The sequence below is a fragment of the Sus scrofa genome, chromosome 7 (assembly GCF_000003025.6).
Source record: "Sus scrofa isolate TJ Tabasco breed Duroc chromosome 7, Sscrofa11.1, whole genome shotgun sequence".
Lineage (NCBI taxonomy): Eukaryota > Metazoa > Chordata > Mammalia > Artiodactyla > Suidae > Sus > Sus scrofa.
Genome location: NC_010449.5, coordinates 32,823,858 through 32,927,784, shown reverse-complemented (window position 1 = coordinate 32,927,784; position 103,927 = coordinate 32,823,858). Strand labels below are relative to the sequence as shown.

Sequence of the window (103,927 nt, the reverse complement as noted above, 5' to 3'; positions counted from 1 at the left end):
TGGGGAGTTCCCATTGTGGCACAGTGGAAACGAGTCCGACCATGAGGACTTGGTTCAATCCCTGGCCTCACTCAGTGAGTTAAAGATCTGGGGTTGCTGTCAGCTGTGGTGTAGGTCTCAGACATGGCTTGGATCTCGCATTGCTGTGGCTGTGGCATAGGCCAACAGCTGTAGCTCCGATTCGACCCTTAGCCTGGGAACTTCCACATGCCAAGGGTTTGGTCCTAAAAGAAAAAAAAAAAAAAAAGATAGTTACACTTGGTATATAGTAAGTATCCAGTAATTGTTAGCTACTGTTGTAGAAGAATGGAGTGTCAGCTTCTGCAGTATAAACTCTTATCTCCCTGTTTGTTTTCTAGGCTCCCTTGTCCAGCCGTGAAGACAAATTGTTTTCTTCTCTTTAAATGCGTGAAGTTAATAAAGTAGGAACCTTTTCAATCAACGTTAGACTGTTTTATTATCCATCTCCAAGCAAGATGGCTTTTTAAAAACCGTCTAAACCAAAGAGTTCTGTGAGCAAGGGGTGATCCATTCTGGGGGCACAGCTTTGCCAATTCATTTGAAGCATGGTTGGCGTGTGTGAGGTTCAGTAAGGGTGAGGTGGGGCTTTTTTATTGTTTTGGAAAGATAGAGAAGAAAGGGGTCTTAATGTAGCATCCCAAGCAAAGTCCTGTGTTTCGTTTTCTTTTTCTTTTTGTCTTTTTAGGGCTGCACCCGCGGTATGTGGAGGTTCCCAGGCTAGGAATATAATTGGAGCTGTAGCCACCAGCCTATGCCAGAGCCACAGCAACCCCAGCTCCAAGCGACCTGCACCACAGCTCATGGCAAACACCAGATCCTTAACCCACTGAGCAAGGCCTGGGATCGAACACTGCAACCTCATGGTTCCTAGTCAGATTTGTTTCTGCTGTGCCACCATAGGAACTCTCTCTGTTTCCCCTTAAGTACTCTCTAACCTTGAGATCACAGGCCAGTCTTTCGATAGACTGCTCCATTTAGTCATGCTTGGATGGGGTGATCAGTGAGTGCACAGGTGGGTCTCCTAGACTTGGAGGAATTCAGTGTAACTGAAGGGAGTTAAAATCCCAGATGGGGTGATCCAGCCTTTGTGTCTGGGGTGCGGCAGGGCTGGAGAGGAGAGGGCTGACAGCTCTTTCTTTCTCTCTCCCTCTCTTTCTCTTCCTCTCTCCCTTCCTTCCTTTCCTTCTCTCTTTGCCTTGCCCACTGCATGTGGAAGTTCCTGGGCCAGGGATTGAACCTGTGCCACAGCGACTGGAGCCCCTGCAGTGACACCAGAACCCACTGTACCACAAAGGAACTCCTCCTCCACATTCGCTTTCATTCTACCAGTTTTCTTACTCATTTATCCCCCCATCATCTCTTCTCTATGCTGAAGGAATCAAGGAAAGATGTCTTATTTATAAAAGGGAACTGTTTTAGAAACCCAGAAGTGGGTGAGGAGGGAGAAGAGAACCATCTGCTTGGGATGGCTTGTTCATTAAGTGCTATTTTATATAAACATACAGCTTCAAGTATAGAGTTGTAAGATATTTCTGATACCTTTAATCAAGTTTATTATTTTGCAGGTACTTATGAGTCATCACGTTTACTAACATCCTGGAGTTACCGGTAATCAGTAATTAAAGTGGATGGTTTGGAGGTACTTGAAATTAGTGCCATAGGAAACCACCTTGTTCCTTTTTGGTTGGGGCCCTGGCTGCTTCTTTAAGCATCTACATCCTTTAATTTGCCAAGGATCAGTATCCGGTTCAAATATTTACTACCCATCTGATTTAATAAAATCAGGGGGCAGGGGAGAAGGAGGTAGACAACAGGGAGGGAAAGAAGGCAGTGGGAATCAGGAATCACTAATTACTGCCTTGTTCTCTCACTGTGCAGCTGGCTTCAGACTGTTAATTTTGCAAGTAGTACTTGGTACCAAGCACCTAATATAAAGTAAGGCTTGGGGTGACTTACAGTTGAATCATATCGCTCTGAGTTGCCTACTTTGAGACTATAAAAATCACAAGGATCCCCAACTCAATTCACCTTCATCCAAGGTTGGGGAAATGGCTGAGAGGGGGACTGTTTCTCACTTGGAGAACCTTGAGTTATACAATCCAAGGTTATTATGCAATTCTCATCACATTTTTTGACTCACAAGTTTATTGTACTATTAGCTCTAGCCTTTATTATTCAGGACTTACTGAAATGTGCTATATTTATTGCAGTTAGCAGCAGCCTTAGCTCTCTCACTTCCTTAATAATGTTTAGAGCTGTCTTTTTCAAACTCAGGTTAACACTCAGTAATGAGTCTTTTTTTTTTTCTTCTTTTTTGGCCACGCACAGCATATGGAGTTCTGGGACCAGGGATCAGATCTGAGCCACAGTTGTGACCTACACAACTGTGTAGGAGTTGTGGCAATGCTGGATCTTTTAGGCCTCTGTGCCAGGTCAGGGATCCAATCTGCAACCTGGTACTGCAGAGATGCCACAGCGGAAACTCCTTTTATGAGTCTTGACCAGCAATTTTTTTTTTTTTTTTCTTTTTGCCTTGTTCTAGAGCCGCACCTGCCGCACACGGAGGTTCCCAGGCTAGGGGTCTAATAGGAGCTATAGCTGCCAGCCTATGACAGAGCCACAGCAACGCGGGACCTGAGCCGCATCTGCGACCTACACCACAGCTCATGGCAACACCAGATCCTTAAGCCTCTGAGTGAGGCCAGGAATCAAACCCACACCCTCACCACTACTATTCGGATTCATTTCCACTGAGCCACAATGGGAATGCCATTTTTTTCTTTTCTTTCTTTCTTTTTTTTTTTTTTTACTGTAGGTTGTGGTTAAATGCTGGAAGGACTTCTGGTGCTAGATAAGACGGAATGAGCCCATATCAGTATATCAGTACTCTGCCACCAGTTACAACTAAATATTCTGCACAAAATACAACTGTCTTAGAACACTGAAAAGTGAAAAAACAGGCAAATTAAGGAGCCTGAAGAAGCCATCTGTATTGGGTGAGTTTCTCTAAATTTTTTCCTTTTTTCTCTTATAGCTTTGACCTGAGAGTAGGCCCCAGTAGGGGAGCTTCACAGTGGGCGGAGTCAGCAAAAACTCTGAGAGAAACCTAAAAGAACTCCCAGTCCATCCCACTTCCTTCCGGCTCCCTTCTACTCCTGACACCAAGTGTGTGTGGGTTTTTTCCACATGAACCAATTCTTTTGTTTTGGCTGTGCCCATGATATGCAGAAGTTCTGGGGCCAGGGATTGAACCTGCACAACAGCAGTGACAATGCCAGATCCTTACCTGCTACACCACCAGGGAACTCTCACACCTACTAATCTCTTAACTCTCCAGACACCAACTGTGTCCCTACAGTTCAATTCTGACACAATCTGGAGTTAGTGGAGATCTCAAAGGCTAAGGGCTTAGTCCCACAAGACAGCCTGTTTCAGATGCCAGGTTGTTGCCTTTACTTCTGACCAACCGGCTACGAATTGGGGGTTCCCATAGCCCTTGTTCAGGTCTGATGTGCTGTGTTAGCTCACAGAACTCAGGGAAACAAGCACATTTACTGGCTTATTAAAAACTAACAGTCAGATGAAGAGGTACATAAAAAGAGGTCTGGAAGGGTCCTAATGGGAGGAGCACCTGGTCCCTAGGAAGCTGGGAGCACAACTCTCCCACCACATGGATCTGTTCACCAACCAGGAATCTCTCTGAACCTCTTTTTTTTTTGGTGGTGCCCAGCATGTGGAAGTTCCTGGGCCAGGGATAGAAACCGAGCCACAGCAGCGAAAATATCAAATCTTCAACCACTAGGCCAACAGGGAACTCTATCTGTTTTTTTTTTTTTTTTTTTTTTTTTTTTTTTTTTTGCTTTTTATGGTCACACCTGCAGCAGCATATGGAAGTTCCTGGGCTAGGGGATGAATAAGAACTGCAGCTACAGGCGTACACCACAGCTCATAGCAACACTGGATCCTTAACCCACTGAGTAAGGCCAGGGATTGAACCCACATCCTCATGGATACTACTTGGGTTTGTAACCCATGCAGAGCCACAACAGGAACTTTCTGAACCACCCCCACCTTTTTAAAATTACTTTTATTTTTTCCATTATAGCTGGTTTACAGTGTTCTGTTGCTTTTCTATAGAAAATCGTGACCTAGTCACACATACATATACACTTTTTCTCACATTATCATGCTCCATCATAAGTGACTAGATATAGTTCCCAGTGCTATACAGCAGGATCTCATTGCTTATCCATTAAAGGCAATAGTTTGCATCTATCAATCCCAAATTCTCAGCCCATCCTATTTCCTCCCCCTCCCCCTCGGCAACCACAAGTCTGTTTTCCAAGTCCAGGATTTTGTTTTCTGTGGAAAGGTTCATTTGTGCCATTTATTAGATTCCAGAGATAAGTGATATCATATGGTATTTGTCTTTCTCTTTCTGATTTACTTCACTAAGTATGAGAGTCTCTAGTTCCTTCCATGTTGTTGCAAGTGGCATTATTTTGTTCTTTTTATGGCTGAGTAGTATTCCATTGTATACCACATCTTAATGCATTCATCTGTTGATGGACATTTAGGTTGTTTCCATGTCTTGGCTATTGTGAATAGTGCTGCAGTGAACATATGGGTGCATGTGTCTTTTTCAAGGAACATTTTGTCTGCATATGTGCCCAAGAGTGGGATTTCTGGGTCATATGGTAGTTCTATAGTTTTAGTTTTCTAAGGTACCGCCATACTGTTCTCCATAGTGGTTGTACCAATTTACTTTCCCACCAACAGTGTAGGAGGGTTCGCTTTTCTCCACACCCTCTCCAGCATCTGTTATTTGTGGACCCCTCTCCCCTGCCTTTTAAAAACTTTTTTGGCTGCATCCACTGCATATGGAAGTTCCCAGGCCAGGGACTGAACTTTAGCCACAGGTGCAGCAATACTGGATCCTTAGCCCACTATGCCAGGCCAGGGATTGAACGTTTGTTGCCACAGAGACAACACTGGGTCCTTAACCTGCTGTGCCACATGGGAGCTCCCATCTGAACCTCTAGGGATTTTTTTGTGAAGGCTTCATCATGTAGGCATAATTGATTACCGATTCAATCCCCAGCCCTCCAGCAGCCCACCCAGAGTCATCTCATTAGAACAAAAGATGCTCCTACCACTCAGGAAATTCCAAGGGATTTAGGAGATCTGTGTCAGAAACCCGGGGTGGTAGGGGGGTGGGGTGGGGGGGAACCAAAGACCAAATATTAGAAAAAAAAGATATTCCTAACACTCTGATCACACAAATAATTACAAGTATTTTGGAAGCTCTGTGTCAGGAACTGGAAGCCAAAACCAAATATGTATTTCTTAATATGTTACAAACCTCATCTCTCTAACTTGGGAACAGGGTCCTTCCAAGTCAGGATTTCCATTATTATTATTTTTTTTTCTCTCACAACCAGTTGTGAAGCAATGGTTGCAGCAGCAAGGCTGAAATTTTGAGAAATACTGACATTCTGGCTAATTGACTAGGAAATGGAGCCCCTGTGAGGCAGGGTGGATAGGGGGAGATCCCAGAGAGAAGCCAGCTAGAGAAGGGGGATCCCCTAATTCTGGCCACAAGTTTTGCATGGTCAAAACAAACCACAAGCAGCACAGGAAAGCCTCTGAAAAACCTAAATAACATGGAACAACAGCTCACAGAAGATGAGACAGACATGCAGTTTGAACCTAATTGGACCGATTGCCCGCTAAAACAAAACAAAGCAGAATCAATGTTTTCTAGAGCAGGGGCCAGCAAACTTTTTCCATGAAGGGACAGAAATTATATAGTTTAGGTTTTATGGACCATATAGTCTATAACAACTATTCACTTTTGCAGTTGTAATGCCAAAGCAGCCATTGACAACATGTCAATGAGCAGGCCGGGCAGTGTTCCAACAAAATTTTACACAGAGGCATTCCTGTTGTAGCTGTTGTAGCAGGTTCAGCCCCTAGCTTGCTCAGTGGGTTAAGGATCCAGCATTGTTGCAAGCTGTGGCATAGATCACAGATGCAACTCTGATTCAGCCCCTGGCCTGGAAACTTCCATTTGCTGCAGGTGTGGCTGTAAAAAAGAAAAAAAAAAAAAAAAACCCAAAACTTTACTTATAAGAACTGGAGGAGGGAGTTCCCTGGTGGCTCAGGGGGTTAGGATCTGGTGTTGTCACTGTTGTGGCTCAGGTCACTGCTGTGGCATGGACACTTCCTGGCTCAGGAATTTTGCATGCCATGAGTATGAACAAAAAAACACAAAACAAACAGGAGTTCCTGTTATGGCTCATCAGGTTAAGAATCTGACTAGTGGAGTTCCTGTCATGGCTCAGTGGTTAATGAATCCAACTAGGAATCATGAGGTTGCAGGTTCGATCCCTGGCCTCGCTCAGTGGGTTAAGGATCTGACGTTGCCGTGAGCTGTGGTGTAGGTTGCAGACACGGCTCGGATCCCACGTTGCTGTGGCCCTGTCATAGACTGGCGGCTACAGCTCCAATTAGACCCCTAGCCTGGGAACCTCCAAGTGCTGCGGGTGTGGCCCTGGAAAAGGCAAAAAGACAAAAAAAAAAAAAAAAAAAAAAAAAAAAATTATCCAACTAGTATCCATGAGGATGCAGGTTTGGCTCTAAAAAGCAAAAATAAACAAACAAACCAACCAAAACCAACCAAACAACAACAAAAAAACCCAAAAAACAAAAATAGGAGGAGAGCTAGATTTGGCCCACATGCCATAGCTTGCTGAACCCTGCTCTAGAGGATTTTTTTTTTTTTTCGTCTTTTGTCTTTTTGTTGTTGTTGTTGTTGTTGTTGCTATTTCTTGGGCCGCTCCCGCGGCATATGGAGGTTCCCAGGCTAGGGGTTGAATCGGAGCTGTAGCCACCGGCCTACGCCAGAGCCACAGCAACGCGGGATCCGAGCCGCGTCTGCAACCTACACCACAGCTCACGGCAACGCCGGATTGTTAACCCACTGAGCAAGGGCAGGGACCGAACCCACAACCTCATGGTTCCTAGTCAGATTCGTTAACCACTGCGCCACGACGGGAACTCCGCTAGAGGATTTTAATAAGATGCAGAGTCTCACACACTGTATTCAAGACATCCAGGATACAATACAAAACTACTCAATGTATAAAGACTTAGGAAATGTTAGAACCCAAACCCACAATACCTGAAATGAAAATTCACTGTATGGGTTTAATAGTAGAATGGAGATGACAGAAAAGGAGTCAATGAACTTGAAGATAGGTGAAGAGAAAGTATCTAATCCGAAGAACAGAAAGAAAAAAAAGACTAAAAAAAATAAAAATAAAAAATAAACAAGAGTCTTAGGGCCTGTGTGTCTGATCATTGGAGTCCCAGTGGAGGAGTAAGAGATTGGTGCAGGAAAAAAAAAATTTTTTTTTGAAGATAGAGCTCAAAGATTCTCAACTTTGGTGAAAGACATGAAATTATAGATTCAAGGAAACTCAGTGAACCTGAAACAGGATAAATGCCAAAACAAACAAACCCTCAAAAAAACAAAGAAACAAAGCAACCCACACTCAGACACATAATCAAACCCAAAGGAAAAAAAAAATCTTAAAGCAGTCTGAGAAATAATATGGCAGGTCCTCAGAAAATTAAAAACAGAATTACCATCTGATCCAGCAATCCCATTTCAATCCCAAGGAAATGAAAGCAGGGTCTGAGAGATACTTACATACTCATGTTCACAGCAGCACATTCACAATAGCCAAAAAATGGAAGCAAGCCAACTGGCAGATGAATGGAAAAACAAAATATGGCACATACAATGGACTATTCAGGGAGTTCCCATCGTGGTGCAGTGGAAACGAATCTGACTAGGAACCATGAGGGTACGGGTTCGATCCCTGACCTTGCTCAGTGGGTTAAGGATCCAGCGTTGCCGTGAGCTGTGGTGTAGGTCACAGACAGGGCTTGGATCTGGTAGTTTCTGTGGCTGTGGTGTAGGCCGGCAGCTGTAGCTCTGATTAGACCCCTAGCCTGGGAACATCCATATGCTATGGGTGTGGCCCTAAAAAGAAAAAACAAAACAAAACAAAACAAAAACATACAATGGACTATTCAGCCTTAAAAGAGGCTGACATATGCCACAACACTAATGAACCTCGAGGACCTTATGCTTAGTAAAATAAAGCCAATCACAAAAAGACAGTTACTGATTCCACTTATACAAGGCACCTAGAGACAAAAAGTAGAACGGTGGCTGCCAGGGGCTGGAGGGAGGGGGGAAGAAGGAACAATTACTGGGTCCAGAGTTTGTTTTGCAAGAGGAAGAGTCTGGAGATGGATGGGTGGTAACCGCTATACAACAACATGAATGTACTTAACGTTATGGAACTGTACTCTTAAAAGGGAGTTCCCGTTGTGGCTCAGTGGTTAACGAATCCGACTAGGAACCATGAGGCTGCGGGTTCAATCCCTGGCCTTGCTCAGCAGGTTAAGGATCTGGTGTTGCCATGAGCTGTGGTGTAGGTCGCAGATGCGGCTCGGATCCCGCGTTGCTGTGGCTCTGGTGGAGGCCGGCAGTTACAGCTCCGATTGGACCCCTAGCCTGGGAACCTCCATATGCCATGGGAGCTGCTGAAGAAATGGCAAAAAGACAAAAAACAAACAAACAAACAAACAAACAAAAACCTGAAAGGAACTTAACCATATCCAGAGAGAATAAATTCAGGAAAGAAGGTGACATAAAGACAATGCCCAGTTGAAGGAAAACTAAGAATTATTGGTGTACTTGCTCTAAGAGGAGTGCCCAAGGAAGTTTTTTAGGCTGAAGGGAAATAACAGCAGAGGGAAACTTTGAATCAAGGAATAAACAGTAAATGTCTCCTCTTAAGTTAGAAGTTCTAGAGTTTCATGGCTCAGCACGTTAAGAATCTGACTAGGGAGTTCCTGCCATGGCTCAGGATAAACGAATCTGACTTGTAACCACAAGAAAAAGGTTCGATTCCTGGCCTTGCTCAGTGGGTTAAGGATCCAGTGTCACTGTGAGCTACGGTATAGGTCGCAGATGCAGCTTGTACCCTGCATTGCTGTGGCTATGGTGGAGGCCGGCGGCTACAGCTCTGATTCAACCCCTAGCCTGAGAAGTTCCATATGCCATGGGTGTGGCACTAAAAAGCAAAAAAAAAAAAAAAAATCCAGCTAGTATCCATGAGGACTCAGGTTTCAATCCCTGGCCTCGCTCACTGGGTTAAGGATCTGGCATTGCTGTGAGCTGTGGTGTAGGTTGCAGACATGGCTTGGTTCCAGCATTGCTGTGACTGCGGCGTAGGCTGGTAGCTGTAGCTGCAATTCAACCCCTAGCCTGGGAATCTTCCACATGCTGCAGGTGGGGCCCTTAAAAAAGAAAAAGGTCTAAGTTCTTTAAAATATGCATAACTGGAGTTCCCATAGTGGCGCAGCAGAAATGAATCCAAGTAGGAACCATGAGGTTTCGGGTTTGATCCTTGGCCTCACTCAGAGGGTTAAGGATCTGGTGTTGCCACGAGCTGTGGTGTAAGTAGCAGTCATGGCTCAGATCCTGTGTTGCTGTGGCTGTGGTGTAGGTTAGGGGCTGTAGCTCCAATTTGACCCCTAGCCTGGGAACCTCCATATGCCGTGGGTGTGGCCCTTAAAAAAAAAAAGCATTACTGTTGAGAACAAAAATTATAACAGGGAGTTCCTCTTGTGGCTCAGCAGGTTAAGAACCTGACTAATCTCTGAGGACATGGGTTCGATCCCTGACCTTGCTCAGTGGGTTAAGGATCCAGTGTTGCTGCAAGCTGTGGTGTAGGTCACAGATATGGCTCAGATCCAATGTGGCTGTGGGGTAGGCTAGTAGTAACTGCAACTCTGAATCGACCTTCTATATGCTGCAGGTGCGGCCTTTAGAAAAAAAACAAACAAACATAGTATCTGGTAAGGTTTTTTGTTTTTTGTTTTGTCTTTTTAGGGCCACACCTGCAGCATATGGAAGTTCCCAGGCTAGGAGTCTAATTGGAGCTGTAGCTCTCGGCCTACACCACAGCCACAGCAAAACCAGGGATCGAATCTGTGTCCTCATGGATACTAGTCAGATTTGTTTCCACTGAGCCACAAGGGGCACTCCCTCTGGTAAGGTTTTTAATGTATCTTGACATAATTCACATAACAGTGATAACATAAAGGGGGGAAGGGTAAAAAGATCTATATGGTTGTGAAGCTTCTATATATTAACTATAAGTAGATATATAATAATCTTTAGAGCAACTTTAAAAAAATAGAGAGATATAACTAAAATCCATAGATATATTAAAAAATACTAAAAAATATTCAAATAATTCAAAAAGTGGCAGGAAAGGAGAGACATGAACAAAAAAACAAGGGGATCACACAAAACAGATAAATGGTAGGCCTAAATCCAACTACATTACTATCATTCATAGTCTAAATGCATCAATTAAACAAAAGAGGTTGTCAGATTGGATTGATGAATAAGACCCAACTATATCCTAAGAAACCCACATTAGAAGTTCCCTGGTGGTTCAGCAGGTTAAGGATCTGGCATTGTCACTGCTGTGGCCCAGGTGTGATCCCTTGCTTGCGAGCTTCTTCACAGCCAAAAAAAAAAAAAAAAAAGAAAGAAAGAAATAAAGAAACCCACATTAGATATAAGGACATAGGTTAAAGGATGGAGAAACATTTTGGAAATCAGTGGTTTGTAGAGAAGGTCTGGCTTTTCCTCTCTTGGATAGCTGGATGGGGTGAGACAGGTGTATTAGGGTCACTATGGAGACAAGCTTGGTATCCTGGCAGCAAAAGCAGTGAGTCCCCGGGGCCTGGCTCTCATACTCCCCACCTCAGTTGTCAATCCAAGCAGGGACTCTGACACTCATCATCATCTAGAAGCCACAGATCACAAACCACCTGCAGAACCACACTCGGCAGGCGTTCTCCTTGCTTCCAAGAATTCTAATTTGGCCTTTGCCAAAATAAGGGAATGCTCTGACTGGCTGTAGCTGTGGCTCTCCCCCAAGTTGGCACAGGCTCTAGAGTCTGGTCTTGGACAATGTGCTTTATGTTCTCTGATCCTGTGTGAATCTCATCTTTTCACCATGAGTCTAATAAATCCTCTCCTTGGTGTCTGTGGCAGCTTTCAAACTGTCTCCAACCAGGAAGGGAGTGTTGGGAGTCCTGGGGAGACGTATGAAGGGCACAGTTACTGGGTCTCAGGTTCAGACTCTAATCCTAGAAGCATTACAAAGCTTCTTGACACATATAATCAAATCCAAGGAGTTCCCGTCATGGCGCAGCAGAAACGAATCTGACTAGGAACCATGAGGTTGCAGGTTCAATCCCTGGCCTCGTTCATTGGGTTAAGAATCCGGCATTGCCATCAGCTGTGGTGTAGGCCGGCAGCAACAGCTCCAATTCGACCCTTAGCCTGGGAACCTTCTTATGCAGCGGGTGCAACCCTAAAAAAAGGACAAAAGACAAAAAAAAAAAAAAAAAAAAAACAAAAAACTACGACAAGCCAAGTGACGACAAGAGGCTCATGCCTCTGGGAGCAAATGAGGTCACTGTTTGAGGAATCTGTGCCACTCTCCCTTCACAGGTGAATAAAGCCAGAGGTAGGGCCTAGTTAAGCAGAAATGCAGAGGCTCTGACTGCAGAAAGACTGGATAAACTATTGGTCAGAGTATACCAGGATTATGTTCCAAAGGTTTCACCAATTTCCTAATCATGATCAAACATCTTTCAGAAAATGCTGACTTCCTACATAAATGAAAAACAGAATTTTTGCATGAAGACAAGTCCAGATCAGTATTTCCCTACTAGCCTCAGAAACAATGAATGGCCTTGGACCAAACAATGTCAAGAAGAAATAAAAAAACCAGGTTTTATGAAAAAGGTTAAATCCCAAAGTGAATTGTCAACAATCACTTGAATTTCAGTCAGATCCATCTCTCATCCCCCTATGCTTATGGGAAAGTCTGGTCTCCATTTTCAACTTGCTTTCATAAGTTATTGTAGGGATTGCTACCTGAATCCTCCATCTGTTCTCCCCTTCCTCCATGGTACAGAATCCTGATTTTGAGCCAGGCATATGGCTGCCTGGACAAGACCAATCCCCCAACCTCCCTTCTAACTAGGTGTGATCTACCACAGGGCTAAGTTCTGGCCTGTGAGTTATTAAGAGAAGATATTATGGAGCAGCTTTATGGAACCTTCTATAAAACACTGCTCACACATATCCTTCCTGCTTTTTCTGTCTCCCTTTTTTAATCCATCCTATTGCCTGAAAAGTGGATGTAGCAGCTGGAATGCTAGCTGCCACCTTGACCATGAAGATCTGGAGCAGTCTGGGTTCCTAAAGACTTTGAAACAGACTCATCGTACCAGCCCTGGGTTGCCTACTTTTGGTTTTTATGGGAGGGAGAAGTAAATTCTCACGTTCTGTAAGCCCTGCTGTAATTTCTGGTGTCTGTTACAGACAGCCAAATCTAACACTAACACAGCTCTTCATGACTAAAACCAAGAAGCCCTCTCCAATGAGAGCACTGAAGAAGATGCTCAGAGTGGAGAAACCACTGTTCCACTCTATTCTTTGTAGATGAAAGATGCAGTTCACTGCCTTTCTTGAGACACTTTGCTGTAAGGTTACTGAGAAAAACCAACCAACAACCAAAGAAACACAAAACATCCCCAAACAGAACCTTAATGAAGACCCTAAATGGTGGGCCAGTCTTTGAACACATGGTAGTTCATGGTTTGGTGGGGAAAGAGCGCAGGTGAGCTGGAGACCTGTCTTCTAGTTCTTGCCCCGAGGCTCCCTGTCTTGGCCTTGGGTTGGGTTTTCCTCTGTGAAGGGTGAGGGTGTTGAACTAGATCTCTCTAAGCTTTGGTCCAGCACTGAAATTCTAGTCCATTTTCCTACCTCCATTAGATGGTGTATTCCTTTTGGACAAATGAAGTAACCCTGAAGTGTCTCTCACAGCGCTTGGCACACGACAAGGCGCCCTATCAACGTCAGCAGGGAGGAGCCAGGCTACTCACTGCCACAGATTCCACAGGATCCTTCACAGAGCAGTGCTCAGCGCGTGCTTGCTGGCGCCCTCCTGAGGCTGCCTTCGGATCCTCTGTTGATCTGCTGCTGGCCCTACAGAAAGCTTGTCCCCACTACTTACTGATAACGGCCAGAAGAATCTGAGAAAAGGAGAATTTAGGCTCTGGGTCATACAAATCCATGGCAGAAGAATCAGCAGTGGAGGAGGAATTACACTATTTATTTACAATTCTTTCACTTTATCCACAATTTCCCATACAAACATAAAAACTAAAAAAATAAAACCACCACTTGGGAACACAAGTGTCTTTCTTTAATTAGTCCAGTCGAGGGAGGGTCACAGCCCCCTCACTCTGTGGGAGACTATTGAGGCACACGGAAGGGGAACAGGGAAGGGCTAGAAAGGATGCCTGAGAAACAGCTCCCGTTGAGAAATGTAACCTGCCAGCGTGGCGGGCTGCACTGGCAGACTCAGGGCGTCACCCACTGGGGACACCGTCCGGCTTCCCAAGGGGATGACGGCTCCTTGCCACCGTCCCCCCACCTCTTCATTACCAAACACGGAACGTCCAACAAAGGTCACACATCTCACGGGCTGTGTGGGGTGTGATGGTGACAGTGTGGGACACCCAATGGCTCTGAGAAGAGCCCCAAACCCCAAGGACACACAGGAAACCCCTTTCCTTGGCACTGACACTCAATCACAGCTTCTGTCTGGAATACAATGCTGACTTTAAAATGTACAAACAAAAGCCCTCCCCAGGTTCCAGGGGAAAGGTGGGGGCTAAAAACATGCAGAAGGGCCTCTGCCTCTGGAGCCCTCTCTGGGAGGCTGCTCGGGGTGGAGGGTGGGGAGCTCTGACTGCTCAAGACCGGAAGGGGGGCCCGATGCTCCACAAGGGCCGGGGCGGGGTGGGGAGACAGGAGAGGAGAGACACTGATGCTTGGGACGGCTGCCTCGAGGCAGCCCCATCTGCTCAGCTGCACCCACTCACAGGAGGGCACCCAGAAACCAACGTGGAGGTGCTGAAGCCACCTGCCCGGCAACTTCATCTGTGCTAGTGACCTAGATTGCTTTCACATGTTGATGCACGTTATAAATATAAAATCATATCTGCTACAAAGAGGACATATATTTGTACATCTTTACCCATATACATAATAACACAATTTACACATAATATCTTGGAGTGGGTCATCATGGAGAAGGGGTGTGGAGAGGTAAAAAGGTCCCTTCTCCCGCCCCTGCCCAGATCCTGCTCAAGGTCAGCTTGGACACTCAGTCACTGGGGCCCCTCTAGCTGACCGTGACGGGGCTGGTCTGGACACAGAGACTCAGCTGTGTAACTAAATGCTGACGGGGGTGTATACCCACGCACACACGCAAACTCAGGCACACATACAGATATCTGGGGAGAAAAGGAAACATCAAATTCCTCGCCTTGGCTGTAGGCCTCTTCCCAGAGTTCTGAGCATCAGTGAGGGCCTCCTCCATCTGAGAACAAGGTCTGCCCCTCACTGGCTCAGACTTGGGTGGGGGGAAGGGCTAGGAAACGGGGACAGAGGGGAGGGGCTGGGATTCTTCCGAAAACATAAGGCGTTTCTGACCTGTGATCCAATCCAACTATGTCACAAAAAAGCAACGGTGTTGGCTGGGGCTGGGAGCCAAGAGACAGCTGGTCCGCGTTGGGCAACGTGAGTTGAGACCCTGAGCCTTCCAGTTTCTCTGAAAGGGGCAGACAACCCTGTATCTCCTTTTCTGTCCTCTCCCAGAGCAGGGCCCATCCACATGTCATGGAATACTGAGATGGTCCCGGAGACCCCTCCAGAGACATGGAGTGGTGGACAGGCACGCCAGAAAGTTAAGACCTGGGCGGCGGGGGTGAGCTTTGTACAGAAGGAGTGGTTCCTGGCCGGGGTCCACGGCTCGCACAGTAGCCACAGTGATCAGATTGCCATCGGAGATGGGGATGGTCTGGGTCCCCAGCGGGAGACAGCACCTATCGGCGGTAGTGATTGGGGGCATCAGCAAACATGTACTTGAGTCTATACGCCTCGGCGAGGAGCAGCCCAATCTCTTCGTTGCCCCAGTGTATCGTAGGTAGGTTCTGTAGCAGCATAAGGAGACCCTGGAATGGGAGAAGGGACTTTTATCATTTCGGGGCTATAGACCAAGTTACCCCCAGGTCCTGGATTGGGGCCCCTCTCCTGGGCCAACTGCCCCAGGATGTGGCCTTCCTCCTCCCAGGGAGCACACAGCCCTTGGCCCCTAGTCCACCTTCAGGAAGCCTTGAAAAGCCTCTGATGGGTCTCTGAGCCATTGACACCTACCACTTTAAAGATGTTATAGGAGTTCCCATTGTGGCTCAGCGGGTTAGAACCCAACCAGCATCTATGAGGATGCGGGTCTATCCCTGGCCTTGCTCAGTGGGTTAAGAATCCGGTGTTGTTGGAGTTCCCGTCGTGGCGCAGTGGTTAATGAATCCGACTAGGAACCATGAGGTTGCGGGTTCGGTCCCTGCCCTTGCTCAGTGGGTTAACGATCCGGCGTTGCCGTGAGCTGTGGTGTAGGTCGCAGACGCGGCTCGGATCCCGCGTTGCTGTGGCTCTGGCGTAGGCCGGTGGCTACAGCTCCGATTCAACCCCTAGCCTGGGAACCTCCATATGCCGTGGGAGCGGCCCAAGAAATAGCAACAACAACAAAAAACAAAAAAGACAAAAAAAAAAAAAAAAAAAAAAAAGAATCCGGTGTTGTTGCCGTGAGCTGTGCTGTAGGTGGTAGATGCCACTCAGATCCTATGTGGCTGTGGTGTAGGCTGGCAGCTGCAGTTCCAATTTGACCCCTAGCCTGGTAACTTCCATATGCTGCAGGTGTGATTCTAAAAAGAAAAAAAAAAAAAAAAAAAGAGTTCCTGCTGTCCTGCTGTGGTGCAACAGGATTGGAGGTGTCTTGGGAGCTCTGGGATACAGGTTTGATCCTTGGTTCTGCACAGTGGGTTAAGGATCTGGCTACTGCAGCTGTAGCTTAGGTCACAGCTACAGCTCGGATCCGATTCCTGGCCTGGGAACTCTAATATGCCACGGGGCAGCCAAAAAAGAAAAATAAACAAATAAAAATATTATAGACAAAGATCACAATAAATGAGGAAATTTAAAAGAGAAAAATAATCACTCATCATCCAAATACACCTCCTGTTAATTTCCTTCTCAGTCTTTTTCCTTTTTTTCTTCCTTTTTAGGGCCAAACCTGTAGCATATGGAAGTTCCCAGGCTAGAGGCTGAATCAGAGCTGCCCACACCGCAGCCACAGCAACACAGGATCCTTATCCTGCTGATTGAGGTCAGGGATTACACCCGCATCCTCATGGACACTAGAGGGGTTCTTAATCTGCTGAGCCACATGGGAACTCCCTTCTTAGTCTTTTTTCACATGCATATTTCTTTAAATAGTTGTAATCATAATCATGACCTCACGAGTTTTTAATCATCTTTTTTAACTATAATTTTTGTGTTTTTCCACTCAGCCTTCAAAAAGCTTATTCTCTTGGAGTTCCCGTCGTGGCACAGTGGTTGATGAATCTGACTAGGAACCGTGAAGTTCTGGGTTCGACCCCTAGCCTTGCTCACTGGGTTAAGGATCCGGTGTTGCCGTGAGCTGTGGTGTAGGTTGCAGACGCGGCTTGGATCCTGAGTTGCTGTGGCTCTGGCATAGGCCGGTGGCTACAACTCTGATTCAACTCCTAGCCTGGGAACGTCCTAAAAAGACAAAACAACAACAACAACAACAAACAACAACCAAAAAAGCTTATTCTCAATGTTAGTATTCCATCATGTGGCTATACTCTAGTTTACTAACTATTCCCTTTTACTAGATTTCCTTGTTTCCTTAATTAAAAAGAAAACCAAAATCCTTTATTGATAAGACTGTTGCATATCCCTTTGCAGTTGACATCTTTCTCCTAACCCCAATGTTCACTTGGAATCACTGTATTTATCCTCTGCCCTATTCTCCAAAGACTGTCCTCAACCTACCTGTCCAGCTTATCTCTCATCATCCCCAACATACATGCCTCATCCAGCCAGGTTTATGTGTGCCTCCAGGGTTTAATTTAGGTTGTTCCTTTCACTTGGAACACCTCCTTTTCACCTCTACCTATCTAAAGCCTATTCAGTTTTCAGAGCCCCAGTTGCTCAAACAGCTCCATGGAGAGAGGTTATTAAGGAGGATATTAGAATAAAAAATGAGTGGTTGTCTCCGTAATTTAGTTACTCACGCTGGTGCTCCTGCTCTATGTTCTGTCTCTCTTTCTGAACTAGATATTCTTAATTTTTCTGATTATAAAAGCAATAGTAGCAAGATAAAACCCAGAGACTTAAAAGAGAGACTGACAGATTTGATGTGACTTTGAAAGCTTGATATGTCAAGAGGCACAAAAACAAGGTTAAAATGTAAGAAGCTGACTGTAAGAAAATTTAGCACTTATAAAAGACAAAAGGTTAATATCCATTATGATAAAAGGAGTGCCTACGAATCAGTAAGAAAAAAAGGAAAACAACCAAATAGAAAAAACAGATGCGAATAGGTAAAGCACAGAATACCAATAGCCCACCAGCACGCTATCACTTTGTCTTTGCAACGTTTTGCAGTTTTCAGTGTAGAGATTTTGCAATTTTTTTTTTTTTTGCAAAAATTCTTCCTTTGGTAACAGAAATGTAGCTGGGTAGGTGCCGCTGTGCACATCACTGCTATGTATGGCCAGTATGATTAGGTTCCGGCCAGTGTTGGAGACAGTGCAACTCCCGGTTTTCCTCTGAACTCCTTCTCCCCTTTCTAGAAGATGGATATGAATGGAGGGATGGAAGCAGTCCTCTTCGACCATAAGGTTAAAGCCCTGTGCTGAAGCTGACAGCAACAAAATGGAAGGAATACAAGTTCCTGCCACTCTGGTGCCATAATGTCAGCCCTGGACTCTCATACTTTGGCTATTAATTGAAGAGACGTAAAAAAACTATTTTGTTTTGTTTTTGTTATGCTCAGGTCTTGGTTTCAGGAGACAAGTTTCCCTCATCTTAACAAACACGGGAGGCCCTATCCATCAAAATCAGACATGCACATGGTCTCTGATCCAGCATCTCCACTTCTCCATCCCTCTCCTGGGGAAAGAGTCACTCTCCTGTGCAGTGACTTCTGTACTCCTGTACCTTGTCACTGCTTCAAACAGTGGGGGAAAGGACACTAGGGAAGTGTCCCTCAGTGGGCATGGTTTGATAAACCAGTTTTCCATGTCATGAAGTACAAGGCAGCACCTAGAAAATGAAGCAGGGCTGCATTGCCAATGTGCAAAGATATCAAAGACATTTTTTGGCGGGGGTGGGAAGCAAATGGCAGAAAAATAACCACAGTACGATCCCACTTAGGTAAAAGAAAAAACAACTATGCATTTGTATATGCACATATGGACATAAACATTTTAGAAAGTTAGGTGGTAAAACTGCTAACAGTGGGTAACTTTAGGGATGGGAGACTTTCACTTTTTCTCATATTTCTGTATCTTTTGAGCCTCTTCTTTAATTATTATAATAAAGCCTTTGTATATTACTTGTGGGACAGAACCTTTTTTTTTTTCATGAGTAATAAACAGTTTGTGGAAGTTTTGTGTACTTTGTAAAAAGTAAAAAAGCAAAATGTAAATTATCCTTAATTTCATAATCAAGAGGAAGCCACTTTTAAACATTTTGGCATGTATCCTTTTGAGGCAGAATATTAACTCAGGTCTTGGGCTTCGATGCATTCTTTGATATGGCCATTGATTACGTTTGTGGCTGAAGGGCTCCAGGGGGTAACATCCCCACAGGCCTTGTTTAGTTTAGGAAGTGTACCTACGTCCAGAGGGACATTAATCCCTAATGCCCTGTGACTCAGTTTACGGGAAGAAAAGGACAAAGAAACTAAGGGACTAATAGGACATTTCCACCCTAGGAACGTATGGGGAGAAGACTACATCTCTCTGGACCTCACGTCAGTACCCCCCCACCACCAACTTTAAGGAATAAAAACCCCTATAGGACAATAGAGGGGGGGGGGGCTCTTCTCCCCACTCCCAGTAACCCTGGGAGCTATCTGATTGCTTGCTGCCTGTGTGTTCGCGGAGTTCATTCTTCGACCACTGTGAACAAGAACCCAGATTCCGGCATCATCTTTCGGTATCACTTTCAGTCCTTTTCCAGCACATTTTACGTGGCTGAAAGGTGTTCTCTAAATAATTTTGAATTTGTTACAGCATTTATCATAAGCATTTCCTCTAATATTACAAACTCCTTGTAGACATTTTCAATGGCCAAAAATTTTTCCATGATGCAGATGTACCACAATTTACTCTACATCTTCCTCTTTGAGCATTTAATCATTTCTGGTTTTTCACGATAATGAAATCAGAATGAACATCACTGTGCATAAAGCCATATTTTAGATTATTTCCTTGGGTTAAATTCCTAGGAATGAAATTACCGTGTCAAAGGGCATGAACATTGATTGGAAAGGTAGTAATAAGGCTCGTCTAGAAACTGCATTCCAGAAAGACGCTCATTTCCTTGGCTCTCTACCTGCACAGAACACTCTCATTAAGCAACTGTGTCCACTGGGACCCCTTTCCTGAAAGTGTCCGAGCCTGAGAAAAGAAGCCCTAAGGCAAAATGGTGGTGAACCCACGGGAAGAGCACAAAGAGAAAGCGACCAGGCAGCGTGTTTCTCTACACACCCATACGCTCCCCACCCAGGGATGCAGGCCTCCAGTTCCCTCCTTCCCACACTCTCCAGGTAAACACCCCTCCCATCACATCACTGTTACTGAAATGCACTCAACTAGACCCCTCACTCAGCCAGTCAACAAACATTCAGATGCTAACACTGTTTTTAAAAATCCTGCTTTTGGAGTTCCTGCTGTGGTGCAATGGGATTGGCTGCAGCACCAGGACACAGGTTCCATCCTTGGCCCAGCACTGTGGGTTAAAGGACTGGGCGATGGTGCAACTGCTGCTCAGATTTGATCCCTGGCCCGGACACTCTACATGCCACGGGGTGGCCAAAAAACCCCCGCTCTTGGGTGCTCTGAACATCTCTGGAGCACTCATTTCTCACAGTACCAAGTCTCCTTGGGTTCTGTCTTGGTCTCAGTCCTACACCCACCTCAGTTTCTTTCTTTCTTTTTTGGTCATTTGTCTTTTCAGGGCCACTGGCTAGGGGTTGAATCAGAGCCGTAGCCGCTGGCCTATGTCACAGCAACGCGGAATCTGAGCCACATCTGCGACCTACTCCATGGCTCACGGCAACGCTGGATCCTTAACCCACTGAGCAGCATCCTCCCCAGGGAGTCAACTTCTGCTCTAGGTTTGGCAGACTCTCTGTTACCCAGGTCTTAACCTGTCTGTACCTCAGGCTCTTTGGCTGTCTGATGAAGTCTACGGATGCCTTCTTGGAATAATAGTTTTTTTTTTTTTTTTTTTTTTTTTTTGCTTTTTAGGGCTGCACTCATGGCATATGGAGGTTCCCAGGCTAGGGGTTCAATTGGAGCTACAGCTGCCGGCCTACACCACAGCCACAGCAACGAGGGATCCAAGACGTGTCTGTGACCTACACCACAGCTCATGGCAACGCCAGATCCTTAACCCACTGAGCAAGGGCAAGGATCGAACCTGCAATCTCATCGTTCCTAGTCAGATTCGTTAACCATTGTTCTCATGTATACTAGTCAGATTCATTTCCACTGAGCCATGTTGGGAACTCTCTGGAACAATAGTTTTAAATACATAAAACACACAGTATCACAAAGGAGACCAGATAAGTTGAAACGTAGTTCTCAAAATGTTTTAAAAACAAATTGTGATATTATCATACATGCAATTTATTAACATATTCTATAAAAATATCTAATGGCAGATTAACCACCACAATTTCAAAGAAGTAATTAACAGAAACGTTTTGAGATATCTATAACAACTTAAAAGGATATGAAAATACTTGCAATTAGTGACAAGGCCAGGTACTGCTAATACTGTGCTTTGTTGCCTACATTCATTATTGAAGGACAAGCTAACTTAGGGGTCACTGAAAATAAAACTAATTATTTTTCCATGAATGTCTAGGGATCCCCTGACTTCTAAACATGGACCTTAGATTCAAGCCCCTTGGCTTTTGTAACTTGCCCTTCTCTCCATCCACACCACGATCAGCAAAAACTCTTAAACTTTCCTTCAGAGTCTAGTGTAACAACTAAGGGTCCACATTAACACTAACATTAGGAGTTCCCCTGGTGGCGCAATGGATAACGAATCTGACTGGGAACCATGGGGTTGCGGGTTCGATCCCTGGCCTTGCTCAGTGGGTCAAGGATCTGGTGTTGCCGTGAGCTGTGGTGTAGGTTGCAGACACGGCTCAGATCCCAAGTTGCTGTAGCTCTGGCATAGGTCGGTGGCTACAGCTCTAATTAGACCCCTAGCCCGGGAACCTCCATATGCCAAGGGAGTGGCCCTAGAAAAGGCAAAAAACAAACAAAAACAAACAAACAAAAAACCCTAAAAACACTAACATTAAAATTTTAAGCTTTATTGGAATTCCTGTCATGGCTCAGTGGCTAACGAATCGACTAGGAACCATGACGTTTCAGGTTCGATCCCTGGCCTTGGTCAGTGGGTTAAGGATCTGGCGTTGTTGTGTGAATCTGTAGGTCAAAGACTCAGCTCGGATCCCGAGTTGCTATCGCTGTGGTGTAGGCCAGCAGCTACAGCTCCGCCAGCAGCTATAGCTCCAACTAGACCCCTAGCTGCAGGTGCAGCCCCGGGGGAAAAAAAAATTTTTTTAAGCTTTATTCATTCATTAGAAAGCTTTCCTTTTTTGTACAAATTGCTTTTGTTGGCACAGAATTTCATTGCCACTTTCAATCCACTTGCTGGGTGAGGTTAAAGTGCAATTCTATTTCTTGAGGACATATTTCACTGACCCAGAGCCAGCTCCTGCCATCGATGGAAGGGGTGTGGAAGGAATGATACTCGTAACCTCATCCAGAACATAAGCAAGAAGATTCCAGGGCCCTGGAGCCTCAGTGAGATGGAGGGCTTCAAGTGATGGTCCCCTTGGCATCACTGTAAGTGGTTCTAACCAGGCTGCAAGAGCTGAATCGATGACAGTAACTCTCAGAAATACATGGGCCTAAGCCTCATTCCTAGAGTTTGGGATTCTAAAGACCTGGGATGGGACCCCCACGGCCCACAACTTTCACAAACGCCTTCAGTGATTATAGAAGGCAACCAGGTTTGGGGTAACCTTTAGAAGGATTAAAAGGCCCTTGAAGGAATAAAAGCACTCTTGGGATGCAGGTCTAATAGCAAGGTCCCAAGGAAGGGAACCTCTAGATGTCACACTGAGTGACCTTTCATTACATAAAGACAGATCTGTAAAATGGAATACCCTGCATCCAACTTATTATTTTAATGTTTTTACAATTTTTGCACAAACATGTACTCATGTAATGTGCAAAAAATACAAAAATGGGAGAAATTACGCCAGAGCCACAGCTACATGGGATCTGAGCTGCGGTGGCGACCTACACCACAGCTCAGGGCAATGCCGGATTCTTAACCCACTGAGCGAGGCCAGGGATCAAACACAAAACCTCATGGTTCCTAGTCAGATTCGTTAACCACTACACCATGACCAGGAACTCCTGGATCTATACTTTTTGATATTATAGAACATCCACTATATTTTGTAAGTGATAAAAAGATGTTACAAAGTATATAAAATGTTTCCATTAATGGTTATGTACATACAATACGTATTTATTCATATAAATTTGCATGGCCAAACGTCTTGGAGATATATCATGGTAAGATTTCAGGTACTTTTTGGTTTTTTTTACTGTTTTTTTTTCTAGTTTTTCTATAATGGTTATAAACACATAATTGATAAGCAAGAACAACCAACGAAGGGGTGATCTCTCTAGAATAGTCTTTGCTAAGACAGCATCTACCTGTAGTTTTCAATTCTTTCAGTCTTGCTAGAAACCTACCAGAAGCCTTGAAATAATTCTGCCCCTGACCAAATTACCTCCCTGCTCCCCCAAGGCAGTGAGGCTTAGGTGTGAGGAACCATTCTGCCACCTGGTGGCTATGCCCTGGAACTGCACCTCCCACACAGCGCTGTAAGAAGGTCCACAGATGAAAGAATCGCCGAGGAAGAGGAGGACCATGAAGGATGATCATCACAACGGTAGTTATCATTTATTGAGTGTTCATTGCTCATTAGATGAGGTTCTGTACATGCACTCTGTATTACCACATTGAACCCTCTCATCAACTCTGCGAGGCACACATTATTACCTCCACTTTACAGACAAGGAAACTGAGGCACAGAGGTCAAGGGACTTGCCTGGAGTCACAGAGCAGTGCTGGGTTGAGATGTGAACCCAGGCAATCATGTTCTACAGTTTCTGCTCACAACCACTAAACTATATACCGCATGCCTGGAGTAAGAAGAGAAGCGGGGTGTGATGGAGAAGAAATGAAAAGAGAAGTCATAAGGAAGTCTGGAAAAGCTGATTAATTCTACTTGGATAAGGGCCAAGAACAATCAAACATAGCACGTGTAGGAGTTCCCGTGTGGCGCAGCAGAAACAAATCCAACCAGGAACTACAAGGTTGTGGGTTCCATCCCTGGCTCGCTGAGGAGGTTAAGGATCTGGCATTTCCGTGAGCTGTGGTGTAGATCACAGACTTGGCTCAGATCCCACGTTGCTGTGGCTGTGGTGTAGGCCGGCAGCTGTAGCTCTGATGCGACCCATAGCCTGGGAACTTTCACAGGCCATGGGAGCGGCCCTAAAAAGCAAAAAACAAAAAACAAAAAACATAGCACGTGTAATAATTAATAGTAAAGGAACTTAAAAGTTCACATTATATACTATTAAACATTTATACTGTGTGCAGAATCACCTAGCAATACCAGAACATTCTTTGCAAAAGTAGTGTACTCAGACATGTAAAAATACTTTCCTAGTCAAATAAGGCGTTTTTTTTTTTTTTTTTTTTTCTTTTTTCTTTTTTGTCTTTTTAGGGCTGCACTAGCAGCATATGGAAGTTCTCAGGCTAGAGGGGTCAAATCGGAGCTGTAGCTGCCGGCCTACACAGCTCACAGCAATGCTGGGTCCTTAACCCACTGAGTGAGGCTGGGGATCGAATCTGCGTCCTCGTGGATACTAGTCAGGTTTATTATCACTAAGCCACAACAGGAACTCCCTCAAATAAGTATTTTGAAATAAATTTCTCTTGTTTTGAGAATCAGCGAGGTAGCAAAACACTTCCCTTGGTTTCAATTACTTTCAAAAACATGTCCTTGTATGTAAATTTTCTCAGAGTCAAACTTATTCATAGGCCCCTGGAGTCCACACACCTCATAGGTTTAGCAAGTTTCCCCTGTTTTGTTTACGTGTTGCAGAGCTGCACCCCTGCCAGCTTGCTCATCGTGGAAGATCTCTAGTTCCCAGGGTTGCCTCTGAACCCTTCTTCAGGACAGGACTCAAGCTGGCAATTTACTGGATCCCTGTGAAGATGGGGCCTACGTTTGGGCAACGTTCCACAATCCTAGGCTTGAGTTCCTGCACAAGTGGTGGGTGGAAGCCATCTGGCTCAGGGGATTTATTTACATTCGGTTTGTTATTTAGGCCTGGAACATCCCCTAGGCTTAGTGCTATTTCATTGACTAACTCTGACCTGTCTCCACAAAAGTCACTTTCAGGGTGACAGGAAATCTCGCCAAGGTTTTCTTCTACAAGATGAAAGCAAAGGATTCTGACACCAGGTGCTACTCTGGTTTAGAGCATCAGCTGGTCCTACCAACTCCCTTGCCAGTTCAGTGCCCTTTTTATGTATTTAAAGGAACTTTGAATATCAGTCTTGGAGTTCCCTGTACAGAGCTTCTCAACATCACTTCTGAGCCATCTGAGGGCTTCCTGGCACCTACCCAGACATCTCTGTGAGGTCCCTTGTTCTTTTCCCAAGGGGACTTCTCAAGCTGTAGGTGACCAGGCATTTACTTAGGTGGCTATTCTGACTTACATAAAATAATGTATCTAGGAAATTATTATCTCCATTTTACAGATGAGGAACTGGAGGCACAGAGGTTAAGGAACTTGCCCAAGGTCACAGAGTAGTGCTTGGGTGGGACGTGAACCCGGGCTTCTGTTCATAACCACTGTACTACGGCCTGCTTGTCTCAAGTAACAAGGAGAGAAGCAGAGCATGATGGAGAAGGAATGAAAACAAGAGAAATCACAGAAAAGGCTGTTTGAAGGAAATCTGGAAGAACTGATTAATTTTACTGTGAAACGGAGGTAATAATTTCCTCGATCTATTATGTCATAGTTGAACAGTTTTCAGGCTTCCTGTGGGTTACTTTGTTCTAAATTTTTCTTTTCTTTAACATAAATTATTCTTTCTTTTTGGCCGTGGTGTGCAGTGGCTTGATGTGGGATCTCAGTTCCCAGACCAGGGATTGACCCCAGGCCGAAGCGGTCAGAGTGCCGAGTCCTAACCACTGGACAGCGGGGACTCCCCGTCCCACCATCAGTGGCCTCATGACAAAGTGAACTACGTGCTCTTCTCCTATCAAGAGCTCTCCTGTCGTTTCTTTAAATTACTTTTAATGTGGCATAACTTGCATACAGGTACACAAATCGAAAGTGTACAGCGGGATGACTTTCTACATAAGTAACCACCACCCAGACCAAGATGGAGAACATTTCCTGTGCCCAAAAGACTCACATCCCTCCCCAGTCGATACTCTCTTTGCAACCGCTGACCTGACCTAAACCCTCAATTAATTTCGTCTCTTTTTGAACTTCATGCAAATGCTGTCTTACAACCTTATTTCCAAAATCATCATGACACCTTTAAATATATTTTAGTGGCAAAAAACTAGCTTAACTGGGGATCCTTGGGGAAGTGGTTGATTCCAACGTTGGGGCAAAAAAAAAAAGATAAGCTGGGATCATTTTGTGGTGTCAGAAAGTAAAGAAATGCTTTAAAGATAATGGAGTCAAAGGAGTCGACTTACAGGAGCACCCAAGGGCCAAAGCTGGGACAATGTGAACAGAAAAAAATAAATAATGACGGTGTTGGAGTTGCCTAATGACCTAGTGGTTAAAGATTCGGCATTGTCACTGCTGTGGCTTGGGTTGGATCACTGGCCCAGGAACTTTAACATTCTGCAAGCTCGGCCAATAAATACATAAATAAATACAAAGAAATTTCAGTGTCTCCCCAGAAAATACTTATTTCATTCTTTTGTCTTTTTGCCTTTTAGCGCCACACCCATGACATTTGGAGGTTCCCAGTCTAGGGGTCCAATTGGAACTGCAGCTGCTGGCCTATGCCACAGCAACACCAGATCCTTAACCCACTGAGTGAGGCCAGGGATCAAACCCGTGTCCTCATGGATGCTAGTCGGGCTTGCTAACCGCTGAGCCATGATGGGAACGCCTGAAGATACTTATTAATTACCTAGGGTTAAAAAGCAACTGTACAGTGGAGAAGCCTGGTAGACCCGCCTACACCAAGCAGTCAGGGCAGCAGTGATGACTGGACAAGACGGTCTCCGGGATGGCACATCACCTCTGTGGTTTCTTCACTTTGAAAAGGATGACCCTGGGAGTTCCTGTCGTGGCGCAGTGGTTAAGTGGTTAACGAATCCGACTAGGAACCATGAGGTTGCGGGTTCGGTCCCTGCCCTTGCTCAGTGGGTTAACGATCCGGTGTTGCCGTGAGCTGTGGTGTAGGTTGCAGACGCGGCTCGGATCCTGCGTTGCTGTGGCTCTGGCATAGGCCGGTGGCTACAGCTCCGACTCAACCCCTAGCCTGGGAACCTCCATATGCCTCGGGAGCGGTCCAAGAAATAGCAACAACAACAAAAAAGACAAAAGACAAAAAAAGAAAAAAAAAAAAAAAGAAAGAAAAGGATGACCCTCAACTGCACCACGAGTAAGGCAACTCCAAAGTAAGGAACATTCTACAAGCTAATTAACCACCTCTTCAAAAATTTTGAAAATTTTCTTCGTCATGGAGAACAAAGATGAGAAGCCTGGTCCAGAAAAAGGACATTAATGGAGAAACTGGTAAAACTCAAAGACTGTAAATGAATAACACTATATCACAACAAAATTCCTGGTTGGTTAATTGCAGCATGGTGTTTAAGATGTAAATATTGGAGTTCCCGTTGTGGCGCAGTGGTTAATGAATCTGACTAGGAACCATGAGGTTGCGGGTTCGGTCCCTGCCCTTGTTCAGTGGGTTAACAATCCAGAGTTGCCGTGAGCTGTGGTGTAGGTCGCAGATGCGGCTCGGATCTCGCGTTGCTGTGGCTTTGGTGCAAGCCGGCAGCTACAGCTCCAATTCGATCCCTAGCCTGGGAACCTCCATATGCCGCAGGAGCGGCCCAAGAAATGGCAAAAAGACAGAAAAAAAAAAAAAAAAAAAAGATGTAAATATTAAGTTGATATTAACATTTTTATAAGTGTAAAATTATTTCAAAATAAAAAGTTAAAAAAAAGGAATCGAGACGAAACTTTAAAATATGTGGCTTGAAGGGAGAAAAGAGTCCCATTGTTATTCTATGGGTTGCTGCAGAAAGACCTCAAATCCCATCGGATAATCAAAGATGCTACCCAGTAAAGAATACCTCAATGTCTAGCAAAGTTTTAAAGTCATAGACTATTTTTTGTTTGTTTTTGGTTTTTGGCTGCGCCCGGGCCAGGGATCAGACCTGGGCCACTGCAGTGACGATGCCCGATCCTTAACCCAGTGTACCACAAAGAGACTCCTAAAGTCACAGACTATTGTCCTATGCTCTGCTGACACTGTGAATTGCTAAAGCCACCTGGGAATCACCTTCACCTCCCTGAGCTAATCTGGGAGGCACTTTTATTACACATGACAAGGCCCTCTGTGCCTGGCTCGTGAAAACCAATTAGACCTCATGCTCCACCTCAACCATGTTATCTAAAGTGATAGCTCACGATGCACATGGCCAGTCCAGCCCCTTGTCCTCATCTGTCCCAGGGTATCACACACTCTGCTGGCTGGCAGAAGCCAATGCTCTCTACCCGCTGCCCGCAGCCTCGGCCCCACAGCTAGCGCCTACTCAGAGACCCCCTTTGCCCCTTTCTTCTGAAGCCCTTCCTTGGGCAAGTCAGTCCTTCCTGCCTTTCCATCTATCAGCTGAAAGCACCAATTACAGAGTGGGTCTGCCCAGGGTGCTGCTGCTCTAGAGAACACCCAGGGTAATAGCCAGAACTCAGAAAAGCATCCACCTTCTCTGGCTTCCCCCGCTCCCACTTTTAAAACAAATACACGCCCCTTAAAACAAACAAACCATCCCTCAGTTCAGCAAAGCACAGAGCCCACTGCCGTCCTCATGACCAGGAACCACGCCCAGGCCTCTCTCTGCAGACCTCGGCGCCTGCCGTCTCTCTCAATCCCCACTCCCCGTCCCCTCTCCTGGGCCTCCCACCACCTGACACATCACTGACACATTCCCGTCCCCACCCCAGGCTTCCAGGATGCGGCGTACCCACCTTGCTCCTCGCCTCTCTTCCGTGGCCTCCTGTGCGGAGGGTGCCTTGGGCCCTCCTCACTCTGTCCGCTCATAGCTCCTTAGGAGCTCACCCTGGCTTCAAGGACCCCCAAGCTGAAGGCTCCTAAACCTAAATGTCCAGCCCAGCCTTCTCACTTTTAATCCAGACTCAAGATTTATTCTACCCAGCCACGTCTAATGGCATTTAAAATACTACACACCCCAAGATGACCTCCTGACCTCTGTCCGTTAACCTGCTCCTCCTGCAGCCTTCTCACAAACTGAAGTCACCCTGACTCGTCCCTGGTCATCCTCCACACCCAATTCCTCAGGAATCGCTGCTGGCTATACTGACAGAACATATCCAAGATGAGGCCACATGTCACACCTCCCTCCCACTCCAGCCTCAGGCCTCACCTGGAGGCCTCCTGGATGGCCTCCCTGCCTCCACCCTTGCCCACACCTGCAGGCTACACAGAAGCCAGAGCATCCTCTGAAACCCCAGCAGACCATCCCCTCCGTTGCTCAAGATGTCTCACGGCTCCCCTTCCACACAGAGAAAACCCCAAGTCCTTACTCTGGCTATGAGGTCTTCATGATCTGGGTCCCTTGTGACTCTTCTGGCCTCACCTCTTCCACTCTTCCCTTGGGCCACTCTGCTCCAGGCCACACTGGCCACCATCATGGTTCCACAAAGCCCAGGCACATGGTGACCTTACGACCTTTGCAGGGTGCTTCCTGCTGCCTGGACGCTTTCCCCCAGGTGTCCACATGTCTCATACCCTCACCTGCCCCCAGCCTTTCCCAAGTGTCACCTCCTTTATCCAGCCTCTGCTTTATTTGAACTGTGACCTGTCCCTTCCTGACCACCTCATAATCCCTTTATCCTGCTCTACTTTTTTTCCAAAAAAATGTATTGCCTTCTACTATTCTTTTTAACTTACGACTTACCATGCTTCTGTTTACTCTAGTCTCTCCCCAGTTAGCATGGAAGCTCTACAGAAGAGATGTGTGTTTTACTTCCAGTGGATCTCACTCCGGCAACGGCGCCCAGAACGTGGCAGACATTCAACTACGATGTCTTGTGGGCGATGACCCGAAGGTCTCTTGACCCGCCCAGCACTATCTGGGCCCCACTGGCTCCTACCAACTGGGAGGGCAACCTCTTCTGAGCGTCCTTTCTCCCTTCCTCTTCCCAGCCAGGTACTTCTATCTACAGGGCCCCACTCGCCGGGTAACTCCCACTCTGACGCTCCCCTGCAGCCCAGGCTGAGGTCCGGGCCACTCACCTGAAAGTCCTCCTCGTCCAAGATCTCTTTCCTCCACTTGATCAAGAAAGCTGCACACACGTAGAGATGAAAGTGGGAGAACCCTTCTGGTTCGGACTGGGAAGGGAAAAACAGAGTCAGGTCTGCAAGTCCTGACCCAGAGCTGGCTCCACGCCCTCGGGTCCAATCCTTCCGTGAGGTGCAGACGCCCCACGCCTGAGGCTATGGCAGACACAGGGGAAGGAAGGAAGGGGGGAACTTCTGAGCCCTGCGTTGCACGGGGCTGGGCGCTCGGGCGGCCTGGCGAGGGAGGGGCGGGTGGTGGTGGGGGGTCTCCTCTTACCTGGTATGTGTCCCACAGGCGGATGGTGCAGCGAAGGGGGAGCTCCCGCATGAGCAGGTTGTTCATCCAACGGAAAGCAAACTGTAGGTATTCGACCTCGTACCTCCTGAAGTGATTATGTACCTGCTCTGAAACAGCAAGTGTCATTGGCCCCCGAGCGCAACCTAAGGGATCAGTCTCACGAGCCAAAAAGGCCGTTTCCATGTCTTTTCACACACCCCTCCCTGTGCACCCCGGCCCCACTGGGGAGGTCAGATGCAGAGGGGCCACCCTGGCAGCTGACTATCCTTCGTGTCTGACTCCCCACCTCACAGCAGCGGCGCGTGGCTGACCCAGCCCCGCCTGCGGCAGAGCTATTTTAACATCCCAGTGATGTCCCTTTGCGGGGTGCTCGAGCCACAGCAGGAGACAGAAAGCTCACATGGCTGCCTGACCTTGTTACTTAGAGAAGGAGCCAGAATGGAAAAGAACGTGGGGGTCACCTTGGCCACTGGCACCGCCAGGATTCCTCTTTGGCACTCCTGACAGATGGCGGGGGCAGGGATGCCAGCAGCCGGTCACAGAGGTTCTCTGACTCCACTCAGGGGCGGCCTCTTCCGTGGACATAGGGATGCGCCCCATTCAGACCCTGCTCCCTCCCACTCCCACCCGTGAGGCAGCAACAAACAAACCCAACCCTGCTCTACATCACAGCTTAGTGGGACTTGTTTTCTCTTCCATCACTCCCCTGCCACGTTTCCCAACCTACAAAATAGGGATAATCATTCATGCCTCAGAAAGTTTGGAGGAGAAAATGAGACCCTAAGAGTGCTCACAACAGCCCCTGGCTTGTGGTACACACTTAATACCACTTTTGAAGGAGTAACTATCGACAATGGTTATTTGGGGGGGGGGTTAGAATTTAAGGAGGAGGATTTTTACTTTTTATTTTGTGTTTGTCTGAGTTGTCTGAGTTTTTGTAACGAGCAAGATTTACTTCTATAATTCCAAGCATAAAGATGTATATATTTACAAACCACTACCCTAAAGTACTATGCCTTTATTTATCAGGTAGTTATGAGGGCAGAAGAAATAAGGACAGGCCAGCAAATGGCAAAAACCACAGCCCAGGCCCCCTAGAACCTGCCCTGTCAGACAGCCTAGAAGGCACGGGATGAGGATCCGAGGGAGGGAGGCGAGAGAGCTGGAGGTGGGCCACGCACAGCCCTAACTGCTGGGTCAGGGCAACAGGGCAAAGAGGAACAAAGCATCTCATGTCCAAGGTATGGGGGGAAAATAGTAAATAAGCAAGCAAGCTGGGAAGACTGAAATCCTAAGTCCTAAAAGGAAAATGGAACGAGTGAGTGGAATCAGGGGAGGTTTTCCTGGAAAGAGAACCCCGGAAAGGAGAGAGAGATGCAATCTCTCCAGGGGGAGTGGAGGGTGGGTGGGGATGCTTTAGTGAGACCAAAACCAGAAACTGGGGTTTATTAGTTGTAGAGTAATTGGTGGGGTTAATTGGTGCTAGAGATCCCGCTTAACAGGAGACCGCGAGGCGATCTTCACGGAACTTAATTCCGACTTCTCTCCCTGGGCCTCAGCTGCTTCTTCAGTCAACAGTAGGGCTTCCAGAATTGCCTTGAGTTCTAACCTCCAGAAACCCACACCAGAGCCAAGGACTTTCTGTAAGGCTCCTGCTCCTCATTCTGCTTCCAGAAGCCACGTCTCCTATTTCCTGCCCAAGAGGTCACAGGGAGCCATGGAAAGTCCTGCTGGGGTATCAGCCAGACCTGAGGACCCTGTCCCAAGCCCAGGAGTCCTGAGTCACATCACAGCATGAAGGACAAGGCCAACCACACAGACTTGATACTGAAAGCAGTGGAGAGCACGGGAGGAAGTTTTGGAGCAGAAGAGGGATATGACCAGAACAGTGCCCTAGAAAGAGGGTGTGTGAGAGGGAAAGGGTATGGAGGGGGCAAATCCTTCTAGGAGGAAGCCATGAAAGCCAAGCATGGCCGGACCAGGGCTGTGGCCAGGGAAATCGAGAAGAAAGAGGGAATCTGAGAAGAGATGCTGAAGGAGGATTGATAGAACTCAGTGACAAAAAACGAAGGAGAAAAAAGAATGTGACCCAACAGCAGAGTTCTCACCTCACCTTCCTGCTGAAATGTGGAGGGAAGCTGGTGCTGCCAAGAGCACAGAGTGAACTGGAGGAAAGGGTTGCGGCCAGGAAGGGGGCCGAGGGGACCACCCACAAACATCACTGGCTTGGGTCAGGATGGTACTGGGCTATGGCTAGAGAATGCCTCCTCTCAACCTACCATCGATCCGGCTGACGAGCTCTTCCAGGGCCTTGACCTTCTTTTGGATCCCCGGTTGTGCAAAGGTGTAGTTATCCTGCAAATGACACAGAGCTCAGGGTGAACAGGGACACCAAACAGTCGAGTTCACTGAAATATGTGTAAAAGCACAAGCTGTCTTTGTCAAAGCTGGTGCCAGCGTTTGGGGGGACAAAGGAATCTTACAGGACTGCAGAGCGTGGGGAAACCTAACGGCACTGGTGCTATGGAGGCCAACTGCCCGCCCCGGCGCCCAGCAGAAAGGAGAGGCACAGTCTGATGACAAGGGCAGGGCCATGGGGAGACTTCCTGAGGCTCCAGAGGATCCTAGACCATTGCCTTCTGAAAGCTGTACAGCAAGAGAAAGAGGTCAAGCGGCATGGGCGACAAAGGGGAGGGGCCGTGCTGGGGGCGGGGCCCTGTCTGCGCAGAAGAGTAAGAAGGAGCCCAAAGGCCCACCCTGGGCGGCCCGCAAGGGCAGAGTGCCTTGCCTGGATCCCGTCCAGCAGCTTGCTCATGCACCAGAAGCTGTCGGCTTCAATGCTTCGCAGCATGTCCTGAGACAAATTAGTCACGTCGAAATTCTCCACGTCCTCTTCTGTAAAACAAAAGGGGAAGAGAGTCCAGGGGTCTTCTCTGAAACGTGGAGAGAGAAGGACGGAGTCTGGTGTATTCCAACAGGGTCTTTGAGGCCAGGAGAGAGCTGGGCTGGTGTGATGCCAAAGACCGGGGCCTGCCCTCCTCCTCCCTTGTCAGGTGGGCCCAGTGTCCCAGGAAGGCCCTTGAGGATCTCATTAGGACACTGAACAGGCCATTTCTCACACCAGTTTTGATGGGTCCAACACATCTTTCTTTCCCACTGCATGTGTTCATTTAGTTTGAGGAGAAACACTTCAGGCCTCATGTTCAATGAGCTATATCCTGCCGCCTGGAGAGGGTCTGGAAAAATTCTCTGATTTCAGAAATTCACTGAACTGTCTGGCACACTCACACTGGTGAGAACGGCTGGGATCAGGTAGCCTCCAAAGTTCATTTTCAAGAGGGAATCCCCTTGGGCAGACCCATGGCCTTACCACTCAGAAGTGAAGATGAGAAGTTCCCATTGTGGCTCATTGGGTTAAGAACCTGACTAGTATCCATGAGGAAGCAGGTGTGATCCCTGGTCTTACTCAGTGGGTTAAAGGATCCCACATTGCCATGAGCTGTGGTGTAGGTCGTGGATGTTTCTTGGATCCCGCGTTGCTGTGGCGTAGGCCAGCGTCTGCAGCTTCAATTTGGCCCCTAGCCTGGGAACATCCGTGTGCCCCAGGTGTGCCCCCCCCCAAAAAAAAAGAAAAAAAAAAAAAAAAAAAAAGTGAGTGTGTGAAGTACCACAGCCCAAACCTGCAGGAGCTTCCAGGATTGAACTTCACCAAGTTGGTAGTTATTAAGCTGGGTTTTGCAAGACGTCAATCCTATAGGACACTCAAGAAAAAAGAGCTTCCACAGGAAATATGGGTGAGAAATGCGCGCTACATGTCCTCATTCTGGAGAGTCACGACAATCACAGCACACAAAAGGATTTGAGAAGTTACTAGAAATTCTGCATTAAGCAAATCTCCTTAACCTTGCTTATCCAGCATCTCCCCGGCTTCTTTAGCCACGGGACCTCTTTTGGCTTCTCATGGAAACCCCACACTAAGTGACGGGAGTGAGTCTGAGATGCAAGTGGGGAGAACACCTGAAGAAGGAAGAGGCCCTGTGATGTTTCCTTCTGCCAGAGAGAGTGGACAAGACAGGCCAGGCCGTCTCAACCCCCAGGCCCCACGTGCCGGTCAGAGGTCACATGTGGGTTCTGGGCCAGAGGCAGCTTATGTCCTTGCAGCCCTGTCTTGAAAACAGGATGTCCCCTGCAGTCCCTGGTGCTGCAGAGACACAGGCAAGGGACAAAATGCCTTCAGAATCCAGCCCTTTCGTTTAGGAGAATTATTACTCTATTAAGTCCTACAACTGGACCTTCTTGGGACAACCCTCGGATTCTCATCCTGTATAAACAGTGCTTTTTAATAAGACACCCAAGGGCTGTAAAAATCCTTCTGGGGAGGATGGGGTGTTTTGTCAGAAAAGCTATGACCCTGGGAACAATGTAAAAGTCCACAGTTAATACAAGTAAAGTGCTAACAGTGCTTGGCTCACAGTAGGCGCAATATAATTTATTTTAGATGAAGTTTATTAGGAATTCGTAAGGACATGGGAAAGCACGTCAGTGTAAAAGGAAAAGAGTAAGGTACAAAATTATTTATGGTATATTCTCAACTAGTGTACATACAGTATTTATGTGTTTATATAAGCACAGAGGAAAGACAAAATACATCACAAAGGTTTACAGTGCTTATTCCCCAGGTGGCAGGGATACGAATTTTTATTTTCTTTAAGACTTACTACTCAAAATTTCTACAATAAGCATAATTTTTATAGCCAAGAAAAAATGCACATTATTTTAGAAAAAAAGGGGGCTGCAATCGACTACATCTTCCTTTTACCACCACCACACACACAAAAAGATTCTATAATATAATACTAAGCCTGCAGAAATGGAAGACTTTGGATAATATGTAACGGTCCATTTGAGAAACCCAAACAAAAAATCCTCCCAAGAAATACTATCTTGGAGTTCCCGTTGTGGCTCAGGGGTAACGAACCCGACTAGCATCCATGAAGACTTGGGTTCGATCCCTGGCCTTACTCAGAGAGTTAAGGATTCGGCGTTGCCTGTGAGCTGTGGTGTAGGTTGCAGACGTGGCTCGGATCCTGTGTTGCTGTGGCTGTGGTGTAGGCCTGGGATGAGAGCTCCAACTGGACCCCTAGCCTGTGAACCTCCATATGCTGTGGATGCGGCCCTAAAAAAAAAAAAAAGAAATACTTTTTTTCCCTAACACTCATTACATAGTGGGGTTTTTTTTTGCGGGGGGGGGGGGTGAGGGAGGGCGGTAGCCATATGTATTAGTAATTTAATTAAATGATACTGGGCTCTAAGACCCAGCTCAGAATCTTCCTTTACTTTTTGCTTCATGTTTCAGTGCTAAGACCCTTCTTTTTTTTTTTTTTTTTGTCTTTTTGCCATTTCTTGGGCCGCTCCCGTGGCATATGGAGGTTCCCAGGCTAGGGGTCGAATTGGAGCTGTAGCCACTGGCCTACACCAGAGCCACAGCAACATGGAATCTGAGCCGAGTCAGCAACCTACACCACAGCTCACAGGCAACGCCGGATCGTTAACCCACTGAGCAAGGCAGGGATCGAACCTGCAACCTCATGGTTCCTAGTTGGATTCGTTAACCACTGAGCCACGACGGGAACTCCTGCTAAGACCCTTTTACATTGCTGTATATACCACTAGTTCCCGCCCTGCAGAAGCCACCACCCCTTTACACATCCGTCCCCCAAGGATGGACACCCAGGTGCAACTCCCACTACTGCAAACAATGGCCTAAGGAACCCATACAAGGGACAAAGAGCCTGGGTCCCTGAGCAGAAGGGGGAGCGCAGCTGCCACATGAGCCCTTTGCTGTCAGACAGAATAGCATGGGGATAAGAGCACAGACTCTGGAGCCAGACCTCACAGCTTAAAACCTGACTCTGTCACTCTCGAGCTATGTGGCTTTTGGCAAACGGCTTCACCCTCTGAGCCTCAAAACCTCACCTGGTAAGGTGATGATATCCTGCCAGGGTCGGTGGACATTATAAGGATCAAACAAGTTAGTACATGGAAAGTGCTAACAATGCCTGGCATAAAATGAGAATTATGTATATCTTAGCTAATATTACTGTTATTAAATGAGGAACAAGTAAACTTTTACCTTCTGTAGGGTGCTGTCATGTTAGATCTTTGTTATTTGTAGTCAAACCCAACTTAATTCCAAACATAAAACATACTTCTTTTTTTAAATGGCTGCATCTGCAGCATATGAAGTTCCCAGGCTGGGGGTCAAATCGGAGCTGCAGCTGCCGGCCTACACCACAGCCACAGCAATGCAGGATCCAAGCCGCATCTATGACCTACACCACAGCTCAAGGCAACACCAGATCCCTTACCCACTGAGCAAGGCCAAGGGAAAAAACCAGCATCCTCATGGATACTAGTCGGGAAATACAATGGGAACTCCTACAAACATATCTTAAAAATAAAAGTTGGGGAGTTCTTGTAGTGATGCAGTGGAAATGAACCTGACTAGGATCCATGAGGTTTCAGGTTCAATCCCTGGCCTTGCTCAGTGGGTTAAGGATCCAGCGTTGCCATGAGCTGTGGTGTAGGTCCCAGACGCAGCTCGGATCCTGCGTTGGTGTGGCTGTGGTATAGGCCAGCAGCTGTAGCTCGGATTCAACCTCTAGCCTGGGAACCTCCTTATGCTCCAAGTGCAGCTCTAAAAAAGCAAAAAAAAAAAAAAAAAAAGTCGGGCGTTCCCATTGTGGCTCAACGGTTGCCAACCCAACTAGTATCCAGGGTTTGATCCCTGGTCTTGTTCAGTGGATTAAGCATCCAGCATTGCTGTGAGCTGTGGTGTAGGTTGCAGACATGGCTCGGATCTGGCATTGCTGTGGCTATGGTGTGGGCCGGCAGCTGCAGCTCCGATTTGAGGTGGGGGCTCTTACTTCCCCACATCCTGTCCTTGTGCCTGGCCTGGCCGCTAGCTCTTTGCTTTTCGAAGGCAGAGGGAGAGCTCACCAGCACTTCAGGGAGTGGGAGGAGAGTTTAATTCTAGTGTTCTGCCTGCTGGGAGGATAAAATTCACACATTCAGTCAAAAACTGTGAGCTGAGTGCACCAGCAAAAAGCAGCAGAAAAAGGGAGGCCCAAATGCTCTCTGAAGGGCTTCATTTAGCATAAACAGTCTGTTCAGAAGGATCATTAAACGTCCCACTTGAGAAAATTCAACATATAATTGAAGCTGGAACGGGAAACTGTGCCAGCCACGCGGCCTCGAACGAGGGCAGAGTCTCTGGTTGTCATTATGGAGCATTCCGCAGCCAGGGCTCAGATGGGAGGGAATGAGATTTTAAGGGTATTTTATGGCTGTTTTAAGAGGCAAAGCATCCACAAAGAGGAAACCCAAAAGCTCTTTATAAAAATCAAATTGCCCACCCTGGGCTTGACAAGAACATGCTGTCAAGCTCGGCATTATTAGCTGATAAAATGTACCTGAGTGGTGGCCCCAGTCTAGAGTCTACTTTTCAGAGAAATCCAGATCTCAAAAACTCCCCAACGGCTTGGGAGGGAAGGGCTGGTTTTGCTTAAACTGGCTGGAGTAACCTGTCCATTTGCTGCTCTAGGCATTTCTCAGGAACCACCTGTGATCGAAGGGCAATTTCCAGATCTGGGGATCTCTTGGGTCAGAATTAATCAGCCCAACAGGCAGGCACAAGAGGATTCAAGGCATCAGACTTAAAACAGCCTCTATTTCCCAAGGCCTCTGGCTTACCCAATTCCCATCTTTTTTTTTTTTAAACTGGACTCATAAAAATACCTTATATAATATCTTCTGATCATAAAAGTAAACCAATTTAGAAAAAGAAAAATATAAATCTTTTTCAGCCACATATCTAAAGAACCTCATAAGGAGTTGCCATCTTGGCACAGCAGAAACAACTCCCACTAGGAACCATGAAGTTTTGGGTTCAATCCCTGGCCTCGCTCAGTGGGTTGGGAATCCGGCATTGCCATGAGCTGTGGTGTAGGTCCCAGACATGGCTCAGATGTGGCATTGCTGTGGCTCTGATGTAGGCCAGCAGCAACAGCTCTGATTAGACTCCTAGCCTGGGAGCCTCCATATGCCGTGGGTGAGGCCCTAAAAAGACAAAAAACAAACAAAAAAAAGAACCTCATAAAACAAGAACTATCTTATCCAGGAAGTTCCCCAGTAGCTTAGCAGTTAAGGATTTGGCATGGGTTTGATCCCCGGCCTAGGAACTTCTGCATGCCATGGGTGTGGCCAAAAACAAACACACAAAACATCTAAAAAACAAAACAACAAAAATATTTCATCCAGAAAAACACAGTTTTAAGGGAAGTATCAGGGAAATCATCTGATCACCTGTATGTAATAATTTTTAAGTGTTTCAAGTGCTACAGAAACTTATCCTTGGGTGTTATTCCTCTGGCATTTTCAGGCAAGTATTTGATGGCAGCAGCCAGGACAAGGCCACAACAGCCGAGCATGGACAAGGTGGAGGGGCCCCTCGGCTAAACCCGAAAAGTCAAACCACCTGACCAAGAAAGGACAGTGAGGAGAGCTGGCCTCTTCAGGGAGGTCAGAGGGGAGACGATGTCCAGGGTTCCTATAGAGCAGAGACCCAGAGCGAGGTGGTTCTGTTTCATGAGGACCACGTTCCAGACCCTGTGAGAGGAGATGTGCTGTTTCAAAGATACAGAGAAGCAGCTGACCACGGAGCCCCTCCTGTCTGTCAGGATAGTGACTAAGAGGTAAATGTTAACTCTGAATGATTGCTGGCTGTCCATTCCTCACTGGGGGGTAGCCTGGCTAAAATTATTTTAGGGAGTTCCCTGGTGTCCTAATGGTTAAGGACTGGGCATTGTCACTGTCGTGGCTCATGTTCCATCCCCGGTCAGAGGACTTCTGCAAGCCGAGGTTGCAGCCAAAAAAATTTAAAAAAGAATAAAATAAAATAAAATTTAAAAACCACCAAACCACCAAATTGTCTGTACTTTCCTGAGGTTCCTGTATGCTATTTAACAAACATTAGTGGCTGCTGGTTAACTCAGCCTCTTGTGCTGGCTATAGGACCCCGGACTACATGAAGATTCAGGTTATGGGGGCAAGGCAAGGGCTGGGTCCAGCACACACTTCACCTTCTAGGATCTGCCCAAAGACCGCCACAGAGACAGGCAGCATGTCACCCAGATGCTGTATATGTGAACAGACTCTGGGGACAGCCAACATCAGCTGCCCAGGGGCTCCTCACAGAGGCTCAAACATCTTGGGTAGGTTGGCACCTCAATTTCTCCTCTGTTACCATTTCTCACTCACTCCTGGGTCAGCTGAGAAAGGGTGAGTGACATGCAAGTGCTACCTCACTGCCCAGGTCTTAGAGTCCCAGAGGTGACAAGCCACAACCGTTCCTTGGAGAACTTCCCTCCTTCATGACAGGAATCCCAACACTGGACATCCTCCCCAATACACACACTGCTCTCAACTGGCAGCTGAAAGTGACTCAGTTCAGCACTCTGACTGGGCGTCCCCACATTATGACTGTTGCTGGAACGAGCCTTAAATATTCCTCGGCCGTCCATCACACAAGAGGCTGCTCCAGCTATGAAGACAGGGCCAGGAGGCGTCTTGAGGAAAGGGGTAGAGTCCCAAACAGGGTAAGCGCTACAATCCAGCATCAGCCCCACTCCGCAGGTCCCTCCAAACCAACAACATTACAATGGAAAGTGGGATGTCCCTTATAATACAATTCAACGTACATACAGCTTAGCGATAGGCAAAACCGGTCGAGGCGTCAGAAGTCAGTAAGACAGCTACCCTTGTGGGACTGAGGGGAAGGCCTAGAAGGGAACGAAAGGGGACTTCTGCAACGCTGGGAATGTTCCATATGGGTGCTCACTGCTCAGGGGACATTACTGGGCTGTGCGCATATACATACTTCTTAAACTTTATGTTGTACCTCAGTACAAAGTTTATATTTTAAAAGGAAAAGAGGGAGCTCCTGCTGTGACGCCACGGACTGATGGCATCTTGGGAGCACTGGGATGCAGGTTCAATCCCCGGCCCAGCCCAGCACAGTGGGTTGGGGATCTGGCATCGCCACAGCTGCGGCTCCGATCTGATCCCTGGCCCAGGAACTCCATATACCGTGGGGTGGCCAAAAAGGGAAAAAAATAAATAAGTAAAAGGAAAAAAGGAATGTCCTCTTAAGAGAAGGAGAGACTATGGACGTCTGTCCGCTTTCATCTTTGGCCTCCACCCCTTGCCAGACAGGGAGGAAGAGCATCGGCAGGGGGGCTGTCAAGTGTGGAGTCAGATCTGAGAGCCTCACAACAGCCCAGGAGCAAGACCTGGTGACAGGGTCCACGGTATGCGGCATGTGGGGAGTTACTGACAACAACTCCTTTCTTCTGAAAACCTGAGTGTTAACCGGCAAAAATCAGCTGGGCGGGCTCGCTCCCTCACCTCCTTCAGGTCTTTGTTCAGACACAGTCTTCTCAGTGAGATCCCGGCTCACTCTGTTCAAAACCTGCTCCAGGAGTTCCCGTCGTGGCGCAGTGGTTAACGAATCCGACTAGGAACCATGAGGTTGCGGGTTCGGTCCCTGCCCTTGCTCAGTGGGTTAATGATCCGGCGTTGCCATGAGCTGTGGTGTAGGTTGCAGACGTGGCTCGAATCCTGCGTTGCTGTGGCTCTGGCGTAGGCTGGTGACTACAGCTCCGATTTGACCTCTAGCCTGGGAACCTCCATATGCCGCGGGAGTGGCCCAAAGAAATAGAAAAAAGACAAAAAAAAAAAAAAAAAACCTGCTCCAGCTCCTACTCTTGCCAACAGGTCATTCCATGTTATTGCTTTTCTCAGTAGCTCATTCTTTTTTATTGCTGGGTACTATTTCATTGTATGACTATCCATTCTCCTATTGACAGATATTTGGGTTGTTCCGGTTTTTGTCTATGTGAACAGAGTTGCTATGAATATTCCCGTACAGTCTTTTAGGACTTTCATTTTCCTTGAATAAGTACCTAGAAGTAAAAGGCAGGGATTTTTGTCTGCTTTGTTTACGGTCGTATCTGCAGGGCCTAGAGCAGTGCCTGGCACGGTGTAATTCTCAATAAATATCTGCTGAATGAGTGATAGTACTTCATCTCCATCCCTTAGGAGAGAGAGAACTTCTGGCTAAGTGGGCAAGTATCAGAAGACTGTAATTCACTGCCCTCCAGTGGCCAAGCCCAGCAACGCTCCATTACTTCCTACATATCTTAAAAAGTTACGAAGTTTTCATTCTCTCACTCATCTAAACATGTATAGAATGCCCATTGTGGACACCAAGATGAAAGCACTGGGAGTATAAAGATGTTTAAAATAGTTTCTGGCCTCAAAGAACCATACGGTCTGGTGACAGAGGGTAGGGGAGGGAAACTCACACGGGAAGTGGTGTGGTAAGATCCTGCCAAGGGAAACGCACAGGGTTATGAAAAGAGTACCAGGGGGGTGGCAGGCACCGGGAAGACGTCTCAGGGCAGGCTTCCAGAGGAAGGGGAGTCTTACGGGATGCACAAGGATTAGCCCAGGGGGTGAAGAAGTGGTACAGGATGAGGCTTTAGATTAAAAATGGCAATTTGGGATTTGTGAGTTTGAGAGGTGAGGCAGAAAGTAGAGCACAACAAGCTTGAGAATCTGGACATTTTAACCTGCAGGTGCTGGGACACTAGCGAAGAGTTTTAAGAGAGGAGCTGTACAGGTACATCTGTGTTTAAATGGTGTGGAAGGTAGGTTTAAAGAGGAGAAACACCAGAGGTGTGGAAACACACCTGGCCATCTCAGCAATCTGGGTCTATGCTAAAGTAGTCGTAGGAAGAATGGAGAGGGAAGTAGATTCAAGAAAAATTCAGGACAGGAAATCATCAGAGCTTTGTAACTGATTAGATATGGAAGAATGAGAAAAAAAAATAGTAAGTCACCATTTCTGACGTTAGTGGCAGGAAATGCTGGCAACTGAGAGAAAAGAGTGGCTGGGTCTGGGGAGGAGAGGCATTGGTCAAACACTGAGTCTGAGGAGCCTACGGAAACCAAAGCCTGCTGTTGTCCCTAAGTAACTGCCACCCCTTCCTCCTTGGTGGCCACCAGCCTACGCCACAGCCACAGCAATGCCAAATCGGAGGGGCATCTGCGACCTGCACCATAGCTCATGGCAACGCTGCTCCTTAACCCACTGAGCAAGGCCAGGGATTGAACCCGTGTCCTCATGGATGCTAGTTGGGTTCGCTAACTGCTGAGCCACAATGCGAACTCCTACCTCCTGACGTTTAAGGTGAGAGAAATAAGCTTTTCTCTCTTGCTTAAGGCAGAGATATTTGAGGTTCTCCATCAATGCAGCCCAGCTAATCCTAACTGATCATCTAGGACACATCCAAGTGGAAATGTCACACAGGGAACACAAGTCAGAGGTGTGGGGAGGCTTTCCCTTCTGGGAGTTCCACTGCTCGCATGCTTCTAAGTAAAACCAGAAATGAAAATCCTGCTCTACTGCTTCATGCCGAGGAGAAGAGGGGGAGCCACCTGACAGTGTTTCATTTGTACTGAAAGAAATCACCAGGCACCACTCTTCCTTTGAAAATAGGACAATCATGAGCCCCACGCTTCTATACGACCTCCTCATTCACATCACTTAATAGTTGCTGTTAGGCAGCTTATTTTGGTGATGACCACAGACTTTCAATTACATTTCACCTTAATACACTCCCTGCTAGATCAATAATGTCATCTAAGTCAAAAGGTTTTGGAGATGAGAATCTAGAGGTAATTCCACAGCCTCAGGAGTCACAGTCCAGAGACCATCTCCCCAGGGGTGACCCTCCAGCACTGTCACCTCTGGACCCAGACACAGCTGGCTTATCCACTGAGGACCCACTTCTATGCAAGCAGCTGGTTTCAGCAGATAAAGCAGTGACTAGGGGGCTAGGCTAGCTATAAAAAAAATGCTCTAGCAACCTGTGGTGGCGGGGGGGGGGGGTGTCACTGGATCTCCCTCCCTATTTTCAACTACTTTAGAACAAACGACACAAAGCATGAAGCAAGCTCAGGTACTGATTTATAAAAGTAGTAACAGACAGAGGAGGAGATACGAGAGGGGCCAATGTCCTAGTGGCAACATCCCCGGCTCTATCACAGCACATCCTCCGTGCTGCAGCCCAGTGAGGCAGGGCAGTGGCGATACCTGCCCAGGATGATGAAGGCACAGCCTGGCCTGTTCCTTGGGTGAAGGGTACCCAAGGCTTCCTGCGGTAGGGAGGGTCATATCAGAGAGATCACCACAAAACACCCTTCACAGCGGCTGCCTGACTAGGATATGGCACTATTGGACAAGGGGAGAAAAGCAGCATTATTACTCAGACAAGAGAACTATTCTTGAAGCCCACAAACAATGCTGAATCTATGTTCAAGAAAGGTCTCGAGGCTGCACAGAAGTCTGTATGCCTTGCTTCTTTGACACTTAAGTTATATCCAGCAATGGATGAACAGATAAATAAAATGTGGTCTATTCATACAATGGAATATTTGACCACAAAAAGGAACAAAGTACTGACACGTGCTGCAACATGGATGAATCTCAAAAACATGGCATTAAGTGAAAGCTGGAAATAAAAGACTACATATTGTAGGAGTCCATGTTTATGAAATGTCCAGGAAAGGCAAATCCACAGACAGAAAGTAGATTAGTGGCTGCCTGGGAGTAGAGGCGGCTCGGGAGTGATGGCTAAAGTGTACAGGGTGTCTCTTTGGGCTGATGAAAATACACTAAAATGGTGGTGGTGGTTATACAACCCAATAAATATACTAAAAACTATTGAAATGTACGTTTTAAATGGGTGAATTGTAGGATATATGAATAGCCTCTCAATAAAGCTGCTATCCAAGGAAAAAAATCCCCCACAAAGCTAATTTGTAAATTTACTGCCCCTCCAATAAAAATTCTAAAGGACCCCCTGCCTCCTGAATTTGGCAAGTTGATACTAAAGTTCATCTGGAAGAAGAGCCAAGACAATTTTTCAAAAGAGATGATGAGAGGCTGGCCTTGAAATAATGGTAAAACACACCACAAAGCTCAAAAATCCAGTGCATAGAAATGGAGATAAGTGGAACAGAAATAAGTAAAACCATGTATACAAAGGACTTTATATCATATTATGAAGAGGGATTTCACATCAGTGAAGAAAGGATACACTATAAACAATGTTGAAATAATGAACTACCCAGTTGGAAGAGCAACTTTGAACTACAACCTGCACTGTATAGGAAAATAAATGACTAATGGAATTTAAACAGCTAAATATAAAACCAAAGCTATAAGAGTATTAGAAGAAAACATGGAAGAGTATTTTTATAATACTGGGGTGGGGAAGAAAAGACTTCCTTTTTTTTTTTTTTTTTTTTGGCTGTGCCAGTGGTATGCAGAAGTTCCCAGGTCAGGGATCAAATCCATGTCACAGCAGTGACCTGCGCCACAGCAGTGACAATACTGGACCCTTAACCCAATGAGCCACCAAGGACTCCATTGGTCCTTGTTTTACAGATTATTTTATTCCCTTCATTCCTAAGAAAAACTTCTTAGACAAAATACCAAATCTAAAAACCATAAAAGAAGAGGTATTGCCTTGGTGTCCTCCTCTGCTTTGCATCAACTTGTTTACTTTTTTGTGAACCCCTCAACTCCCCACTAAAAGGAAGGCTTCACAAGGGCAAGGCCCATATACGTTATTTTAGTACCTCTATCCTCTAGCACATGTAGGAGTTCAATAAATACCTGTCAAATGGACAGATTTGACTGCATAAAAATTAGGAAGTGCTATATAAGGAGATGCAATAAAGTTAAAAAGATAAATGATGGTCTGGGAGGAAAAAAAAATTAGGTTGAACCATATAACATTTTCCCCAAATGGCTGAATGTTAGCAACTTTTTTTTTTTGGTCTTTCTGGGTCGCACCTGTGGCACATGGAGGTTCCCAGGCTAGGGGTCCAATCGGAGCTGTAGCCACTGGCCTACACCACAGCCGCAGCATCACCAGATCCAAGGTGCATCACACCTCATGGCAACGCAGGATCCTTAACCCACTTGAGTGAGGCCAGGGATCGAACCTGCATCCTCATGGATACTAGTCAGATTCTTTTCTGCTAAGCCACAATGGGAACTCTGAATGTTAACAATTGTATTTGGGTCGTTTGAACACCAGTTGAAAAACAAATATATCTAATCTACAGAAAGCTCTTACAAAACAAAACCAACAGTCCAAAAGGAAAAAGTAGATAAAAGATTTGAACAAGCAGATGACACAAGAAAGAAATGTTAACACCCAAAAGAAAAGATAAAGTATCTCATTGATGAGTAAGTGGAAATAAAAATTGAAACACAAACCATGGTTTGTTTTCCAGATTGGTGAAACACAATTAGACTAAAATACCCAGTTTTGCTAAGGATGTGAAGAAAAGTATACCCGCACATTAGTGGTTGGAGCATAAACTGCTGTCAAACTTTCTGGAGTGTAATCTAGTGGTATCTACTTGGCATGCTTTCAGGACCGGTAATTTCACTTCAACAGATTCTCTTTCAGACAAACATGCACTTTATTATAAAGGCATAAGAAAATACGCACAGGATATTCATTGCAATGTTACTGATGATAGCTAAAAATTATAGACAAGTGTTAAATATCCTACTATAAAAGAATTATTAACTAGACAGTAGTAAAGCCTAAAGAAAATAAACGTAATTGCTAAAAATGAGGAGCTAGGATCCCTATGTCCAAACTTGGAAAGCTGGTCAGATATTTGCGAATGAAAGCAAGCAAGATAGGGGAAGTATGGATAGTTTGATCCCATTTTTCTGGACAGAACAAAGAAAAATACTATATGCAGGTCTAAAACCACATATAGGAAATGATCTGGAAAAACACACACCAAAAGGTCTATAGTAGGCATCTCGGGGGGGAAGGGGGAGGAATGAGGTAATACTACTACATTGTTTTGGGTTTTTTAGGGAACGTGTACTTCTACTGCACCTTTTTTTTTTTTTTCCTTAGGCAAGAAGCAATAAGAAATATGCTGTCTGCTTTGGAGCAGAGAATGGAGCAGCAGCTGTGAGATAGATCTAAGCTGAGATAACCACCAAGTCCTATAAAGAATACAGGTATTTAGGTCAAAAGATCTGGGTTTGAGCTGGAAAACTCATTAAATCTGAGCCTTCAATTCCTCACCTATAAAATGGGTTGATACATCAACCTTAAAGAGATATTGGGGGCTACTAAATGAAATTGGTGAAGTCAAAGTACTTTGCAAATGGTAAAGTGCTTTAAAAATCAGGGGGATAGTACTGGTTGACAGGACAAAGCCCTCTCTGAAAACAAGATCAACAAGGGCTAAAGCTACAAACTGCTTCGGAAGAGAGAGGTGGTGAGGAACTACTGGACTAAGAGAGACTTAAAAGGCATATCAACCAATCAGCAGAATGTGGGGACCTGATATGAACCCTGATTCAAACAAACTGCTAAATCTATTCATGGGAATCAAGAAAATTTGAACATTGTTGTATATAAGATTATATTAAGGAGCTGTTATATCATTTTAGATGTCATAACTGCATGGTGGCTGTGGGTTTCTTTAATCATTATCTTTTAGAGATACATACGGAAATATTTAGGGATGAAATGATATGGGGCTTGATATTGGGCTTTACTTACTCACAACGATGAGGGAGGAAAGAATGGACAGGGATGTAAATGACCCAAGGCTGGCCAACATGTGAAGTTAGGTGGCAGGTATATTGAGGATTTACGGTACTATTTTTTCTACTTTTATTTCTGTTTGAAACTTAACATAAGTTTCTGTCAAAAATGTACGGGCCCCACCTTCCTAGTTCTAGGAGAAGCTATCATAGACCCATCTGAAGTCTTGCAGAGTGAGTCTGAGTGCAGCCTTGCCAAGAAAGGCTGCCTCGCCGAGAAGGGGCAGACAGGCCCACACTTCACTGTGTAAAGGCTGTGGGTCAGCAGGTGGGGCTGACAAACCCAACACCAAGGTCGGAATGCACGTGTATCTATGGAAGAAAGGCACCGGGTGGGATGGGGTTAAGGTGGTAATGGGATGAGCGCCTTTACAAGGTAAAGGAAAATCTGGTACAAAATATAAATGATAGCTAACAAGATAATGAATATCCAATTAGAAATGCAGCTGCTGCAGATTTTCCTTAACTGGCAATAATCACTGGCAGGATTTCATGCCAGCATTCAGACCTCAAATGTAGATGAATGAATGGATTAATACCTTCCTAGGCTCATCCATTAATACTATTTCAGAAAAGTACTATTGTAAGAATTAACCCACAAACCCAAGAGATCAGCTGCACTGTACTTTAATTAAGGTAAACACATAGAATTAAGGTGCCTCCAAAAACTGACCTATTACTGTGAAGGGAAAATGAAGGTTCTCCAGCAAAAGCTTTACTTATATGCTTTTTTCTTTTTCTTTTTAGGGCTGCACCCACAGCAATATGGAGATTCCCAGGCTGGGGGTGGAATGAGAGCTACAGCTGCTGGCCTACACCACAGCCACAGCAACACCATATCCGAGCCGCGTCTGTGACCCACAATACAGCTCACGGCAATGCCGGATCCTTAACCCACTGAGCGAGGCTAGGGATTGAACCCACAACCTCATGGTTCCTAGTTGGACTGTTTCTGCTGCACCATGATGGAAACTCCTACTTACAAGCTTTCGGTAGCTAAATTTTAACTTGTTTTGCTTTTGCTTAGGATCACTTAACTAGCTTGACAGAGTGGACACGAGTGACCTTCCCCCTTTCCTGAACTGGTTGCCGTCACTTAGAGGAACAAGGGACAGAATCATTCACTTGCCTTACTTTTGAGTAATGGAGAGAAAAAAAAAAAAAAGGCTGGCTCATGAAAGACCAAAACCACATCACTTTTAGTGCCACCAGAAAACTGGAATGGGAAGGATCAAGTGAGACACTTCCTATGCCCTCCCCTCCAAGGGGCTCTCACCTGTCCCGTCTCATCACCGTCCTACCCCCTGAAATGGTTTTCTTTTTTTTTTGTCTTTTGTCTTTTTAGGGCCGCACTCGCTGCATATGGAGGTTCCAGGCTAGGGGTCTAATCGGAGCTACAGCTGCTGGCCTACACCACAGCTACAGCAATGCGGGATCCGAGACTCATCTATGACCTACATCCCAGCTCACGGCAATGCCGGATCCTTAATCCACTGAGCGAGGCCAGGGATTGAACCCGCAACCTCATGGTTCCTAGTCTGATTCATTTCCGCTGCGCCACAACAGGAACACCTGCAATGGCTTCCTATAAGAACAATACCCCACCACCCCAGAGTCTGAAGACAAGGGTCCTAGTCCGAGCCCTGCCACTATCCAGGAGGCAAGGCATCGCACAACCCGTCTGTCAAATGCGGGGAGTAGACGGTGGTTTTCTAAAATCCTTTTCAATGTCCTGATTCCCAAGAGCTGTTCTTAGATTGATGAAGAGAACAAATCACTGGACCATGAAAGATGGGTTTTCCTGTGAATCTGTGAGCACAAGAGATTAAGGAAACCAGAAGGAGAAGTGGAAGATCCTGATTTAGGCCTGGCCAGAGATGGCTGGGGCTGTAAGGAAACCTAACCACCCCTGTGATGGCTAATCACTTGTTCAAAGTGCAAAGAAGCCAGTGGGGTAGGGGGTGATGGAGGAAAGGGAGAACTCAACATCCCAGAGCGCTCCCTGGCCTATTCTATCACCTCCAACAGGAGCTGGATTCTGGCGCCACCCCTGCTCCTGAGATACAGCAGGTGAACCCAAGTGTGAAGGCGTGATGTATAATCTAAAATCCTGGCTTCCAGGGATGAGGGCCTGGCTTTGAGACGGGTTCGAAACAATCCTAAAATAACCTCAGATAAACTGTCAAACCATCTGTTTATGGTAGGACATAAATATATCAATTTAATTGCTCTTGTGGCAAAGCAGCTCTTTTTAGGTGAGACCTGTGACTATTTCGAGCGCTAAGTTCCAGGTTGCTACTGCTGTTAAAACAGGTTTGGCTGTGTATCCTAAAGCCACTGTCTCGTTTTTAGCAAGATATGCCCACTGGCTGCACTCTTGGGAGAAAGCGACAAACCGCAGACAACAAAGAGCAATAGCTTGTTCGACTTGGGACGCGTGCTTCTTACCCACATATTCTGAGAGGAAGACGACAAAGAACGGAGTGACCAGGTCATTAATTCCCTGGACATACCCACTGGCAGGGTGTCGGATGGCCCAAATAAACAGAATTCGTTCGAAGATCTAGGAAAATGAGAAAGAGAGAGAGAGACGACGTGACGTTAAATGAGGGGGATACTTTGCTTCCTTCCGTTTACCCGCCTCACAATCTAACTCAGGGCGGCTGCAGAGTTTGTAGGGAAAATCTAAAACTACTGCGGGACAAAGGAAGTATATACATAGCTGGGTTTTTTTGTTTGTTTGTTTGTCTTTTTGCCTTTTCTTTTTTTTTTTTTTTTTTTTTTGGTCCTTTTGCCATTTCTTGGGCCGCTCCCGCGGCATATGGAGGTTCCCAGGCTAGGGGTCCAATCGGAGCTGTAGCCGCCGGCCTACACCACAGCCACAGCAACACGGGATCCGAGCCGCGTCTGCAACCTACACCACAGCTCACGGCAACGCTGGATCCTTAATCCACTGAGTGAGGCCAGGGATCGAACCCGCAACCTCATGGGTCCTAGTTGGATTCTTTAACCACTGAGCCACAACGGAAACTCCTTTTTTGCCTTTTCTAGGGCCACTCCTGCAGCACATGGAGGTTTCCAGGCTAGGGGTCTAATCGGAGCTGTAGCCACCGGCCTCCGCCAGAGACACAGCAACGTGGGATCCAAGCCGCGTCTGTGACCTACACTACAGCTCACGGCAACGCCGGATCCTCAACCCACTGAGCGAGGCCAGGGATCAAACCCGCATCCTCATGGTTCCTAGTCAGATTGAGAACCACTGAGACACGACGGGAACTCCAAGTGCTAGATGTTTTTAAGCAGGGGTAGGGGCCTACTGCCCTTTCTCTTTCCAGAATCTAGTCGCTGTGATTAAGAAACTGGAGAAAGGAGAGAAGAGTGACATAAACGGCGGCTTAGAAAAAGGTTTGGTGTGGATGTCATTAATTCAGGCTACCAGTTGCAGACGCTGTTCCTCTCTTTCCAGGAGCAAGCCAGCAGAGCGTCTAAGTGGTGACACATTTTCTAAATCTCTTTAGGTCATTACAGGGTTTGGAGAGGAAATGCCTTCGCTACCACCCTCTCCTTTCTCCCTGTTGAGACTGAAGGAGATCTGGATTCCATTCTAACCCAGCTTGACTAGGAACCCGGGACAGCCTGTAAATGCAGGAAGTCACTTCACATATCAGGACGCAGCCCAGGCGTCTGCTGGGACAGGAAGTCAGATAACCAAATCCTATGGATTCCTACAGCTGGGAATTTGAGAACAGGGCCTCCATGGGAAAGCCTTGTGGGTTAAGCATACTGGCCAGAGGCCGGAGGCCTGGACTGGGAGAAAGAAAAGATCACTAAGGTCCCCTTGCAGAGTCCGGCCCTGTCCCAACCTGCTAACTCCCCTGCGCTTCCACCAGGCCCTCTGAGCATTTCTCTCCTCCTCTCCGCCTAACAGTTCTCACCCCCTGGCTTCAAGCCGCTGAGCCCAACTCCTGGCTCCGACACAATTCCTGAGACTGGCTTTACCCGGGCTGCCTCATGGCTCTGCACCACAGCAGAGGATGACAGAGGTGACTGCAACTAGGGGGTGGAAGGGGGACAGGAGACCAGAGGGTCTCCATGGCACATTGGCTCTGCATGGCCCCATCAGCCAGCTCTGCAGGCAGAATGCAGAGGCCCTCTCAGAGGTCAGGTGCAAGAGGGGAAAGTAAAAGCAAAGGGCTGGGTGATTCTGGAGGTGGCCAGCTAGTGCAGGAGAGAAGTGGACTATCTGGAGACATAGCAAAGGAGGTTGCCCAGGCCCTGCATTGAGTCTGCCTTCCGGCTGGCAGAGAGCCAAGGAACACAGCTGCCTGCTCGCAGGCAGTGAGAGCAAAGCCTTGCCTGGAAGGAGCTGGCCTCTCTGCCTCCACTAGGCTGGTCCGCTTGCTCTCTGGGGCTGAGGGAAGGGCGTGACACCCTCTTTCATGTTAGGCCAACACTCCAACGGGGCCTCTCTCACACGCTCTCCTCTGCTGCGAAATGACCTCCTCCTTTCCTTGAAACTGTGGCTCAGGATCACAAAGAATACCCTGTCCTACTCTGTCTCCCCAGGCCCCCTATGGCCTGTGTCTGCCTGGTGTGTCTGTTGAAAGCTCCTCCAAGTCAGTCTTACTCCATACTGTTGGCCCCTTCGGGGCACACACACCCCTGGCGAGCAGCTTAACAACAGCCAAGTTCACGGAAGCAGGCTGTTCAGAATCAGGAGACCTGAAATAACCCCTCTCTGGGAAGGACAGTACAGTGCAGACGCACGCGCACTGTGCAGGTAAAATGCCAAAGAGATGAAAAATGAAGTGCACCAAGCCTAGTTACCAGGTGGGACCATGGAATCTTCACGACAGAAAAAGTCTGAGACAGTCTTGTCTGCCTCTGAGACACCTCTTCCTCTGGGGTGGGTAATTAATTCTGACTTGCTACAGTCAATTCTCAAGTATATTTCAGGTTTGCAAAAGCAAGTCTTTCAATATTCAGTGTTATTTCATCATCTGCTCCTTGGTTGTCAGTTTATTCTGTTTAGGGTAACTATAGTCTGCTGGATGGAAAGGTGAGTCACGAAAAATTAGAAAGACTAGAGTTTGAGTTTCTTTCTTTATATGCAGGTTTCACTCCTAGGAGAAGCCTTTTAAATAAAATACTTCCCCTATCTCGGAGCTGTACACATGCATAGGTACAAAGTAAGTACCAGAACATCTTCAAGTTAAAATGAGGAGCAGGCAGAGCTGAGCCGTGGAAGACTGAATGAGAGACACAAAGGGATCCCGAGTGGGCTTTCAGGTTCCTTTGAGCTGACTCTTCTGGGTAAAATAATGGTGTCACCCCCAAAATCTTCTCTTATGCTAGTGGTAGGTTATGAGGGATCCCACTAGCAGACACATTATATTGAAACAGAATTATGAATATAAAATCAAACAGAAATTATTTCAAGAATTTTAATCACAGTCCTGCTTTATTCCAAGGATGAGTGAAAACAATTCAAAAAACACCTTTAGCCACTGTCCTTGCTTCTGAGAATTCAAAGAAGGAATGGAATGCAAAGGAATGCAAAGGAATTCCTAATCTTGAGGAGTTTAAATTTACTGCTTGGTCAAAAGGTAATAATCCCGCTGAAACTTTTCACAGGCTGTGCCAATTTGCTAGGTCTCAACATATCACTAATAATTTGACTTCTGGGTATATATCCAAAAGAATTTAAAACAAGGACTCAGATATCTGTATGCCCGTGTTCATGGTAGCAGCATTCACAACACCCAAGAGGTGGAAGCAACCCAAGGCCCCCTGACAGATGAATGGGTCCACGATATGTCTTATGTATTATGATATAATGGAATATCCTTCAGTCTTAAAAAGAAAGGAAATTCTGGAGTTCCCGTTGCAGCGCAGTGGAAACAAATCTGACTAGGAACCATGAGGTTGCAGGTTCGATCCCTGGCCTTGCTCAGTGGGTTAAGGATCTGGCATTGTCATGAGCTGTGGCATAGGTTGCAGATGCAGCTCGGATCTGGCGTTGCTGTGGCTGTGTCGTAGACCGGCGGCTTCAGCTCCAATTAGACCCCTAGCCTGGGAACCTCCATATGCCGTGGGTGTGGCCCTAAAAAGACAAAAAAAAAGAAAGGAAATTCTGATACATGCTACAACATGGATAAGCCTTGAAGGTATTATGCTAAATGAAACAAGCTGGTCAACAAAAGGACAAATACTGTACAATTCCACTTATTTGAGGTTCCTGGAATAGTCAAATTCACAGGCCCAGAAAGCAGAATGGCAGCTGCTGGGGAATAGAGAGGTACTGTCTTGTGGGCACAGAGCTTTGGTTTGGGGACAAGAAAAAAAGTTGTAGAGATGGATGAGGGTGATGGTTGAACAACAACATGAACATACTTAATGCCACTGAACTGTACACTTAAAAATGGTTAAATGGCACATCTTATATTATACATATTTAACACACACACACACACACTACTCCCAACCTGATAAAGAGGAGCAAACACAGGACTAGGAATTCTAAGGTGTAGCTTCTAGTCTTCATTCTGTCACCAGGTCGACTTAAGACTCCAGGCAAAACTCTCAAAGTTCTACTCAGCCCACAGGTTTGTTATGAGGATCAAATGAAAATGCATAAGAAAAATGCTCTGAAAGGGCCAAGTTCCGCGTGTGAGCACAAGGTACGATCATGAGTAGCCATACACAGGCCCCTGGCTGCAGGGAGCTCCAGGCTCTCATCCGCTCAGACAGATGCCTCGCGCACAAGTGTGGGGGCGGGGGGAAGGGCCGAGGATGCTGAGTCTCCCTCACCTCCTGCACAAGCGGTTGCTGGAACAATGGAATGAGAGGGTTCGTCCGTGGAATGTCAATGTGAATCTGAAAAAGAGAAGCCATATCCAAAAACACAAATGCCAGTTTGTTCTTTTGAGAAGTTATTTCCTAAGAACTTGGAATCAAGGGAGATCAAGGGAGTGAGAGCACAATTTAGAAATAACTGACATTAAAAAAAAAAAAAAAAAAAAAAAAAAAAAAGTCCAGTTAAACCTACCTGTCCATCTGGAATACATTTCCGTGGCCGCCAAGAGCTTCCTGAACAATGAGAAAACCTCCCCAAATAAACCTCTTACATCCAATAGCAATAGACTTCACAACCTAAGAGAATCACCTGCTTTTTCCTGGAGCTCTGGAGTCTGTTTTACTCTGGGCTGGTACCTATTTAACAGATGTGATCAACATGAGTTGCCCTCTTTCAGGTTCTTACATATCAATGGTTCCCAAGAACTGAAAGACCTCTGACAGCTGCGAAAACGTGCCAGGACAGGAAACCACGGGGAAAGGTTACCAAAGAGGTCACCACAGTTGGTTTTGGCCTTAGGATTTCCTAACGCCTAAGAATCCAGAGGACTGTGTCAGCAGAGGCAGAGCCTATTCCAGTTCTTGGGGCATCCTGTGGGCAGCTGCGTCTCCCAGTCTGCTCCCCTCTGCAGCCACCAGACTTCTCTTCACCCCCTCCCCTTCCCCAAGGCTGTGGGGACCACTGCAGGCAATGACAGAGGCTCCCAGCCAAGGCTGCTAATGGCTGTGGCCCCTGCAGACAGACAGAAACACTGGGGTGCGGCTGCCTGAAGGACACACTGAGGTCACAGTTCAGCGGGATGGACCACTCCTGGGTGAACTCATCTTTCATCTTGTGGCCTCTAACCCTCACTCCCGTAGTGTGGTCTGTGGACCAGCAGTGCTGGCATCATCGGGGAGCTCCTAAGAGGTAAAGGTCTCACCCCAGGCTTTCTGAATTAGAATCTGCATTTTTATCATAACCCCTTGGTGGGATTTTTATCAAAATCCTAGGTGATTGGTATGCACATTAAAGTTTGAGAGGCACTGCCACTGACCAGGGGGCCCCTTCCAATTTATCCAGTTAAAATGGCTAAAATCAGAGTTACTGAATTAGAAAGAGGAGAAGCAGTTCTGAGAATAAATCCCTAACCAGCAGACCACTGCCTGGAGATGTGGAGAACCTGCATCCTGAGAGCACTTCCAGGAACCACACCTTCAGATTAGGACCAGTGAGCAGCAAGGCAGCAGGTGATGACTGTACCTGTCTGTAGGTATCCTGGTGATGCTCCTCATTTCGAGAGTCATAATACTGTTCAATGAAGCCAAAATACTCCTCCCGCTTCCGCTGCAACGTCAACTTCCTCCTCTCGGTGTTTGCTGGGAGGTAGCCCTGCAAACAGGACGGCTAGTCAGATGCGGACAGGCACTGGCTGAATGAATCATGAATTTTGATTTTAGCTTGAGCAGTGGCTTGGCAACTATCAAAGGAACGAAAGCCAGCTACCAAGAGGACAAGGGTTCTGACCACCCAGGGTCCGCCCTCTCCTTATTCAATGAGACCCACATGTGGGCAGAGGAAGCCCGGCCAGCGCTCCCAGGGCTATTCAGTCGTGCAACTTGGCGCTGCACTAGAAGTTGGCACTGATGGGGAGCCCTCCGGATCTGGCTCAGCAGAGCAGGGGACAGAGGCCAAGGGGAGGGAACTGGACCCCGGCCAGGATCTCCTTGGGCTGCGTGGGCACGAGGCGATCCTTCCAAGGGTCACGCCATATCTCGGTGGCATGCTATGTGAGTCTGTGCCAGTGACACATTCTCCACCGTAACACTCAGGATTACCAGCTTAGGGAGCTGGATGGGATCTGTGACACAGCAGCTGCAACGCCCGGACACACAATTTCTGGCAGCAGCCCCCTCCGGGGCTGGCCAGAGCTCCGGGCCAAGTGTCATGCTCATCCCTGATGTGGATTCCACACTCAAGTTTGACAGCTCCTCTTCCCCTCTGTTCTCACCACATCTACTTTTAAGAGATTTCAAACTTATTAGAAGCAGCAGGAGCGATGATTACATGAGGGCTAGACTGGGGATTGGGGGTGGGAGCAGTGGGGAGAGGGCCTCCCTCTGGTCAGCAGCTAAGCAGCAGTTCCAAGGTGGGCGCCGGGGGAGCAGAGGCTGTGGTTTCTCATTTCTGAATGTCCTCACGGCACCTGGCGCCGTGCCTGGTGAACAGCAGGCCCTCAGTAAATCCTCGCTGGATGAATGAATGAATTTTACAGGCTCAGGAAATCGGAATGTTCCTATCACAGTGGCTGGCACGGTGCTCCATCACTTAGTAAGCCTGGGCCTAGTGCAGGCTTCTGGGGGATGCCCATTTATCAGCTCACAGCTGCAAAGTGGGTTTCAACCACCTTGGTTATTCCTCCTGAAGGGGGAGGGAAGCACAGGGAGTGTGGGATGTGCCCAAACAAGGGCAGCTCGCCCCCTCCTCGCTGTCCCCACCCTCCTCCTCCTCTGAGGTGCAGAGAAGGTACGACCACGACTACAGGCACAGACACGTGCTCTTCTACACGTGTGGGAAGCAACTCTCCAGCAGGTGTTTCTTTTTCTTTTTTTCTTTTTTTTTTTTTTTTTTTTGGTCTTTTTGCTATTTCTTGGGCCGCTCCCACGGCATATGGAGGTTCCCAGGGGTCGAATCGGAGCTGTAGCCACCGGCCTACGCCAGAGCCACAGCAACGCGGGATCCGAGCCACGTCTGCAACCTACACCACAGCTCACGGCAATGCCGGATCGTTAACCCACTGAGCAAGGGCGGGGACCGAACCCGCAACCTCATGGTTCCTAGTCGGATTCGTTAACCACTGTGCCACGACGGGAACTCCCAGCAGGTGTTTCTTTACGCACAGAAATGGGACTGCAGTCCCCTAGTCTGTCATGCCAAGTAGCAGTGGAGAAGTCTACTGGGCAGGGCTAAGGTGCCCAGGCCACCCTGGCGGGAAGAAGGGCTGTGTGCACTTGTGTTCCTCTGCACGGTGGGGAGAACTCACCGACAGGAGTCTCCAGGTCACAGGCCGGACCTCCCTGGGAACCCCGGGCCAGCTACACTTCCTCAGCTCATCTGCAAACAGACAATGGCTTTGTTGGATGTGGCCCTTCTCACAAATGCCCCAAAACAAGCCTTAGCCAGCACTGCCTGGTGCCTCCCACTGTCCCAGTAAGACCATCGCCGCCATCACCAGCAGCACCGCCACCACCACCACCAGCTACCGACAAGCACAGGGAAAAAGCCCCAGAGAGCAGCCCTGAGTGGCAGGTGCCAAGGACACGGTTCTGCAGTAGTGACCAGTCAGCTCACAGATGAGAGTCGGAGGGAAGAGAAAGACCAATGGGTGTGGATTTCAGTAAGCGTCGCCTTGAGGGAGGGAGACCCAAGCCAGAGTCGTCACTCTATGGTCTACCGGCCACAGAATCCAGTCCCACCTAACTTGGCCCCTAATTTCTAGTAACACATTTCTGACTTAATACCTGCATGTCACTTCAATGGGCACCAGATCAGGAGATGCTGGAAAAGTAAAAGAGGGAAGAATAAAGAGCAGTAGCTTCCAGGTCTCTGAGAATTCCAGTCACCAAGAGGTCCTGGCCTGCCTGAGGCTCATGGGGACTCACCCAAGTCAGTGTTGTGGCTGGAGAGAAGCTGGCGGAATTTTTCTAGGCGGGTTTTCTCCCGGACAGTCATCGGGGGTGCCCCAGAGGCGTTCTGGTCTGAGATCCGGGCAACGAGGGGGATGATGGGTCGGAGAGGGAGTGACTGCTGTTTGTGGAGTGGGTTCCTCAGGCACGTGTCACCTGGGAGAATGTGATAGAGAAGGAGAGTAGGCTGGGTGCAGGTGGCGATCGGGAGACCCCACACCTGACAGTTCAGCACGGGCTCTGCGCTGCCCGAGGGGGCTCATGTGGGGCAGCTGGGGATGGAAACCCAGCCAGCTCCACTTGCCTGCCCAGGGCCTGAGTGGAGTGAACGTTAAAGCAGCTGACTCGTAGAGGGTGAAAGGGAAGCAGTTGGTCAGAGCCCTTTCTCGTCCACACCAAGGTGCCTCGTGTGTCAATGGAGACCACAGCGGCTGTAGCAACTTTGACTATGTTTTTGGTGACTTCGGGGGAAAATGAATCATTTTCTTTCTACCCTAACCTGGAACTTTTCTTTGGGGCAATGCAGTCAAAGGCAGGGCTGGCCTTCCGTTCACACATCACAGAGCGCATGGAAAAGAAGGACACGGTGGAGCACACTGCAGCACACGGAGGCAGCTGCTCGCCCCAGGCGGCTGCCCCAAGGGCAGAGATGCTCAACATCTGGCACAACTCTCACCTGTTCTTGGCCCACCATGTACCCTGCACACCAGGCCAGAGGCTCTGGCCAGGGGCAGGCCCGCTCTGAGTGGCTGCGGTTCCTCTGCACGCCTACACTTCTCACCAAAAAAAGCCAGCTTTTAATTCTGCCGGGATGTGATTGAAATAACAGGAACACAGACTCAAGCTGAACTCTATGTCTGGTTTGGAAACTTCTAAACTAGACGGCAGGTAGAGAAATGAGCAGAGGACTGACATTTACTGAACGCTTAATATGCATAAAGAATCATGCTAGGAGTTCCCGTTGTGGCTCAGTGGTTAATGAATCTGACTAGGAATCATAAGGACGCAGGTTCAATCCCTGGCCTAGCTCAGTGGGTTAAGGATCCAGTGTTGCTGTGAGCTGTGGTGTAGGTCACAGACGTGGCTCGGATCCCATGCTGCTGTGGCTCTGGCGAAGGCCGGTGGCTACAGCTCCAACTGGACCCCTAGCCTGGGAACCTCCATGTGCCGCGAGTGCAGCCCTAAAAAAAAAAAAAAAAAAATCATGCTGGTCATATCCACACATGACCTCTCATTTGGTCCTTACAAGACTTGGTAGGAGTTCCCCACTGGTTTAGAGAGGAGGAAACTGCAGCTCAGAGAGGTAAGTAACCTGTGGGGAGAGCTGGGACAGCACCTTAGCTCTGACTCTAAAACCCTTCTGTATTTTACTACTCCCAACAAAACTCATGACTGTCCTTTCGTGACTCATATTCTTTAGGCATTTGGGCCTTAAAAAGCAGTAGTCACAGCAAGAATTAAACAGTGAACACTCCTCAGCCAGCACAACTAGGTTAACAGGAACAAGAGCCACATAGGACTTGGCTTGGATCCCTGGTGCTACATGGGGCCTGGGAGACGCAGACCACACACCACAGAGTGAGGCCGACCTGCACCTCCGGAGTCAGGAGTCACAGACAGGTGTCCACAGGAAGAAGCCCTATAACGGGAATGTTCTGGGCGGTCTGGCTGAACAAGGGCAGCTCATTAGGGACCATGGTGGGGTCTTCCTTATACTAGGACCCTCTGGAGACCCTCAAACATGGAGTGAGGACACTTCTTGTAGCCTATAGCTATGGCCACATGGTCAACAGACCCTGAATGCCTGCAACGGGCACAGCGTGCAGGTGGGGCCCAAATCGGTGATGGAAAGGGACTATGGAATGATCGGAAAGGGTCTTACAGCCTAATTTCACGACCACAGCCTCAGTCCAAAACTGTAAAAGCAGCTCTCTCACAACGTGAGCCGGGACACACTCTAGGGCTCTGACCTCCTGCGTCCCTTTCAGCCTTTACCAGTCAGCTGCTTTAACTTTCACTCCGACGAGGGCCCTTCCCTCTCAGCGCAGAATAACTGGCTTTCATAAAACCCTGTAGGACAACCTTAAATACAGCAATAATTTAAGACTCTGACATTTAACAGAGTACACCGAGCAACCCCAAACATCTGATAAAACCACCATCATCTCAGCCAGTTACTGCTGCCAGTTTCCTGAGAAAAAGCAGAAGGGGTACCTCCTCCTCCTGCCCCACCCAACCTGGTGGGCTGGGAGCTGTGACACAGGGACCCTGTTCCTCAGGAACAGGAAAAAGACAACCTGAATGCTGGTGGTTGTTCTCCACAGCTGAGGAGGTCAACCAACAGAGCCAAACATGTATGAAATTCAGCCACTAACAACTTGAACTGCATTTCATGGGTATTCTTCAACCTGACCAGGACTAAAACAATGCGAAGCAATCGAACCACAAAAGTTTGGACCCCACCGCAGGGAAAGGAAGAAGAGAATGGCAGGCAACGGTGGGTGTCAGGAGGTGAAGCCCCAGGTCCCAGAGCCAGGCAGCCATTTGGGTGGGGGTGGGAGAAACAAGGCCAGCTCATGACCAGTTAGGTTCCCTGACATCACCTCTCAGGCCAGAGCTTGCTTACTTATCATCCAATGCAAGATCTGAGGGATGTTCTAAAGAAAAATTGGTTTTACTTAAAATCTACTCTGCTGAAAAGGTGGAACCTATGGAGGGGAGCAGGACGAACTTACTGGAATTTCTGGACAGCTGAGCATCACTGCTGGACTTTATGACCTTGTAGCTGGCCGGAACATCGGATGTTGTGGACTGGGACCGTTCTGGTTTCACCCTCAGCTTGCTGTGGTTTTCTAGCACTTGGGCGGCAGTTGCCAAAGCAACTTTTGAGTTCACAGTTTGGAAAGCAGGGGAGGAAAAGTCCTCTTCCTCATCATCGCCAATGTCCCAAGCATCGCTGGTGTTCCGGGCAAACTCATGAAAACTGGAAGCCTTCTTACTCTTCAGAGGAACCGTGTTGACTTTTGACCGCTCTTTAATGAAGCTTTAAGAAAGGAGACACCGTTACCAAGGGAATGGTCTGACACATCTTAACATCAAGTGCTTAATATAATATCAATAGCATCACAAACTGTCTCATGCACACTCATTACCTTCTTCAAACACAAAATATCCACATCTATTCCTCACCCAGGCCAGCCCTATGCTGCAGAGACAGACGAAACTAAGACACCGTGCTCTCCAAAGAGTCCGCGTGCCCTTCTACTCCTCCCAGTCCCTTGCGCTCAGGTGAGCCTGTATGATTGGTTCTGGCCAGTGCGCTGAGGAGAGAAGTGAGGCAGTCACTTCCAAGCCAAGGGACAGAACAGGTGTGAGTTCTCCAGAAGCTCTCCTCTACTGTGATCACTGGAGGGGCTCCAGAGGGTGGTGCCTCCCTCAGCTGGAAAAAAGAGTGACTATGGGGAGCAGAGCCTGCCCTCCACACCCACCTGACTCTCCCCTGGACAAGTGGCATGAGCAAGGGGAGCAAGAAGTAAGCCTTTGCGTTCCGGTTCACTGAGATTTCAGAATTCATCTGTTACAGCAACATAAACTTTTTTTTTTTTTTTGAGTAGGACATCAACTACTGGTAGAACAAGAGATCATATTAGGTAGCCCCTATGTGTTCGTAAGCATTGAGTTCCACCATGAACAAGCTGTTCCCTGTTTACTCTGATGAGGTCCTGTTGCCCTCGAGGAGAGATACGACTTTGGTGCCACTCTTTTGTTTAACAAAGCCACGGCATAAAGACAAAAAAAAAAAAAAAAAAAAGGAGTTCCTGTCGTGGCGCAGTGGTTAATGAATCTGACGAGGAACCATGAGGTTGCGGGTTCGATCCCTGGCCTCGCTCAGTGGGTTAAGGATCCGGTGTTGCCGTGAGCTGTGGTGTAGGTCGTAGACATGGCTCGGATCCCGAGTTGCTGTGGCTGTGGTGTAGGCTGGCAGCAACAGCTCCGATTGGACCCCTTGCCTGGGTCCAATTGGACCTCCGTATGCCAAGGGAGTGGCCCTAAAAGGACAAAAAGACAAAAAAACAAACAAACAAAAAAAAACAAAAAACAAAGCGAGGGCAGCCTCAGGATCAATATTTTTTAAGCAACAGGGTTTGGCTTAGAATGAATGAGATTGTTTTGTGTTTCACTGTATTTATTTTTAAGGTTACTTTCTATTTTTGGCAAATAGTATTGGTTTTCCACTTAACAGAAGTTTTCTACTTATTTTTTAAAATAAACCTTATTGCGTATATAAAATGTGTTTTTTTCAAATGCATTTAGCAAATAACAGTATAGAATACCATAAAAAAAACCCTGTGGAGATGATACATGATGGAAGTTTGAGAAACACTACATTAACTTGTTGAGAAAAGAATGCCTAATCCTAAGAATCATGTCATCCCTACTTTCCTGAATTTTTCCTCTGTCTTCCCCTTAAGGTCTGGTTCCAGGGGACTAAGTGGTTGGAACATTGCTTTTTTCTTTTTTCTTTTTGTCTTTTTAGGGCCGCACCCATGGCTTATGGAAGTTCCCAGGCTAGGGGTCAAGCCCTGACCTACGCCACAGCCACAGCAACTCGGGATCCGAGCCGCGTCTGCGACCTACACATTAGCTCATAGCCACGCCGGTTTTTTAACCCACTGAGCGAGGCCAAGGATCGAACCCACATCCTCATGGATCCTAGTGGGATTCATTACTGCTGAACCACTATGGGAACTCCAGGTCATTTCTAATTCGGTTTTATCTAGCATCCCTCATACCCACGTAGGGAAGCAAAGGGTAGAGTCTCGTGTAAGTTTACACCTGAGGACTGGAATGTGGTGGAGTAAAAACGTTATTAAAACGCTTCATTGTTTCCCTTGACAAGACTGGGCAGCTCTAAAAACAAGGCTCTGCCAGGAGAGCTGAAGTGCCTCCATTTCCAGGAGATATTTTCTCCCTTGGGGTAGGGGGTGAGTGGTCCAAAAATCCATCCCATCTCCCTAAATACATCCAATATTTATTCTGAAAGATATCTGTTATTTTTTATGTGCTTTTTTTTTTTTTTTTGTCTTTTTGCCTTTACTAGGGCCGCTTCCTGCAGCATATGGAAGTTCCCAGGCTAGGGGTGGAATCGGAGCTGTAGCCACTGGCCTACGCCAGAGCCACAGCAAAGTGGGATCCAAGCAGCATCTGCAACTTAGACCACACCTCACGGCAATGCCAGATCCTTAACCCACTGAGCAAGGCCAGGGATCAAACCCACAACCTCATGGTTCCAGTCGGATTCGTTAACCACTGCGCCACGATGGGAACTCCAAAGATATCTGTTATAAACATTGATAAATACAGACTGGTAACCCATGCAGCTCATCAGAGCATCCCTATTATTAACAGCAAAAAGGAGTAAGATATCACTGAGGCATTATTTTTTTCAAACACCAGTCTCACACTGAGTAAAATACATCACACAGATGCAAGAGATATTTTAAGATTACAAGATGTGATGGTTCAAATGTGATGGAAACAAGATACCATCTTCTACCCATTACATGAGCAAAGATTTAAAGACACATCCTCTTCAGTGCTGACCAAGGTATAATGAGACTAGCTCTCTAGTATCACCGGTGGGGGGTGTATGTATACCTTCTAGAAAACAATCTGGCAACATACACACTATGAGCCTTAAAGTGGTCCATAATCTCTGACCATAAGAAAATAATCAGAGAGTCAAAGATGATTTAAAATAGTTTATAATGGTATTATTTATTCTGGTTAAAAACTGCAAACAACATAAACATCTAGAAAGTGCAAATGATGGAACATATTATGGTTCAGCCACCAGATGGAATGTTATATTGCCATCGAAAATCACATCTTCAAGGCTATTTAATAACACTAGAAAATGATCTCAATAAAGTGAAAGTTGAGCCAAAATTATTATATATTTTTTATGATCTCTATATTTTTAAGAAAGTATATGCATAGAAAAGGCCAGGAAGAAAATGCATCAAAATGTTAACGTTGCTTATCTCTGGGCTGTGGAATTAGAAGTGATATTTAATTTTTATACTTCTCTGAATTATTCATGTTTTCTACAATGAGCATATTATTTTTATTAATCACTGGAAAAGGTTGTTTTGTTGGCTTCCCTCAGTCTCCAAAGAAAGAATACTTATAAACCTAACTGAATGAACAATCAAAAATGAACAAGATGGGAGTTCCCACTGTGGCCCAGCAGAAATGAATCCGACTAGCATGCATGAGGATGCAGGTTCAATTCCTGGCCTTGCTCAGTGGGTCGGGGATCCATCATTGCCGTGAGCTGATGTTTAGGTTGCGGACATGGCTTGAATCCTGCATTGCTGTGGCTGTGGGGTAGGCCAGCAGCTGTAGCTCTGATTTGACCCCTAGCCTGGGAACTTCCATATGCCGTGGGTGTGGCCCTAAAAAGCAAAAAAGCCAAAACCAAAACCAAAAATGAACAGGAGCACAAATCAAAGAAAATAAAATTGAGGCTATGCAGCGCAAAAATCTGGAGGTCAAAAAACCACCCATGAGCCAGGGTAAATTACTCCTCTGCAGACTTGCTGAGGCTGCATGTTCTGGACCCATCACAATGACTACTGCTTCTCTGCAAAAGAGGATCCAGGATCCACAACCTGCAGTATGCATCTCGGGGGAGGGGGGTGGTCCACTGTCAAGAACAAATAGGCAGATGTCTGAGAAAGAAGATTTGCCATCCAAAAAACGCTGCACAGGAGTATGTGCTTATTACTGTTGCTTTCCTCCTTGGAGACCATGTGTCCCTCACTCCGGACTGCACGTGATGAATCCAACCGAGTGATGTGGAGAACTCTGGATCCCAAGGTTACCCTTTTTTGCCCCCTGGTTGATGTTTCCTAAATACCCTCTTGATATCTTAAGAATTGCTTAAATAAACCATGAATCAAGAAGCTGAATTGCAACTCAGGACAAAGAACTGACTGGATGCTGATAGTTTAACATGGGGTGCCGCACATGCACACCCTGGAATGCGTTAAAACACTATGCCAAGAGGTGGGCAGCACTGAGTGTCGGCTTCTGACAGGAGCTGAACTTTGTATACAAATGAAGAAGGTAAATCAGCTGAGTAGTGGGTTTGTGTTTGTTATCTTTTTCTTTACACCTTTTTATACAGTTAAAGCAATTCACTATATTTTTTGAAGCAGATGAAGGTTCAAAATAAGTGAAATAGATTAAGAATTAGAATGTACTCATGGGAGTTCCCGTTGTGGTGCAGTGGTTAATGAATCCGACTAGGAACCATGAGGTTGCGGGTTCGATCCCTGCCCTTGCTCAGTGGGTTAATGATCCGGCGTTGCCATGAGCTGTGGTGTAGGTCGTAGATGTGGCCTGGATCCCGCGTTGCTGTGGCTCTGGCGTAGGCCAGTGGTTATAGCTCTGATTAGACCCCTAGCCTGGGAACCTCCCATATGCCGCCGGAGCGGCCCAAGAAATGGAAAAAAAAAAAAAAAAAGACAAACAAACAAAGAATTAGAATGTACTCAGATGAAGACTTCTGCAAAAAGAAACTGGAAGGAAATATTCTAACACAATGAAGAGGAAAGGAAGGGAGGAAAGGCTGTTATATCACCTGTGACAGGAAGATGCCAGAGTTTTCAAGCTGACCATTTAGAGGCTGCCAGAAGTTATTTTAGGGATACCTACCTCACAAGACCCCAACACACCAGCCAGTTAAAAAAAGGCAGCTCTCTCCTTTCATGGAAGAAGAGGTTGGTACGGACAGATCAGCAGAATGAAAGAGGAGTGTGAGAGTGAAGAGGCACCTGGGTTACCACTCGGAGGAAGTAGAAGGGTCTACAGACCAGCAACAATGATGGGGAGATTTAAGGCTTTGAAGCTTTTCCATGTTTATTAATGTTACTTTCTTCAGAAGAGATAACCTAGGAGTTCCCGTTGTGGCACAGTGGAGATGAATCCGACTAGGAACCCTGAAGTCTCGGGTTCGATCCCTGGCCTTGCTCAGTAGGTTAAGGATCTGGCATTGCCATGAACTGTGGTGTAGTTCGCAGATGCAGCTTGGATCCTGCATTGCTGTGGCTGTGGTGTAGGCCGGCATCTGTAGCTCTGATTGGACCCCTAGCCTGGGACCCTCAATATGCCGTGAGTATAGCCCTAAAAAGAAAAAAAAAAGAAGAGATAACATAAATTCATAAGAGTTAACATTTATTGGCTAGCCACTCGGTTCCAGGCTCTGTACTAATATTTACATATACCCATTTTCTTATTAATGCTCATTCATAAGCCTACAAGGTACTATTATTATTATTTCTATTTACAGATGAGGAAACTGAGGCTTACTGAGGTCATGAACAGGCAGTGAAGTCTGGGCCCAAATCCAGGTCTATGGGACCACAGAGCCTGCAGGCACTCTCTAACTACTCTACCCTGAAAAACTGGTTAAAAAGAAGAGGGTTGAGGACTAGTAGATCTGCAGCCTGGGAAGAGGTGCCAAGCAAACTGAGCACATAACACCACAGCTATAGTGTCCCCAAATGCACACAGCTGACAGCCCTAACATTTCTGCTTTGCAGGAAGAATCTGTCTACACAGAACGGGCTGTGTGTGTGTTGGCTGCTCGAATGGGAAGAAACCACATCTAGGGATGTGGTCCTCGGAGAAATATCTCTCCTTCCCTCTGATCCCAGCGGTCACAGTTTAAAAAAAAAAAAAAAAAAAAAAGTCAATCTAGGTAATTCTAGCTGGAGGTGCCCCTGGATTATAGGCTGCCTCATCTTTTTTTCTTTTTTTTTGTCTTTTCTAGGAGGCCCCTGTGGCATATGGAGGTTCCCAGGCCAGAGGTCTAATCACAGCTGTAGCCACTCTCCTACACCAGAGCCATAGCAATGCGGGATCCGAGCTGTGCCTGCAACCAACACCATAGCTCATGGCAACACCAGACCCTTAACCCAAGGAGCAAGGCCAGGGATTGAACCCAAAACCTCATGGTTCCTAGTCGGATTCGTTAAACACTGAGCCACAACAGGAACTCCTAGGCTGCCTCATCTTAACATAGTCCAAACTAATCTATAACTAACCCAAGGTATAATAATGCCACAGTGTGGCTTGACGTTCAACCAAAATTACTTAAACAGAACTGTATCAAAGTTACAACCAAACTGGCTTCTGACAGACCACACCACACCTCCTTACACCTATATGCAAATTATAGTTGAAAAAGCACTTTCAGGAGTTCCCCTTATGTCTCAGCAGTAATGAACCTGACCAGTAGGTTGCAGATACGGCAGACCCCCCTAGCCTGGGAACTTCTATAAGCCGTGAGTATGGCCCTAAAAAGAGAAAAAAAAAAAAAAGCGCTTTCACAGATACCTCATTTAATCCTCATAACAGCTCTATGAGGTGAGTCGCATTACTTGTATTGTACGGCACGAAGGGTCAGAGAGGTTAGATAATTTGCCCAAGATCTTGGAGCTAGTAAGTGATGAAGTAAATGGGATTCAAGAAGTTCAGGTGTGTGACACTAAAAACTCACAAAAAACATAATAAATGGCACTCTGAGAGAAACTTTGTTGTTTGATTAATAATAACTTGTTAAATGATAACATAAACACAAGAATATTTTGAGAAAGAGTACCTACAGGCTATCTGGGTTAGGAAACAAAAGATCGATCATTCTGTAATTCGATTAATGCTATACTGTTTTACTGGCATAGCTGTTCATTTAATAGAAATACAACAAACTTATTTAGAAAAATAACGTTTGACACAACAAGGGGTGTGAAGGAAGCGGGGAATTTGGTAGATCCGGTCCTATCAATAACTAGAGTGGCTTCATGCAAATTAGATTTATAACTCAGAACTAGGATATCAATTCAGGAAACAATAAATTTAGAAGTTTATCATACCATCAAGAGGCCAATGGGGCCGCTCTGCAGTAAGACTAGTTTTATCTGAGCTATAAAAATTATTGCAGGCAATATTATCACTAATGGTAATAATTTGGCAAATTGAAGTCAATATACACAGATGGGGAATGACTCTTCTGTGCTCATGCACTTTAGATGATTGAAGACCCAGTGCGAAGGCTTCTGCTGTATGAGGATTAACCACACAGTAATTAATGGCAGCCTGAAGTGGAATGATAATCATGCAGCGGAGAAAGTAATAAAAACGTCCCAACAAAGGTACTAAAATAAGAGCGATAAATGTTTTATAGTAACAATCTGGAACTGCACAATGGTCCAGTGCAGACCTAGATGTTGTCCCACATTGTAGAGTGGTAATACCAAGCCGCCACACGCATGAAGAAGGGATGCAATTTATTCAGCGACAATTACATTCTTCCCAAATTGTAGAGCTGAAGAACTACTTCTATTGTAAGTATGAATGCAACTCTGCTGAATGATCAGTGGAAACATTCACAGTTTTATATCACTAATAGGTGGGGAAAACCTATTTAAAAGTATATAAAGTTTGCCTTGGCAGTCTGGGATATGGTGATATTCCTCAAGACCTGACCTAAATACAGAATAGGGGAAAACTCAGTTGATGACAGGTGCAAAAAAGGTATGTTGACTCTGACTCAAATGTAAAATAGGACAGCACAACTCATTACCTTATATACAGGTGGATGGCGGCTTGTATGCTTGCCATGTGTTTATCAAAACCCGCCATAAACTATACTGGAACGGGTCTATTACCAATCAACAAATCCTGGCTATGAACAGGACTGGCTACAAGGAACAGGATACTCAACTACGATGCTAAGGTGCAAAGACCGAGATGTCAGGGCACTAGCTAGTATCTCTATAATTCTCTCGCCTTTCACTCAGGTTACAATTTAGCTGGTACAGGTTTTAGCATCTCATTTTCACCCTACCGCATTCAAAGGCAGAAGATGTTCATGGAGGTAAAAAGCAGCTTCTTTCACAAAATGATCTCTCTGATGAAAAAAAGAAAATCTTTCCAAACATCCTCCCTCGGAAGACTTTCTTTTTACCTCTCATTGGCCAGAACCAGTGAGATGAGCCCACCTGAGACTGCCACTGGGATTACCAAGGAATTATTATAAAAGGCTTAAACTAACCCAGATACCCGTTCTAAGTACATTGTCACCTGCTCAAAAGCTGAATAAAGCTATGATCCTTGAGCAAGGAAGAAGCAGGGGCAGGGAAGACTTATAGGCAGGTCATTAACAGTGCCTGTTACACTGGCCATCGGATCAGACAGTCCACCATTAGTAAAACCAGAAGATAGAATTCATTATACTTAATGGAAATATCACAGAAAACATGTGCCCCTGAAGAAGATCTAATACAAGGGACAAACCAAGAAACAGTAAAGGAAATCCATCGTCTAAATAAATGCGGGGATTTCATTCCTTCATTCCATAATTTTTTTTTCTTTTTTAGGGCCATACCTGTAGCATATGAAGTTCCCAGGCTAGGGGCTGAATCAGAGCTGCAGCTGCCAGGCTATGCCACAGCCTGTGGCAATGCTGGATCCTTAACCCACTGAGTGAGACCAGGGGTTGAACCTGCATCCTCATGGATACGAGTTGGGTTCTTAACCTGCTGAGCCACAAGGGGAACTCCATTCCATAAATATTTACTCCATGCCTACTATGAGCCACCTGCTGGTCTAGGTACTAAGGGTATAGTGGCAAACAAAACAAAGTCCCTGCCCTCAAGAGTTTACACTCTAGCAGTTTCTAATATAAAAATCACACATTTTACAGTTCCCGTCGTGACGCAGTGGTTAATGAATCCGACTAGGAACCATGAGGTTGCGGGTTCGATCCCTGCCCTTGCTCAGTGGGTTAATGATCCGGCGTTGCCATGAGCTGTGGTGTAGGTCACAGACGCAGCTCGGGTCCCGCGTTGCTGTGGCTCTGGCATAGGCTGGCAGCTACAGCTCCGATTCGACCCCTAGCCTGGGAACCTCCATATGCCACGAGTGCAGCCCAAGAAATGGCAAAAAGATAAAAAAAAAAAAAAAAAATCACACATTTTACAGAAATGAACGGCAGTCAGACTTCTACAGTAGAGTTCAGAAGACTGTACTTTCTACCTGTTGGCCAAATTGCAAAAAGAATTAGAATTATACAAAGTTCCCCACACAGTTATTAAAAGAATATTAAAATATTGACAATGCATATTTGATATGGTATTTTCCAGGTATTCAAAATACTTTTCAAAAATTTTTTTATTTTTTTGCTTTTTAGGGCTTCACCTGCAGCATATGGAAGTTCCCAGGCTAGGGGTCAAATTGGAGCTGCACCTGCTGGCCTACACCACAGCTTACAGCAACACCAGATCCTTAACTCACTGAGTGAAGCCGGGGATCTGATCCGCATCCTCATGGATACTAGTTGGGTTCGTTACCGCTGAGTCACAATGGGAACTCCCAAAATACTTTAATATAGGCGTTCCTGCTATGGTGAAATAGGTTAAAGATCTGACTGCAGTGGTTTGGGTCAATGTGGAGGTGCGGGTTCAATACCCAGCCTGGCGCAGTGGGTTAAGGATCCAGCATTACCACAGCTGTGGCAAAGGTTACAGCTAAAGCTCAGATTTGATCCCTGACCAGGGAACTTTCATAAGCCATGGGTGTAGCCAAAAAAACAAACAAACAAACAAAAAAAAACCCAACACCCTTTAATAAACACATTAGCTTTACTTCTCCACTGACTGTGAAGGAAGAGAGTGGATATTATTACACAAGCCCCAGAAAGATGAGAATCTAGGTCTCCTGTACCTCCCAAATCATTCAGCTTTCACTACAAGTGACAGCTTTCCTAAAAATAAGTCTCTAAGATTAAGCCTGCTCAAAGACAGAGGCTAAAGTTCTTAGAACATGTGAGAAGACGCATCTCCTCATTTAAATTTATCGTGGCTGAGTGAGGGCCTGTGTGACACAGGTGTGATAAAGCAATAAGTGGGGGTATAAATATATACCTTTACATCTTGGATTTAACTAGGGTCTCAGCTGTGTTTGAAAATAACTTATTAGAATTTTACTAGGAGTTCCCATCGTGGCTCTGCAGTTAACAAACCTGATAGTATCCATGAGGACGTGGGTTCCAACCCCGGCCTTGCTCAGTGGGTTAAGGATTGGCATTGCCATGAGCTGTGGCGTAGGTCACGCAGACATGGCTGGCATCTCGTGTTGCTGTGCCTGTGGCTGGCAGCTAAAGCTCCAATTCGACCCCTAGCCTAGAAACCTCCATATGCTGTGAGTGCAGCCCTAGAAAGCAAAAAATAAAAAAGAACTTTACTAGAAGAAATAGCCTCCAGGGAGCTTTTAACTCCATGGTCTGGCTGGGTTTCCTTGAGGGTGTCAAAGAGAAAGAGGACCTGAAGAATGCCCGCCCCACAGTTACACTCTACTTGCCATAGTTCTCAGTAAGTGAGGCAGAGGGTAAACCTATCTATATTCAGGAGCAATGGGCCCCAGAAACCAGATGTCCTATTAGAAGAAGGCCATCAATCACCCATTTTCAGGACAATATTTAATCAGCAAAGACCTTTTCACAAAGCAGAGAATCCAACACCAAACCCTTCTAAAGTGCATGTCTCACCTTGGAAGTATCAGCTTCCAAGGTAGGAAAAAAAAAAATCTCTGATGTAAGTTAACTTTCCACTTAGTAGTGAGCTGTTTAGAGGTAGAAAAAGATTGCTCATCTTCTGATCCAAAATAGAGCAGGAACGAGTTCCCACTGGGGCACAGAGGGTTAAAGACCCAACTGCAGTGGCTCCAGCTACTGCAAATGCATGAGTTTGATCCCTGGCCAGGTGCAGTGGGTGCTACCGCAGCTGTGGCTCATATTCAATCCCTGGCCCTGGTCTGGGAACTTCCATATGCCACGAATACAGCATTAAAAAAAAAAAAAAAAAGCAGAGAAGCTAAAAAAGGTCAAAGTGAAAACTGTCATTTCAACAAAGTGGGAGAGGGTTCAAGGGTTTTAGAAGAAATACATGTATGAAAGGAAAAAGATCTTGACTTACTTCTTGGTGAGCCGAGGGTCCAGAGGAGGGTGTTGTGCTCCGTATACAGGCTGGATGCTAAGAGCAAGGAAAAAGGAAGAAGTAAGTTGTTGAGAAAGTAAATATGTTGGGTGAGTATCATTTGCATTACAAAACTGGAAGGGACTTTGAAAAACAGGTTACCTCCGAGAACAACTATATTCGAGCCAAAGGAAAGGAACCTACTCTTTCAAAATCAAGTCTTTGAGAACATTCATCTTCCCAGGTGAGGTTTCAGTGCTCTACGTCACTGCCTGTTGGGAAGCTCTATCTGTAAAGAAGGAAGCCTGGAAAGGCTTCTTGAGGGCTGGAGAGAGCAGAGTTCAAATGCCAACTCTAGCCTCCACTACCCCTGTAACTTACACTACCCGACCACTCTAAATCTGTTTTCTCATCTATAAAATGGGGATATCATCTACCCCAAAAGATCACTTGGGCTAAAAGAGAAGCAACACCACAAATCAAGGGAAGAATGACCCAAGGGACTTCACACACTTCAAAGAACAGTCTGGCCATATCTAGGAAAAACAAAACATGCATACCCTACAACCCAGTCTTCTCACTGCCAAATTACTCCTCTTTAGAGAAATGTCTACATATGTGTACCAGGAGACACATATAAAACTACTCAAAGCATTATGATTCCTTTCAGCCCCAAACTAGAAATAACCCAAATTTCCATCAACAGAGAAATAAAATGTCATTTACTCATACAATAGAATACTTTATAGTAACTTAAATATATGAAGACAGCAAGTTACATGAATGAATCTATAAATGTCATGTTAAGCCAAAAAACAATCAAAGAATAAAAGAGTAAATACTGTATAAATTCTATTTTTATATATAGGGAAAAAATGGCAAAAATGATTTCTATTGTTTAGGGATGCAATGCCCCATATTAGTAACAATATTTAAAAAAAAGCAAGGAGCGATTAACATAATAGGATGTGGTTATCTCTATAAGGAAGGAAGGCGGTGTGATAGAGAACAGACACAGGTGGCTTCTGGGGTGTTTGCTTTGTGATTACTTATCAAGTTGTACCACACAATTGCTTTATGTACTTTTTTTTTTCTGTACTACTTCACAATTAGGAGTTCCCTGGTGGAGTTCTGCTGTGGTACAGTGGGTTAATAATCCAGCTTGTCTCTGTGGAGGCACCAGTTTGATCCCTAGCCTGGCCTGGTGTAGTGGGTTAAAGATCTTATATTGCCATAGCTGTGGCACAGATTGCAGCTCTGGCTTGGATTCAATCCCTGGCCTAGGAACTTCCATATCCTATGGGGTGGCCAAAAGCAGGGGAGGGGGAGAAGAAGAAGTTCCCTGGGGCTCCATGGGTTAAGGATCTGGCATTGTTTGGCAAGCATTGGCCTGAGAAATTCCTCATGCAGCAGGTGTGGCCCCCCACCAAAAAAAAGTTCACAATTAAAAAGAAAGAGGGGGAGTTCCCTCGTGGTGCAGCAGAACGAATCTGACTAGTACCCATGAGGATGTAGGTTCAATCCCTAGCCTTGCTCAGTGGTGTAGGGGGCAGACTCAGCTCAGATCTGACATGGCTGAGGTTGTGGCATAGGTCAGCGTCTACAGCCCCGATTCCACCCTTAACCTGAGAACTTCCATATGCTGTGGGTGCCCTAAAAAAAGCAAAAACAAAAACAAACCATATCCACATATTTATATCGGATCAGGACTATGTACTCATACAGTATCTCTCAAAGAACACACACGACACCAGCAGCAGTGATTAGGAAGAAGGGCCCCGTGGCAGAAACTTAGTTTTCAGTGCAAACCTTTTTGTACCTTTCCGAATTAGTATTGTGTACATGATCACCTTTATAAGAAATTACACAATCTTAAGAGCGTTGGGAGGTTTAAACAGAACAATGTGTAAAAAGCCCTTTAGCACAATTCATGCAGGTAGTAACACTAGCAGGTGGTGAGGTGAACACTGCCTGGCACAAACTCAGTGCCCATGAAATGCTGGTTTTCATCTTCCCTCCCATTTTTGTAATTTACTCTTTACCCAACATTTAGAAAATAAAACAAGTTTACCAAGTACCTTCTTTGACCTAACAGATGTGATCCTAAGATTGCTTTTAAATAAAAATGTAGCCAATTCAATCATTTTCACATTCATTTCTACTAAACCAATTCAATCATTTCACATTCATTTCTACTAAGATTCCAAATGGAATATTCTTATGTATGATCTTTAGTTATGGATAATGGTCCTGACTTTTGTAGCTTTAAGAATCTCTACTCCCTAAACTTCTCTGAAAGGCTAAGTAACTTGTAAACAAACATTACAGATGGAGTTCCCGTCGTGGCGCAGTGGTTAACGAATCCGACTAGGAACCATGAGGTCGCGGGTTCGGTCCCTGCCCTTGCTCAGTGGGTTAACGATCCGGCGTTGCCGTGAGCTGTGGTGTAGGTCGCAGACGCAGCTCGGATCCCGCGTTGCTGTGGCTCTGGCGTAGGCCAGTGGCTACAGCTCCGATTCAACCTCTAGCCTGGGAACCTCCATATGCCGTGGGAGCGGCCCAAGAAATAGCAACAAAAAAAAAAAACATTACAGAAATACAAATACTACTTGAACATGTTTAGAGTTTCCCAGGCAGAGGAAAAGAAGAGAAAATAAGGCATTCTTATCGTTGCTCAGTGGTTAACGAACCCAACTAGGATCATGAGGATGTGGGTTTGACCCCTGGCCTCACTCAACGGGTTAAGGATCTGACGCTGCCGTGAGCTGTGGTGTAGGTCACAGACACGGCTCAGATCTGGTGTTGCTGTGGCTATGGTGTAGTAGGCTGGCAGCTGTAACTCCTATGCGACCTCTAGCCTGGGAACCTCCATATGCTGTGGGTGCGGGCCTAAAAAGCAAAAAAAAAAAAAAAAGAAAGAAGAAGAAGAGGAAAATAGGAGGAACAAAGAATATAGTAGAGAGCTCCCACTGTGGCACAGCAGAAATGAATCTGACTAGAGTCCATGAGGATGCAGGTTTGATCCCTGGCCTCAGTGGGCTTAGGATCTGGCGTTGCTGTAAGCTGTGGTGTAGGTCACAGATGTGGCTTAGATCTGGCATTGCTGTGGCTGTGGTATAGGCTGGCGACTACAGCTCCGATTCGACTCTTAGCCTGGGAACCTCCATGTGCTGCAGGTACGACCCTAAAAAGAAAAAAAAAAAAAAAAAAAGAAGAAGAAAATATAGGAAAGTTTGCCTTAGAGAAAGTTTAAACAAAGCAAAAAACACAAACTAGAAAATCCAAAGGGCCACTGATTTATATTTTAATGTTTGCAAATACTCTAAGATGAGTACACTTGAACTCTCCAAGTCCACAAGCTTCTATGTTAGTAAAATATAAAGATCAGAGAATTAACTCTGCAGGAAGATCTCAGTGGGTTGGTTGGGTGACTAGGTAGAAAAATAAGAATGCTTAGATTCTCTTCATAAAGAGTACTACCTTATTAAAAAAAAAAAAAAAAGAGAGAGAGAGAGAGAGTATTACCACCTGCCAGTAATACATGCAGAAAAAACAAATCCTGACTGTGCAGGTTTAAGGGCCAAAGCCATCAATAACCACCCAGGAAAGGGATCTTAACATTATGGCAGAATTTTTTTTTTTTTTTTTTTTTTTTTTTTGTCTTTTGCCATTTGTTGGGCCACTCCTGCGGCATATGGAGGTTCCCAGGCTAGGGGTCTAATCGGAGCTGTTGACACCAGCCTACGCCAGAGCCACAGCAACGCGGGATCCGAGCCGCGTCTTCGACCTACACCACAGCTCATGGCAACGCCGGAACCCTGACCCACCGAGCAAGGGCAGGGATCGAACCCGCAACCTCATGGTTCCTAGTCGAATTCGTTAACCACTGCGCCACGATGGGAACTCCAGAATATTTTTTAAAGATGTCAGCCCAGGGGAGTCCCTGGTTAGAAGTCGGTGGTTAGAAGTGGGTGCTGGAGTTCCCGTCTTGGCGCAGTAGTTAACGAATCCGACTAGGAACCATGAGGTTTCGGGTTTGATCCCTGCCCTTGCTCAGTGGGTTAACGATCCGGCATTGCTGTGAGCTGTGGTGTAGGTCGCAGTCGCGGCTCGGATCCCGAGTTGCTGTGGCTCTGGCGTAGGCTGGCGGCTACAGCTCCGATTCGACCCCTAGCCTGGGAACCTCCATATTATGCGGGAGTGGCCCAAGAAATGGCAAAAGACAAAAAAAAAAAAAAAAAAAAAAAAAAAAAAAAGAATTCGGTGCTTTCACCCCTGCAGCCTGGGTTCAATCCCCAATCTGGGAACTAAGAATCCACATCAGGCCAATGCATGCTGTGGTCAAAAAACAAAAACAAAAAAACCCAAAAATGTCAGCCCAATGTACTGGCACAGCCAGAAAGGCCAAAATAAATGATTGACTTCATCAGCAAAGGTTAGAGCCTAAACTGACCTAACATATTCTTCAACTAAACCACGAAGTATCTGTACCTGGAACACTTTGTATAATTTATCAGTTTATGGAATCTCAAAAAGGAGAGGCAAGGAGTTAGAAAAGGAAGAGAAACCCAGATGATCACAGAGACAAAATGAAAACAGACTGAAAGAGCCTGGTGACAAAGGTGCTCAATTTCCTGGTAATAATTCACTTATCAACCTGCACCATCATCTCCTCCCAAACCCAAACCCTACTCTAGAGCAGGCCAGTCTCCACTTCACCTTCCAAATGTACCTTAAATACTAAACTGGGCTCATCTCTCTTCTTTTCAAAACCACATATATCCCTCCTGAAACGTTCCCTTCACATTCTCTCCAATGGGACTTTCTCTGAGCCTCGGCATTCACTAGCCCATGCCTTCTAATCAGGGCTTACATTGCATTTTAAAAATAAACTCTAGGGAGTTCTTGTCGTGGCACAGCGGAAACAAATCTGACTAAGAACCATGAGGTTGTGGGTTTTATCCCTGGCCTCGCTCAGTAGGTTAAGGATCCAGCATTGCTGTGGCTGGCTGTGGCTCCAATTCGGCCCCTAGCCTGGGAACCTCCATATGCCGAAGGTGCAGTCCTAAAAAAAGGCAAAAAAACAAAAACTCAAAAAAAATTAACCAAATTTAGACCATAATATAAGGTGTATTATGATAACACCAGGTAGATGCTCAACACCTACATTAGAAATAAGATATTATGGAGTTCCTGTTGCGGCTCAGCAGGTTAAGAATCCTACAGTGTCTGTGAGGATTCAGTTGAGTCCCTGGTCTTGCTCAGTGAGTTAAGGATCCCACTTTGCCTTGAGCTGTGGGGTAGGTTGTAGATACGGCTTGGATCAGGTGTTGCCATGGCTGCAGCTGCAGCTCTGATTCAACCCCTAGCCCAGGGAACTTCCATATGTATGCAGCCTTAAAAAAGAAAGGAAGAAAGGGAGTCAAGGAGGGAGCAAAAAGGAAGACATTATGGAATTGAAACCCTGGCACAACTCTCTCTCCCTTCCCAGGAAACCATTTTACTGAATCTGGCATTTTTCACGCTCATTTTTGTTTTTACATTTTCTAGGTATGTATCCCTAAACAATACATGGTATTGTTTTGCAAGCTTTAAAAACTTTATATAAATGGTATCACACTATATTTATGACTGACTTTGATGCTAAATCATAAATGCTACTTGGAGTACTATTTAATTCCATGGCTGGCTGACTGATCTCTCCAACACAAATTTAAAATACATCTGCTCTAAGCTATATGGGAAAAGAATCTGAAAAGGAATTATATGTTTAACTGATTTACTTTGCTATGCACCTGAAACTAACACAACTTTGTAAAGTCAATTATACTTCAGTAAAATTTATTTTAAAAATAAAAACAAAACACATTTGTTCTACCACAAGAGTAAAAGACATTTGCAGTTCCCATTGTGGTGCAGGGGAAACAATCCGACTAGGAACCATGGGGTTGCCGGTTCGATCTCTGGCCTTGCTCAGTGGGTTAAGGATCTGGTGTTGCCCTGAGCTGTGATGTAGGTTGCAGATGTGGCTCGGATCTGGCGTTGCTGTGGCTGTGGTGTAGGCTGGCGGCTACAGCTCCAATTAGACCCCTAGGCTGGGAACCTCCATATGCCATGGGTGTGGCCCTAAAAAGACAAAAGACAAAAAAAAAAAATAAGAGCAAAAGACATTTGATTCACATTTTCAAACATGAAGTACAAAGAAAAATATAGCAAACATCTATTAACCCATCAATCTGATTTAACAAATGTTAACACTTGTCACATTTTTATTTTGCAGCTGCACCCAAGGCATACGGAAGCTCCCAGGCCAGGGATCAAATCCAAGCCACAGCTGCAGCTATGTCAGATCCTCAACTCACTGTGCCAGGCTGGGGATCAAACCCCAACTGCTGCAGAGACAAGGCTGGATCCTGAACCTGCTAAGCCACAGCAGGAACTCTGTCATATTTCTTTCTCTCTCTCTCTCTTTTTTTTTTTTTTAAAGAAAATAGAGCATTAGAGAGACTTCTGAAGTCCAACTGCAGTCCCTAGTCCTTGTTCCCCTTTCTATCCTGAAGAGGTAACCACTATCCTGAAGTGGGTATGAATCCTTTCCCATCTGTTTGCATACTTTTTTTTTTTTTTTTGGTCTTTTTGTCTTTTTAGGGCCGCACCTTCAGCATATGGAGGTTCCCAGGCTAGGGGTCCAATCGAAGCTGTATCTGCCGGCCTACGCCACAGCCACAGCAACTCGGGATCCGAGCCACGTCTGCCACCTACACCACAGCTCATGGCAACGCCGGATCCTTACTTAACCCAGAGTGAGGCCAGGGATTGAACCCGAAACCTCATGGTTCCTAGTCGGATTCGTTTCTGCTGAGCCACAACGGGAACTCCATGTTTGTATACTTTTACACATACGCATGTTATCCATAAACATACAATTTTCTTGTTTTAAAACTTTACATAAAAGACTACACACTGGGCATATCGGTCTACATCTTGCTTTTCTCACAATGAATTTTCACCCAGCTCTGCTTTTAAGTTTTCCTGATTACAAAAATAACATATGCTATGTGGAAAAACCAGAAAGACAATACTACACAGCATCCTCACCAGAGGAAGCTGCAGTGCCAGGCAGATTTTCAGCTTCTAGAGAGCAGTGGTGACACCATATCTTTTTCTGTAGTCCCCATACCACGGAGGGGCAGAGCGTGACACACATCAGCAGGCACTTAACAATACTTAGTGAGTCAAGGCTAAAACTATACAAAACCCAGGCCTCTGTTGAAGCTGACTCCTGTCTAGCCGGACCTAAAAAAAAAGAGGCAATCACATTGCATCCCAGAGAAAAAAGAATGTCATGAGCTGTACTGTAACTAAGGGAAAATGAAGCAAAAGTCTCAGTCAACCTCTGTCATTCTCTTTAACAAACCAAACAATGTCTTGGCAGAGCTGGTTTATGTAAGTCGGAACAGTGCAAAACGCGTGGAAGGAAAAGTCAACAGGTGTTTGCTCAGCACTGAGAGAGGAGCTAAAGCAAACATGGTAACAGAGCTTTCCAATTTAAAGTCAAATACGCTGGCAATCAATGCAGGTTCACACACTAGGTGGAATGGAAGTCTCTCAGAACTGGGATCTACGACGCTGTTCCAGTGAAAATTTAGTATCTCCTAGTCACTGACTTTATCAGTACAGCATTTCCACTCTAAGAATAGAGTGTGATGTACCTGCCCAGACAGGCTGGGACTATCACACCAAGTCTACGATCAGATCATTAATGTTATTAAAAAAAAACAACAAATGACAGAGAAGGTTTCAGTTAAAAATCTATGGGCTCCTAAGTCATTCAAGTAATTAGACACTTTTTTCAACTTCACTGGATGTGAAAAGAGCTCCTTGGCTTTAACAATAAACACTGTTGCTTAAAAAGAGGGAGAAGCCCATCCAGAAGGACTGGAAATAAGATTGTGGGAAACAGGCCAGGCTTTGGCTCACATTTGTTTGCCTATTACAAATCTCATCCACATCCCTTTTTTTTTTTTGGCTGCACCCAAAGCATGTGGAAGTTCTCTGGCCAGGGATCAAATCTGAGCTATAGCTGCAACCTACGCCACAGCTGCAGTAATGCAGGATCCTTAACCCAACCCACTGCGCCAGGCCAGGAATTAAACCCAAACCTCTACAGCAACCCTAGCTGCTGCAGTCAGGTCCTCAACCCACTGTGCTGCATAGGGAACTCCTCATCCACATCTTTTTACTGAAAGTGTCCACACCCTTTGACTGGATGAGGTGCTTGGGCAGAGGGTGTCTTAATCTTAGCAGAAACTGAGGGAAGGGAAAGCAGTAGCCGAATATGAACCAGGAGCCAGGAAATCTGCAGTGTGATTTGGGGCACATCACGTTCCCTCTCTGGCTTCAGTTTCAATTTCCTCACCAGCAGTGCTCTTAGAGTCAAATACTAACAGGCTACAATTTTTTTTTTTTTTTTTTGTCTTTTTGCCATTTCTTGGGCCGCTCCCGTGGCATGTGGGAGGTTCCCAGGCTAGGGGTCGAATCGGAGCTGTAACCACCAGCCTATGCCAGGGCCACAGCAACTCGGGATCCGAGCCATGTCTGTGACCTACACCACAGCTCATGGCAACGCCGGATCATTAACCCACTGAGCAAAGCCAGGGACTGAACCAGCAACCTCATGGTTCCTAGTCAGATTCGTTAACCACTGCGCCACGACGAGAACTCCCCAGGCTACAATTTTTAACATTCCTGATGTTCAGCGGGGTCAGCAATTCACTTACTTTCAAGAGCACAAGCCCAGCTTCAGCACCCTTCCCATCTACTCTTACCTGTCAATCGTGCCTTTGTGAGTGACGGGCAACAGACTTAGCCACCATACAAGTCTGAGTTGGTTAAGTTTAAATGTTAACACTCACCTTCAGAACTGGTTAAGAGTCTCAGAGCTCACTTAACCCAAACCTCTCATTTCATAGATATGGAAATTGAGGAGTTCCCGTCGTGGGTCAGTGGTTAACGAATCTGACTAGGAACCATGAAGTTGTGGGTTCGATTCCTGGGATCCCTCACTTAAGGATCCGGCGTGGTCGTGAGCTGTGGTGTAGGTTGCAGACACAGCTGGGATTCCGAGTTGCTGTGGCTCTGGCGTAGGCCAGCGGCTACAGCTCCAATTAGACCCCTAGCCTGGGAACCACCCCAGGCAAAAAGACAAAAAAAAACAACAAAAAAAAAACAATTAAAAAAAAAAACAGAAATTTAGCACGGAGAAGCTAGTACTTTGTCCTGAAAATGTGGCCTTTTCTCTAAGGATATGACCACCTAGGCCAGAAACCTGAGTGACACCTCCTTGGCACCTCCTTCTCCCTTACTCCCCAAGTGATTTACCAAGTCCTATAGATATTCCCCAAATTGTCCTCTATTGTCATTGCCCTAGTCCAAGCCATCATGGCCTCTTTCTCTACTAATTGCAGTAGCCTTCAACTAACTAGCTGATCCCTGAACAATAGGGGTGGGCACTGACTCTATTCCCAGTTGAAAATCCAGGTATAACTTTATAGTCAGCCCTCCATATTTGTGGTCCTGCATCCAAGGAGTCAACCAATCAGAGACGGTGCAGTACCACAGCACAAATTCTGTGTAGAGGTGGACCCATGTAGTTCAAATCTGTGTCAACTGATACTCACTCTGATGGGGGAAAAGGGGATTGAGTGCTTGGAAATGTGTAGGTATATGTGGAAAGGGTATTTGCCTGGATTCTAGTACAACCCAGAATTCATCCACCCGAAACACCAACTGTGTCCCTAGCTGTTGAAAACATTGGTCTAAGCCATTTCCCTCAGGGCAACCAAAGTTATATATTTTTTTAATGGCCACACCTACAGCACATGGAAGTTCCCAGGCTAGGGGTTGAAGTGGAGCTGCAGCTGCTGGCCTGCACCACAGCCATAGCAACTCAGGATCCGAGCTACATCACAGCTCACGGCAATGCCAGATCCTTAAACCAATGAGAAAGGCCAGCAATCGAACCCGCAACCTCGTGGTTCCTAGTCAGATATGTTAACCACTGAGCCACGATGGGAACTCCCAAAGTAATATTTTTATACATGCAAATCTGATCATGTCACAGCCTCACCAACCTCCAAATGGCATCCCACTGCTCTTGGGATAAAGATCAGAACCAAGGAGCTCCCTTGGTAGCTCAGTGGGTTAAGGACTATGAAGTTGTCACTGCTGTGGTTCGGGTTCGATCCCTAGCCCAGGAATTTCTGTATGCCATGCGTGCAGTCAAAAAGAAGATCAGGCCTTAACTTGGCCTATCTTTCCAACAATGAAGGGCCTGGATAGTTTGGATTTTCCACTAATTACAAATGAGAGGTCTATGCAGGGGCAAGAAGAGAAGCTAGAAGGACCAATTAGGAAGGTACAGCAGTAGTCCCGGCAAGAGAGGACTCGGTTTGATCCTGGCAGTAGGGGTAGAAGTGGTAAGAAGAGCTCAGATTCAGGATGCATGGTGATGAGCCAACAGGACTTGCTGATGAACTGGATGCGGCCAGAAGAGAAAAAGAATCAGAAGTTCCCGTCATGGCGCAGTGGTTAACCAATCCGACTAGGAACCATGAGGTTGCGGGTTCGGTCCCTGCCCTTGCTCAGTGGGTTAACAATCCGGCGTTGCCGTGAGCTGTGGTGTAGGTTGCAGACACGGCTCGGATCCTGCGATGCTGTGGCTCTGGTGTAGGCCGGTGGTTACAGCTCTGATTAGACCCCTAGCCTGGGAACCTCCATATGCCGCGAGAGCGGCCCGAGAAATGGCAAAAAGACAAAAAAAAAAAAAAAAAAAAGAATCAAAGACGTCAGGATTTTTGGTCTGAGGAACTTAGTGAATGGTGGGACCAGTAAGTGAACTGGAAAGCATAGCTTTGCAGGAGGGAGCAGATGTAGAAATCAAGAGTTCTCCTTGGACATGGTAAGGGAGAGGTGCCTATCAGACAGCAAAGTGGAGATGCCTTAATTGTTCCTTATCCAGTGGCAAATGCTTCCAGCACCAGAAATCAGGCTTCTTTCAACGAAATTCAAGGCTCTTTTCTCAGTAGTTCTCCATACCCATTTCCAGATTAGCAGCAGCAGCACCCCTGGGAACTTCTCAGAAGCTTAACTTCTCAGGTCCCACCTCAGATCTATGTTAGAAACTCTGAAAGTGGAGACTGGCAATCTATGTTTTAATGAGCCTTCCAAGTGGCTCACTAAAGTTTGAGAACCATTGCTAAAAACCATACTCCTAATCGCTAATGAACACCTGACAGCCACAGCCACTCTATGGCTTCTCTGTGCTTCCATAAACCCTCTGCCTAGTTAATAACAGGTGGTGATTTTCTGCTCAGGACTCACTGGGGGCTCCAGACATACCATTGTTTTTCAGTTTCAGTTTTAGAACTTAGAGCAAATAGGAGAAACAAATAAAAATAGGACTTATACTGTAATCTGAACTTATCATTTTCATAATGGCTAATACTACTGAGTACCTTCTATGCATTATCTCATTTAATCTCATAGCACCTTGTAAGGTAGACACTCTGTCCCCATTATACAAATGAGGAAACTAAGGCACAGAGAGGTTAGGTGAGTTGCCCAAAGTCACACAGTTAGAAAGTGACAGAGCTGAGATGTGAAACAAGGCAGTCAGGTTCCAAAGCCTGCATGTTCCCCCCCTCCTTTTTGGAGAAATAATTTGACCTATAGCATTATGTAAGCTTAAGAGGTACATTGAGTTGTTCCTATACCTTTATAGTTGGCCCTCCAAAGTCTGAAGTTTGATCCACAGTTGGTTGAATCTGCAGTTGCATACGGAACTCACAGATATGGAGGGTCAACCATACTGCCTCAGTATTTTATATAAGGGACTTGAGCATCTGCCGATTTTGGTATCAGAGGGGGTCCTGCAGCCAATCCTCCACAGACACCAAGGGATGACTATATTGCAATATGATTACCACTGTAGCATTGGTTAACACTAACCCTACTGTGTCACATAATTACCATTTCTTCTTTGTAGTGAGGACAATTAAGATGTGGTCTTGGAGTGCCCATCGTGGCACAGAAGAAACAAATCCGATTAGGAACCATGAGGTTGCAGGTTCAATCCCTGGCCTCGCTCAGTGGGTTAAGGATCTGGCGTTGCTGTGAGCTGTGGTGTAGGCTGAAGACATGGCTCAGATCTGGTGTTGCTGTGGCTGTGGCGTAGGCCAGCAGCTGTAGCTCTGATTTGACCCCTAGCCTGGGAACCTCCATATGCCTGAGTGCAGCCTTTTCTTTGCCTTTTCTTGAGCCCCTCCCACGGCATATGGAGGTTCCCAGGCTAGGGGTCTAATCAGAGCTGTAGCCACCAGCCTACGCCAGAGTCACAGCAATGCGGGATCTGAGCCGTGTCTTCCACCTACACCACAGCTCACAGCAACGCCAGATCCTTAACCCACTGAGCAAGGGCAGGGACCAAACCCGCAACCTCATGGTTCCTAGTCAGATTCCTTAACCACTGCACCGTGATGGGAACTCTGAGTGCAGCCTTAAAAAGCAAAAAAAAAAAAAAAAAAAAAAAATCCAGTATCTTAGCAACTTTGAAGTTCATAATATAGTGTTGTTGACTATAATCACTATGCTGTCCATTAGCACTCCAGAACTTCTTTATCTACCAGTTTGCAGAGCCTGTGTTCTCAACGTGGTACATGCATCCTCCTGTCTTACTAGGCATCCACATAAGGACCATTCAATGTATTAAGTACATGGCTCTTAAGAATAACTGAGAGAACTTAAAAAGATACTTAATCCTAACAAATTACCATATGATCCAGCAATTCCGGTCCTACATATACTCAAAAGAATGGAAAACATACATTCACACAAAAACCTGCACATAAATTTCATAGCATTACTCATCATAATAGCCAAAAAATGGAAACCACCCTCATGTTGGTCAACTGATGAATGGGTGAACAAACTGAGGTACATCCTTACAATGGAATCGGATCTGGCCCTAAAAGGAATGGAATACTGATAAAGGCTGCAACATAAACAAGCCTTGAAAACATTCTGTTTAATACAAGAAGTCAGTCACAAAAGGCTCCATATCACATTATTCTATTTATATGAAATGTTCAGTAGAGGTAAATCCATAGAAACAGAAAGATTAGTGGTTGCCAGGGGCCAGAGGGAGGGCAGGATGGAGAGCAACTACTAATGGATACAAGGTTTCTTTTGGGAGTGATGAAAGTGCTCTGAAATTTGTGGGGAGGGGTTGCAATCATTTACACTCTAAAGAATAAGCTAAATACCACTGAATTGTACACTTTAAGGGTGAACTGTTATGATATGTGAATCATAATCTCAACAAGGCTCTTATTTTGCAAAAGGCTGTTGAATTCATCTTGAACGGAGGCTATTTTACCTGATAAAATTGCTAGTTGTTGTAATTAAGGTTGCTGGATCATGACCAAAAGAAACTGAAAGTAATCTGCCATGGCTTTGAATTTTTACCTTCCAATTTGCAAAGAGTAAACTAGTTTCACTTCTTGGTTGCCATGGACCTCGACACCGTTATCTGTGTCACTTCCCCACCCAGAGAAGATTTTTCTTCACTAAGACTGAAAGAGCACAAAGTTGCTATTCTCAAGAAAATGTCCTAACATTTTCCTTAAATCAAAGCACCTTTTTCCCCTTTTTATCTAACTTGAAGTACTAGAGAAAATAGTTTTTTAGAACTTGAGTTTTATCCCATAACCAGGGGCTCCTAGGGCACCCCTGCTAAAAACACACAGCTGAACAATTATTTCTCACCAACAAGCAAGGTGCTCAAAACTATTATGAGTTGGGGCAACATTTTAATGCCTTAAGATAAGCAATGGGAGTTCCCGTCATGGCGTCGTGGCGCAGCAGTTAACGAATCGACTAGGAACTATGAGGTGGCGGGTTCGGTCCCTGCCCTTGCTCAGTGAGTTAACGATCCGGCGTTGCCATGAGCTGTGGTGTAGGTTGCAGACGCGGCTCAGATCCCGAGTTGCTGTGGCTCTGGCATAGGGTGGCAGCTACAGCTCCGATTAGACCCCTAGCCTGGGAACCTCCATATGCTGCGGGAGTGGCCCACATAAAGGCAAAAAGACAAAAAAAAAAGAAAAAAAAAAAAAAAAGATAAGCGATGAACGTTAATATAGTACTGGAGTAAGATCAGAGAAGTGTTCTTTTCAATGTTTACTTTCTATAATAATAACAGTAATACTAATAACTAGAATATACTGAGCAGTTCTAATGTGCTAAATAAACACTGTCCTAGGTTCTTCACAAATAGGATGTTTAATTCAGTTCTCACAGGGACCTTGAGGAAAGTATTTTTACCCTTATTTCACAGATAAGGAGACTGAGGCCTAAAGAGATTAAATCGGCTGTCCTTGATCATACAGATAACTGTCCAATAATGTCTTTCTGAACTCAAATGTTCTCTCCTTTCCTTCAATATTCCTCTTCAAAATGAAAAAGGAAGCCAGAAACTTGAGGAAACTGCAAAGATTTCTCTCCCCATCTCACAAAAGTACTGCTTTGCAAAAAGTTGACTGTTCCTACAGTCCAAAAAAGGAAACATAAAAAACAAAAATTGTTAATACTGAGGAGTTCCTGTCGTGGCGCAGCGGAAACAAATCCGACTAGGGGAGTTCCCGTCGTGGCGCAGTGGTTAACGAATCCGACTAGGAACCATGAGGTTGAGGGTTCGGCCCCTGCCCTTGCTCAGTGGGTTAAGGATCTGGCGTTGCCATGAGCTGTGGTGTAGGTTGCAGACGCGGCTCGGATCCCGCGTTGCTGTGGCTCTGGTGTAGGCCTGTGGCTACAGCTCCGATTGGACCCCTAGCCTGGGAACCTCCATATGCCGTGGGAGCGGCCCAAAGTAATAGCAAAAAGACAAAAATAAAATAAAAAATAAAAAAAACAAATCCGACTAGGAACTATGAGGTTGTGGGTTCGATCCCTGGCCTTGCTCAGTGGGTTAAGGATCCAGTGTTGCCATGAGCTGTGGTGTAGGTCGCAGAGGCGGCTCGGATCCTGTGTTGCTGTGGCTGTGGCGTAGGCTGGCAGCTGTAGCTCTGATTAAACTCCTAGCCTGGGAACCTCCACATGCCATGGGTGTGGCTCTGAAAAAAAAAAAGTATTAAAACTCAAACTCAAATGAACTCACAGCAGTCAGTAGGCACAAAAGATCAGGTTTTGTCCCACCTCTTAAACCCCACTTCCTGATTTAACAGTTTTCCCATAGATTCTGATTATAACCCCTGCAGACCTTCAAAATTTAATGATCTCACCATGGAAAACCCCAGAGAACAGCAGTTAGCAAGACTGGAGAGCTCCCTAGACCAGGAAGGAAAAGGAATCAGTTGGCAGGAAGCGGTGCCTGTCTAAAAACATAGAGGTCTTCAGCATTCCTATTAACACTGTGATTCCACAACACTTTAATCTGAAGCTATTTCTGCATTCCCTTGCACTATTTTTACTAAATTACTAAAAGCTGATTCCCATATGTTTAACAGCATCCTAACAGAAATAAGACTGCCATATAGCCACCAATGACCCTCATTTCTCTCTTGCTATTAAACAAACAAGCCACAGGTTTAAAAGATTACTATCCCTGAATCAATTAGAAAGGGTAGCACGTGGGGGCACAACTAAACATGAATTTCATCATCAAGTGGACTGTGAATAGCAAAAATCTTAAATTTAAGATTTGAAACATACACTCCTTTTACTTCTCAGGACTGCAAACAAATTGAAACTAAACCAACAACAGACTGATGAATGTAGAGTTGCTAAGAGTCTCAAGAAACGCCTAAAAGGGGGTCGGGGTGGGAGTGGAGAGTAACTTAAAAGTCTGCTCTCCAACTAAACAACTTTAAAGAATTTAGTGCATTTGCACAAGAAGTACACTACCAGGCAGAGGGGAAAAGGTTACTTGAGTTTGAACAAACCCTTATAAAATGCTAAAGAAATAATCTCGATTCTAGGTCACCCTGTAATTATTCCCAATGGGAAAGAGCCAACTCTGGATAAAGTGAGGTCGTGCTTAAGAATTTTCCTCACTTTTCTTGTCCCCCTACAGACGGTCCCAAGCTCTCATCAGAACCTCTTAGGAGTCTAGAAGAAAAATTCATACGTGCAGAGCTGGGGGAGCAAGGGAAGGGGCCACCCACGAGCAAACAACCACCTGTGCGAGGTGGAGACCACCCCCCCAAGAAGGAGTTCTGTTTAAAGTGAGAAGCAGCTCTTGTGGTGGCTTTCCGAACCCAGGACCGACACTAGTTACTCACCCAACTCCACTGTCCCTTATGCCAGAACTCCAGCCACCGGCCCCCTCCCGGCTGAGGGCAGCCCCTCCAAAGCCCTACGCCCCCAGACCCGGGTCTGCTCCCACACCCAGCCATCTCCAAAGCTCGCTGCCGGCTCCTTTGCCTGACAGCTGTCTTGCCGCCACCAGGCAGCCCCAACTTCCTTCTCCCAGGTCCCCCAAACCAGCCTTCTGGGGTCGGTGGCACCCCAGGCCCGCGGGATTTAGGGTTTAGGATCTGGAAGGGTTTGGTCCAATCCCCTCTTCCTTTCAGCGTCCTGGGCTCACCTCCCCGGCAGCTTGGCGCTTCTCTTCCAAAACTGCTTGCTGTTCTCGGCGGCCATTGCTCCAGCCCGGGGAAGGCCTTGTAGGTGGGCCGGGGGGGTGGGGGTGCTACCCAGCAGATGCCCCCAAGACCCCGCAATCGCAGGGCCAGCCCAGGCCGCTTCCCAGCCGCCGGTCACCCGCTCCCAGCTCCCGGGAGCGCCATCTTGGATGTGGGCACCACCACCCCCCATCCAGTGCCGCTGCCATTGGTGGGCTGCGCTGGCCGTGGTCAGATGAGCCAATCGGGAGCTGGAATCCTGCACGCCGCTGATGCCGAACTGTAACGTCAGGGGCGGGGCACACAGGTGAACCGGGAAGGCGGAGCTTGGACGAACAGGGAGGCGGGGCCGAAAGTTCTTAACCCAAGCTGGGGAAGAAGCAGGTAAAGAAAGAGACCTACGGGAAGGAGGAGAGGGTTCTGTTTTCTTTGGGGGAGGGGGCAGTAATGAGGTTCCTGAGTGTAGTATTTTGGAGAAAGAGAGAGCATATTATATGAACATACATACATCCTTGACCTAAAAATAAGGGCACACGAGTGGGTTGCAGCCCATTTTTAACGTCTCCCAACTCAACAACACTCTGGTTATTACTTTCCCCGTCCCGGTTGCCTTGGTACCCTGATATTTTGTAAACTATGGAGGAAGATCAATACTGATCTGATGGCTCAGAGCTGCCAACTGTTCAACACATGAGTAACGGTTGGTTCAAAAGAGCCTCTCTCTCCTAAGGTAATTGATCACTATTAAAGGACTTGTGCTGTGGATGAAATTCAAATGATCAAACCTCTGTTTCAACCAATAACTGCCACTTTCTGACCATGAGAATCCAGATGCTGACAAACTGTTTAGGAAATATTCTTATTTTATCCATCCAATTCAGAATACCAAGTAACATTTCCTGAGAGGACAAAGCACATCCCCAAGGCATGAATCACAAATATTAAGAATGTACCCCCAAACGGAGTTCCCACTCCTGCTGTAGTGCCACAGGATCAGCAGCTGGAGCGCTGGGATGCAGGTTCAATCCCTCACCTGGCCCAGTGAGTTAAGGATCCAGCATTGTCACAGCTGCTGTGTAGCTCACAACTGCGGCTTGGATCTGATCCTTGGACCAGGAGCTCCATATGCCGCAGGATGCAAAAAAAGAAAAAAAAAGATAATGTACCTCCGAAACATCCTTATTTTCTCTTATTAATCCATTATAAATCTTTCACCCTTGACCTTACTTTCAATCTACTTTTGGCTCAGAATGAGAGTTTGTTTTTTGTTTTGTTTTGTTTTGGTTCTTTTTGGCAGCATCCATGGCATGCAGAAGTTCCCAGGCCAGGAAAGTGCCACTGCAGTGACCAGAGACACTTCAGTGACAGTGGCTGAATTCAACCCACTCAACCCACTGAGCCACACAGGAAATCCTCAGAATGAGATTTAATATTAGCATTTTGAATTCTTTAATTAAATTTATTTATTTATTTTTGTCCTTTTAGGGCCACACCCACGGCATATGGAGGTTCCCAGGCTAGGGATCTAATCAGAGCTGTAGCCTCTGGCCAGTACCACAGCCATAGCAATGTGGGATCCAAGCTACGTCTGCAACCTACACCACAGTTCACTGCAATGCCAGATCCTTAACCCACTGAGCAAGGCCAGGGATCAAACCCACAACCTCATGGTTCCTAGTAGGATTCATTTCCGCTGAGCCACGACAGGAACTCCTAGCATTTTGAATTCTTTATCGCATATCTTGTTGGTGTTTTTGCTCTTTTGAGTTTCTGTGGTTGTATGCCACAGTGATGGGGGGAGGGTAGAGGGGACAGGGAGGACACCCTAGTCCAGATAGTTTTTTTTTTTTTTATCTCAAAGGTCTGTTGAGATAGGCTGATGTTCTCCACTCTTGGTACTAGCACAGTCCTACATCATATTGGGAGGTCTAAAGGAACTTCTTTTATATGCCCTCTAACGGTCTACTTCTACATAGACATAAGCCCATTTTCAAGCTTCTTTTGTCCCCTAATTTCACAATATAAAAAGGGCTATTTTAATTTGCTCTGAATTTCCCATGTTTTCATTGATTTTCATCCTATCTTGTCTCAGAGTCACCCTTATGGGTATTTACTCCATCACACAAAATCCCCTCTATCCTTTTAATCATTATAGCTGCCTTTCTTTGGCTCTTTTTCTTATGATGCAGTGTCTAGCATTGCATACTGAGCTCCAAAAGGCATTTCCTTAGGTTTGCGTTGAAGTTGGTGTTTTGTCTTCCTTCTGGACCACCAGAACTTTTGCTGGCACTTTGGATTTTACAGGAGCTGATGTCTTTTTTCTTTTTCTTTTTTCTTTTTTTTTTTTCCTTTTTGCCATTTCTTGGGCTGCTGCCATGGCATGTGGAGTTTCCCAGGCTAGGGGTCAAATCAGAGCTGTAGCCACTGGCCTACAGCAGAGCCACAGCAACTCGGGATCCGAACCACGTCTATGACCTACACAACAGCTCACAGCAACGCCGGATTCTTAACCCACTGAGCAAGGCCAGGGATCGAACCCGCCACCTCATGGTTCCTAGTCGGATTCATTAACCACTGAGCCACAACAGGAACACTGAGGAGCTGATATCTTGAAGGGATCATCTACAGCAACTTCTGATCCCTTTCCTCAGTGGAAGCTGGCAGTTCAGAGTTCATTGTCTTAAAGGTGTCACCTGAATTGTCCCCTCTGTGTGAGCTGCCTTACATGTGTCCACATGGCAAATCACCTGTGACTTTCTAGCCTCCTCACATAACTTTAGAAATGTTCCAGAAGATGCTCCCTATTGACTTGACATTTCACTATGTGGAAAGCAGAGTGTAATCTGTTATACCTAAAAATGTCTCAAAGTATTCCTTTTTCTTAATCATTTATGAAATGTTAAATAACACAGATTCCCAGGGGATACTGTTAACACTGTTCAACCCAGAGAAGCTGTTAATATTCCTACTCTTTATTTTCTACTCCTAAGCCAGTTTCCCATCCAAGATTAAAAAAAAAAAAAGAGTCTAGGAGTTCTCTCGTGGCATAGCAAGTTAAGGATCTGGCATTGTCACTATAGTGGCTTAAGTCGCTGCTGTGACAAAGGTTTGATCCCCAGCCCCAGGGACTTCCACATTCTATAGGCATGGCCAAAAAAATTTTTTTTAGTTGTCTGGTGATAACTTTTTAAAATAGTCTTTGTTGGAGTTCCTGTTGTGGCTCAGCAGTAATGAACCCAGCTAGTATCCCTGGCCTTGCTCAGTGGGTCAGGGATCTGGGATTGCTGTGAGCTGTGGTGTAGGTCATAGACACAGCTCGGATCTGGCATCTCTGTGGCCGTGGTGTAGGCTGGCTGCTACAGCTTGCCTGGGAAATTCCTGTGCTGCAGTGTGGCCCTAAAAAGACCAAAAAAAAAAAATCTTTGGTTTGAGGTTCCCAAGGGGTCCTTGGGGCACTTTTTTTTTTCTTCTTTTTTTTAGGGCCACACCCACGGTATATAGAGGTTCTCAAGCTAGGGGTCAAATCAGAGCTGCAGCTGCCAGCCTACGCCACAGCCACAGCAACACAGGATCCGAGCCACATCTCTGACCTACACCACAGCTCATGGCAATGCCAGATCCTTAACCCACTGAGCGAGGCCAGGGATTGAACCCGCAAATCTCATGGTTCCTAGTCAGATTCTTTTCTGCTGAGCCAAGGCGAGAACTCCTTTGAAGCACTTTTTAAATTTTTTCATTTTTGCCTTTTTAGGGCTGCAGCTGAGGCACATGGAATTTCCCAGGCTAGGGGTCACATCGGAGCTGCAGCTGCCAGCCTCAGCCACAGCTACAGCCACGCCAGATCTGAGCCTTATCTGTGACCTGCACAACAGCTCATGGCAATGCTGGATCCTTCTTCCACCGAGCAAGGCTCAGATGGAAACTGCATTCATGGATACTCGTTGGGTTGGTTACCATTGACCCACACCCGGAACTTCCATCAAACGTTTGATTATTTTGAAACTGAAGTAGAAGGATCCCAGTGTCATCTATCTGCCAGCAAGTTTTTAACTTTTCTCTCTTTGACTGAATCCTCGAAGGAGCGTGAAACAGCTTAGATTGGAGCAGAGTGTGGAGCAAAGGGAATGAGTTGTGTCTGGGTTGACTGTGGACTCAAAAGAGGTGGGCGTATCCCAGTCCTTAGCTAAAGCTCTATGGAAGAGATAAACCCTGAGTGGAGACATGCAGGAAAGGAATGAGAAAGACCTGAAGGACCATAGGGAGGTCCTTTCAGAGCAGCAGCTCCAGGGAGAGATAAAAATCAAGAAAAAGGCCTTTGGACTTAGTTACAAGGAGATAGCTAGCAGACTTTAACCTCCCCGTAGGAGTGGAGTGGACCCTGTGCTGAGTGGAAGGACTAAAGGAAGAAGAGCAGAAAGCAGCCCTCATAATGCACTGCTGTGTGTTGGTCCATGTGGGGAGCCGAGAAAATGCAGGGACTCAAAACAAGGACCTTGCCTGATGGCAAAAAAAAACCCTGAAGGCAGGTTCCTAACCAAAGAAGGGAACTCACCTGAATGGTACAAGCCGAAGGTGGGCTTCTGGTCAGGATGAAAGCCTGCCTGTTTGGTACAAGCCGAGGGCAGGCCTCAGGTTACACAGCTCTCATTTTGATGTTGATGGGGAAGAATTGGGGCTCCCCTGGGAAAACAATTTCCATGTTTGCACTGGAGAACATGGATTGTTTCTTGGGTGACCTAGTCTTTCCTGTTGTTTTGTTACTCAGTTTTCCCCCGTCTTTCCTGATTATTTACTTATTATTCTTATTTTCCATTCTTATTTTCCTGTGGTGATTTGTGATTTAACAAAGTTACAACAATAATATAATAAGAATTTCATCCTGAAGGACTTTCCCCTATTTAAATCCAACTTAGTTAAAACATAGTGTTTATTTATTAACTAGTTATATAGTAAACTTCAGAGTTAGGATCTTAATGAGGTTCATAAAAGTTAGACATATATTATCCAAAAAACCTATCTGTGAGTTTTGTCTTTGATTTTAAAAGCTTTTAAGTGATAGCTAGTTTAGTTAAGTTGGTTTATATTTACTTACACTATCTCCCTGCCATAACGCTTTGAAGATAAGCACCAGTCTACAAACAAGGTTTGTGAATGCCAAATTCTTGTGTCTATGGCCTCTTCAAAATACTAAGTTTAGTTAAGATAGAGATCTTAAAACATTATGTATAGCTGCTATACCATGTAATAGTTAACCAATGTACTTTTAACACTGTGATGTAATCTGTAGTAAAAAACTGTCTATATAATCAACCACTGTTGCCAATAAAGTTTGAGCAGTCCAGCGCCCTGAAAGAAGGGACAAAGAGGCTGTCTCTGATGCAAAAGCCGACGTCTGTCCATCTTCTTCGGAAAAGTGTACACTCCCTGGCCGCCAAAGCTGGCCTCTGGCAGGTCCACAAAAGGGATGGTGAGGTCAGACTGGGATCTGAAGGTGGGAGAGCTTGTTCTATACCAAAACAACCTAAACAACCAGTAGAAGGAGCCAACTGAGAGAGATCAGTTTTGTTAGGGAAGGCAAAGGGCTAAGCAAAAAGATTGAAGAAGCAAGAGATTATAGGAGTCAAGAAAGGAAGAGAGAGGAGTTTCCCTTATGGCTCAGCGGAAATTAATCCAACTCGTATCCATGAAGGCACAGGCTTGATCCCTGGCCTCACTCATTAGGTTAAGGATCTACCATTGCCGTGAGCTGTGGTGTGGGTCTTGGACATGGCTCGGATCTTTCGTTGCTATGGCTGTGTTGTAGGATGCCATCCGTAGCTCCGATTTGACCCCTATCCTGAGAACATCCACATGCTGCAGGTGCAGCCCTAAAAAGAAAGAAAAAAAGAAAAGAAAAGAAAAAAAAGGAAGAGAGAGTAGAGTTTGAAGGGGTGGAGGGAAGATTAAGAATTTCTTTTCTAGGAGTTCCCACTGTGGCGCAATGGGATCAGCTGCATCTCTGCAGTGCCAGAACACATGTTGGATTCCTGGCCTGGCATAGTGGGTTAAAGGATCTGGCTTTACCACAGGAGATTCCTGGCCCTGGAACTCCATGTGCCTCGGGGAGGCCAAAAAAGAAAAAAATATTTCTTTCCTAGGAGTTTATTAGAAGAAAGTAAGTCAAAAGGAGAGGGAAAAAAACTTCTGTGTACCAAGTTGTTCTTTGCCTTGTAACCAATGATAAACAGGGGACAAATCAAAAGAATATAAATTTAAACATGAAAAGGCAGTTAGACAAATTATGACATGAGGTTTATAAACTTGAACCATGCTGTGTCATCAAATCATGCAAATTTGAATACTACACAGTGCATCAAAAAGTTTACGTAATGATGCGCGGTAGGAAAAAAAGCAGAATGTAAAACATCTTTGCCTAATTTCAATAAAAATATATGGGTATGGGTTTTGTCAAGGAGTGGGAGAAAACATGGAAAACTTTAGCAAATTTTGTTTGATAATAGAATTATACATCTTTTTATTTCCAGGATTTTTCTGTAATGGTACATTTGTATTGTTATGAAGTATATGTCACACAAAAAATTATCAGATGGCAAACTTTTTTCCTTTTTTAATAAATTTTATTACATTTATAGTTGTACAATAATCATCACAACCCCATTTTATAGCATTTCCATCCCAAACACCCAGTGCATCCCCCCACCCCCTGGCAAACTTTTTTCTGTAAAGGGCCAGTCTGCAAATCATTTACGGCTTTGTAAACCTAGCAAAGCTGTGTTCCAATAAAACTTCATTGGTAACCACAAAAATCCAAATTTTATGATTTTCACATGTGTAAAATACCATTCTTCTTTCATTTTTTTCCCCAATATTTAAAAAAATGTGGAACTCCCTGTTGGCTCAGCAGGTTAAGAGTCAGCGTGGTCACTGCTGTAGCTTGGATTGCTGCTGTGGCATGAGTTTGATTCCTGGCATGCCTCCGATGGGGCCAAAAAGAAAACACAAACAAACAAACAGAAACATTCTTGGTTTCCAGACCACACAAAAACAGTGCACCAGATTTGGCTCATGGATGGTAGTTTGCCAACCCCTGCGGTAAAGAACGAAGAATAAATAACAGGAATTTCAGCTGTGGCGCAATGGGATCAGTGTTTCTACAGGGCCAGGACACAGGTGGATCCCCGGCCTGGCACAGTGGGTTAAAGGATCCAGTTTTGCCGTAGGTTCCAACTGCAGCTTGGATTTGATCCCTAGGCTGGGAACTCCACATGCCTCAGGGTGGCAAAAAATAAATATAAATAAATAACGTATAAGAACAAGGTGAAGAAACAGAAAACCTTGCAGTACAATTCAAGTTTCCTTTCACCTCTCCTTGACCCCATACTCCTCCCTCTCTCCCGTGGAAACCTCCATCCACTCTCATCCAAGAGATGAGATTACTATATATGCGTGTATTTGTGAACAACATGTTTTTCATGTTTTGAAACTTTATAAATAGCAACACACTGTACATATGCTTCAGCAACTGGCTTTTTTCACTCTGCCTTCTGTCGATACAGGAGCTCTAGTTTGATCATCTCTTAACTGCCCTATTGTGTCCCACTATGTAAATATTCAGTTGTCATCTCCAGATATTTTTATTCTGAACAGTGTTCACTTAACATTCTTTTACATATTACCATGTGCAAAATTTTCTCTAGTGTGGTGTGTTTCAAAGTATAGTTTGTTGGAGTTCCCATCATGGCTCAGCGGTAAAGGAACCCCACTAGCAACCATGAGGATGCAGGTTTGATCCCCGGCCCTGCTCAGGGGGTTAAAGATTCAGTGTTGCCGTGAGCCGTGGTGTAGGTCACAGACTCGGCTCAGATCCCATGTTGCTGTGGCTGTGGCATAGGCCAGCAGCTGCAGCTCCAATTTGACCCCTAGCCTGGGAAACTCCCTGTGCCGAGGGGTGCGGCCCTAAACAAAAAGACAAAAAAAAAAAAAAAGTACAGTTTGTCAACTATTAATGAGTTGAAATAAATGTAAAGGTTGGGCCCTTGAAAGAAATAGAATAGATGGGAACATTTATACCTTAAAGTTATGCAATGTTGTGGCAATGATATCTCATCTTGGAAAAAAAAAAAAAAAGAATAGACATGATTAGAAGAGTCAGAGTGGGTTCCCACTGTGGCTCAGTGGATTAAGAACCCAACTAGTATCCATGAGGATGAGAGTTCAATCCCTGACCTTGCTCAGTGGGTTAAGATTCCGGAGTTGCCATGAGCTGCAGTGTAGTTTGTAGATGCGGCTCTGATCTAGTGTTGCATGTCTGTGGTGTGGGCTGGCAGCTGCAACTCCCACTTGACTTCCATATGCCACAGGTGAGGTCCTAAAAATAAAAAATAATAATAAGATAAATAGAAGAGATCATATAACAGGAAAAAGCATTGTGCAAAATTTTTATTTTTATTTCCACTTTATATGCACTTATACATAGGTGTGTTTATATAGGTGTATACTTGATTGTTATGTAAAATGCATTTCTTAGTAAAGAATTTTTCAAATTTTCTAAAAGTTTGAAAGTTTGAAAAATTACTGCTTTACGGTACCAAGGACTACTCAGGGAAAACATTGCTGCATCACAGAATATGCACAATTTCCTCTTAACTAGATACTGCAAAATGTTCTCCAAGGAGTTCCTGTTGTGACTCAGTGGGTTAAGAACCCAACTAGTATCCATGAGGATGCAGGTTCAATCCCCGGCCTTGCTTAGTGGGTTAAGGATCTGGCTTTGCTGTGAGCTGCAGCATAGGTGGCAGATTCGACTCAGACCCTGTGTTGCTGTGGCTGTAGTATAGGCCCTAAAAAGACAAAAAAAAAAAAATGCTCTCCAAAATGGTTTTCCCAGTTTATATTGGTCCTCATGGCAATGATCGAGAGTTTCTACTGCTTCACATCCTCACCCATAGTCGGTCATTCTCATGGGATGTTAAATATATCACATGCACAAAAGAATATAAAATATGCATAGTTTGCGGAGTTCCCACGATGGGGTTGGTGGTGTCTTGGGAATGCTGGCACTTTGGGTTCAATCCCTAGCCCTGCACTGTGGGTTGGGGATCCAGCATTGCCATAGCCGTGGCTTATGTCACAGCTGTGACTCAGATGTGATCCCTGGCCTGGGAACTCCGTATGCGGTGGGGCAGCCAAGAAAGAAAAACAGTATGCATAGTTCAATAAATAATGTATCTAAGATACATATAAGATCACCTGTATCTTAGACACCTTTTGGGAGGTCCCTTCCTATGGGCATCCCCCCTTCTCCTTTCTTCAGGTGTAACATCTGTGCAGGATTTTGTATTAATCATCCTTTGTTTATATTTTTCAATCTATGCTTGTAACCTTAAATAATGTATGGTTTATATGAATGATATTGTATTGTATCCTGTCTCCTGTTGCCTGCTTCTTGTAGACAACAGTATGGTTTTGAGGTTTGCCCATGTTAATAATAGCTATAGTTCACTCATTTTGCATTGCTGTGTAATATTCCATTTTATAAGTAGCACAGTTTATCTGTGTTACTACTGGTGAGCATTTAGTTGTTTCAGGCTGACCTGCAGCCTGAAGCATGAGTGAGAAAAACAGATGCTTGTGATTGTAAACCACTGTATTTTGCATCATTAGTGTGGCAATAACTGATTGTTAACAGAAGTGAAATGGAAGAAAAGGAGAAAAGTGAGTACTTTTCAAGAAATACTCAAGAAAGAGTACTTGGAGTACTCTTTCAAGAAGCTTAGCTGCAAAGAGATTGTCTGCTCTTCCTCCGTCTCCTCTTCCTCCTCCTCTTCTCTCTCATCATTGTTGTTCTGTTTTAGTTCTTTAGCTGCCTATAATATAAGCCCCTTTCCCATGTGTGGAGAATTTTTCACTCTGTGAAACCTTGGAGGAAGCAGAGCCCACCTGCCTGTATTGTAGATAAAATGGCAGCTTCTTACTTTCCCATCTTCCTTGTGACCTAAGTCATGTGCACCTGTCATGGGCTCTGCTAATAAAAATTTCCCAACTAGGCTTTGAATCAGGAGGAGCTTGTGATGCAAAGAAAAAATAAAACAGGAGAATCCATTCTGATGTTGGGTAGTGCCAGGTGTGACAGCAGTATGCAATGTGGGGGAATAGCTGTGGCAGCAGCAACATATAGAGTCCGGGACTTGAAGGCCTCCCAGTGCACCTGTGGCATCAAACGCTCATCACTGGCTGTGGCAGAGTCTTCAGTGGCCCAGCTCTGTGACACTGGCTACCCTACTGCAAGCAAAACCTCTGGACATGGTGTAGGAGACTGACTGCATTAATACCCCCCTTCTTTGCCTCTCCCTGTGTCTGTGTTATCTTGTGGGACCTTCTCATTCTAACCCTGGACTCACTCTTCTGTGTGTTTTGATCAGTGGATGTTAGCAAGCATTACATAGGCAGATGTTTGAAAAGCATCCATGTGACTACAACTTGCTCTCTTAGTCTGTTCGTACTGCTATAACAAAATACTATAGGCTGAGAGGATTGTTTTATTTATTTTTTATTTTTATTTTTTTGTCCTTTTCAGGGCTGCACCTACAGGCTAGGGGTTGAATCGGAGCTGTAGCCGCTGGCCTACACCACAGCCACAGCAACACGAGATCCAAGCCGTGTTTGCGACCTACACCAGAGCTCGCGGCAACGCCAGATTCTTAACCCACTGAGCAGGGCCAGGAATCAAACCCGAGTCCTCATGAATGCTAGTCGGGTTCCTTAACCGCTGAGTCATGAAGGGAACTTGAGTGGCTTGTAAACAACAGAATTTTCTCACGGTTGTTGAGGCTGGAGATCTAAGATCAGGGTTCTGGCAAAGGTCATCTTCTGGGTTTCAGACTGCCACCTTCTCTGTGAAAGTAGCAAAGGATCTTTCTGGGACCTTTGTTTTGTTTTGTCTGGGCCATGCCTGCAGCATACAGAAGTTCCTGGACTAGGGACCAAACCCACACCACTGCAGCAACCTGAGCCACAGCAGTGACAATGCCAGATCCTGGTAACCCGCTAGGCCACCAGAGAACTCCTCTTCGACCTCTTTTATAAAGGCACTAATTTCATTTGGGAGGGCTCCACCCCCATGATCTAATCACTTTCTAAATATTCCTCTTTGGAGTTTCCATCGTGGCTCAGCCGGTTGAGAACCCGACTAGTATCCATGAAGATGCAGGTTCAATCCCTGGCCTTGCTCCGTGGGTTAAGGATCCAGCATTGCTGCAAGCTGTGGTGTAGATCACAGATGTGGCTTGGATCTGACTTTGCTGTGGCTGTGGCGTAGGCAACTTCCATGTGCCCAGGGTACAGCTCTAAAAAGAAGAGGAAAAAAAAAAAAGAATTCAACTGCAGGGGTTTGGGTTGCTGCGGAGGTGCTGGTCTGATCCTTGGCCTGGTGCAGTGGGTTAAAGGATCCAGTGTTCCCACAGCTGTGACATAGGTTGCTGCTGTGGCTTATATTCAGTCCCTGGCTTGGGAACTTCCATATGCCTCGGGTTCGGCCATAAAAAAAACAAAACCAAAACCTAAAACAAAACACAAACCCTCTACCTTCTAATGCTATCACCTCAGGCATTAGGTTTTCAACGGAGGAATTTTGCAAGGACAAAAACATTCGATCTGTAGCACTCTTGTTGCCCTCTGCCACTGCCATTACAACATGTCTAGGCTAGCCTGTTGGATGATGACAAACATGTGGCGCAAGGCCCAGTCTCCCTGAGTTATCCCAGCTGAGGCCATCCTAGATCAGCCAACAGCCAGTTGACCCTCAGGCATATCAATGAGCTCAGCCAAAATCAACAGAACTGTCTAGCCAACCAAGAGTTGACCCCAGACACTCAGTTGAGTCCAGCTGAAATCAGCCCAGCTCAGCCCAGCCCCAGATAAGCTGAACCCCACAGACTTATGAACTAAGCAATGGTCATTGTTCTGTGCCCCTGAGGTTTTGTGGTTGTTTATGTAGCATTGTTGTGGCATAGATAACTGGCCGTCTCCACGAGTCTATGAGCCCCGACTGTTCTGCTTTAAGTCAGCCAAGAGCTGGGATCTGTTGATTGCTCTAACAATAGAGAAACACTGAATATGAATTAGAGAGAAAAACGCAGGGTCAAAGGAGAGATTGTTTGAACTGGGAGCGCCTCAAGCATGCTTATAAGAGTGCAGGCGATTGTATTTATTAGCGTATAAGTTTGGCTCCAAGATAACAGTGCTTTAAACATGATAGAAGTTTACAGCTTTCCTCTCTCATGTAAGAGCCTATGTAAATCTCTGCTCTGTACATTTTCAGAGGCCTGGACTCCTTCTGTTTATCAGGTCCTTGCCCAGTTGGTCTGAGATGACTCCCTACTCATACACCTTTCAGCCATTGAAGAGGGAAAAAAGGGGAACACTTGTCTTTCTCCTTAATACCTGAGGGTTAGAGGAGTTCCTGCTGTGGTGCAGCAGGTTAAGAATCCGAGTTGTCTCTGTGGTGTCATGGGTTTGATCCCTGACTTGGCACAGTGGATTAAAGGTACAGTGGTTTTGGGGTTTGGGTTTTTGTTTTGTTTGTTTGTTTGTTTGTTTTCTTTTGGTCTTTTTAGGGCCGTACCCATGACATATTGAAGTTCCCAGGACAGGGATCGAATCAGAGCTATATATAGCTGCTGGCCCTTGCCACAGCCACAGCAACATGGGATCTGAGACGCATCTGTGACCTACACCACAACTCATGGCAAGGATGGATCCTTAACCCCTGAGTGAGGCCAGGGATCAAACCCATGCTCTCATGGATATTAGCCAGGTTCTTAACCTGCTGAGCCACAACGGGAACTCCAAAAAATAAAATAAAAAGTAAAATACTGCTATCTGGGTCCCACCCAGAGAATGTTCTCATGGCTGTAGGGTGGGGCCCCAGAACTTTCAGTCACTGTAATGTGAAGCCCGGGTTGAGCTTCGCCAAATTTATCTGCTCACTGCCACCAGCCCCAGACTGCATCCTCCTGCCTCCCCACTCACACTCCCGAATCCATTTTATTTCATTTTATTTTTATTTTTTATCTTTTTTAGGGCCGCACCCGAGGCATATGGAAGTTCCCAGGCTAGGGGTCCAATTGGAGCTGTAGCCACCGGCCTACACCACAGCCACAAAAACAAGGGATCCGAGCTGCATCTTCGACCTACACCACAGCTCACGGCAATGCCAGATCCTTAACCCACTGAGTGAGGCCAGGGACTGAACCCGCAACCTCATGGTTCCTAGACAAATTCGTTAGCCATTGAGCTACAACGGGAACTCCCCAAATCCATTTTAAACAGACTTCTGTCTTCCTAAAGCTGTTACTGCCTGGTTTCCATCTCTCTCTTTATTGTTTCTTCAGGTGAATTGGCGCTGGGGGGGCGGGGGGAGGCAGCAGAAACCCTGGTAATTTACCACCTTGGCAGGAGCCAGAATTCTCCCCCCACTTTGTTTTGTCTTGTTTTCTGATTAAAACACAGTTGATTTACAATGTTGTGTTAGTTTCAGGTATATGGCAAAGGTCCCCCCCACAGTTTGTCTTCACAGGAGGTCTCAGCATGAGACAGCAGCACTGGTGTGGGATGACCGCCAAAATGGGCTCCGTGTTATCAGGGGTCTTTACCATCATGGCCATCGACTTGTACCTCATCTTTGAACGCAAGTACTTAATGAAAGGCAATTGCACTGAGTTATCCTCACAGATCAAGGGTACAGGGATGCTGGCAAAGCAAGCCATCATCTGCTGGAGTTGGACAATCGTCTTCTGCCTTTCTTTCATCACTCTCATCATCAGCTGCTTGCTCCTCTACTCAATATACACCCAGATATACAGGGGCTTGCTCATCTATATCATCTGGATCTTTTTCTACGAAACCGTAAACATTGTAATACAAATCCACACCAACGATGACTCTAACCCGGAAGAGGTCAGAATCCTGCGCTGGTTTGGTTTGGTATCCCGTACACTGATGCACTGTTTCTGGATGTTCTTTGTCATTACCTATGCCTACGTGATCTACAAAAATCAAAGCCCCAGCAATATCATTTCCTACAATAGACGGATTTCGACGGGCAGTGGAGAGTTCTCATGGCGGAAAGCAAAGATAATCAACTTGACCCGCCAGTATAATGAATGATGTTGGCCCTTTTCTTTCCCCTGAGGGGTAGATCTCCCCGGTTCTCATGGTTCAGTTTCCATCTCTTTTACTTTTCAGCAAGTAGAGACTCTACCGCCGCCGCTCTTAGGAGGGAATACGGAGAGAAATGTGATCATGGTCACAACTGGAACATCCTGCTCCTTGAGGACGTTTAAAGGACATGGTTCTTTATCAAGTGCTCCTTGCTTTCCCCTTTCCTTTTCTTGTCAGTGCCACCTTACTGGTCAAAATGAAGAGGGCAAGTAATGAAGTGAAGCTGAATCGCAGCCTGGCCATTCTTTCATCTTGGTATATCTTCATCAGCCTTCAACCCACAGCTCTCTGGCTTAACGCTGGGACAGGCAAATCTGTATTTATATTTCAGATTGTAACACAAAGAGTATTGTTGGTGCCTTGATGTGCCCTTGTGCTATGGGTTTTCACCCTATGTCCTCTAAATTATATTCCAGAATAAAACTAGAGGAAAATCAGACTTCATTCTCTGACTTGACCCCACCCTCCCCTGACCCCTGCCCCTCTCCCCAATTTTTTTTTTTAATGATTTTTCTTCCTTTATTTCTAAGTGTTTTGAGGTGGCATCCACCATGCTTTTCTTTTCTTCTTCTTCTTCTTTTTTTTTTTTTTGTCTTTTTGCCTTTTCTTGAGCCATACTCCCACAGCATATGGAGGTTCCCAGGCTAGGGGTCTAATCAGAGCTGTAGCTGCCAGCCTACACCAGAGCCACAGCAACATGGGATCCGAGCTGCCTCTGTAACCTACACCACAGCTCACAGCAATGCCAGATCCTTAACCCACTGAGCAAGGCCAAGGATCGAACCCGCAACCTCATGGTTCCTAGTCGGATTCATTAACCACTGCGCCATGACGGGAACTCCCCCAAATTTGTTAAGGAGCATAAAGGCACTTGGTTAATCAAAAGGTGTTTGGTAAATTTTTCTGTCATTGTGTTGGACACTGCAAGAGGACACCAAAAAAGTAGATGTGAAGCCTGACCTTGAGGATTTTGCAGTTTAGTGGGAGAGACTAAATCCTGCTTATGAATCAATTAGCCAGCTGCATAAGAGATTACCAGATTACACGTTATCACATAAAAACAAACGTCACTTTGAATTCAGGTTCAAAAACTGTCAGAAGTAGTTTAGGCCAGGGTGGAAGACAAACTGGGCAAACCTCTCCTTCTAACATTAGACATTAGGTTAGGCATTCATTTATTTAATAGATTTTTTGAAGTATAGTTGACATATGATAAATTGCACTTTTTTTTAAGGGCCCCATCCGCAGCATATGGAAGTTCCCAGGTTAGGGGTTGAATCGGAGCCTACACCATAGCTCATGGCAATGCTGGATCCTTAACCCACTGAGCAAGGCCAGGAATTGAACCTGTGTCCT

The 103,927-nt window shown here is 45.9% G+C and overlaps 2 protein-coding genes across 2 annotated transcripts; one reads left to right on the top strand and one right to left on the bottom strand.

The window, feature by feature from the left end:
• On the bottom strand, positions 13,287–88,607 carry TBC1D22B (TBC1 domain family member 22B). Its single transcript, XM_003128372.4, has 13 exons — positions 88,315–88,607; positions 71,676–71,732; positions 60,369–60,676; positions 57,610–57,789; positions 56,991–57,061; positions 55,211–55,339; positions 53,923–53,988; positions 49,561–49,675; positions 33,124–33,230; positions 32,615–32,690; positions 30,315–30,442; positions 29,993–30,088; positions 13,287–15,216 (listed from the first exon to the last, which is right to left on the bottom strand). The coding sequence occupies exons 1-13, from the start codon at positions 88,542–88,544 to the stop codon at positions 15,088–15,090; spliced, it is 1,692 nt and encodes a 563-aa protein (XP_003128420.3). The 5' UTR covers positions 88,545–88,607; the 3' UTR covers positions 13,287–15,087.
• Positions 88,670–103,005, top strand: TMEM217 (transmembrane protein 217). Its single transcript, XM_001927644.5, has 2 exons — positions 88,670–88,735; positions 101,883–103,005. The coding sequence occupies exon 2, from the start codon at positions 101,939–101,941 to the stop codon at positions 102,515–102,517; it is 579 nt and encodes a 192-aa protein (XP_001927679.1). The 5' UTR covers positions 88,670–88,735; positions 101,883–101,938; the 3' UTR covers positions 102,518–103,005.

Bases quoted from the DNA above. Each gene is read 5' to 3' on its own strand.
- TBC1D22B (XM_003128372.4), bottom strand. From the start codon at position 88,544: ATGGGGGGTGGTGGTGCCCACATCCAAGATGGCGCTCCCGGGAGCTGG. The intron at 57,790-60,368 runs GTAAGTTCGTCC...ACATTCTCCCAG, and splicing joins TCAGCTGTCCAGAAATTCCA to GTGACACGTGCCTGAGGAAC. The intron at 55,340-56,990 runs GTGAGTTCTCCC...TCCTGTTTGCAG, and splicing joins TGACCTGGAGACTCCTGTCG to GGCTACCTCCCAGCAAACAC.
- TMEM217 (XM_001927644.5), top strand. From the start codon at position 101,939: ATGAGACAGCAGCACTGGTGTGGGATGACCGCCAAAATGGGCTCCGTG.